Source organism: Chiroxiphia lanceolata, chromosome Z (assembly GCF_009829145.1).
Source record: "Chiroxiphia lanceolata isolate bChiLan1 chromosome Z, bChiLan1.pri, whole genome shotgun sequence".
In the NCBI taxonomy this organism is placed as follows: domain Eukaryota; kingdom Metazoa; phylum Chordata; class Aves; order Passeriformes; family Pipridae; genus Chiroxiphia; species Chiroxiphia lanceolata.
In genome coordinates, this window is record NC_045671.1 from 7,638,563 (window position 1) to 7,761,371 (window position 122,809).

General features: G+C 47.8%; 2 protein-coding genes and 2 long non-coding RNA genes across 4 annotated transcripts; 1 reads left to right on the forward strand and 3 right to left on the reverse strand.

Moving 5' to 3' along the window:
* Positions 1-13,186: 13,186 nt before the first annotated feature.
* NOL6 (nucleolar protein 6) lies at positions 13,187-41,736 on the reverse strand. The gene is made up of 27 exons (XM_032675541.1): positions 41,601-41,736; positions 39,249-39,634; positions 38,965-39,168; positions 37,474-37,590; positions 37,030-37,209; positions 36,588-36,756; positions 35,742-35,876; positions 35,435-35,598; positions 34,833-34,953; positions 34,426-34,484; positions 34,161-34,262; positions 33,557-33,672; positions 32,974-33,151; positions 32,462-32,584; positions 32,177-32,325; positions 31,350-31,425; positions 29,583-29,723; positions 29,168-29,285; positions 28,794-28,948; positions 28,395-28,558; positions 27,820-27,972; positions 26,558-26,655; positions 25,485-25,609; positions 25,248-25,337; positions 22,994-23,191; positions 15,063-15,164; positions 13,187-13,813 (listed from the first exon to the last, which is right to left on the reverse strand). Exons 1-27 carry the CDS (start codon positions 41,734-41,736, stop codon positions 13,664-13,666), a joined length of 3,909 nt encoding a protein of 1,302 aa, XP_032531432.1. The 3' UTR covers positions 13,187-13,663.
* A 9,496-nt stretch (positions 41,737-51,232) lies between these two features.
* LOC116780916 lies at positions 51,233-52,551 on the reverse strand. Its single transcript, XR_004354707.1, has 3 exons — positions 52,469-52,551; positions 51,687-51,840; positions 51,233-51,590 (listed from the first exon to the last, which is right to left on the reverse strand). It is a non-coding gene; the product is annotated as an uncharacterized LOC116780916 (long non-coding RNA).
* An 8,578-nt stretch (positions 52,552-61,129) lies between these two features.
* Positions 61,130-114,985, forward strand: UBE2R2 (ubiquitin conjugating enzyme E2 R2). Its single transcript, XM_032676035.1, has 5 exons — positions 61,130-61,463; positions 103,319-103,405; positions 106,934-107,031; positions 110,413-110,547; positions 111,863-114,985. The coding sequence occupies exons 1-5, from the start codon at positions 61,287-61,289 to the stop codon at positions 112,080-112,082; spliced, it is 717 nt and encodes a 238-aa protein (XP_032531926.1). The 5' UTR covers positions 61,130-61,286; the 3' UTR covers positions 112,083-114,985.
* A 2,333-nt stretch (positions 114,986-117,318) lies between these two features.
* Positions 117,319-121,436, reverse strand: LOC116781137. Its single transcript, XR_004354774.1, has 3 exons — positions 121,317-121,436; positions 120,146-120,337; positions 117,319-118,591 (listed from the first exon to the last, which is right to left on the reverse strand). It is a non-coding gene; the product is annotated as an uncharacterized LOC116781137 (long non-coding RNA).
* Between the last annotated feature and the right edge of the window lie 1,373 nt (positions 121,437-122,809).

Genomic DNA, 122,809 nt, shown 5'->3' on the forward strand with positions numbered 1-122,809 from the left:
GGGATTTTGTGTTCTGCAACGTTTCCCTTTGGTCACAGAAGTACTAGCCGTTACTATGGGAATACAAGATGTGGACCACATGGATGACTTCCAGATGGAGGGGTGTTACACCTCTCTGGCACTTCCCAACACAGCTGGCAGCAGATTTTGGGGGGAAGGGGGAAACAAAACAGTAAATCACTTGTCCTGTGCAATAAAATCAAAGGGGAAACTGCAATTAGTGAGAAGGGAGCCAAAGCACTATTCCCTGTGACCAGCCATATCCAGAAAGGGAGTTCCCACCATGTCTTCTGCAGAAAGGAATGAGTCAAGGAGAAGTTACCACAGGCATGACGGGACGTGCAGGTGTGCACAGGGAGACCAGGGAGACAGCTTTCCTCCTCGGGTGATGGAATGGGGAGGATAATTCAGGGGACCTTTCTTGCAGCCAACATTTCCATGGGTCAGGCCAAACAGGTCCTCAGGAGTGAAGGTTCTGCAGATAGGTTGATGTGCTGAAGCCTGGAGGTGGCATCAGGAGAAATTCATACACTTGGAGCCTCCCTGCACCAAGTGGCCATGGCAAGAGCGATGGGTTTGGGTTGGGAGGCAGAGGAGAGAGGGTTGCTCCTTGCTACTCCTTCTACCCATCCTCCTTTTTTTCCAAAAATGGTGTTATCTAGGGGTTATTCAGTACACAAAGGCTTTTCCATGCCAAGGTTAGTTGGCTGAGTGACTAGATGAAAAACAAACACCACTGGGGAGATAATGCCTGTAACACCAAAGGGAGAGGGCCCTTGCACAAGGCATTGGGTTCCACACGATCACTGGCCCCATGCCTGGCCTAAAAAACCTGGGGGCTTTAGCAGTCAACATAAAATTCCCTGGGCAGACAAAAGATGCCAAACTGTGGGACGCTCAGGCTGGTTTCACCTCCTGTTTGTCCAGTCAGGAAACTGGTTCTGCAGCATGACCAGGGAAACCCGGCCCTGACAGTGCCTGCACCAAATCCTGAAGCGCTGAACGGGTGCTTCCACTCAGGCTTTCTCCAAAGAGACTGATGTGCCTCCCACACCTCTGTCTCACACAAACAGTATATTCAGGAGATCCCAAATAATCCCCAGCACAAACAGACTTCACACTGTGCAAGGGGAGATAATCACAGGGTCATATTATTCTTAGCTAAGGCATGGGAGAGACACCAGCAAGGTGCTGAGGGCAGGGGGAGGTAGGTTGTCAGGCAGCTCAGGAAGAGGGTCTTGTCCTTGTCATTTTTTCAAACTTTTACCTTTTTAAAACTATTGCTTATCTTCTGGCAGAGCTTTGGGACACCATTTGCTGCCCAGCCTCCTCCTTATCTTGCTCTCTACGGCCCCTTTGGTCCAGGCTAATGAAGTGATGCAAGACAAGAGAAATTGATATATTCTTGGAGGCATGGACAGAGTACAGACCATGGATGTAACATGGGAGCACTCACCTTCCTGTCCTTGGGTCACCCAGGCACTCCTTGCACTTTATTGCTGTGTACTCTCTTCTCTCTGCTTGTGGGATTTGGCTTCATCTCACATTGAGATCAATGATAAAGACAGGGAATAAATAAATACAGTAAATTGAGAAAGATCAGCTCATCAGGCCAAGTGCAAACACTACCGAGTCATCCAGAAAAGCGTCTTGTAACGTGCAAGCAGGAACTGATAGAGATCCTCTTCCAAGGGCTGAGCTTACTCATAACTGATGGATTCCCTTGGCCAAAACTGCCTCCTGCATATCTGGGTGTGAGCACTGCTATCTGCTTCTGCATTGTGCACAGCCCAGATCTCTCCAGGGCCAAGGGCAATTCTCAAACTGAGAGAATGGAAACATTGATCTCTTGTCCTCATCAGCCCATCATGTCAGGGAGCATTTCAGGATGAAAGTGGGGGAAGAAACATGCAGTTTTATCTTGCCACATTCTTGCATATGGAAGGGAATAGCTGAATCCCTGTGACAAGCTCTGCCTAGCTGAGCAAGCCCAGCTTCAGGACCAGCCTTTGGATCTCACGCTACAGCCCACATAAACATCATCTTGGGAAAAACTCTTGGGATTCACAACACAAAATGGCTCAGTGCCTGGCAACAATGACCACAACAGTGGAAAAAAAGCCTCACTAAGGAGTCTGGGCTCTCAAGGTACTGTAACACAATTAGTCTCACCAACTCTTTTCCTTGCCCTGGGGAACCTGCACCACGGGGAGCCACCTGAATCCCTCCATTGGAAGGGCTGTGATGGCGAGGACACTCAGCAAAGCAGGTGGTATCACAGCTCACTTGCACTGCATGGGGCATTGCTGAAGGAAGGGACGTCTTAGGATCACTCTAGAGGAAGTAGTGAGGCAAGATGGCAGCAGGGTGAAGCAACAACATGGGCGGCAAAAGAGCTGGAAAACCTGCTCTTGGGCCAGATTCCTTAGTCCAGGCCAGGACACACCACTGTATCCCATTCCTGGCATTACTGCTGCTGACCTTTGCAGAGCAAACTCTGACATCCAGAGATCTGCAAGGCAGATGCACCATGACCACCAAAGCTGACTCCTGGCATCACCCAGGCCAAAGAGCTCCACACCCTGTGTACTGGGTTTGTGTGGCCAGGTTTTGGCAGTGGGGGTGGGGCTACAGGGGTGGTTGCTGTGAGAAGCTGCTAGAAGCTTCTTCCATGTTCGGCAGAGCCAATTCCAGCCACTCCAGGACGGACCTGCCACTGGCTAAGGCTGAGCCAGTCAGGAATGACAGTGACACCTCTGCGCTAACATATTTAAGAAGGAAAACCAAGTTATTGTGCAGATGAAATTGCAGCCAGAGAAGAGAGGAATGAGAAAATGTGAGAGGAACAACTCTGCAGACACCAAGGTCAGTGGAGTCCTCCTCCACTGGGGAGAAGGTGCTCCAGGTCTGGTATGGTTGATCTTGGTTGAAAGGCTATGCCAGTGCTGGGCAGGGGCACCACACAAGCTCTGCTTGATGGAGTGGGGTAATAGCAAATAGCTACAGGTTAGCACAGGCAGAGCAGGCAGCTAACAGGGGGGTACAGCACCCAGTGGCCAGTCCTGCCTGTCCAACACACATGGGAGTACTTCCTATCAGCCCCACACAGCCTCCCCTACCCCAATACTGTCCCAGAATGCACAGGATGCTCCGGACAGGGGAGAAGTGAAGGAGCTGTGGGATGGCATGACAGTGCTCAGCTTGCTTACCAGAGTATCTGCATAAATGAAACCTGCAAGAATGGAAAACAGGCTTGGTGTTAGAAGTGTAAAGCAATTACTTACTAGCCGACATATGCACACAAAAGATGGCTAGGACTTCATGAGCTGCTCACCTAGGCATTAGTGTGCTCACCACCTCAGAAAGGGCCCAAAGAGCCTTTGCTGGCCAAGGACTGCCTGTAGATATTCACAGCTCCAAGGAATGTCCCCACCCTGGTGCTCAACAAACCCTTTGACTCCCTGATTTTGTTCCTTTAGGATTTTGTATATTTCCTTGCTGCTGCCATCTCAACCATCCCCCCTCTCTCTGCAGTCTAACCTTTCCCAGCGTGGCAGGGTATGGCAGGGTCACAGCTGGGATTTCAGATTCAGGAAGCTGAGACCTGGGAGCACAGATGGAGTTACAGAGAGATGGGGTAAGGGTGGAGAGGAGGGGTGGCCTCTCCATGCCTTTAGCTTTAGCTGTTCTACCTCACAAGGCAAAAAAAAGAGTCCCTTGAGCCAGAGAGCACATAAGAGCGAGCACAGCTCCACCATGAGTCACCTCTGCTTTGAGACAGGAGGGTAGATTGAAGTGTCCTGTGCCCTGAACATGGAGGACAGTCTGGCATTAGCATTGCATGCCAGGGCATCTCCCACGGGATAAGAGACGTACAACCCTCAGGGACAGCACAAGCCAAAGTTCAGCTGGAGAGGAGCAAATACCACAGCACAGCTGATATGTGGCTCCCAGCTCCTTGTCTTATGTGACATTCAGCAACCTCCCTTTGAAGTCTGGTGGAAGGTGTCTCTGCCCATGGCAGGTCATCTAGCAAACAATATGATCTTTAAGATCCCTTCCAACACAAACCATTTTGAGATTCTATGACATGCCACTTTAATGGGGTCAAGGCAAATCTCCCTGCAGAGCCAGAACTTGTGCATAGAGAGGCACAGGCAGCATCTGACTGTCTGCTGGAGATGACTCCTTGGACAAGTTACAGGTGAAATCCCAAGACGAATAAAGGAATTTCTCACACTGTTGCCACACTCCCACTGGAAAGACTAAACACAAATCTACCCATGTGCTTTATGCTGCTGCAGAGTACTGTGAGAAGCTTTCACCTGCTCTACCCTTCCCAGCCTTTCCCCCTGTGTCCCAGGAGATGAAACATGGCAGAGAAGTAGTGTTCAGGATGACAGTGCTTGTGGGACCTAGGGGACTCAGGAGCCCAGCTAGGGCCTCTCTGCTCCCACCCCAGGACCAGGTGGTGGTCACCCAGCCCCCTAGAAGGTCACTGGGAAGGCAGATGCTGCCCTTCAACCCTCCCAGGTGGTTTACCAGCCAAGCAGAACATAAGCTCAAGACACAAGCTGAATAGGTACAGCTTGTTCAGGGGGTTTTCCTCTGAGGGTTTTGCAGACCTTTTTGGGATAACAAAGGTTCAGGCTGTCCTAGTATGCAGTGCAAGGGTAACCCAAAGCCCAAGGGTTTCACTGGAGGTGGGTACACTGTAAAAGACAGGATGGAGGCAGCTTGGGCGAAGCAGAGGGCAGTGCAAGCTCTGTGCTCCTCTTTGTGCAACATCCATGTCCACCAGCCTCCCAGGTGAGATACTTTTGGTGGCAATACACAGAGCCTGGATCCATGTCTTCTTGATAACTCTCTGTCAGTGATCCTCAAACAGGCCTCAGCTCCCCTGGTACCAGCATGTTGCAACACTCCTGCCGTGCACGCTTAACTCCTTGGAGATGCTCAAAACCCAGCACTTCAGGGAGAACAAAAACAGACTTTTCCTCTCAGGATCCTCAGATAGCTGCTGTGGTAGTGAACTAACCATTGCTGTCTGCAGCAACTCTCAATGAAGGCTGTGTTGAGCTTTTTTCTAGGGGATCAACTCCTTCCCAAGGGCTGCAGAGCTTGTGCTGGCATGGCCAAGGTCTGCCCTGACTCACACTGAGCCCTGTTTGCCCCAGGGGTGCTGGTTCCAGCCATAAATCCCAGCCTGAGCAAGGTACACAAGGTACACTTGGCCCAGCCAAAATCCCTGAAGAAAAGCTAATACTAATAAATAAAGGTTTGCTGGAAGTGCTGGCATGAGCCAACAGGATGTTGCTGAGCTTTACACAGAAACCTACCAGCAACATTGTGGTTTCAGATGAAACCCAAGACACATCAATCCTCCGGCCAAGCTTTGCCACTGGGTTTCAGTGTCACCCTCAGCAGCAGGAACCAGCCACCACCACAGAACATGGATGACGCAGCACCGGGAAATTGTCTGATGGCTGGGAGCATGGCCGGACCCCCAGCCTCCCCAAGGCTGGAGCAATGGGCTGGTTCCTGAGGCAGAGGGGAGCTGATCTACCCTGTACCTACAATAACAGTGTTTCCTGGCAGGCTGCAAATCCTGGGTTTCATCTCACTACCCATAAGTGGTGGGGAGGCAGACCAGCCCTCTCCAGCTTGCACCAGGGACGCAGCAGAGGCACCAGGCTCACAAGCCACAAAACGCAGCTGGGACATGGTTGGGCAGCGCCACACCCCCCTCCACCACCAGCCTGACTTGCTGCAGTGCTCACTGGATCTCAGGGAGCTGGCGACCTGTCTGTCCCTGCCAGGAACACTGCCACTGGAGGCTGAAAGCCCAAAGCATCCTCTAGTCTCTCCACCTCTCATCCTGTATCCCCAGAACACTGCAGCTTGTGGATTCAGCGCTGCTTGCTACGGAGCAGGCTGTCTTCTCCATCTCCCACCACTGATGAATTTTTGCCCATGCAAAACTGCAGACAGGCCACCCCCTATTTCCAGGGACAATAACTTTTTATTTTGCAGGGGAAATTCCTCCACTCACTCAGGGCACCTCTGTCCTCACCACAGCAGGGATGGCCGCTTTGCAGCATCCCATTTCCATGGAACTGCATCACAGCGACACAGCAGAGGTGCAGGAGAGGCCTTGTAGAAGTGTGTTACAGGCTGATAGTTTATCTTGGATCACTCCTGAGCACCAGTAATCCCATATCCCTTGGAAGAAAACCCTCTTGGTTGCTTTCAGTGTTATTCTTCAAGCGCAGCAGCAGCAGCAGGCACATGGAAATATTTTCATGCTCTGGAACAAGCTGTCTGTGAGATGCTGCACTGCTTTTCCCAGCCTGCAAAACCCCAAGGCAGCATCAGCTTGTTGGAAGAGGAAGCAAGCTTGGCTGGAGTCGTGTCCCTGCTCCCAGCACGGCCAACAACCTGTCCCATTGCTTTGGTCCCTGTTGCCTCCAAAAGCCACAGAGTGGCCACTTGAGATGGGAAGATAAATGCAGCCATGTCTCCACACTGTCAGAGTGTGGCTGTAAAGCATTTTTACAGCACTTTGCACATACAGGTGGCAAGGATTGCAGTCTTACAGGGAAAGTGCCAGGTTTGCACCCCACCCTGCCCCTGGGGAGATGGGGAAACAGCTGCTGCTCTGTGGAAATGGTGTGAGCACAACAGGGAGTGCAGGTCTGGAAAAGGCCAATGCTTTTCCTCCTCGTGTTGGCAGCATCAGTGACATAGTTCCATCTTGGGATGGACAGCACGACAGTGGGGCAAGCAGGGGGTGCAAAATGCAATTTCAAATGTTTTTGTTGAGGGCTGAGATGAGGTCCTAGTCCACAGCAAGGAAAAGGACAGGGGAAAGGGCCCTGCAAGCCCATATCAACAACGTAGTGGCTTGGCAACCATCCTCCTGCCTTGGGCAACAGGGACACGCTTCCCCTCTTTTCAGGGCCATTCCAGGACCCATGGCTGTGAATGTACCACCCGTTCCCATCCCCAGACCCCACGCTCCCCCGACGCTCCCTCCTCAGCTGCCACTCACGCCCTCCATGTCTCATCCTACCTGCCTCCAACCGTCAGTGCTCCAGGGCAGGGAAAGTATCTCATTGCCTCTTCTCCATGGGCTGTGGCAAATTGCTGGCACTAAACAAATTTCAGTTCCTGATGAGAAACATCGCCGTCATGGGGTAGGAGCTGCAAGCATTACTCACTCAGGGAATTGCATTTGCCTGTGTCAAAAGGGGCCGGGGGCAGGAGCTGCAGGGACAGAGGCTGGGGAGGCCCCACTCTCTTTCCTGCAGGCCAGTGGTGACATGGCACAGGCCACCAGTCCTCCAGCTACATGTTCCAGGGAAAGGCATGTGCTTCCCCAGCACCTCCCAATCCTACAACAAGTACCCAGGCACCCCCAAAAAAAGTAAAGAAAAGGTGCAGGCATGCCTATATAAATACAAGGTATAGGGTAGGTATAAGGCAAGGCAATATGTTAATAACCATGCAAGGGAGGGACATGAAGGTCTACTTTGAAGGGCATAGGGGAAAGGAAATGTTCTTGGGATGGGCCTGTGTGGGGGAGAAGGAAAGAGATCCTGCTGTGGCTGCAGGAGGAGTGTTACCCTTCTGCAGCCCCAGGCTGGATTGGGAGGGAGCATGAGATTCGGTTGCCAATTATTCCACCTGGCTGAGTCTTTAGTTAAGATAATCCCCACTGACAAGACCTGACAGTGAGGGCTGGCTCAGCCATGCACTGTAGGACACCCCTTGCACCAGGCAATCCTTCCCTGTGAGTCCTGATCCCCCTGGATGGAGGAAAGTCACCATCACCCATCCCCTCTGCTCTTCCTTCCAAGGAAAGGCCACCATCACCCGTCCCCTCTGCACTTCCTTCCGAGGAAAGGCATTGCTCCAGGACAGGGTCTGCTGATCCCCGCTATCCATACAGATCTAACTGTCCACCTGCAATACATTGCCCTTCATCCCTCACCCTGTAACATGGCCAGGGTCTCCAATCACACACAAGCACAGGGTTACCCCATGGCAGCACCTCAGTCTTGGCCTGCTCTGACACGAAGCAGCTCAGCATTCCACCAAACCAAGCTTGGCTGCCATGTGTTTTGGCAGAAAGAGCAAGCAAGTAACAAACTCACAGCCCAGTGGAGCCACCACTGTAGTTTACCTCCCAGACGCTGTGATCCTCCATCTTTCAATATGCATGGAAACAACGTGATTTAGCCAAAAGGGAGAGACTCAAGGCTAATAAATCAGTACAGTACCAGGCTCCTGTCATGCCCTTTTCTGACACCTCCCTTAGACTTCCCACACATATCCAGGAGCAACGTGAACAGGAACAGTCTGCCTGGTACCTTCAGCAGCGCAGGAGTCACGAGCACAAGGCACAAGTGTTTCTGTGCCGGCTCACAGCCAGCACAAGCCCTCAGCACCTTCATTAACGACAGCACATGAAGCCTTGAGGAGCAGATTCCCCCTCTCTCACTCTCTGGAGGGAAGAGGCAGCAAGTTTGCTGAACCTAGTCATGATGCTCAGCAGAAAAGTGGAGTAATGGGGAGATCCTTTATGCATCTCCAGTTCGTTCCTCTGCCAGAGCCCACCATGGCATCAGCAACTTCCCAGCACCTCTCCACCATGCTTATGGCCAATGTTTACTTCTCTCCTGGCAGCTGCTGAGCCTTTAGCCCTTCAATCTAGTGCAAAGACTTCACAGTACTAGAGGATGCATTTTTGTGCCAGCTCATATGGTTTGAGCAACTTGCGGTTTTGTTCTGCTCCCCTGACACAGCCCTGGGGTGCCAGTGACAAGCGTTGCATCCCCCACTGCCAAACTGCCCTTTCTGTCAAACCCCAGCCTCTCTCCAGACCACATGATTTTCTGATTCTGTGATTTCTCCCATTTTGCAGTTCCCCAACCCAATTATCTTTGATTTTCCCTTCCCTATGGTGCACCCTGCAATTGCCAAGTGCCACCCTCGCCCCTCGAGCAGCACCACTCTGCCTTTCCCAAGGAGGCCATGAGCATCAAAAGCTGCCCCCTTGCCAGAGCCGCTTTGCTACCGGTGCTTCCCGAAAACCGCTGCCTTGCCTGAGAAAAATCACTTCAGGTCCAGAGCATTTTCCTGATGACAGAAACACCAGCAAACACACCACCCCCAGCCTAGCAGAATGGCTGCAGTGGGAGCAGTACAGAGGATATTCCCTTTCTGTGCCAAAAAAACCCCCTCGAGACAATCACTCCTTCCCTAGCCAGCCATGGAAATTTAACCTAAGAGTTTTCAAAAATCACCAGTAATTGTGGGTGCCCGAGCAAATTGCTTCCTTCAGAGGCCTTTATTTCCAGGAGACATGTGCTTTTTGTCTTCAGGGGATCAGCCTCAAGTGAAATAGCCCCATGGAGACCCCAAACAGCCTCTGAAAAGGTCTCAGCAGCCCCAGAGGCTGAACACCAAAGTCTGAACAATCCAGTGGGCAGGAAAACCTCACAAGCCTCAACTTGATGTCGTCATTCCATCATCTCAGCTGTGTGCCACTGTCTCCCCTCCCTTTCATAAATCATGTGGTAAGTCACTAAAAGCTCTCCAGGGCACCTGGAAAGTAGGAGTCTGGCAGCAGAAGAAAGGCTCCATCCATCTCCCCTTCTCCTGAGCCAGCACCAGCTGACTCCCAAAAACTGCTTTTCCAGAGAGCATACTTGCAAAGCATGAGCTGATCCTTTTAGGAGGAAGCTGCCCAAAGGGTGGCTCAGGTAAAGGCCCAGGAGGACACACCAGCATTTGGAAAGTTCTGCTAGAAAGCATATACCACTGAACCCTGTCTTGACTGACTCCAACCATGCACTCAGTGCACCAGTACCACCCCAGCCCAGTCTTGCATTTGGAAACACCTCCCTGTTTGTGCTCACCCCCCATGCACAGGAGACCCACCATAAAGAGCTTCAAAGGTAGCTTTGCAAAATCAACACAGCAGCAGTGGCAACATGTCAAAGCCCATTGCTATTGCCTCAGCTCTGGTGCTTCCCTCCCTCTCCCCTCATCCCACCTCTTGCAACATGACATAGCATGGGCTCCCCAGGGCAGCTCTGTGTTTGTGCAGCACTTGTTTATGGCTGGGACCACAGCTAAGCAAACACCTGCAAGCATGAGATTGCCCACTCACTGCTCTGGAAATGGAAGCCCAGCACACTTGTCAAACAAGCAAGCTCTGAACAACCCAGGCCCTACCCAGCTTTCACAATAGAAATTAGTCACAGTGCACCAACAAGAGCAGTAAATCAGGCAACAACAGATAAAGTTGCAACGGAGACCTCACTTGTCCTCTCTTGTATACCTGAGACACCTCTTTCCTTTTGATCCTGCCTTTACAGACCCCTTAGAGGCACAAGGACTCTCTGCTCCTGAGAAAGGTGCTTTGCATTTTGCATTAGGTAAACTGTCACTCAAGAAGTTCAGAGCACACCAATATCCAGCATCGAAGAGCGTCCAGAGGACGTCCAGAGGAGAGCAACCCAGTTGATTAGAGGGATGGAGCACCTCTCCTATGACGAATGGCTAAGAGAAATGCATTTGTTCAGCCTGGAAAAGAGAAGGCTTCAGGGTGACCTAATTGTGGCCTCCAGTACCTGAAGGGAGCCCACACGGAAGATGGAGAGGAACGTTTTACAAGAGCATGGAGTGACAGGACAAGGGGGAATGGCTTCAAACTGAAAGAGAGTAGGTTTATATTAGAGATTAGGAAGAAATTCTTTATTGTGAAGTGGTGAAGCACTGGAATAGGCTGCCCAGAGAAGTTGTGGATGCCCCATATCTGAAAGTGTTTAAAGCCAGGGTGGATGGAGCTCTGAACAACCTGGTCTAGTGGAAGGTGTCCCTGTCCACAGCATGGGGGTTGGAACTGGATTATCTTCAAGGTCCCTTTCAACCCAGGCCATTCAATGATTTTATGGCTCTATGATCCCCAGGCCTTCCAGCTGTATTTCAAGGTGACTTTGTCCACACGCATTGCCACAAGGGTCTGAGTTTAGCAGATGATAAAACATGACCTAGAACATTTGCAATGTTTGACTATATAAACAAGGCCTTCAGAATGGCTCCAAGGTGCCCTTACATACTGGGAGATTTAGGGCAATGAGGAGTTATCCTTCCTCTGAAAGAGGAGCCAGGAGACTGTGGATCAGCCATGGCTTTGGCAATACAAGCATTGAAAGCACAGCTGCAATATAATGTATTACTTGGGTGACTTTTGCTGACACAGATGTATTCCCTCCAAGTGCTGTAAGCTGGGCTAGCAGTGGTCAATTTTGCCAGTCTTAGGTGAATTCATTACAAGGTTTTTGCTGAGATACCAGTATTTATCATCAAAATTGGGCTCACATCTGGTTGCTGAGCACAGTGGCGTTCCCTTGTGAAACACGAGCAGGTTGGTGCTTGCATGAGGGTTTGGTTACGAGTTTATTTATCGTCAGTTTATTGGGCATGGGCATTTTTGCAGAAGGTTCACCTGGGTATTTCCTAGCCCTTTGCTGCACACTGCACACAGAGATATTTTACCCAAGGTTGGAGGAGAAGTTTTATGTCTTTTTAAAGGCAAAAAGGAAAGAGCAGCAACACAACAACATCTGACAGTGTAAAAGAAGCAGATTAAAGCAGAGGTGCTGCAGGGCTATGCCTACAAAGTACAACCTTCACAGACCCCACTGTGGGAGCTGGGTTGGGGAGGAGAGGGCAGAGGGGATTACAGCAGAGACTGTCTCTCCATAAATAGTCCCAGGTAGGGAATAAGCCAGTGAGGGGATCCAAGCATCCCATGACAGCTCTCGGGAAAGGGTTGCAGGACCTTCCAGTCTGCCTGGTGAAGCAGAAGGCTGGAGATCAGCTCCCTTGTAAGCTAATGTAAGCTCCAGCACACGCCTCTGCCCTAGGGAAAAGCAGAAACATCAGTGAAGAGAATGTTCTGGACCAAAACCATTTATATCCACAGCATATAGCAGGGGGAAAAGCAAGGGCAGGATGGGACATGGAGGGAACAGGCAAACCTCTGACACAAGGAACCAGTGCAGCAACTCAAAATGCTGTCCAACAGTTGTGTTGGCAAATTTACAGGATCCAAATGTGAAACTGCATGTTCAGAGTGAAGGCAAATGGACAGGAGAAGCAGGAATGATCCAACTACTGAGGAAAATTACAGCCATTACTGAAGGCTGACTGGGCAATTCCAACATCTAGAGAATGATAAAGCAGAACAAAGAGAAGATTAAAAATTAATCCCTAATTAGCTGCTTTTGAAACCTGTCGAAATCACTGCCTGTATCATTTGCTAATGGACCTGTCAACAGGTTCCTAGGCTGCAGGGGTCACAGGAGAAGCAGAATGTGCTGCTTTGTTCTCAGGTTTGAGATCTGTTTTGCCCACTAAGACCTTTTGATGTTTTCAGTTTAGGTGTAGTCACAAAGCTCTTGCAAGCAAAGGACAGGCAATGGATTTTGTCTGCAGCCTGCCTCAGCCACAAGCACAGGGAAGAGGGAAAAATGTTCCTCATAATTTTAAAATAGCAAATATATCCCAAAACCAGGGATGCTGCACACATGTATCTGCCCCCTAGGACACACTGTGCCTCCAAACACCAATCAGTGGGCACTAAGTAGACAGCACCAGCCCAGGGCCCCATCTCTGCCACAGCCCACTTTCAAATGCTTCAGAGAAAACATTTGAAAAACAAGTTGCAAATCTCCTCCACAAAGCATTAGGCCCTCTGCCAACAGCTGAAGGGGCCAGTAGGTCTCGAGGCAACACGTTTAACATCTCATCTGAAACGCCCCTTACCAAACAACAACAGCCTAGCTATCAGGCTACCTGTACATCCCCCTGCCTTTCCAAGACTGATCTGTTTTTGGTGTCTGCAATATCTGCTGTCATGAAGTCTGTTGTTGGAACACGTGTGCTGCCTCCACCAGAGGAGGGGATGGGGAAAGTCCATTTGCTCTCTTCCCCCATCAGGAGTCCCAGTGATCATTTCACATTAGAGATATAACCCAACATCTCTGCTCACCGTAGGGTCACCTAGAGGAGTCTGCCCAGGATCATGTCCAGTTGGGTTTTGAGTATCTCCAAGTACAGAGACTCTACCATCTCCCTGGGGAACTTGTGCTGATGTTCGAACACCATCATGGTAAAGAAAAAGCATTTTAATTAGAATTTCTCGCTGTGGTTCAGTAGAAAGGAATAACCTGGTCATTATGGAGCAACTGTGTTTCTTTGGTTTTGCTAACCACTACAATAACAGCACCTGCAGTAAATTCCCAACCAAACTAGGAAACTGCCTTCCCACTGCACACCTCTGCCATAATTTTCAGACCCTGACATTTTCATGTGAACACAGCTTAGATTCCTACAAAGAAACAGGGACACTTTCAAAAACTTTATCCCATCTTCATATCTTCTTCAAAATAAAAAGGTATTTATATTCTCAAAAACAATAACAGGTCCCATTGCTTTTCGTGAACAAGGCATATAAAGATAAATAGAGTAAAACAGTTCTGGGATTTAGAAAGCTAAAAGCCTTGTCTGGGACTGATTTATGAAAAGGAACAGTCCCAGAGTGAACAAACTGCTTCAGAACAGGCCATTCTGACACGTCTCAGTGGTCTTAGATAGTCCATTTCTCTGTACGAGCTTCCACACTTTTGACCAGGCCTTCTCCCAAAACCTCAAAGTCCTCCAGAATTGCTTCCACGTTGGGAACACAGACCAGCTCGTTGTTCAGGGTTGTCACCTTCCTTCCTTTCATGCTGGAGACCTGTGGGACACACATAAATATTGCACAAATGGGAGCACCTGCTCAGAGTTGCTTTGCAACCTCTGCCAGCCCCAAATAAGAGAATTCCTCTCTTGCCTTGTCACATCCAAACCCTGCTACTCCACTGCACCGAATTCCCCAAGTTTCACTTCCCAACACCATCAGTGCTCATTATTAGAACTACCAAAGTGCAAGAGTGACCCTTCCATCCCTTTTTAGGGCTTACCCTGGCGTCACAGTCCAAAGATTGCATGGAGTGAGGAAGCCAAGTAATGGCCAGGGGCACGGAGGAGATGGGAAGAGTGTGCAGATGCATGGCAGAGCCTGTGTAAGCAGAGCACACAGGGTGTGCAAAAGGGGCCACAGCATAAAACTGAGTAAGAGTTGCCTGGGCTCTGCTTTGCTCTTTGGTGGGTGTCAAGACTTCAAGTGAGAAGAGATCTTTGGCTCCACCAGAGGGAAAAGCAAAACCCTCATGGTTTAATCAAGCCACACTCAGCTCAGTGCAAGCATCTCCTCTGTTTCACCACTGTGAATAACTAAGTTTCACAACAGCAGCCTGGCTCAATGGCCAATGCCCTCTGGCCGTGAAGAGAGGGGAGATAAATCACCCATAGACTGACAGAAGAGCCTGGGCTGCCAACTCTGAGCCATGAGTAACCAGTTTCTTTGCGTCTTTCCTTCATAGAAAGCAGCATGAATCACTCCAGCACGCCTCACGCCTGGCTTAGCAACGCTCTACAGTCTGCCAGCCCACACAGTGTAGCTGGAAAACAGTTGTGTGCATCGATAGGCTTTGAGCAGTAGGGACCTAGGCTTGCCATTCCAGCCCAGCTTCTTGTGGGTCGGGTGTTTCTGGGTAAGATGCCCAAAGCCACAAGAATGGGAGAGCCTACTGCACACACCAAATGTCTTTGGCAAATGATGCATCACCCATTTCCCAGGAAGGGAGCAGGAAACAGCACCCAAGACAGAGAGCTCTGTTCTGACCCATGACCATGGTGCTGGGGCTTGTCCATGTCCCCTTCTCAGATCTGCTGATGACTGAGGGCACTGTGGACACAGCCCTGTCTTGGTTTCACCTATTCTAAGAAGGGACAGAACTGTGAGCTCTGTTTCTCAAAGGGCTTTGGGGCTGATGAGACTTGGGCAAAACAATTACAATGCAGAAAAGAAAAAAAAAAAGCCCTTCAAACTTCAGGGCATAAAGGTAATATGAAGCTTAAAGTAGAGCAAAAAAAAAACTCACCTTAAAAGGCTGAGGCTGAAAGCTCAAAGGTTTCCACAAAACTGCAATCACTTCTCCACCATGCTTGTCATAGAAGAACATGGCAAGATCGCTGAAGGCATCCTGGGTAGAAAACAAGCACAGGTTGTGACGGACATCCCAGAGTCAGAGCCCATCCTTGATTCACTGTCCTTACATAGGAAGACACAGTAGTTCCACACAAGCCAGGACCAAAACTGAAACTTTTCAAGTGGATTCCCAACAAGGAAAGAAACTGGCAGCCCATGGACAAGTCCTAGGTGTCTCCTGCTGCCTCTTTTTCCCCAGTCCTGATGGATACAGTTCACTATCTCCAAATTTTGCATGCAGATCTCACCACTGCCTCTTGCTGTCTCAGAGGACAGAAACATGATCCACCACCTCCCACAGGCCAGCAAGAGCACCCAGAAATCAGCATCCAGCTTTAGGACAGCGGCCCCCTTAGTGATGTCCCACTGAATGTCCCTCACCATGGTCTTCCATCAGCTTGACTTGGCAGTACCGAGCCTTCCTGGTGTCCAACAACTATGTCCAAGATTTCACAGTGAATCAGACAGAAAGAGGGAGGCCCTGCCAGCAGGCAATCCTGCCAGAATACATTCCACTACGTGGCAGCAAAGACAGACTCCAGTCAAGGACCTTTCACTGGATTCCAGCACCTTGAGTTCTGCAGTCTGTGCAACCAAAGTACCAAAGCTCCTTATTCTCCCAGGATAAACCCTCCAGGAGCTGGCAGCACACAGCATCCAAAAAGGAAACATAACAGTAGAAATTTTAAGTAACATAGTTCTGGGAGGCGCAAAGAGATGAAAAGTTCAATGGAGGCACTGCAGGAATCTGTCCTCCTTGCCCCAGTGTTTCAGCAGCGGTGCCAGTGAGCATCTCCTTTGGTGGTGCTGGGCAGCAGAGACCAAAAAGAGATCTTGCACAAAGAGATGAGTAAACCCCAGTCTGCCTTCCTGAAGCCCACACAAGCTGGATTCCCAGAGGTGCAAGGAGGCAGAAGAGCATCACAGCAAAAGGAAACAATGCTGCGTGCAAGCAACTTTTCAAACCCAAAAGTCTGGTCCTACAGCTCATCACTCAACATGTTGATACCTAGAGATATGGACCTTGAGTGCAGCTGACCCAGACAGCCAAGAAGCTGCTCTTCCCTTGGTTTCCCTGCTTTTACAAAGAGAAGTCTTGCTGGCATCACTGTATCCTGAGGTTTTCATGAGGATGCGCATGAAAAAAAAAATCAACACCAAAGGCAAGCTTGGAAGGGGTCTGCTATGGACATACCAGGACTGCAGTAGGAAAAAAAGGTGGACTGGGTTGGTGTTACCAGTGATCCTAAAGAGTGAGGTGGCACTTTAAGAATACAGACCTGATAAGCAAGGAGCGGTGGTGGTGCCTGCAACCTTCAGAGACAGATTTGAGTTTGGACTGCTGCTGCCCTCACAAACAGAGGGCAACACAATTAGGTCATCAAGCTGGAAAGATCCTGAGAACTGCCAGCTCATCTCATTCCACGGGTTCTTCACAGGGGCAAGGTTGGTCAAGGCATTATTTCACCAAACTAGCTAGAAAAACCACTGTCTAAAAATACATTGAGAAAGAGGCAATCCACCTTGGCATTTCTAGGCTGAGAGCACAGGTTTAGCTCAGAGCCCAGTCAACAAGGAAGACTCCTTGTTTAGCCAAAGGGCAAAAAGCAGAGGGAGGGAAGGCCCAAGGAAGGGCAGTAAAGCTCCAGGCATGCTGGCCACCAGTGTGCAACTTCCTGAACCAAAGGGGAGCAGAGCATGTGAGAACCTGAAGAAGCTCAGCAACTCCACAGGGCGAGGTCTCAAATGCCACACAGTGCTCCTTACGAGAAAGGTATTTTTTTACAAGACACATCTTGCTGGACAGAAGCCAGGAGCATTTGCAGGAAAGGAAGCCTCCCAGGCTCAGATCATTTCCCAGTAAACCACTGTTTGGCCTGACATCCAGCACCGTTTTTTCCCAGATGCCTGGGAGCGGAGGGCAGATGTGAAAAGGATAGCATCCCATTCAAAATTCCAGCACTTGTGCTGCTCCCAGCATCATCCATGTGATAGTGCCCCGAGCCGGTCCACTGAGCTGTGGAGATGAACACTCAGCTCTTGGGAAATTGCAACATTAAAAGGGTCTGGTGAATTAGTCACTGCACTTCGGTTTGTACAGAGGCTTGGGGAGTAAACAGTTCACCCTCCTTTCCACATCCCGTGCTCCATGCCCAGTGCCACTGGGCTTGTCTGAGCCTGCAAACACCTTTTTCAAGGGAAAGTTTCAAAAAAACAGAGAAAAGGCAATGAGTGCATTTGAACCCTTGTTCCCTTCTCAAGCTGCTGTATCTTTGGTTGCAATTCAGCTTTCAATGCCCAGGGAAAACCCTCTTGCCATCAGCGACAACTACTGGTTCCCATCTCACAGAGACATCAGGGACCTGCAAGCTCAGTGCTTCAATTTGGAGGAGCCTCATTGTCCGGGAAAGGGGTATATGGCATTTGAAAGAAGATTAGATCGAGCTCTTTAAGGAACCATCTTTGTTGTAGGAATGAAAAGGATGGAGAAAAGTAGCAAGTAAAACAATACCCTGTTCTAAAATGGGATTACCAGATTAAGCAGCTCCATCTGAATCGTGGATTTTGCAATGAGCTAAGTGCTCATCACTAGTTAACTACCTACATTGTTGTTTAGGGGTAGGGGGTTTTTTTATCTTACCATTTATCCACCCATTTTTTTCACTGCTTCTACCAACAGACCAGGCTCATTGCATTATAGCTACTGTAGAGCCTTTTAGGGAGGTCTCTGCACTCATAGTGTGTCCTACAGTAGCTTTTCCTGGTTTGACAGCAGCTGAGATGGCAAATACATCAATTAACATTTGTTCAGTGCTCAGAGCATTTCAAGTGCTCTTAGCAAGGAATCTACCAGTAAAAAATCCTATTAAAAATACTTACTTCCAGCAAACAACTACCATTTGTGGTTAAAACTTTCAGGTCTGTCATCCTACAGCGACCTGCCCTGACGTTCAACTTTATGTGACACAGACAGAACCTTCCCCCACACCCCAACAGAGCAAGGAGCACTGTCAACCCTGGGCACTATGCTAAGGGTCACACAGCTGCTCTATAGCTCTAGGAGCAGGTGATTTCCTGCCACCTCTGCCCCTCCAGGGTCACACATAGGAAGGTCTCCTCCCCACTGTGAGAGCCCACAGAGTCTTTTCAGTTCATCTCTGCCAGTCTGGAGTCACCACAGGAGGAGTCACCCCTGCCAGTCAAAAGAGGAGGGAAGCAGACTGCCCTGAAAAGATTTCACCAGTTCCAGCTACATCCCATAACCACAGCTTACATATTGTAGGAGACAGAGAATTTTTACTATCATTAATTCCTTCCTAACATGCAGTAGCAAGATACACATTCCTACACCATGGGAGGAAGAAAGGAAAGGGCTGTAAGTCTTCTTGATAGGTCTTGTCTGAAGGTGAAAGAAATGCAAAACATTGCTCTAAAGGGAAGGATGTTTACAGTAAAGCAGGAAATATTTTCCTGCTCATTCACAAAGAAGAGATCTCACATATATGAGATGGGCAGCTCCTCTGCCACAAAGTCTTCCTCAGGCATATGCAGCCCAAGAAACCTAAATCTCAGTGAACCACAGCCCATCACATCAGTGACCTGGTGAGACCAAAGACCCAGTAAGAAATGTGAGGTCTGTTAACAGCCGTAACACACACAGACGGACATGGCACAGGCAGCTTCATCCCATTTTCCCCACCATGAGTGAACAGCTCTGAGAGGTGACCAGAGCCTTTGGGTTTTGTGAGCTCCTGAATGCATGCAGACAGGCACGGCAAGCATATCCACAAGTCCTGTGTCCTCTAGGGTGTCTCTTGAGTCCAGAGGACACCCAAGCCACCCTGGAGCAAAAGCTGCACTGACCAAGCCTTCCCACACCACATTCTCAGCAAATATCTGGGGGTTCTGTAGCTCAACAACCATGACACAGACCAGCAGTCATGATGGAGATTCAATGGGAGACACATTTGAGAGACTTAACTTAGCCTTGCTGGGGAATCCTCACCAGGAACCTACCCAGAGTTGTTTGACGAAGTCCTCTGGACTGTAAGTCGCAGGAGGCTGGTGATGGCCTGAAGCTCCGGGGAGGAGCATCCCTCTCTGTGGGATGTCTGGCACCTGCTTTCCCTCAAGAGCGTCTGTCTGCAAAGCCTTCTTATCTGGACAGACTCACGGAACAGGCCTTTTCTATCAGATCTGTCCTGGAACTGAAGAATTTGCTGCCTGAATCCCACAGCCAGCCTTTCATCTCTACCCCGAGCCTACCAGGCACCAGAGCAACTCAATCAGGCCAGTTCCTGCAGCACATCTCCTTGGAGCAGGAAAAATTAAAGCAGTCAGGACTCAACATCTACTCTCCTTTATTTTCTCCTCTGATTAGGCTCCTTGGAGAAGGCATGCAGCAGTCCTTCAGCTCCTGCCTTGTTAACTCCTTTGACTTGAGAAAAACAGGGACAAACAGGCTGGACGGGAGAGAAGTGGATCTTCTGGTTACTGGTCTAAGGACACTGGGGAAGAAGCTATCCCCTGCCCCTCTCAACTCAATCCGCATGCTAAGGCATTTAATCCCTATTTCATGTGTAAAGCTCAGTAAAGGGCAATGTTTCCTTTCTGCTCACAGAACACAAAATCCCACAGCATCTGTGTGACAGATGTCTCTCTTCATTGCTGTAAACCCACCAGGGCTGCACTGTCAGCCACAGCTACAGCCCTGTTGCTCAGTTCTGTGGTTTGTGCTATTTAAGAGAGAGCAAATTATTCTGAGTCAAAGCCAGTCAGTGCTGCGTCCAACTGCCTTCTCATCCAAAATCTCTCAAGGATTCACTGCTGTCACCACACTCCTTTTTGGCACCAACTTCTTGCTGCATTTGGATCATCCCCAGGGATCCTAGCCTGCAGGACAAGGAGGAGCAGCAAAAGCCAGGGAAGGAGAAATACTCGGGTATGGAGAGGCTACCAAGCAGAGCCAAAGTCGATGAAAAGGTCTTGCCTTTAAGGAACAACATCAGTACACTGAGACACAAAGCCAGATGATTTTTGATAGATAGAGCAGCTTCTACTGACATCACCAGCTTGCTGCTGGCCCTGCAGTGCAAAACCAGCTTTCGAGGCTTTCCAGCCCAAGTGGATGTGGCCAAGTTATCTGACAGTACATGCAGCATCACCTGTGTGATTATTCCAGGAGAAGAAACACCTGTTTGCCTGGAAAAATAGATATTCATCAGCTCCTTCAGGTCTGCCCACTGCTGATCTGGATGCTGTGAATGACAAGGGAACTGGTATTGCAAGATACCTCCAGTATGATGGCCACAAGGGAACAAAGCCATATCTATCTAAGAGCCTTCAAGACATGGAAAAGCCCCCTAGACAGGGATGCTGAAGCAGATTTCGGGCTCTCTACCCCATAGCTCACTCCTGAGAGAAAGTTGTGACCAGTTTCTGCTCTGTTCCCTCCTAAGCACCCTCAGCTCAAAAAACAAGAGACACCAAGTGAATAAACATTGCTTCTAACAAGGCAACATGACTTTTGCTCATATCCATGTTTCTTCACTGGGATGTTGGCATACTGGATTTAGGAACAGCTGTAATTTCTAACCCAATCATACTCTATTCCACATCTATTATTATCCGTATTGGAACAAACAAGCAGTAAAAATTCAGTCACTATTGACTGGTCCAAGTAAGTCATAACTGCCTAAAGGATAATGAAAGCTGCTTTCCAGGGAAGTCTCTTCTACACCTTTCAGTTCCAGAGCTATTTACTGACACCAACTTGTCTAGAAGCATAAAACCATCCTATAAACTTCAACACACCCCTATGAGTTTCCTAATTGACTGCCTCATCTACAGCCAGACCTGCTGCAAGCAGTTAACAGGCTCCCCAAAGGGCCTGCTCTCCCAACAGCCTCCAGCCGTGATTTCCTTCAAGCAGGCCGTCATCCTTCTGCCAAGTTTCCATGAGATTGCTTAGCCCTGACCCCTTCAGAGACACAGAGGCTCCAGCTCCATGTATACAGGCATCACCAGCACCTTGACAGCTGCTGAAAGGCTCTGTTCAGCTCTAGAACCCACTTCCAGCACCGTGTGGAGAAGGATTTCAGGCTTAAGAAATTGCATTTCCTACCCACATCTATACCCCTTGGCTGAGGTTTCATGGCAGAAGGTCAAACCTTCATCATTTATGGATTAAAAGAGGGGGGCTGGTCTTGATGTATCGACTCCTCAGATCAAGACACCAGGAAAGAAAGTGAAATAGCGAACAGTTCCAAATCTGCTTCCTGCTCCCTTTTAAAACTCTTGTGCAGGATGCTTCTCCACCTCCTGGCATATCCCAGACCCCAAGAAATCCCCCAGTGCTCTCTGCAAACTGTCTGCAGGACCTCCAGGTCCATCTTCCTTCTCAAAAGCAGGAGAACACTGGACATCTTCTCACCCCAATGTCCTTCCAGCCAAAGCAGCAGTGCTACTTGCAGGGAAATTGTGGGACAATTTTGAGGTCTTTCTCAATTTCAAGAGGTCTTTCATGCACCCGTCTCTCACTTCCTCACCACCCAAGACTGTCCAAACCTGCTGTGGGTGACAGGAGGACTGAGGTTGCACCTTGCTAGACCTGGTAGCTCTACTGAGCCCACAGCAGATTCCTATGGGCACAGGTTATCGTGCAATGCAGCTGGCACTGAGTTTGGGAGGTAACAGGGCTGTGCCCAGGATGAAGAAACCTTCAAAGACACCCTTGCAAGTTTTCCTTGCCCACCTCCTAAGCTTACCTGGTTAAGGTGAAAGGGGAGCTTGAACTGAAAGAGCCCAGAATCTTGCAGCCCAAAACTGGAGTTTCAATTCAGGCAACATTCACAATGGTGGCCAAGCACTGGGACAGGGAGGTGGGAAATCTCCATCCCTGGAGACAGCAGTCATTCAACAGGTCTGTGCTCAGTGCAGCCCGTGAAAGCTGGCTCTGCCCTGAGTGGGGAACAGGGCCAGAGACCTCCACAGCACCTTTCCTGCCAAAGACAGCCTATGATTCCTACACTGACAGTTCTGACACTGCCCACAGACTTCTGTGAGTAAGGGATGATGGCACTTGAAAATCAAGGCAGGTTTTCATAAGAGCCCCACCTCTCTGCACACTAACATTTACTACATCTGAAGCTGGGAAGGGCCAAAGCTGCAGATGCTGCACATCTGCAAAGCACTGTCTGTCCAGATCCCACATGGATGCTGTCACCTAGCACCCTGCATATCTCCCCAGACTGCCAAGGCTTTGGCTTGGTCACACGGTGGGAAAGAACAAGGTCCATGACTTTGGATACTGATGTTCTCCACATACCCAACTACCAACTTCCTCTGTCATCATGCAGGTAGTCAGACACAGAGAAACCATTCTGTGACCAATATTGAGCCCTTCTGGCTCACACAACCATTGGCCTAACAGCAGGAAGCCTACTGGTACCATGTCATGGATACCTGCACATTTCCCCAGAAAATACGTTTGGCTACTGCCCATCATGCACACCAGTTGGTGCAAGAAGCTATGAAAAGTCAATTAACTGACTGGAGACAGATGGCTGCACAAAGGTATCTTTGTGCTGAAATACAATATTCTTCAGCAAAAGTTCCGGGTGCTTTGTATCTGAGCTCACTCTCACATCAGGAGCACTCCCATTTCCATGGAAAGGGTGGTGCATTCTTCCGCTGAGGAAGCAATGACCATCCCACACAAAATACCTAAAGGTGTCACCAACCATGTCCTGCAGTGGCAGGCAAGCTGAATGCCAGAAGGCAGCTTCCCCCCAGGCAGGAGCCTCCCCCGCTGGCCCTGCTTACTCTCAGCTCCCGGAGGTAGCACTGCACAGGGTCATAATCCACCACAGGAAAGAGGATATTCAAGGCAGTGCTGTTCTTCACCACACCACGGGAAAAGGATTTTGGTGGCCGGTCCACGTTCTCCAGATGCCGAGGAATCTGTTTTGGATTCAGGTGGATTAGGACATCGTAGAAGTCCAAAGGAGGGCGGAAGACCATCTGCAAGGAGAAACGAACAGTGCCACTCAAAGTAGGACACAGGTGAGCAGGAGAGATGAGAGAGGTTTCCCTAGTCCTTGCCTGCATTTTATGCCCCTCTCCTTAGAAAGCAGTAAACCAAAGACACAGCTTCTGTGAGATTAATGTTAGAAGTTTGCCACAGACCCCAGGAAGCCCACCTGAGCACATGGCACTGTGTTGGGCAGTTGAGAGAGGGACAGACAGGTGAGCTGAAACAGGTAACTGCACTGCACATGGCAGAGTCCCAGAATGAAGAGCGGAGTCAAGAAGCCAACAAGAGCCAAACAACACCCAGGGGACATGAGGAACTGTGCAATAAAGGGATGGTCCCATCTGTCCAACACCATTTGCCCCAGAGGGCAGTAGCATCTTTAATTAAGCAGACAGAGGGTGAGAGCAAGCCCCATTAATGGAGGGGAGCAATCCCAGACGCATAAATATTTGGACAGGCAGGATCTAGCTGTGGATACAGCTGTATTAAAATGGAAAAAACTTAAAACTATGTGTACATTTTTGTGGAACAAATGATGCAGAGACATGAACAGAGGCGTGGGACACTGCTCAACTTGGCACTGGCAGAAAACCCACTGCTCAGAGCTGGTTTAAAGTCAGGCTGGGGAGAACACACATGAAGAATATCAGTGACCAGCACTGACTCTCAGGTCTAGTCCACACAGTCCCCCTTTCCCACCCAGGTGATAAAGTCCATGTCTTACTGCATATCCCCTGGGAGCAAAGAAACAGCTCATAAACCCATGTCTGCATCTGCATGAGAGTGGCCACATCCCCATCTGACCCAAAAGCAAAAACAGGAAGGCAACTTGGAGCACCCTCTTAAGTACACGGGTAGAGGAACCAATTCCAAAACTAGAAAGGCTTTTCTCTCCTCCCTGTCCCAAGCTTTGCTTACAAATAGATTACTAGCTCTGGAAACAACATCTTATGTTTATCCCTAAGGAGCATCACAGGCATGGACCAGATCAATAGCCTGGCAATGGGAACAGTTTCCACTGCAGCAGCCAAGAGGAAGGGAGACAGCAGGAGGCCCAAGGAGGCCAAGTCAAGGTGTTGGAAGGCTGCTATGGACAGGTGACAGCTCATTTTAGAAGCTCACCATCCCAAGCTCACAGTGTACCTCTTGATTTTCAGTTTTGGGTCGGCACTGTGACTGCAGCACACTGGACACATCTCATTCCTTCATAGCTCTGTAACACACTCCTACTGCCTCAAGTAGATTCTCACTTAATACTTTCAGTGGAAAATGCAGCAGAACTGAAAGTAGTGTCAGTAAATCCTTTTTATATTGCATAAGCAGAAAAAAATCCACTATATGTGTGCTGTTTTTTTATTTTGGTTTGGTTTTTTCCAAATGTCATATTTAACCACTGTTTTTAGTCCTTTGAGCTTCAGTTGCCTGGGTCACTAATTGGTACACCAACAAGTTACCCTTCAAAACACATGTATCTCCTTTCAAAGGGCAAATAAATATGTCTACATCTCTCAGGTCCATTTCAGTAATGGATGTTTCAACACACTTAAAATCACTGAGAAACTGCAGAGGGTTAAACTACTTATGGCCTTGCTCCTCCACTCAAAGCAAAACAACATCTTCCTAAAGTGCCTGTTGGTGTCCTGCCAAAACCTCCAACACCCTGAGCCTGGCTGGACTCAAGCACACAAACCAGATTTGCCAACTACACCAAAAGTCTTCCACAGGAACCATTTGATCCGGCCATGAACACATGACTGATCTGGCCAGGAACATTGTGGGTTTGCTCATGTCCCAGGAAAACCAGAGAATACAAAATAAATGTGTCCTAGTCACCCCAAGTTGCTATGCACAGCTGGGTCCCCGAGAAGCAGGGTGGCAGAGCAGGGCACCAGGCTCCATCCTCCTATCCTTGAGGCTTTTCATCTCAGGGCAACCGCGCAGCCACAGCCTGAATCCTCCCAACACATCTCAGTGATCACCATCAAAGACCAGTATGCTTTGCCAGATCCTGAAAACCCTTGTGCTTGTGCCCCAGGGGGTTACCTTCACATCCTGGCTGTTGAGTGGGTCCATGAGCTGCTCCTCCAGGGCACGGAGAGACTCTGAGGCGAGCACGACAAGGCGCTGCAGGATCTGGGGAGGGAAGAAAGCCAGAGGGTGAAACTCTGCAGTCCTGAATGTAGCAGGGGCTCTGCCCACTCACAGGGCTGCCAGGACCAGGCTGCTCCAACACCAGGAGCAGGAAACTGCCCACAGGGCTGGACGAAGGGCCCGGCTCACCTGTGCCGAGGGTCGGTCCTGGGTCCACATGGAGCTCCACTGGTCCTTGGGGGTGGCAATGAACATGACAGGGAGGCGAGAGCGAGCAGCCACAAACTTGTTCTTGATCTCTGTGCAGTCAGTGTCTGGAGAGGGCAGGCAGGGGGGTGAGATGCTCTGCCCCATCCACAGCCCTCCGGCCTCCTTGCCCATCTACTGCAGCCCAGGGAAGGGCAGTACCACAGGCTTTATCCTCTCCTGCCCTCTGATCTCACAGTCCATATGCAACCAGAGCTCCTTCACCTTGGGCTTGCTCCACTCTCACACTTCCCTTGGCACTTGCCTGTGGGAAGTTCTGGAGCCAGGAGACAGCTCTAGATGGACCTGAGCTCTAAACCCAAGCTGGTGCACTCAGACATGGCAGGTACTGGGACTGACACAGGCTGGCAACTCATGTTATAAGCTCATGACAGAGTTTGTACCCAAACTCCGAGGGTTCTATCTTTTGGTTTTTATTTCCCCTCATGTAGAGGAAAAAATAGCTCTTTAGCTCACTGGAAAAAAGCTGGAGAGTGCTTTGGAAAGTATCAGTTTTCAAAACCCAATTCTTTCCCAAGCAGCCTTACCTTCTTTTATAAATCAGCTTTAAAAGCCATGTGTAGCTATCTCCCCCACCCCACAACTATGCAGAGCCAAGACAATCCCATGGTTTCTGCTGGCTCCTGGGGAAAGATGGCATGTATTCAAAAGATGATCAAAACACAAGAGGGCAGGAACACAGGGCTTCAAAGGCAACACCACATCCAATAGCACCCAGGCTTGCCACAGATTTCAACAAGACCAGAAACAAAAGAGCATCATCACTGAGACCCACTTCTTCAAAGGCAGGCAAGGGAAAAAGAAACCCCACACTACAACCAAACCCAGCCTGTAGCCAAGTTGAGCATGACAGGACAGGAGGAAGAGTGGAAAATCTCTTTGCTCACAGAAGAAGCTGTGATACCTCCCTGTATCCAAGATCCCTGGAGCCAGGCACTGACTAAGGAGGGCTCAAGACCTTCATGTTGCAGCTCTCCTACCTCTTTCCTGCTCACCTGTGAGGCCAGTGTTTATGTTGACAATCAGAGGGTTGTTTTTCCAGTCAAAGGTTGCCAGCAAGTTGAGGAAGCGCAAGAACCCCACCTGGGGAGAGCTGCAGGCAGGACAAAACAGTTCAACACTGGCATTTGCTCTCCTGGCAGCAAGAAGGGCTGCACTTGGGGGTACTGAATGCCCAGCCCACATGCAGCCCAAGAAGGGATGACTGTGGTAGGAAAGAGAAGTCCAGGACAAGTTTGAGACACTTTCCCTTCTCCAAATCCCCAGGGAAAGCCTTTTCCCATTGTTCCTCTCTCCCCAAGGAAAAGAGACAAGTACAAAGTAAAATACTGCCCCCAGGTTGCCCCACCTCCTGATGCCCTCCCCATCCAGACTCCTGGGTCTGGAACAAGAAGGAGGTGGAGAAAGGGTTGCTCCCATCTCTGGTGCAGGTCTGAACACCAGCCAAGTTCCCACTGCACCTTTTCCCCAGCAATACAACACGTGCATGAAGCCAGGCAGCTGGGAAGATGGGGTTCCTGCTATTTTAGGAGACAGGAAAGCACTCTAGGCATCAGACTGTTACTCCTGCTACTTTGGGAAAGGAAACTGGACCCGGAGTGCAGGGCAGAATAACCTTTTGACTCTGTACAGAACAAAAACATTTCCTTTAACTTCATTTCACTTCCTCTGGGCCCTCTAACATCTATCTGCCAGGGGCCAGCAAGCAATTGGCTTATTTACCAACACACTGCTCCACTGAGCTTTCAGTGGTCGACCCGTCATCCTTCCCTTGGAAGTCTTCTCCAGGAGGGAGGCTGGAGCCACCGGCACCACCATAACATCCTTCCTGGGGAACTCAGGAACCCCAACATGCTGGTAGCCACAACGCAGCCCCTACCCTGCTTCTCCTGGCCATCACCCCCAGAACGAGGGGCCTCACCAGTCCTCCAGAAGGCAAAAGACACCCTGCAGTTGTGGCACCAGCACCAAGAGGACACAAGGACACTCACTCCCATCCCTACCTGCTTCCCTCCTTTCTCCACAGTCCAAAGGGCAGGGGAAGCCATAGTCCTGCAATGCCAAGCATCTCCATCTCCTCTAGCAGCCATTCCCAAAAGGGCTTGGGACAGCATTTTGGCAGCACAGGGGCCTCATGCTGCCTGATGTGAACCCTCCCAACAACTCATGTTCTGGCAGTATCCCATCTGTCCCCCATCTCATGTAAGGAAAAAGGCACTAAATCCCCGTCAGGCCAGCCTGGGTTCCTCATCCTCACCTGGGTGGTGTGAAAGGGGCTGGGTGGAGGAAGAGAAATGCCACAAGAAGGTCCACACACTCCTCAGAGATGTTGTCGCTCAGGAGCTGAGCACTGACCCAGCGCTTGGCCAGCCGGGAGGTGCTGCCATAGACAGGGTGCTGCTGCTGGAGCCTGCAAGGAGGGAGACAAGCCACTGCTCAACCCACACACCCCAGGACCCACAGCTGCCCTCTGGCATTCGGCAAGGAAGAAGTGAGGGGCAAAAATATGACAGGAACACGTACACAGCATTACAAGCACAGGTCACTTTCTACAGGCATTGACGGGAACAAAGGGAAAATGCTGCCTAACCATGCTGCTCTTTGATACTTGTCTCCCCGTACCAATGACCTCAGGGTGACAACTGGTGCCACCCAAACCCACATTCATCCCTTCACCCTCCCAAAGAGCCTCCCATGAAGTGGGCTAAGGGCCGCTTCCCACAGTAAGCTCCTCTACCCACCAACACCCTCCAGCATCCAAGAGCACCTCCACAATGGCCTCCAGCCCCATCTCACATCCTGACCCCTCAGGCAACCTTCTGCCTCACCTACCCATGCAGAGAGCTGGTTAGATAAGGCAAATGCAACGTCTCCCACTCCAGCTGACGAGATTCCTCCGTGTCCTGGTACTTCAACAACCCTTCCGGGGTGACCACTTCCTTCAGGATCAGGGGCTCCCGGTGGTAGGCTACTTGGAGACGGAAAACGTAGCCATCCTGAGATGGGACACAAGCTGAAGTCAGGCTTGGTGGTAACATAAGCAGGATGCTATGTGTTATGCTGCCCCTCAGAGATGCAACAGCAGCATCCTGACATCAGTGCCATCTCACCACACTCTATCCTAGGTCCACCATCCAAATCCTGGTTTTGTCCAGTGGGACCGCTGCCACAGCCCCCCCGCCTGCCTCCTCAGTAATATCAGGTCTGGGGAAGGTCCTGGTTGCCTCCTACCTTGTACACATCGGTGTGGGTGGCTGCAGGTCTGCAAAGCAGTTGGTGCTGCTGACGGAGGAGCTCAGCCAGTTGGAGGTGGAAAGCTGCCTTGATACGCTTAATGGCTTCCTTGTCCTGTGGCCACTGGCCACTGCCTTCCATGTGGCATATGACTGGGGGCAAAGGGATAGCAGGAGGTCAGTGAGTCCCACACAGAAATCAGGTGTTGGATAGGGGTGTCCAGAACTAGGGATTACAGCAGGAGAGCAGGAGAAGTCAGGGCTTTGCTTCTGCCTACAGCACTCCACTGCAGCAATAACAGAGCCAGTATTGCTGCTTGCCTCCACTTCCCCCCACCAAGTCATCTCCCACTCACATCTCTCCCCACTTACTCTTCAAAGGGGTTATGTAGGCTGGGCAGGGCTTCTCTTTCGAAGGAAGCAGCAAGTGCTTGATTCTGATTAGGTTATGGAAGGAATAAATCGGCTTCATGGGAACGGGAGGGAAGACCTGAAAGAGAACAGCCACCCAGCAACTGAGAACAGGGAGCAGAAATCTCAGGGCAGTGTGCATCCCCTCACTCCAACCTCCCACCCCAGCAAAGCCCTCCAGCACAGAGGCTTTAGTCAGCTTGTGCACAGCTGGCCCAACGGGCAGAACAGCAAAGAAGAGGCACCACATTGCCCCAGGGGCTCTCAGGAGCCACAGAACCAGAGAGTGACTAATTCTGTGGGTCCTCCCCCACCCCAGGGCACACCCTCAGCTCCGTGCAGACCCCCACACCCGGCCACAGCCCAGGACACTCACATCTGTGTACCGGAGGGCTGGGTGGACACCCTGAACAGCCGTCACCGTCAGCGGCAGCTCCTTCAGGTTCCAGAGCTTGCGGCTCAGGTCGTCGTAGGAGCAGACGACACTGACCATGGCCTCCTCGCCCATCCCCGATGCCTGTGGACACACAGGGAGCCTTTGCATCCACTGCTCTCACTCCCGCATACCCACCCACCTCACCTCCCTCATGGGAGGGAGCGGCATGGCAGCCACGCTCTGAGGAGCCAGCACTGCCACCCCAGGGAGTAGCTGCTGCTGAGGGCTCTCAGCAAAACTGGGAGGTAAGAGAGAGAGGGAAGACAAGGGCAAGGGTGTCTGTGGCTCCTCTAGCAGGCACAGGCATCCTAGAGGCTGCGTTTCCAGTGGTAAGTAAAATTATTTCTTTTGCAAGACACTAAGGCAGCACCAAGAGCTATACTGCCAGCAATCACCCTAGGAAAGGAGACACCAAGACTGATCTGGGAGTAAAGAGAACACATACCAGCTAGGTGAGAGCTCTGCTACTGTCTCCCCACCAGCTACCATGGTGCGAACAGATGCAGCATTTAACAGAAAACTGCACCCACTACATCCTCAGCCAAGGCGAAGCTCTGAAGCATGGCAAAAGCAAGGACAGAAAATATCCAGAGCATCACAGGATGCCCTGGGGAGGGCAGATGAGAAGCACTGAAAGGAAAATTGCTTCTGCCCTTGCTGCTTCCATCTCCCCAAAGCACAGCAGAGGGGCCTGCACAGGGAGGAAACATCACTGACACCAAAGCACCAGCTCAGGTGCAGCCTGGGCTCTCCAGCAGATCAGCAGCACCCTCTGCAGGGTGTGCCACGAACGACAAATCCCCTCCTGGCCGCAGGGCTGCAAGGGATTTCCTTCATCTGCTGGAAGAGACACACAACATATGGATCTCCCCACCTCACCACACAACAGGCTGTGAAAACCAGCATCTCATCCCAAATCTGACATGCCACTCTGCCCAGACCACAACTGGTCCCTGGCACAGGAGATTCTTTCCACAAAACTTGTTCCCCTTTGATCTTAAAAAGGGGAAAGGAAACTATTTCTTTCTCCATCCAACAACAAGGTAAAGAGCTTGTTTTATAAAAGTGACACCAACTAAGTGGTGTCAAAGTGCTCATGGCTCATCTCCAGGCTTTAATTTTACAACCTGGTGACCAGAAGTGGGGAGGGGGGCATTTCCCAGACTCCAAAATGCATCTTTTCTGTCTGAAAGTGAAGCTTCTTTGTTTCAGCTGCACATTCAGCTGCAGCATGATCTAGCACTTTGCTCCTTGATAGAAAGGATCCTTTTCCTAGGTTTCCCACCTGGACCTAAGGGATGAAGGCACAGAGTTGCATGGTCCATGTCCTGAAGGATACAGGACCTTAAAGGTGCAGCCAGAAGAGCACTGTGGGACAGCAGTATATCCTCAGACATGTGGACAGAGGGCAAACGAGCAGAGGGTAGGACAGTGGGAAGCTTGTAGGGAAAAATGAGGTGTGGGGGATGCCAAAGCAAGAGGATTTCACCAGCTGTATCTCAGCTGCCATGAAAGACTTGGCAGATCCAAGGAGAGCACCATGCTCCTAACCAAAGCAGCCACAGGCAGGAATTTTCCTTAGCCTCATTACATTCTCTTGGGAACCACCCAGCTGCCTCGGGGGCCACCAAAATGACCTCCCTACAGCCCTCCCCTTACTGCCCTTCCTGGAGAAAGCCCCAGCCCCATTTGGGGGAGCAACCATACCTTTTGCCCAGTCCTGATCACAGATTCCAGCAGGGCTCCTGCATAGCAGATAGAGGATTCGGGAATGTCCGCATGGCTATGTGGAAGAAGACAACAGAGCATTAGTTATGACATGTCAACCTATTCATCCTGATACTGTATGCTACACAGGTATGGGTCAGTCCAAGGATGAGAAATCCCTTTACAAAGGAAGGTCCTGGTGAGAAGCCCAATCTCTGTGCGTTCCTCCCATGCCCAAGTCATCTACCCAAAGCGGCCCAGCCACTTGTGCAGCTTCACAGGATTCAAAGCCAAAGCCAACAACCTGTAGCCTTTCCTCACAAGACTCATCCTCAAGTCAGGACAAAGAGGCACAGGTAACTCCTTCATTTTCTGCAAGAGGGTCTCATTTTTGGCTGACAGTATAAACTACAGGGAGGCTTTCCAATGCCATAGGTAGACCCAACTTTGTGAACCACTAGAAAGGCTCAGAGGATTTCATGAAATGTCCTGCAAGGTCCAGACAGCTTCTCTTCCAGCTCTGACAATCAGTGTTCCATCATCCCACCTGCATGTAAGGGTAGGACCATGCAGCCTCCTTGCCTTTAGCATGATCTTCAAGCAGAGGTAATGCCTGTCCACTCCACCTGCTCCTGGGAGGCAGCTCCCAGCATCAGGACAACTGAAACAACTTCCAGGTTTCACAAAGCCAAAATTACCCACAACATCCCCCAAAGCACGAAGCTGACAAGGGGGTTACCAGGGACATGACACAAGCCAGGAGAGCAGCAGTGATCCACACAGAGCTGCAGGTCCCCAGGCCTCAGCTGCTGCTCAGTGCAACTTACAGCTTCAGCAGGTGCCTGACAATCTGCTCAGGAATGAGGCGTTTCTGGTAGGCAGTGCTGGCCTCCCACACCACGGCCTCACAGATGCTGCCATCCTGGAACCGCCGCAGCTCTGACTTCTCTCCCCAGAAGGTCCGGAACTCCAGGGCCTGCAGGGGGACATTGTGCAAGCCAGGCCAAGGACACAAGTCACTCCCATGACCATCAACCAGCCCCGCAGCCATGTGCAACAGTACAGCACCAGCTCTACTCCACCCCGTCTGGCACAAGCAGGGCTCCCCTCACCTCGGGGTGATCAGCCTGTGGTCCCTTCTCCAGTGTGCTGGCAGCAAACTCGGGAACAAACAGGAGCCCAAACGTCAGGGACCCAACATCCTTGTGTTTTGGGGGCTCAGCATCAATTGACCACTGTGGGAAAATGGGGAACATGAAGCAGAAGGAGAGATGAGGTTGATGGACCAGCAGCTACCAGGATACTGGGTTGTTAGATGAACCTCCTGCTACATGCTCCCAGGCACCTGGACAAGCACAGACAGGGAAAGCCTAACAGGTCTCCCTGATATATAAAAAAAGTTTTTTCACCCTGCCACATTACTGGGCCAGGAATTTTGCCCAGATCAAGCCATTCAGCTGCACCCCACACCCTGGTGCAGAGCTCCAGGTCCTGTATTCCCTACAAAAGGTACAGGCCTGTCTCCTTTCCCAGTGAGCAAGGATCCCCCTCCTGGGCTGCCACAAGAGACACACAAGACTCCATGTGTTGCAAAGGATGCAGTGTCATTGCCAAGCTGAATTACCTCAGGGATCTGGGGCAAGGAGTGAGCCACAAGCAGTGCTCTCTTGGACAGACCACGTGCCAGCAGTGAGACAATGAAGGGCAGGGCTGCAGCCACGTAGTTCCCACCCCGATCCATCAGATCATTCAGCAGCTGCATCTTCTTGCAGGTACCCTGCAGCTTGGAGACATGCTTCAGGCTACAAAGAAGAGGAGAACCTGGTCACCTACCTCTGTCACCACATCCTTTCTGAGAGAGATAGACATGTTAGAAGATAGATAAAGTGGGGAGCTGAGGGTCCTGGCCCAGGATGAGGGCTAAAAGAATGCCCTTTTGCATCTCAGGATGCACCACAGGTGATGCTTGGGTCCTTGGGACAGTCAACATTCCCAAAGGCTAAAGCACTGCCCCCCTTCCTGGGAGGCTATCTAGACAGTAAAAGCAGAACAGCCAAGTGCAAGAGGCATCAGTGTCTGTCTCAGAGCTTAGCAGGGCCACCTCCCACCAGGTAGGCTCAAACCTAACCCAGTCCAAAGCCAGAAACAGCCCACTCCTCTCTGAACAGGGTCCCTCAGCATCACCTCACCAGCACAGCAAGACTCACTGGAAGATGTGGTCAAAGGCTCTGAGCATGGGCTTCGGAGTCATGAGCAGTGCCTGAAAGCCATCCACCATCCGGTCATCCAAAATTTCCATGGAGCATCTGGCTTCAAACTGGACCTAAGCAAGGAGATAAGACAGTGCAAGAGTATGAATGGGAAGGGAAAAGTGAAGCAAATCCCTCCAGCAGTGATCACCAATGCTCCTCCATCAACCATGGCCACCAGCACGCCCTGATCTCAGACAGCCTTGGTCCTCAGCATGAAGCCAAGTGACCAACAACCTTGATACCCCTGACATCAAGGTGGTTTTTTCTCCTCCAAAAAAGTTACATCTGCTAAACAGCTGCTTGGCTTCACCCAAAGGTGCCCACAAAGAGGAAAACAACTTTCCTCCATCATTCAAGCAAGACAGATAAGGCAGCACTACATCTAAGTCTTAAAATTCACTTCCAAGCTTCAGAGCTGGAGATGTTAAAAGCTTCAAAAGCAACACTGAATCTCCTCCCCAGGTCCTCTGTCCTCCTCCAAGACATCTAATCACTCTCTGCCTGCTTCAGCTCACTCCTAAGACAGCATCTCAGGGCGCCACCACAATCCGCTCGGTACCTGGTGGTATTTGCTGGCAGTCATATCAGCACAGAGGTTCACCAGCCCAGAGGGATCCACAAAGACCACTTCAAATGCCTGGTGGAAGTCATCTAGGGCAGGCTGGAAGAGCAAAATGGTCCTTAGTGCTACAGCACAGCACAGACACCAAGACACCCCAACACTGCTGCTGTCTGACATCCCTGTGACAGGCACGTCCCTGCCCAAGGAGCACTGGCAGTACAGCCAGGCACAGGCAGGAGACCCCCCACAGAGGGTCACTTACCAAGGAGGGATCCGCATCCTTCGCTAGACTGATCCCTGTCACGCTCAAGTCAGTGGTGGCTGTGGGCAGACAGGAAGGAACAAGTCACACCACGATCCACATCTCCCTCACTGGTGACAGTGGCACAGTTATGTGCCAGTACTTCCATGGTTTCACATTTAACAGTGCTACAATGCAATGCCAGAATCCACCTTGTGATGGGACCTACCCACCCCTCTGCAAGCTGCACCATCCCGCCCCAACCGGCTGACTTATTCTGTCCTGTCCATCCCACCCACAGAGTCTCAGTATTAGAGAGAGAAAAGCCACAATTGCCTCTTTGCCTCTTCCCCCACTGTGTTCAGGCTTTGTGCAGAGACTGCTGACACCGGGCTTTCCTTGCTCAGAGAGGCACCCTGGAAACTCACCCAGGAATTGCAGAGCACTCCTCAACACCTGGTACCCACTCATCATCTTGACGATCTTGCGTTTCATCAGCAGGTAAGCAACCAGCATGGAGACCAAGAAGCCACTGAAGCACCCCAGGCCCTGTGAAAACAGAAGACTGAGTCAACAAGAGCTCAACAAGGCACCATGAGAGAGCCCAGAGGCCACCTACATCACAGCTTCTGGCCTCTGTCACCACCAGGAGAGTAGGCCCTAAGCCCCAGCCCTGCCAGGAAGACATCGAGGCAAAGCACTGTACAATGAACATACGGATCCCCTTACAGGAAGGCAACACCTCAAAGTTCTTGGGAAATGGGATGCATTACAAAAAAAAACTCACAATCCAAAACCCCACTGTATTATTCCACAGATCTCAAAGAAGCATGATTGTCTGGTACCACAAACTCAATGCAAAGCACAGGTTAGGATGGAGCTCTGTGAAACCTAACACAGCTCAAAGCAGAGCCACAAGCCCACCACCCCATCCATCAGGACCAAACCACCACCTTTTCACCCTGGGAAGGACAGCAGGGCAAAGGCAAGTTAGCCAGGTAAGCAGGGCTTACCTTGGCACAGGACATACCTTGCTGAGCTGCCGCTGGTTCAGCCAAACTTTGAGGAGGGCCAGGCCATCCTTCATGCCTGGGAAGTCAGTGGCTGCATTAGACAAGAACTGCAGGTGGGAGAGCATCACTGTGTCACAGAGGATGGAGTTGTTGTAATGAGGGGTCGGGGGCTCAGGGGTTCCTGTACGGGGAGATGACAGCACGTTGGACACAATCACGAACCTCCTGCTCGCAGACAAGGGCTGCGGTGAACCCACCTGTAGGCATTGGGTGCAGTCTCTGCCTGAGGCAACAGCCTCCTTCTCCCCCAGTGCCGGGCCCTACCTTCTTTGGGAGTGCTCTGCTCCATGAACCAGGCGGTGCGGACATTGTTCTTGCTGGGATGGAAGCGGCTGGGTTTGAAGAGACCCACATCAGGACAGGCATGGAGTCGGACAGTAACCATCTTCTCATCCTTGCCTGTAAGCACCAGAGGGTAGGTTAGCAGGAGGAACAGATGTCAGAGACTAACTTGAGAACATAGTGAGGACCCCCAGCTTGGGTAAAGTAAAAAGCTCCTTCCGCAGCAGCAGAAATCATCTCCGAGCAGAGAGTAACCACATCCCAGGGCCAATAACCCTGAGGTCACACTGTTTCTGTCCAAGTCCCATCTTTCTCCCCACTGGCCAGCTTAGTATCCCAGCACTCTCCTGCCTGCCCTGGTCTCCTCATGCCACACCCGTCCCAGACCCCAACCCACTATCTCCTGGGGGCTGTGGAAACATTCCACATCATCCCGTCAGGGAAGAGCCAGGCTGCACACAGGTCCCTGGGGAAGGCAGGAGGATAGTGGGGAGCAGGGATGGGAAAGAAAGGATAGAGCTAGACATAGACATGTTTTGTAGGATCTACTTTGTTTACTCCTTGAAGTATCCACACGGTGGGCCAGCCAGCAAAGCTGGGGAGCCCAGGCAAGATGCAGAGGGACTGGCAGGGGAAGAAGACCTTGAGGTCCAGGCTCTGGGTGAAGGGAGAAAACAACTGGGAAGTATCCAAAATCTATCACCAACCATGACAGCAGCCCCAGTGACCTCCCTCCGCAGGGCCTGTTATGTGGCATGAGACTACCACCCTCCACCCAACACCAGTACCCAACTCACACCCCCCACGAGAGCAAAGCTCAAGTGCTACCTTGAGGTCTCAGGAGCAGGATGGGTTTCAGATGGTTGCTGTTCATGTAGGCAAACTTCACACTGCCAAAGAGCTTCTCCTTGGAGAAATGCTGGGCGATGTGGGACAGGTACAGAGCTCTCTTCCGGTGGTAGCGTTGATTCAGATTATCTTTGTCCTGGAAGATTTCCTGGGAAGAGAAGGATGGGGCAATCCCACCTCACCTGTCTGCAGAGCCCAGTTCAGCCTGAAGCACCACACCACCCACACCTCTCCCTGGCCCCGACAGAGCAAGTGGTCAGACTGCACCCCCCGGCTCCTCGTGGAAGTCACCACACTGCACATCCAGATGCTGTAACTTCACTGAGGAATGGAGAGGGCAGGGTAGGGGTCACGGAGGACAGGAGGGGACAGGGCCCAGCCAGGCTCCAGGCCATTCAGGAGCTGGCACAGCCAGACTCACCCGGGGCATGATCACTGCCACGTCCACATTGATCTCCGGCTTAACGCAGGTGCCCAGCAGGTAACTGCCCACCACCTTCAGCTCGGCTGGGGGCACAAAGTGGAACCTCCCCTTCACACTGAACGGCACCTGCAGGAACGGGACCTTCACATCCTTGGAAAGCCAGGCCTGGTCAGTGAGCTGGGAACAGACAGGACACATGGAATGCTCTAAGCACAACCAAGAGCAGATGTGCAGGGACTGAGACCCCTCTCCCCACACAGCTGCAGGACACTGCACCCAGGGCTTACAGACAGTTTCTCCCTTTCCCCTCTAAGATAAAACAAAGTACTATTTTTTTAGCCCCTAAGGGAGACGGTCCATGAGGATCTCTGCTTGCACAGCAACACCAGAGCCTGCTCCATACAGGGATCTCGACACCTCCTCCATCCCTCTGGAACATACTTCAGTTTCTGTGGTCTCTGGGAGGGCGCTCAGCAGGTTGTTAATTTCATGGAGGAAGGTATCAATCTTCTTCTTCTTCGTCTCCTTCAATGTCACCTCCTTCAGAAGCTCTTCAATCTGTAGGGGGAAAGGGGACTCTCAAAGGCAGCTGCAACACTGGAACTGCTCCTGCCCTTTACCTTGTCCTCGAGCACCAACCATGATCCTGGTGCAGAGGGTAGCAGGTGAGCTGGTGAACACACCAAAACTTCTCCACAAACCCTGCCTGAAGCTGGCAGCACGATCAGTTCCTGCCATCTTCTATGAAGTGCTGGATTGCAATCAACTATCCCACCAAGGACCAGGCAAAAAAACCCAATGTAATTCACACAGGCATAGTTCTCAGGAAGGTTTCTTGTATGACAAGAGAATCAGTACAAAACAACCATGCAGGTTCTCACCACAAACCAACCCCTAGAGACCCTGCCACCAACACCAGCAAGTAGCCAGAAGATCAAAGCTGTTCCTCATAAAAATCACCAATGTTACAACCATCTGAAGGATGGGATGCCATCCACAGGGAACTGGACAAGCTCAAGTGGGCCCATGGGAATCTCATGTGCTTTAAGGCAAGTGCAAGGTGCTGCACCTGGGTCAAGGCAACCCCTGGTATCAATCCAGGCTGGGGAATCAACAGATCAAGAGCAGTCCTGCCAAAAAGGACTTGAGAGTGCTGGTGGATGAGAGGGCTACAAGAGAGCTGGAAAGAGAGTTTCTACAAGAGCATGTAGTGACAGGACAAGGGGAGATGGCTTTAAACTGAAAGAGAATAGGTTTAGATTAAAAATTAGGAAAAAAATCTTCCCTGTGAGGCCCTGGCACAGGTTGCCCAGAAAACGTGTGAATGCCGAATCCCTGGAAGTGTTCAAAGCCAGGCTGAATGGGGCTCTGATCAACCTGGTCTAGCGGAAGGTGTCCCTGCCCATGGCAAGGTGTTGGAACAAGATGATCTTTAAGATCCGTTCAACCCAAACTCTTCTATGGTTCTGTGATCTAGTCAACAATTGACCTCCCCCAAACACAGACGGCTTCCTCTCCCAGGACATAAGAAACATCGTCCTGTCCCATCCCGAAGCCGGTTAAAGACAGCAGCTGGGTACAGCTGACCATGTAACCTCCTCATCTCGGTAAGCAACAGATCATCGGAACGAGGGACGCAACGGTCCTGCTTTTACCGAACCGCAGCTTTGTGTCGGAGAAGCTCAATTTTAACACTGTAAAAGAAGCATAGGTCCTGGCGTGGGATGCTAACAGGACCTACAGTGAAAAAGCCTGTGCCCTCTGTGTCCGCCCCATGCGCAGCTGCTGCAGAGCAGCGGCCGCCGCCCGGACTGAGCAGGCCAGGAGGGCTCAGCGGCCTCTTCCCCAGGCGGTTCCTGGGAAGCTCCGGGTCCAGGGTCCCGGTGGAGTCCCCCCAGACAGGCAGAGCGCGGCGCCCACCCGCGGGCTGACCTGCAGGCGGAGCAGGCTGGAGTGGAACAGATCCTCCGTCTCCTTCAGCTGGCTCAGCTCCTCGCTGGTCGGCGGCTTGTAGAGCTCGGCGCGGCTCAGCTTGGCCGGCTGCGGGTCCCCGGGTGCGGGGGCCGCCCGCTTCCCGCCCCGCGCCGGGGGCTGCGGGCCCTGCGCCGCCGCCTCCTCCGCTGCCTCCGGAGAGCCCTGTGGGGAGAACACAGCACATCACGGCTCGGCTCGGCCCCGCCGCCCGATCCCCCCCGCCCGACCCCGCCGCCTCTCACCGCCATGGCCGCCGCCCACGTGAGGTCCCCGTCGCCACGTGCGGCAGCGCGCGCGCCCCGGCAGCCGCCGAGACCCGCTCCCCATTGGCCCCGCGCGACGCCGGAGAGGCTTTCTATTGGCCGCGCCGCCCGCGTGCCCGCCCCCCTCGGCCCCGCCCACGGAGGGGGCGGGTCTGCGCGCTTCGCTTCCGCCGCGACGGCGGCGGGAGCGCCGAAATCGCCGACTTTCGCCCCAGAACTGCGGCTCTTGCGGCGGCACGGAGGGGCGAGCGCGGAGCCGCGCTGTGGCACTTGGTGATTAATCGGGGTGGACATCCTGGCCGTGAACTGCCGAGAGCCCGAGCCGGCCTGGCCGGCAGGAGCGGCCACTGGGAGCCAGGAAAGTCCTGGATAGCCGGAAAGGGCACCGGGAGTCAGGAAAGTCCTGGATAGCCGGAAAGGGCACCGGGAGTCAGGAAAGTCCTGGATAGCCGGAAAGGGCACCGGGAGCCAGGAAAGTCCTGGATAGCTGGAAAGGGCACCGGGAGCCAGGAAAGTCCTCCTGGATAGCCGGAAAGGGCACCGGGAGCCAGGAAAGTCCTCCTGGATAGCTGGAAAGGGCACCGGGAGCCAGGAAAGTCCTGGATAGCTGGAAAGGGCACCGGGAGTCAGGAAAGTCCTCCTGGGTAGCTGGAAAGGGCACCGGGAGTCAGGAAAGTCCTCCTGGATAGCTGGAAAGGGCACCGGGAGTCAGGAAAGTCTTCCTGGATAGGCGGAAAGGGTACTGGGAGCCAGCAGCGTCCTACGTGCGGATTATCGGAGTGGGAGGAGTATCCCCTTTGTGTATATCACATATACATGCATTTACAGAAGCAAGCCTGAACCCCAGGCCACCCTGATTGGATTTGGATTGTCAGGATATTTAAAAGCCCTGCTGCATGTGTGTCCCTGAACAGGAGGACACAGATTTTTTACCCAGATAATTTTAGTTCTGTGTCCAGAACTGTTTCTTTGCCTGACTGTAGTCAGTCTAATTCACTTATCCACACACTATCGTGAAACAGGGATGTTGTGACTCCAGTGGGACTGTCCTTTAGAGAGGCTCTGCTCTGGGATAGTGTCCTTGGAGTGTGTCATCTCCACACTGGGTCCAAATTCTCCCCCCTAACCCTGGCCACACTCAGTTCAGCTTTTTTTTCCTGCTCTGTAAGAACACTATAAGCAGGATCTCTTCAAGAGCAAATGTGCAGGAATGTTAAGACAGAGGGTAGAAGATCACATATCCGTCCTTAAGGTAAACATAGGAATTGAGTGAACTCTTCAGTGAAGCAGGCTGAGCTCCATCTCCCACATAGGACCCCTAAACCAGATCATCCCACTGCTCATGGGCTGTTGGAAAAAACAAGCAGGTTTGGGGGAAACAATAAGCCAGCTGGGCATTGGAGGTGGGAAGCAAGCTGTGAGTTCAGAGAATGTTTGCAATTGATACTCTCTCTGACTTGCAGGTCTTTACTGCATCTGACTTGCCATGGAGCAGGGCAGGTTCTCACCCTTCCTTCTTCCAGGGCAAGCAGAGTAATGCCATGTCCTGCCCAGCTTTCACCATTTTTACACACTGCTTTGTGCAGCATGTCTGGGAAATCACAGTGTCGAGCCAGGCATTGTTTCTGTCCCCAAAAAAGGCTGGCATCAGCCCATGTGTCACCTGACCTGCTGCCTGGCTGAGGCAGTCACCAGCATCTTTACCAAGAGCACTTCAAGCTTCACATCCCTGGTATTTAATGACTTCCACGGAGGAAAATCTGCTGGAAGCAGGGTCTGAGGCTTGTGTCAGCTAGGGGACCAGGACACCTGCAGGTGGGTGTTTGGCTTCTGCTTTACATGGGGAAGTGTCTTGAGAGCCAAGCTAACTCGTTGTTGTATTTGGGGACCATCTCCCACACACATCACCACATGGGGATGCAGGTGGTGGCTGTAGGTACAGCATGAACTTTCTGGTCCCCATTACTGCTCATGGCAACTTCTGCCTGGCTGCTGCATCACAGCCTCTCTCCATCCCAGCCACCAGCAGCAACTTCCCCAGCCCTCTCCAGAGCATCACAGGGGAGGATCTTTGCCCGTTGTAACCTCAGAATGGCTTTTTCTTCCATCTTAGTGGCCTGGGTCGCATTTCACATGCTTAACCTTGCTCCTTGATCTGGGGAGACAAACTCCCTGCATCCATTCCTGTCCATGCACACGCTCCCCTGCACACCTTTGCAACCGGAGATCACCTCCAAAACTGACTTACAGTTGTGTAGCAGTTTAACTCCCGCCAGGTTTTGCAATTCTTGTGCACAGCCTGAGTGATTCTGCCGAGTACGAGCTCCTAACCTGGGAGGAATTTATCCTCCATGTTCCCAAAAGAAACAGTTTCCTGGTTGGAGGAGCCTGCTCTTTCCCCGACCCGACCACGACTGCGGCACTCAGCTCCACCCCTCTCCCCGATTCCCCGTTCCTCACGTTCCATCCCGTCTGTGCCTCTCTGCTCCCGAGAAGTGATTCCCTGCCAGACCCCTGCGGGTGCTGTGGCCATACCTGTGGTGTCAGGCTCCCTTCTGTTTAAAGGTGAGGGTAATTACAGCCCTGTGCAGGATTTTTAGGAAGGCTAGGCAAACCAGTTTGGTCATCCTTGGCCCCAAGGTCACATCCCTGCACTGCTTGAGAGCAGCAGGAGAGGAGGGACTCAGTCAGGGGCAGGTCCAGGGTGGGTCACGGAGGTGCCCACTGTGCAAATCTCTAAGCGTCCCCTCTTCACCCCTGCCATCCCTGGGATGGCATGTAATGCCCAACCAGGGTGGAAGAACGAGTTTAGGGTCTGTCCTGGGGGGACTGGTTACAGGGCCATGCCCAGAGCCTTTCCAGCCTCCTGCCATCCTCTCCACTTCCCAACATCCCCCTGCTTCCAAATGAAAGGCCTCCTCCTGCAGCTTCCAGGAGGGGGCACATGCACACGCAGAGACACACGTGCATATGTGAACATACACACACACTGCAGCGGGGAGGAGGACCAGTGATGCCTTTCCCAGAACAGATTATTTAATAAAGTATTTCAGCACTTAGTGAGTCATTAATTACACCCAATCCTGCAATGCTAAGAGTAGTAATATTAATTAAAAAAACATTTTAACTGCATTCCATGCCATGTGCCTGCCCATCATGCACCTCCTTCCATCCCACCTTGCCCAAAGAGCCACTGCTGAGCTCTTGGTTCCTGCTATGCTTCATCCTTGCTGCCCAGAAACCCCTGGGGAATTGGAGGAATCCTTCCCCTGACTCTGTCCCCAGGAATCTGGGGCTTCAGAGCTCAGGAGAAGCCATTCTTGGGTGGGTTCTCAGCAAGGGTGAGCATCCCCAAATTCTGTGTACCAGCATCTTATCAGCATGACATTCCAGATCTCCAGCTTTCCTGAGAGGCACAGACAGACAGTAAGCCGGCCTCAAATGCACCCCTGGGGAAAAAAAAAATCTAACATCGTACTGCAGAAGCCACAACACAGTCTCTGGCTACCATCACTTAAATGGCCCAGTCACCCAAATATGTCATGTTCTACACGTTTAACCCCAAGCCCCAGAAGGTTCATGACCACCAACCCCAGGGCAAAACTCACATCCCATCCCTTCACTGCACGTAAATGGAAATCACATGTGAGCACCCAGCTTGCTGACCCACACTGGGACAAGCCGGCGTGACAGTCGGTAGCTGAAATATATCCCATGAGGAAATGGCACTGGTGGGGCCAGCAGGCTGGGGATGAGTTTTTTCCCCTCTGCATTGGCTTATTTCTGTTTTCATCTGTTCCTCACTCAGTTCACCCGTGCTAGTGGAGTTGGGCTGTCCTTCATCCAAGGATTGGGTGGGGATTCTCAGAAAAATAAAGGAGTTGCTGCTCCCCACCATCTCTTTATTCTTGGCAAAATGAAAAGCCTCTCAGTGATTTTCAGACGTGATTCCTGAGTTCTTTTTTCAAGGGACACAAATCCCACCAAACCTTTTTGTAAACAGGATGCCAAATTCCAGCCTGGAGTCCTCCTGCCTACAGTCTTTGAACACACTGAGGTGGCAAAAGGATCATTGAGAGCATGTGGAGGGACATGCTGAGCATTGCCTTTCCTGGGAGCATCTCACAAGCACCTGAGCACCTCCAGACCTCAGCCCACCATGGTGGTGATGCCCTCAACCCCACAGCTCAAACCACTGTGCACAGTGCACACCCACACACACACCCGTGTGCTCACACATCCTTGTTCCCTCTGTTTCAGCCTCAGGAATGCTGCTGACATCACAGCTGGCAAGAAGGTGCTGCCGAGCAGGTTTAGCCATCACACTGATCCCAACTTATGCAGTGTCCACTCTCCCTCCACACCACCTTGTCCCCTCCTAGGGTCTTCCTGCAAACACCACTTCTGTGGAAATGCTCTAGTTTAGCTGTGGAGGGCTAAACTATGAGCAAAAACCTTGACACATCCCTTGGGACTTGGCATCACCCACAGAGGTCTCTAAGCGAAGCCAGCTCCTCCCCGGGGCTCTCCCTTCCAAGACTTTTGCATCCATCCCCTAATTCCCTTTGGCCACACCATGGCCGTAGCTGCTTTTTTCTCCCAATTCCCCCAAAACCTGATCTCAGTGACAACATAAAGCCTTGTAGGGACATGGCACTTCTCACTGCCTGGCAGCTTTACCCAGATTTGATGTGGTTTCTTGCTTCTCCTGGGGAAAAGGGGCTCTGTCCCCCTCTAGCAAATCGCCATTTCATTGAAGGATTAAGTAGTTCCTCCCTTTGGTTTCTGAAGTATTTTCAGGTGTTTCAAATGCTTAAGTATTAACACATGACAGAGTCATTTGTAGCTCCCAGACAAAAATAAACTGGTACATAGGTTAATGACAAACTCCTGTAATGTTTGACTCCCAAATATGGGCATATCACAGAAACATGTAGACAATGAGAAATCTTCACAATGGCCAAAAATTGTGGGACTTCATCAGGGCAAAGGAATAAGGTAAAGTAGATGTTTATAGCCATTGAAATTTTGAACAAAACCTCAAGGGCTTCATCCCAGGATTCAGGCAGGCATCCAGCACATTCCTGGCAACCACTGAAAAAATAGGGTCCCAGGAGAGCTCCTTGCCTGTGGGATGGTGGTTAGAGGGATATCCAGGTCCCTCCTGATGCTCAGAGACCACCCAGATGAAACAGTGCTGCACTGATTAAAATGAACCTCATTCATCACTTGTTTCTTGGATGGATGATGGTTTGAGTCTCACATGGTTCATGAAGCTTCACTCATCTGCATTGGGATATAGCAGCCACTTTGCATTCCCTACCAGCAGCAGCAGCTCTAGGGCTTTACAAGGATAAAGCTGACCTTCACAGGATGGTACAACAGCCACAGCCCTCCTCAGTGGGTCAGATACTGGGAGGGTGTGTCAGGCATTCCTTCTCATTCAAATAAAAAGAAAAAAAAAACAACAAACCACGACTAAAGCACCCCATACATGTAAGTCAGGGACAGAGACGGAGAGACTGATTTTGACTGTCCTAAGTCAGTAGCTCTGGCAGCTTTATCTCAAAACTGTGGTGGCCTGAATTACACAAAGAGAACTAATGAGAAATTGATATGCCAGCAGTGTTTTGACTCCTTTTATATCACTGATTTTCTTTTTGCATAGACTGTTTTGTGTACCTTGTTTTTATTTTCTGGTCACTTTTGTTTGCTTCCCGCAACAGGCAAGAGAGCAAATTTATCTGATTTCCAGTCTGTTGCCACGCTGGCTTTACACATAGCAACAAGGAGGAGAAACCCTTTCCGATTTTTTTCTGATAGGAAAAAACAACCGCAGTCTCCAAAAATCACATCAGAGACACCAAAGGAGAGGAAAAGCTCTGCTGACCCCTTTCTTCTTGCAGTCATGTCATGTTTTATCAGTGATGGGTGGTTTGCCTTGTGTGTCCCACCAAAGCAGCCCCTGGCAATCTCCAGAATAGTGCTCTTTCCCAATCACAACCAAAAATAATTCAGTCCCTGGGGCAGCTCCTGAGACAAGAGGAAGTGAAGAGAGCCAGGAACATGTAAATGTGGGGTTTATTTATTTATGGCTTAAACCTTTGAGTGCCAAACTGCCTGGCAATGTGAGCACCCTCCTTGCCTTTCATCCAAACCCAACCTGCATGGTGCTGAGCAAACATCAACAGAGGTGGTTGTGATGACAATGACAATGACTTGGTGAATTGAAATCTTCAGGCTCACCTGACTCAGATTTAACAGCTCTGGCCTTTGTTATTCTTTGGTCCAGCCCCCCATTCCAATGACTCTTCAAGACAGGTATGTTACATCCTCATTCAGCTGGTGGGGAAACTGAGGCAAGGCAGTGGAGGGATTTGCTGAGGTGTAGTAAAGATGAGTCACAGCTGACATGTGCATTCAGGAGATTCCTCACAGTTCTCCACTTTGCTTTTGCTTCTCATGGAAACAGAGATTAAACAAGTGTTGTCTGTCTCTCTGTCACATCCATCCTAGTTTGTGATTTTCAACCCACAGAGGCTGCTTCTCCTCCGGATGTGGGTGTGTCAGAGATGTTTTGTGTAATTTGGCAGCTCAACTGGGAGGATGAGAAAGACCAAAGTCTTCCTGCGTTGAGAGGAAGATAGTGAAGGGCTCTGAACTGCATTAGCAGCCACTCAAGGCTCCAGAAACCAGCTTCAATGCTCTGCTGCTCCAGGAACACCTTGCAGAAGTTTTACCCAGTGGGTATTAAAGCTGTTCTCCTGGGCCTCCTTTTGCACTGGGATGAGTTCCCAGCATCTGGCCTCACCCCATGGGGTGCTTTGGAGCTGGAAGGACAGAGAGAGAAGCACTCTGACCGGGATGAACCCCTCTTTCCTGGCCCCTACAGCCCCTGCAAGGCTGCTCTGTGAGCCAGAGCTGTCATCTGCTGAGGTCAAAAGTATCTTCTACATCAGGAAAGACCCCTTTGAGGTCTACACAAGGGTCCTTCCACTAAAGCAAACACTGGGCACTGGAGGATCTGGGAAAAACTGCTTTGCTGCCCTTTGGCCTGGTTTTACTTCAAAGAGGAGGAGTTACCTGCCTGTACTTAGAACACCCCAGAGAGACATGCTACAGGATGAGTCAGGGGACCACAGGGTGAGGCCAGATGCCCCCTGAAGGTGCTGAAGGCTGCACAGAGAGCTGAGGGCTTTGTGCTACCTAACATCCAGGTGGATCCAAGAATCCCAAAAGCCCAGACCCAGAAATGACAGGCATGCCTCACAGCTGAAGGCTCTCACTTGAATACCCCATCCTGCCCTGCTGTAGGTTACCAAACCAGGAGCAAAAGGTTTCCTTGCCCCCTGGGAGAGGAGCCTCTGTCCTGAAACATGCTGGTTACTGCAATTAAGTTTTATGCTGGAGATGAATGACTCTTCTGTCTCTTGGGATGTCCTTTGCCTTTCCTGTGCCTGGTGTGGGAGGAAACGCAAAGAGGCAGATCCCCCAGGAATCAGGTTTTGCAGTCTAGGTGAGGACAGCAGCAACACCCAGGGAACAATTTGAAGTCACCTGGGAGAAGGTGGACATCTCACTTTGGGGCATTTCTCTTTGATTTGTCTCTAAACAATCTGTGAAGGTGTACCCAAGGCTCTGGGTGCTTCCTGTGAAAGGATTGGAGACAAAAAGGAAATGATCAGGTGATTAACACTGTAAAGTCTCTGTGTCCATAGGAGGAACAGCTGTGCAGGCTGGGAACCTTCTGTTCCCACAACACATCATGGAAAAGGTTGTAGTAGAGGCTGCAAAGTTACAAGGGCGGAGTGTGATCGGATAGAGAAGGACCACTCATCATCTTCTTCACCATGAGGATGAAGGCATGAAAAAAGCTATCAGGATCAAAACAAACCAAAGGAAATGATTCTGCACTCAAACAGGTCATTAGGTTGGGCAGCTGTTTTGCACAGGATGTTGCAAATGCTTAAAATTTATCTGGTTTCAAGAATAACTAAAGAAATTAATGGGAGAAAAATGTACTGGAGACTATTAAATACAAGGACACTTCTGACTCAGGGAGTCTGAGTCACAAAAAAATGTCAGAGGTTGAGGAAATATTCTGGGGAAGTATGACTTGTCCTTACACCCCTCCAAGGGTGGACTTCCATGAGGAGAAATGCTGGAGTAGATGGGCCCCTGTGGATATAGAAGCACCCAGCACTGAAACGCAGTGTTGGTCATAAGTTTATTATCTACCTGTGTGAATCTGCCCCAAGACCTCACTGCTGTGCTCTGCAAAGCATCTCCTGGAGGTATGAGGTTCGGGGGGGGGGGGGGGCAGACGACACATGTGGCACCCAGCAGGTGGGGAAAGGAGATAGAGCCCAGCAGGACCTGTGCAGGCAGGTCCCTGGAGATAAGGCGACATCGGGAGAGTCACTCAGTGCAGCGCCTTGATAGAGCACCAGCCACTGGCTCTAAAGCCAAGAGACAGAGCCTGAAGGCCCCGAGATAAGGCAAGGACAGAAGGAAACAAACCATGGCCTGGCAGTGAGAATTTCCAAATCTCCTTTTTCATTCCTGCGACGCAGTAAAACAAGGTCAAAAGGGAAAATATTCGATGCAATTAATACATACTCCAAGCAGGCACAGCCCAGCCCATCCCAGCTGCCCCAGCCCCAATTGCAGGGTCAGGCTCTGAAGGCACGTTCAAATATCTTCATAGTCTTCATGACCAAGGTGCCCTGAGAGCTGTACGGTGAAAGCACTGGCAGGAGCAGGATTCAATGTCATCCCAACAGATGGTAGCACCTTTCAATCTTTTGGGCTATTCTTACATCTGTGTCCATAAAAGAGGAAGTCCACTGCCCCCAAAACAGCCCCCAAATTTTCAAGCCCTCTGTTATCTCCATATCAGTCTTGTTGCCATTTGGTGGCTGTACACTGTCTTCACACCAAGAACACTGCAAAGCACTGTTGTCCCTCCCTCTGTGTGCAAAGTATCTCTTTTGAAGCCAGTACCAGTGATGGCAGAGAGCCTTGAAATCTCGGGTCTCATTCTGCAACCACCTCTAGGGTCAGTAAAATGCTGATGGACACATCATCAAACTGACGACCAAGAAACACAGTCAGGGATGGGATCCCATCCAGAGGGACCTGGACAAGCTCGAGATGTGGGCCTATTGGAATCTCACGACGTTTAACAAAACGAAGCGCAAGGTCCTGCACCAGGGTCGAGGCAACCCCCAATATCAATCCAGGCGTGAACAGATCAAGAGCAGCCCTGCTGAGAAGGACTTGGGGTGCTGGTGGGTGAGAGGCTGGACATGACCCAGCCATGTGCACTCACAGCCCTGAAACAAATCCTGTCCTGGGCTGCATCCAAAGCAGGGTGGGCAGCAAGTCAGGGGAAGGGATTCTGCTCTGGTGAGACCCACCTGGAGCACTGCACCCAGCTATGAGGCCTCTGGCATAAGGAAGACATGGACCTGTGTGCTGGTTTTGGCTGGGGCAGAGTTAATTTTCTTCACAGTTAATTTTTTTCACAGATATGGGGTTGTGTTTGGGGTTTGTACTGAACACAGTGATCATAATACAGAGATGTTTTATTGCTGAGCAGCACTTACACAGAGCAAAAGCCTTTTCTGCTTTTTGTACTGCCATGCTGCAAGGAGTCTGGAGTGCATGGGAAGTTGTGAGGAGACACAGCTGACCCAAATTGACCAAAGGAATATTTCAGACGGTCTGATATCATGCTCAGCACATAAAGTGGGGGGAAGAGGGAGGTGGGGGGGGACATTTGGAATGATAGCGTTTGTCTTCCCAAATTACCATTACACGTGATGGGGCCCTGCTCTCCTGGAGATGTCTGAACTCCTGCCAGCCTATGGGAAGAAGTGAATGAGTTCCTTGTTTTGCTCTGCTTGTGTGCACCAGCTTTTGCTTTCCCTATTAAACTGTCTTTATCTCAACCCACAAGTTTTCTCACTTTCATTCTTCTGATTCTCTCCCCGATCCCGCCACAGGGGAGTGAGGGAGCAGCTGCATGGGGCTTGGTTGCTGGCTGGAGTTAAACCACAACAACCTGTCAGAGGATGCCTCATCCCTGGAAACATCCAAGGCCAGGTTGAATGGGACTCTGAGCAACCAGCTCTGTTTGAAGATGGCCCTGCTCACTGAAGGGGAGTGGGACCAGCTTTAAAGGTCCCCCCCCAACCCAAACCTTTCTATGATTTCATGATTCAGTAAGTGGGAAGGCTTTTGCTTTCTCTCTCTTTGCCAAGCTTTTGGAAATACCTCCAAGGATGAGAACAGCCAGGAGCCACATAGGCTCCTGTTTTCTGAGAGCCCCAGATAAAATATTACTCAAATGGCTTTTATTATTTATTAATCATCAGAATATGAAGACTAACAGCAGGGTACTTTCATTGTGCTCTGTTATCAAATCTTTTGACAGCTTTTTCAGATTTTTAAACAGCAAGTAGATGTAAAAGAAGCACCTGTGTACATGTATTTCATAAATATGTGAAAGGTGACTGTAAACAAAAAGGAGAGTAGGGCAGTAGAGTCAATGGGAGAATATTTTCAGATATATTAAAAAAAAAAACCACAGAAAATGCCTTATGATCAAGTCAAGCTTAGAAATGGCCCTAAAAGAAACAGCTTTAGACTGTTAGAGGACAAGCCAGGCCCACTGTTTGTAAACCCTCCCCTCTAATTTCTTTTGCTCCTAAGTGTTCAGATATATGAAAATATATCTCACTCTAGGGAAAAACCCTGCATTTCTGAAGCTGAGCACATGTTCTGTTGTCTAGGGAAGAATATGAGTGTCCTGAAAATGCTCACCAGTGCTGCACTTAAAGAAAAAAAAGAAAAAAAAGATAAATCTATTAAATATGGATGCTGAGAGAAGAATATGCTTGAGATGGAGAAAAGCTTTTATCAAAGTTATGTGGCCTCCATGGTATTTTGGCTGCTTCCTTGCAAAAAGGATTCACTCCTTGTAAAGTGCTGCTTCCTCTGGTTTCCATTTTGCAGTCCCTGCTTTGTACATTTTCCCTGTGGAAGGAGGTTCTTTCAGGCCTCCATCCCACAAGGCTTTTCTGCTTTGCCCCACTCACCCGACTTTCACACCAAAGGGGCAGCAGGAAGAGAGAAATAGCCAAAACTTGCCCTTTTTGGTTCTTTTTGACATCTGGCAAGTATATTTAGATTTTTTTTTTTAACTTCCTCAGAGCAAGAGTGAGGAAAGGGCCTTTGATTATCTTAAAGATGAGGGGAGTGCAGATCCACAGAACCAGACTGCAGCCAGCTCACCCAGAGGAACACCTCCCCTGCAACAGCAGCGAATACATCATCCAAAGGCAAGAAGAAAAGCATTTTAATTTAAAGCACTGTGCAAGCGAGCATCCAGATGCAAAGGCCTGGGTTGACTCTTAAACTCCCTCTCTCTTCTAGACCCTTGGTATGTCTGTACATAGGAAAAACAAACCCATCTGAGATAAAATCCACAGTTTATAGTTTGAGGCAGCATCAGGGCCTTCTCCACCTTTAAAATGGGTCTGCTCCTGCAGAAAGGACTGGCCCTGATGTGAATCCAGATGCAAACTTGGCTGTTGGCTCCTTCCGCACCCTGCCATTGCTTGGACTGACAGCTGAAGGTGGGAGAAGGGAACAACCCCTCCTACAGGCCAGGCAGAAGATGCTGAGTTGTGCTAGAAGGGACAAGGAAATGGGATGTGCCAAACCTACCCGTATCAAGAGCTTCAAGTTGGTGTGGCCAACAGGTTTCCTGCAGGATGGAGAAGCATGAGGTTAATTAATGGAAATCTCACTGCGGGTAAACAAGTCTGGAGGAGATCTACCTGGCCCTGCAGGCAGCTGTAGACGGGGACTGAGATGTTGGCATAGCAAAGCATTTAGGCACAGCACCTGCAGGGCACACCAGTGTTCTGCCGTGCCCATAGGTGCCCCAGGGACCCTCTTGCAGGACTGAGCCCTCCAGCCCCAGTCACAAAAACAGGGCAGGAACATACCTGACGTTGCCCCAAGGTCTGCAGCAGGGTGCTGAGGGAGCAAGGGGAAACAACAAGAGATGTCTCGAGGGGATTGGGCGCAAGGGAGCTGGTGGGGCCAAGAAGCAGGTGATCAAACCCCTGAATAGTCCCTGCAAGCTCCTGTATCTCCACAGGTCTCCCTTCTCCAGGAGGGCATGTGAGCATGGACATTGCTGGAGGGTTTTGGTCATGTGAGCTCGTGAGCTCAGACCAGTGTTTTTCTGTCTGTGTTTTTCCCAGACCCCGTAGATGCTCTTTCCAAATTTCCATGGGACAGCAAGCCCTAGGGTGGAGATGACAGCACCTCTCAGCACATTTGGGCCAGGCAGCAAGGCTTCTCCAGACTTGTTCCCCTGTCTGGGAAATTTGCATTAATTACCCTCATGGTGATTCAGGCTCCTGCAGGAAAATTCAGCCTCTTCCTCTCCACACGTGAGTGCACAGACCAGTCTGTAGGAGCAGTGCAAGGGTCTTCCCCTTCCCAGTTCTGCTTCACATCCACCACAATGTGGTTTCCAGAGCTCACGGCTTACCTGTGCACACAGGGGAGTGAGACATTTTATCTACCACACAAGACCAACAAATAGTTTTTCAGAGGAACATCTAATTTTCAGGAAGCTGGAGGTGGAGATGCTGAGGGAACATCTCCTGCCCCAAAGCCCCTCTGGATCTTCTCATCCAAGGGATTCTCTCTGCCATTCAGCCTCCCAGGACTGTTGCCTGAGCCTAGGGCTTGGTGCTTATGCCGCTGTTTGGTTTCCTTCTTCTCTATCTGTTCATATTTTTTGTGAGAAGGGTCATGAAAAGGCCAAATTTAGCCTCAGCAAAGCAAGGTCCAATTCGACTCAGTTGGCCCTCCCTGTTTCCCAATGGAAACTCTTCTCTGTGGTCAGTTTCCAAGGCCCCAGGAAGGACCCGAGTTGTGCATCTTCAGCTAAGCCTGGCTGGCCCTGTATTTTAATGGAGTTATTGGCATTGCTGCTGGAGACCAGCCCACAGAGACCACCCAAGGTACGGCAGCAAGTGAGAGCACTTGTAAGTTCAGCTGACAGTGGCCAATAATGTGCCAGTCAGCACTGATCATTGGTGTTGATGTGCACCCAGTCCCCAAACCCGGAACAACTTGAGGCCCAGTAGAGCCTCCTCCTCCCCCTCTCTCACCTTCTGCAAAACTCTGTCCCTTATCACCATGGCTTCTGGCCAAAAGCAAGGAGCTGTCTGCTCTGAAGGTAAAAGCAGGGTCTAGTGAACCCACTCAGGAGTGCACCATGCAGCTGCCCTGTGGGCTCCAGCTCTTTTACCTTCCAGTGCCTACCTAATCCAGATGTCTCATCCTCAGGAATGGGGACAGCCAGGAGTCCCTGCCTGATGGTCACCCACTCTCAAGGGACTCACAGTCCTGAAAGGCTGACCCTGCAGCAGAGGTGAAGGTGAAACCATGGGAATGTTGGTTTAGGCTGATGCATTTCCCGGAGCACACCAGGGCCCTGTGCTGCCTTATCCCAGTGGTGCTGACAGCCACACCATCTCGGCCATGCTATAATGCTTGAGACAGGGATGCCATGTCCTGTGCAGCAAGAATAATCTAAAATGCCAGTTCCCAACACAGAAATTATTGCTGAGGCTGAACAATATAAATATTCCAGTTACAGCCCCATCAATAAAGCATTATGTCCCCCAGCTTGCTGCTCTGGAGGGTGGCAATGGTCACTTCAGGCTTCAGCAGTATTCTGATGGGTCCCTTCCGACTCAGCATATTCTATGGTTCTATGAGATCATGAACCTGTGAGAATCACAGCACATCCCACCACCACTGTGTGCAGCTGGAGGACTGTCTCTGTAGCAGGCAGGTTGAACACACTCAGATATTTCCGCACACTGAGCCCAGAATGGGAGGTGTAAGATGACCTGAACAGCTGGTTACCCGAACTCCTTGGAAATACAAACCACTGTCTGACAGGCATAAGGTCACAGCCATCACACTCCTCAGGCCCTGGAATCACAACTGAAATAGCATTGTAATGCACTTATAATTTATTCATCAGCTGAATGAGAGCAGCAGCAAGCATTGTGATGGCATTCTTTTATCAAGCCCTTGTGATGGACTTCATCCATTTTAAAAGAGCAAGCTGTAGTCAAAAAGAAAAAAAAATAAAAACAATTTTATTCAAATTAAAACAAGCAAAAAAAAAAAAAAAGGAATCAAAATAAGGAAAAAAACAAACCCTCTCCTCTAAAGACTTCTTTTTCTCCTCTTCATTTTTCTTTTGCTTTGCTCTGGATCCTTCAAACTTTGCACTTCTCTGCTGGTGGCTACTTTGATGCAAGATGCTCCTGTTAACCCAGATGCTGCTGATTGATGCTCAAAAGCATCTTTTCATCCCTGTGATGAGTTCTGCCTGAGGATCAGCTTGCCCCATTTTGGGGTGAAAGAGAGCCAAAAGGGGAATTGCAGGAGACAGACTTTTATTCTCAAAGATTCACAGCTGCTTTCCTTGAGTACCTGGGTGCTCTGCTCTCTCAAATATAGGAACCTATATAGGTGCCAGTGTGAATGTGAGGACTCCTCTCTGCCGTTCTTTTTTTTTGGATGTGAGAATCGCCCCGTGCAGTAATGCTGCACTGTTCACTTGGGCAGCAGAGCACAGAATTGTGCTTTGATTTCCCTCACTAAATACTCAGGTAGTTTTATGGGAGAATCTTTCCTTGGCATCAGGGCATTAGTGTCTGGGCAGAGATCCATCACCGTGGTGGCTTGTCTGTCCTCCAGTCTGGGATTCAGGTATCAGCGTAAATAAAAGAAGCAGCCCCGGGTTCCTCTGTCACTGGTGCCTCCAGGGCTAAGAAACCAGCCTGCAAAGCCTGTAGTGGTGTTTCCCCTTGGCCCATGGGCAGGGATCTGCTGCTGCCATGGGAATGGTGGGCTGCCAATACTGGTATGGCCATGGCTGGAGATTTGCATCCAGCCAGGGCAGTGGCACTTCAGTAAGGAGATGGAGGAAATAGTCCTGGCCCCTCTCTCTATCTTCCATATCCCTACAGTGATCTTGACAAGAAGAAACAGGGTAAGATTTGGGTGGGGGGAAGACCTACCAGTTCTCTCATAGGAAAGGGAGCTGAGCCCAGAGCTGAGCCACACTGACCTAGGAGCGAGCAGATGTCCCCTTTGGGCAGTCTGAAGGACAAATATTAAAGAACTGGCTGGGCAAATCTGTCTTGGGGTGTTTAGGACAAGCTGATACTGCCTTGGGGCAGGAGGGTGGTGAGGTGGACCTCCTGATGTCCTGCTATGCTTCAGTAGAGCTCAAGGAATAGCTGTTGGCATTTTGAGTTACAAAGGACTCCTGGAGGGAGATGTGGGCTTGGCAGAACTCCTACCCTCTGCCTGATCTTCATCACTTCACTATCTGACATGCTGAGGGTGAGACGGTATTAAAGTCCAGTCCAGAGTACCCAGAGTCATCTTTTATCCCAGTGAGTCCACTTCCCTGTGGTAAGGAGCAGGTATCTCATCCTTTGAGCCACTCAGGAAAGAAATTAGATAAAGCAGGTGAAGAGTATCATGTGAGACGATTCTGTCCCAGGAATGGAGTCACACAGGGAGGACCTCCCATGTCTTCCCACCTCTTGTCCCCTCCCTTTGACAGACTTTTGGAGCAGTAATCCTCTAATGTGACACCAAGACAGGTTTGCATTTTTGAAGCTTCTGCTGCTGCTAAGCAGAGGAGTTAACTTTCTCTCTCCATCAACACAGCTCACAGGAAGGAAGAAAGAAGTCAGAAAGAGATATATTAAAAACAGATGATGAGAACAAAGCAAAAATGACTTAAAGAGAAGTTTTAATCTCAGATTTACCTATTGCACCAGTGGCACCTTGAGGTCCAGTTTACAGTGACAAGTTCTGCTGCTGAGGGCTGGATTAATGGCACATGTAGCCTTCTCCCCTCCCAGTGAGACTTCCCCTTTCTGGAGCCACATGTTCCTACACCAGACCTTATTTCTTGCTCTCTGAGAGCAAAGAAAAAACTGATTCCTTCAGGTGAAAATAAAATAAAAGAGGGAACAATACAGTTTGTGGCAGACCACACCCCATGGAGGGTCCTGCTTGCAGGCAGGCAGTGACCATCCACAGGAGAACAGCTAAAGGAGGAGGAGGAGGAGGACAATGTTTCATTTTTTCATTATGATATATCAGAGGTGATTAGAGCGGAGAAATGCCATGTAATAAATCAAAAAAGTTATGTCAGCCTCAGGACAGCCTGGGCCCAGGGAAGGGGACACTGGGAAGAGCAACTGAGCCTCTCTGGGAGCCCAGGCAGAAATGCAGGCAGGAGCTTTGGAGGGGGCAGCCAGGCTGCCCAGGCTTCAAAATATTCTGTTGCTTCAACAGTTTCTATTTTCTTTGAGCATTGAATGTTTTTGCAGGAGAGGAGGGAAAAAAGAGAGAAAAAGACCAATATTCTCACTAAAAGCAGACCCAATGGAAAATTTTCAGCCAGCCCTATTGAGTACACTAGGGCATGCTTTACTTTCTGCCTTGCATGATTACCTCTTTCATTAACATTCGAGACAGGCAGCAGGCAGAGATAAATCCTGAATAACTCCAAACTTTGCTTCTCTCATCTCTCCCAGCGTTAGGCTGGTTCAGACAAAGCCTGTGCTGGAGGCTGGCTGCAAGGAAAGATGTTTTGATTACCATAGAAATAGGGGCATTGCAATCCCGAAAGAGCTTGGCTCCTGCACATTGTCCTCTGAGCATGAGCAAATCCATGTTTCACCAGCAAGCTGGGATGCCCTGTTATGAGAGCAGGTCTTTGCTGGCTGGTACCAACACAAAAGGTCACAGCATGTGTTATGTCCATCAACTCAAGACAATTTCAGAAGGATGTGAACATCCTTGAATGTGTCCCAAGGAGGGTAACAAAGGTGGTGAAAGGACTGGAAGGAGTGTCCTGTGAGGAGCAGCTGAGGACTTTGAGCATGTCTCGTTTGGAGAAAGCGGGTGCTGAGGGTGTTGCTCTCTACAGATTCCTGAGGAGGGGAATTGGAGAGAGAAGTGCTGAAAGTGCTGAGCTCTTCTCCCTGGTATCTAGTGACAGCACACATGAGAATAGTTCAAAGTTGTGCCAGGGGAGGTTTAGACTTGACATCAGGAAGCATTCCTTTGCAGAGAGGGTGGACAAGCATTGCAACAGGCTACCTAGGGAGGTGGTTGATGCCTCCAGCCTATCAGTGTTTAAGGGACATTTGGATAGTGCCCTTAAAAACATGCCTGAACTTTTGGTGAGCCCTGAATCAGTGAATCAGTGTTGGGCCCAGTCCTGTTTAATATCTTTATCAATGATTTAGATGAGGGGATTGAGTCCACCATCAGCAAATTTGCAGATGAGAGCAAGTTGGGGGGGAGTGTCAATCAGCTGGAAGGCAGGAGGGCTCTTCAGAGGGACCTGGACAAGCTGGAGAGTTGGGCTGATTCCAAGGGGGTGAAGTTCAACAAGGCCAAGTGCTGGGTCCTGCACCGTGGCCACAACAACCCCCTGCAGTGCTACAGGCTGGGGACAGAGTGGCTGGAGAGCAGCCAGGCAGAAAGGGACCTGGGAGTTTGGATTGACAGGAAGCTGAACATGAGCCAGAGTGTGCCCAGGTGGCCAAGAAGGCCAATGGCATCCTGGCCTGTATCAGGAACTGTGTGGCCAACAGGTCCAGGGAAGTGATTGTTCCCCTGCACTCAGCTCTGGTGAGGCCACACCTGGAGTGTTGTGTCCAGTTCTGGGCCCGTCAGTTCAGGAAGGATATTGAGGTGCTAGAGCAGGTCCAGAGAAGAGCAACGAGGCTGAGGAAGGGACTGGAGCACAGGTCCTATGAGGAGAGGCTGAGGGAGCTGGGGTTGTTCAGCCTGGAGAAGAGGAGGCTCAGGGGAGACCTCATCACTCTCTACAACTCCCTGAAAGGAGGTTGTGCCAGGTGGGGGTTGGTCTCTTCTGTCAGGCAGCTCTCAGTAAGACAAGAGGGCCTGGTCTTAAGCTGTGCCAGGGGAGGTTAAGGTTAGATATTGGGAAGAAATTCTTTACAGCGGGTAATCAGGCATTGGAATGGGCTGCCCAGGGAAGTGGTGAATTCTCCATCCCTGGAGGTTCTTAAGATGAGACTGGATGTGGCACTTAGTGCCATGGTCTAGTAACCACGGGAGTAGTGGATCAAGGGTTGGACTTGATGATCTCAGAGGTCCTTTCTAACCTGGCTGATTCTATGATTCTATGATTCTATGATTCTATTCTATGAATTGGTCAGGCAGTTGTAGGTCTCTTTCAACAGAAATGGTCCATTCTTTCCTATTCTATTCTATTGTCATAAATAAAAAGAACATGGGAGTGAACTTCCACCAAAAACACACCGAGCCATCAAGGAGCTGGTACTTCCCAGCCATCAAGGAGCTTCTCTGACAAACGGTGTTTCATGTCCTAGCCCTCCAGCCCCCATCTGAGGATGTGAGAGCTGAATTAAGCAGCTTTCTGTAAATCTGAGCTCACTCCAAGGTGATAAAGAATGAGAAACAGTGGCTGACCTTTGCCTGCAGGGAGGCAGATGTGGGGGAGCACACATTTTTTTTCAGCATAGCCAGGCAAGCTGTGAATGGACAAGGGATGTTTATCCATATTACCCCTATGACACTGAGCAAGAGCTTGTCTCAGCTCATGAGAAAAGCAATGCCAGTCCCCGTAAGAATATTTTCCAGAGTGAGAAGGGATTTTACAAGGGCTGGAGTACTTTACAGCCTGGAGGCAGTCACAAGCCTGGGACCAGGTATCACTGCCAGTGCTGGAGCATCTTTGGAGAGAGGAATGGGGTAAAGCTCAAGAGGCAGGAGAAAGACAAGAAGAGCAGCCACAGGAACAAGGGGGAGGATGCCATGCTTGTCATTGGGCAACAGCAAATTTGTCCTGGTAGCAGCTGGTACTTCGGGAAAAACATCTGTCTCCTGCTCTCCACTCCGGGCCAAGGTATGGAGAAGGAGCCAGAGTCATGGCTGCCAAGTGCCAAATATAGACTTCCAAACTGGCCCAGCTGCATGATCTCTCACCAATGCAGGCGGCCCTCACTGTCAGTCCCATGCCTTTGGGAAAGTCCATGGCTCTGAAAAATGCAGGAGATTGATCCCGCGGTCATCCTTGCCCATAGGGTTGTCATCAGGATGGGAAAGCATGAGAAACATGAGAGGTGATGGGGCAAGGAAGGAGGTTAAAGCTATGTAATGCTATAGGGATGTTGGGACACATCATCCAACCTGTTTGTCCAAGGAGCAGGTGCCTCTGTGTGGTGGCCTAAGCCCTGCCATGTGCAGAAGGATGAAAGAAATGCCAAGCACAAATGGGTTGTCCTCCTCCTGGACAATCACTGTTATTTTTCTTTCTTTGTTTTTACAATGAATATTATGTTATTCGTTAAAGACTTGCTAAGGAACAGGTGCTGGCTCATGTTCACTGGTTGATATACCTCAACATCTTTGCAATCATTTTTCACTCTTAACCCAGCTGGGGAATGGGAGAAAGGCTCAAAACAGCATGTTCTGGTGTGACCATGTTGCATTTCCATGGAGAATGTGAAAACAACACATGCCTTGTGGGGGGCTGCTAGCTGCCTGTTGGTGTCCTATTGCTCCTGGGGGGATGCTGCAGGATTTTTAGGGGATCCTTGGTCATGAAATTTCACTCCTCAAAAACCATCCTCTGTACAAAAACGGCTGGTTTATGATCATGGGTGCCTGTCGGTGGGCCAACCACACCCCACTGTGTCGTTGTTGGGACATATAATAATATATACGTATATACGTATATAATATATAATATAATATATACGTATATAATAATATACGACATATAATATTCAGCAAGAAAGTTTATTGGAAAGAATAAGGAAGCAGCAGCAGCCACGAGCTGCAATTTACAGCCTCTTAAATACAGCTCTTTTGGTACACGTATATCACACAGATAGGTCAGCTTAAATACACAAACTACAATGCTCACAGCTAATAGGTAGATTTTAGCTGGACTTTCTCTGGACTTTCTCAGTCCAACTTTCTCACAACATTTCTGTGCACCTTTCCCTGTTTTCCTTTGATGTTCATATTTTTCTCAGTCACTCTGTTCAGAACAAGTCCTCATTCTCATGAGACAGTGTTCCCTGTTCCCACGGGACAGCTCTCTCCTGCTGCTCCTCTGCTCTCTCAGGATGCATCAGTACGTTGTCAGGACCAGGGCCTTCATTCTCAGCCAGTTTCTTGTTCCATACCAGGGGTCCCGGCCCAGCCAAGATTCCCCACACCACTGTACTCACCCCAGACCTGAGACTATCTGAACAGGCCGGATTGATGGGCCAAGACCAATCGTATGAAGCTCAACAAGGCCAAGTGACGGGTCCTGCACTTGGATCACAACAACTCCCTGCAGTGCTTCAGGCTGGGGGTAGTGGGACTGGAAAGATACCCAGTGGGAAAGGACCTAGGGGTGCTGGTCAACATGAGTCAGCAGTGTGTCCAGGTGGGCAAGAAGGCTGTATCAGCAATAGTGTGGCAGCAGGACCAGAGAAGTGATTCTTCCCCTGTACTGGGCACTGGTGAGGCCACACCTCGAGTGCTGTGTCCAGTTCTGGGCTCCTCCATTCATAAGGACATTGAGGTGCTGGAGTGGGTCCAGAGAACAGCAGTGAAGATGTTGGTGAAAGGTCTGGAGTGCATGTCCTATGAGGAGTGGCTGTGGGAGCTGGGAGTGTTTAGCCTGGAGGAGGCTCCAGGGGGACACTATTGCTCTCTATGACCTGAAAGGAGGTTGTAGCCAGGTGGGGAGTGAGCTCTTCTCCCAGGCAACCAGTGACAGGATGAGAGGACATAAACTCATAGAATCATAGAATATGCTGAGTTGGAAGGGAACCATCAGGATCAGCGTGTCCAACTCCTGGCCCTGCACAGGACACCCCAAGAATCCCACCAAGTGCCTGAGAGCACTGTCCAAACGCTTCCTGAACTCTGTCAGGATTGGTGCTGTGACCACTTCCCTGGGGAGCCTGCTCCAGTGCCCAGCCACCCTCTGGGTGAAACACTTTTTCCTGATATCCAACTTAAACCTCCCCTGACTCAGCTTCATGCCATTTCCTCGGGTTCTGTCACTGGTTACAAGAGTGAAGAGATCTGTACCTGCCCCTCCTCTTCCCCTCACAAGGAAGTTGTAACTGCAATGAGGTCTCCTCTCAGTGTCCTCTTCTCCAGGGCGAACAGACCAAGTGCCCTCAGCCGCTCCTCGCACGGCTTCCCCTCTAGACCCTTCACCATCTCTGTGGACGCTCTCTGACAGCTTAATGTCTTTTTTTATAGTCTCGAGCTGCGCCAGGGGAGGCTTAGGTTCCATCGGGAGAAACTTCTCCACAGAAAGGGTGATCAGACACTGGAAGGGGCTGCCCTGCCCGGGCAGGTGGTGCAGTCACCGTCCCTGGAGGGTGCTCAAGGAAAGCCTGGACATGGCACTCAGTGGTGGTGGATCGGTCACGTGTTGGACTGGATGATCTCGGACGCCTTTTCCAACCTAAGTGACTCTGTGATTCTGTGACTCCCCCTCCCCGGTGACCGCTCCCTCCCGTGCTGGTGCTGAGGGGGGGATGTCGCGGCCCCTTTAAGCGCACGCGGCGAAAGGTGGGGGGCGGCGGGCGAAGAGGGAGGGGCGTGGCGCGCGGCGGCGCGCGCGGCGGCGGTGTGTGGGGGCGTGTCCAACGGGGCGGCGGGGGCGTGTCCCGCGCGCGGCGGGGGCGTGTCCGGCGCGGCGCGCTGAGGTCAGCGCGAGCGGCGCCGTCACAAAAGGAAGTGGCGGCGGCGGGTCCGTCAGCGCGGGGAGGGGCGGGGGCGGCTCCGGCACCTCCGGGAGCACCGGGAGCACCGGGAACAGCGGCACCGGCACCCGCGGGGCGGCCGCGGCGGGGGCCGCGCCGCGCCATGGCCCAGCAGCAGATGAGCAGCTCGCAGAAGGCGCTGATGCTGGAGCTGAAGTCGCTGCAGGAGGAGCCGGTCGAAGGCTTCCGCATCACCCTGGTCGACGAGTCCGACCTCTACAACTGGGAGGTGGCGATCTTCGGGCCCCCCAACACGCTGTACGAGGGCGGGTACTTCAAGGTAGGGCCTTCCCCCCGCCCCCCGGGCCGCGCGGTGGGGCCGGGCCGGGGCCGGGCCTGCGGGAGGGGGCTCGGGCTCGGCCTGGGCAAGGCGGGGGGGCCGCGCCTCGGCCGCTGCCGCGCTGGGAATCTGCTCTTTTAGCCACGGAGAGCCTCCTGCGGGACTCAGGGAAGGGCGAGAGTTCGCCCCTCCCGCCCCAGGGTGCCCCCGTGGCTCTGCTCCCTGTGTATGTCACAGAAGCACAGGGCTGTGGCGGTTGGAAGGGACCTCTGGAGATCATCTGTTCCGTGTTCCCGTATCCTTCCAGGATCTGATGGGAACACAGGAAGGATGGAGCAAGACTAGTAAAAAGAGCATGGAGTGATAGGACAATGTGTAATGGCTTCAAACTGAAAGAGAGTTAGGAAGAAATTCTTTGCTCTGAGGATGGGGAGGCCTTGGCAGAGGTTGCCCAGAGAAGTTCTGGATGGCCCATCTCTGGAAGTGTTCAAGGCCAGGTCGGATGGGGATCTGAGCAACTTGGTCTAGTGGAAAGTGTCCCTGCCCATGGCAAGGGGTTGGAACTGAGTGATCTTTAAGGTTCCTTCCAAGCCAAACCATTCTATAGTTCTATGATGATATCTGTTTCAAAGGAAAGGACTTTCCAGCCATCCCTCAATAGTTTCACTCATCGATGGCTAATTCAGGATAAAGGCTGTGTTTTCCTCAGAACTTCATGGGTTTCAGGGCTGTTTTACATGATTATTTTTTCTACTCCTGTTTTCTTCCTCTCCAAACTTTCAGAAGGCAGCCTTCAAAGGGCTGCAGCAACACATAATGGGTGAAGGCAGATAAATGCTTTCAATTCCTCTCTCAGCCTTCCTGTTAATACAAAAAAACTTTTGTGCTTGTTATTTCCACTCTTGTACATACAGCAACTAAAAAATCTGACACAGCTCTCCCAGAAAAGAACTGAAGGGAGCAGACTTAAATTATCAAAACAACTGGAGAAGGAGGAGTTGCACTTTTCTTTCTTAAAACAAGCAACTGGAAGACCTTAGAGTGTGCAGAAGATACGCTGTATCAGGCACACTTCTCTGCACTTGATGTCTGCTTGGTCTCTGGCAAAATATTGTCCCCACCAGCTTGCTTCTCCCAGCAGTTAACTGTTTTAGTTGTGGCTCCTGCATCTCTTATTCCATGCCCTTTGGCTTCTGTCAAACTGAAGAAAATTTTGAATGGTGTCTTTGCTTGACTAACATGTACCTTTGGTGCCTCTTGGCCTCTCCAGGTCAAGGTTTAAAAGCTTTGTTCCACAAAACCAAAATAACCTGTAGCTTGGGGAATAATAGATTTGAGTCACGTTCAGTTTGGCCTCATTGTTTGGGAGGAAGGGAAGACTTTGGCACAAGGCTTGCCTTTTGTAATGAGTTGGCTGGCTTACTCATGTAGGTGTGATAGGTGTATTCTTAGACTCACCTCCATTATTACTTATTCAGGAAGTCACTCCAGTCGTTGGTTGGTAACAGTGTCATCTTCACATCCGAATGGTCTCATGACCTCTTCCTGCACTTAAATTACTCATCCATTTTTTTTCAAAGAAATCATAACGGATCAAAATATGTTTGCTTGTTTGGGGAACTCTCTGGAGTGTGTGTTTGCAGTTGTTCCTGGAAAGAACCTGAAGCGGCCTGTGAAATAATTTGGGGATGTGTGTTAACAAGCATAGATTTAGGCAAGGTCTCCAATTGCCTTACCTCAGTATTGTGACTGTGTTGTCTTTTTGAGTATTTAATGTCCTTGAACTGTTGTGCCTTTCTTCTAAATTCTTTTCACCAGTCCTGTGATACTTGTTTTGAGAGTGGGAGGCTGAGGTCTGGTGGTGCCTCCACCCCTCCAGAGCAGCAGTGTTCCCTTTAAGTAGCATGGCTGAAGTCTCTTGTGTGTTGTTTCTCTCATCCTTCCTCCAAGAGGAGCTCTGTGGGGTGGGTTTTTGTGGCATCTGATCTTTGATTATGTATTCTGACTTCTGAGCCACTGAAAAAGTGGTCTTGGACCCTCATTCTGTCCCTAGGGAGAAATTATGTTCATGGCTCTCTTTGTATTAGGCCTTCAGATGCATTAGACGTGGCTTATGAAGTCATTCAGAGATCAGATTAATACCCAAACTTTATTTGATGAGTGACTTCAATGATGTATTGATAGTATATGCTGAAGTAGTGCTCACCTTGCATCTGTTTCGTTTCTTGCATTTCTTGACGTGATGAAATATCCAGCTTCATTTTGTTTTGTATTTTTAGTTTACTAAGGTTAGGTAAGCAGGATTAGAAATGTGCAATTACAGGATGTAGCTTTTTTTCAGCTTTGTGGCAATGAGAGTCTGGGAACTGTCTTCCACTTGAAGTGTGGTTTAAGGGTAGGAACTGGAGGAGAAGAACAAAGGCTTCTAGTTAAGCTACAGTATAAATATTTTGAGGAAAACCTGTGTTTAAAGTGACCTTAATAAAGAAAGTGTTAATGATTATTGGTAAGGAATACAGATGCTTGATTTGTGCCTGTGGAAATCTTGGAGCTGGTAACATCAGATTTTGGCGTCTTGGGGAAATACAGCCTTTCTCTCTGGGTTGTTGGAATAGCTGAACAAACTGAAAGGAGGAAAGTGCTCTCTCTGCACCTCCTTGACAGGAGCTACTGCTGTCTAAAGCTAGTTCAACATTTGAACAGACTCTGGTTTCAGTTGCAAATCCTGTAACTCTAGCATTTGACAAACTGAAGCAGAAAACAAGTCCCCTTGAATGTTTGTTTAAATGGCAGTTTATCAACATGCTGGCTGTAATAAAGTTGGGGACTTCTTAAAAATTCAAGCACAGCATTTAAGCGTGTTTTTTCAGCTAGTATACCGTGCTCAGTCTGCTGCAGTGCTTCAGAGTTTCGGATTGCCAGCTAGATGGAAAGGGCAGCAGCCTCCAGGAGCAACAACTGTGAGAAGAGCATCTTGTACCAGCAAGGGATGGTCCAGCAGCCTCCCCCTCCTCTGTGTGATCAGCTGAAGTTGGACATCTGCAATGGAGATTATATCAACCTTTGTCTTACCTAGTTACTGTATTCCCAGTCATACTCAATAGTTTCTAATGTTCTGGGCAGTGCTTTGTTTAGGTTCCGTGTTATCATCCTCCGGGAAGGAGTCGAGCTGTTCCATGCACTGGTTACTTCTCCTTCCTCACTGGCAAGGCAGAAATAGCTCAGGGGCAGTGATGTTAAATCCTACAAAGGAGTTGAGATAAGAGCCAATGTCTGTCCCTCAGTTGCTGTCAGGAAGAAATTGCGTTTGACTGAAGTTCCTGGCAGAATCAGTTGTGTTGGGCTACAGGCACTTGGCTGCAATAGATGAACTTGATTTTTGGTCCCAGTCTCATTCACGGAGTTTAAGGGTAAAATGTAGGTAGACCTCGTGTGTCTAAGGTGTTGCTCACATCTAATTTAGTTACTGAGGTCTTTTGAGTGAGAAAGGCAATATTTCTCTCAGAATGAAATGCTTTGTGTTCAGGTCAGAAGTGGTGATGCTTCTTTCTTAGGTCAGCTGGGATAATACAGGTCTTTAGATCAGAATCCACTGGCCTATGTAATAGTTCTGAATTGCTCTGGAAGTGATTGGAATGTGTTCTTCTGGTTTTGCAGGCAGTGCCTGAGCAGCAGAGAACCAGATTGTGCAGCCATCTGCAGAGCTAGGTGTGATTCCACCTTAATGCCATAGTCATCTTCTGTTTGTCTGATAGGGTCCTTCGCTATGTGGCAGGAGAACTTCTTCATCCTTAATTTTGGCTGATACTTAAATGGGGACCACAGCAACAAAGGTGATTATGGTGTAGTCTGGTGATGATGGATGTGAGTTGGGATAGATCTCAGTGGTTGAGGGCTGTGCGTGGTGAAACCTTCACCATCTCAGGTGGCAGTTCATATCTCTGTCTTGAAATCCAATGTCTTTCTTTGATGCTTGAGCTTTCAGAGCCTGGAGGTTGATGAACCTCTGCCCAGTGCCTTGATCAAGTGGTGTTTTCAGAACACTTGCAGGACTATTAGAAAGTGTCTCCTGATGGCTTACTCAAGGTCCTGAATGTTTGGTGCCATTGCAGCTTAGCACCACAGCATTTGGTTGTTTTTTAAAAAAGGCAGTTCTTCTAATTTGTTTTAGTTGGATGGTATTCTTGTGCAGGGAGCCAGTGTTTCAGTGGAGGTACAAGTGAGAAATTATACAAATAGAAACTTCCTTATTGAGCATATAGCACTACCCAGAAGCACAGTTTGACCAAGCACACTGTGTCAAGAAGCATGTTTAATGTAGAGCAAAAGTCAATATTAAAAGCTCCTTCAGAGGTGATTCAGGCTGGGTAGATTAAAATTAATACACCTAACATGAAATGAAATGAGAAAAATTAACTACATTGTTAAAGTTACTATTTGATAGTTCTTAAGGCAGTTCTTTTCATAAGGTATTTTTCCTGCTTGAAGGAACAAGCCTTGACGCAGAAGTTGGAAGGGGAAAAAAAACACCAAGCATTATTAGTAGTTTTGTCAAGCAATTTGGGGGCTAAATACTTGTCAAGGCGTTGTTATCCTTGCTTTTTGTTACTCATTAACCCTATGCTTTATGGAGTTCTGTATTGTTGGATCTCAGCTTCTTCCAGGTGGTTTGATTTCAAGGTGATTTGCAGTATTTGTTAATATTTCAGAGCAGGAAATAGAGAACTGATGGATAACTAATGGCAAGAATGAACACCATGTTTAAAAGTTTGGTATTGTAGTCTACTTCTCAGAAAGCTTAAAATTAAGCAAATAGAAGTTTCCTAAGCAGTTATATAGTTATATAACTTGTAGAACATTTAACTCCACAAAAATTTAGTTGATTCCAGGGGAAAAATGTGTGGTGCTCTGAGCTCAAGAGCTGCTTTCTGCAGGCCTGTGCATTGCAAGGTGCTACAGAGTTTCTCTCTGAGTACTTGGTCTCCTATTTTTGTTGCCTTTAGGTATCATTAATGGTAATAAGCAGTGGTTTGATGCAGCAAAGGCATACGGAATTGCAGGCAGATAGAGCCCTGCTCTGTAGAGCTCCAGTTCAGAGCAGGCTGTCTCCAGAGCTAAGGAGCCTCTCAACCGCCTGCAGACAGGGAGGCAAAAACCTTCTGATGTTGATTCATGGATCATAAGCACAGTTATGACCTCAGACTCTGAGGCCTGGGCAATGCCTGATAGTCCCTCACTCTGCTATTCCATATAATTCTTTGGATGGCTACAGATACACCTGTGGTCTGCACAGGCAGCTTGTTCATCCTGTAACCTGTTTTGGACATCAGTGCATCCTCAGGAGGAAATGGGCAAGGTCATTTTGGTGGGCAGCTCCCAGTCCTTTCCCTAGGGCTCCTCTGATCCTGGTAGGATTATTGTGTGTGCTGAGAAGCACAGCTAGTGGTTTGCACTTCTGATACTGCCTGAATGTATGAGATCATGTGCAGTTAGGTCCTGTTGTATGGAAAGAGGTGAACTGTAGCACAGCAGAGCTCTGCCATTAGAATAAAGTGGAGAGCTGTCCATGTGGATAGACTGAGCACTTGGTTTGCTTAATTGTTGTACAGAGTGGTCCCTGGATAAGGTAAAAAGGAACTTGACTTTTTTTTCCTTAAGTAACAGTGTAAGGAACTGTGCCTCTTGAAACTTCTTGCCTGTCTTTTGAAGCAATAGTAACTAAAAGCATGTAGCTTCAGGTGTGGTTCATGTTATAGGAATTAGTGGAAGTTTTTGACTCTATAAAGTTAGAAGAGTGAGGGGGGGTATGTATTTTTTTTTTTTTTTTAAATCCTTTAGATCAAGTAGTGCAGTGATGTTATGCCAGTGTCTGAGGGTTTGACACATCTGTAACTTTTCAAAAACTCAAACATGTTTTTGCCTCACTGTTTCTGAAGTCACTCTTAGACTGCCCAGTGTTTACATGGTGATATATTCACATAGGTGTCTTCTGTATAATAGCACTTTAGGTCTACTGCACAATACTCACTTTGTGTCTAGAGGGTAGGGAATGCTGGAAAAAAAAACCAAACAAAAAACTCTTGCAGAACCTTGACTCTGATCTTTGGTGTGCCGTTATGGTTGTGTAGTTCATGGCAGGTTCATCAGGTGTTCAAGGTATTGAATAGTCCTGGCTAAATGGCAGAGATTTTATGTTGAGCGTAAATGTAACTGAGTTCAAGTTGAAAGTGTCACAGTTACAGGTGGCCTGCAGTGTGGATGAACTAGAGGTTGTGTGACTCATAATACAGCAGGCCCTCTTATAATTTGGTCTGCACGTGATCAGATGTGTGCAAACGCACATGCATGTGCACAAAATTAGCTAGCTATTTCCAGAGTGCTGCTTCATTTTTAAAGCCTTAGTGTTTTTTATCCAGCATTATGAGTTAGAGGAACTGCGGTTCATCTTGCTCAGTTTTTGTGGTAATGACTTGCTGAGAATGTCTCATCTCACCATGCCAGTTTGACAGTAATAACTTTGGCATTGTGTACCCTCCCCAAAGCACTAGTAGCCAAGATTACCCAAATTGATTGATTGCCTATCTCCACGCTTTCTGAAATATTTAAAATGCATAAATATTTGCCCAAAGTGGCTTACAAATAGGAGGTAAATGAGAACTACTGAATTAGGATGCGTTTAGGATATTTTGGAATCTTGCTTGACTCGAACAAATGTGACCTCAAGATTCCTGGATGTTTGTTTTAAACTGAGGCTTTTACCTGGGGAACAATGACGACATAAAGGGGCTGAACTTTAAATGGGTGACACGTTGAGGTTTCATAGTATTTGTGATTAACAAAGAGAAGGTTGCCTGTCAGACAGGCTGTGTCTTACTCCTTAAAGTTTTAGTACTGAAAGCATGGCATAATATGTTCCTTTTGGTCTATTTTGTTGTCTTAAAATTATGCAGGTAGTTTAAAAGTTTGGACAGTTTTTGCTTGAGGAACCTAAGTCAATAACAGTAAGGACGTTTGCAATAGCTGTGTGACTCTTCCCCAAGTTATGTATCCTAGTCAAGTATTTAAAACATATGTTTTAATATTCGTTGTAGCTAAATATTTGGAGGGGTTAAGATGCAAAACTCTCTGCCAGAGTATTGAAACAGTGCGAGGACCAGTGTTTAACCAATTGTGCCACTTGGGTCAATTTTTGAGCGACAGACTCTTGTCCATTGTGCAAAAATTCTTTGGTTCTAATTTAATCCTTAGACACCTCTGCAGCTAGAAGCCTTTTGCTGTCAGACCTAGGCAAAGGCTGAAATAATATTCTCTTTTGCAGCACCCTCTTTGGCCTTGTCAAAACAAAAGCCATGCAATGGAGTAGTTTTGACTTACAATACGTTCTGTGAATACGCATTTGTTCTTGCATAAAGTCTGCTGTAAAGGCCCCTTATTCATGGATGTAAACCACACTGGTGTGCAAGTGTTTGCTTATCTTGGCTAGAATAACTATCTGTAAAAGCACTCACCTTTATTAAAAGAATGGGCTTCTTATAATGTATTGAGGAAAACTGAATTTCATCTCTGTGTTCCCAGTTACTTCTCTGCAGAACAGTAACTGTACCCACACTTAGTAGCTGAATGCTTTTCAGTGGTGCATTAAGCAGTATAACTTGAGAGGCTCATGGTCTCTTCTGTACCTTTTAAGTATCTTGTAGCTATTACCTAAATCCCTTCTATTTTGTCATTCATGTGGTAACAAAATGCCCCTACCCAAATGCTTGAGATGAAGGTGCATGGCATTTTTTCGTTAAGGTGGAAAGAAAAGGCCTTGTTTGTTCTTAATGATGTTGCCACTTCAGTGGCATCTCTGCCTAACCTCATTTTTTGTTGCTGAGTCCATGTTACTCAAATACTAAGCAAAAAAGACATTGAGGCACAACTCTTATTGACAACTTAGTGTTCAAGTTCAGTGTGTGATGGTAACATTTTTTCTCTCGTATAATTCCCTGAGTATCAAGTGGCTGTTTCTTGACACAGCCATAGTCATGTTTAAACAATTCTCTATGAGGACCTATTGTCACTTTTTTTTTTTTTGAGTGCTTCCAAATGAATCTAAGCATTTTATATTGCTGTCTTATCTCCATTGGAGCATATAAAAATGAAAGTTTTGAGACCAACATATGGAATGATTTCCATTTCTCAGTCTCTGCCAGAAAACTGAAAGCTTATGTGCTTAAAAATTTGACTAATATACTTTCTGTGAAATTTAACTGATTTATTTTTTTTTTCCTGCTGGTTGCAGTCTTTGATTTGTGTGGAAGGAGCTTGGCTACCTTTTGCCTTAAATACAGCAATAGGGGCACTCTGGGGGAAAGCTGGGTAGGAGTCTGTGAACATTTGGGCTTTTGTATTTTGAAATTGGCTGAATTATTTTTGAAAACTTTTAATACTGAAGATTGTTTTGACCCTCAGAGGTTTATGGGCAGACTCATCAGGAGCTAAAACCCAGCCTCACTAGAGTAACTGTTACATGTCACTCTGGAGATATATTTTAAATTGCAATAGTAGCTGAGTACATGGTCTTGAACCTGTCTCATCCATGGTTATTCTACCTTTGGAAAGAGATCGGAGTTGTACTGGCTGCTGCTAAGGAGGGATGGCGTAAGGAATCTGCCAGTCTTGGCCACTTTATTCTGGGTGTTATGGAATAAGTCTGGGTTCTAGTGCTGTTAGAGGTGATACTCAAGTTTCCCTGATTCAAAGCAGCCTGCTTAATGTTCAACTCAGACATATCACTATTAATTTTCATCCAATTTTCAAGCTTGTCCTGCACCTACTAAGCAGTTGTTCACTTCTGTCCACGTCTGTGGTGTAAATGATGTGCTTATGCTTGAGTTCTTCAACTGGGGACCATACTTTGCCTGCAAGGGACAGCTAAGTATCCTGCTGGTAATCAACAGAAGTTGTGAGAAGCCATTGTGGGATGGCTGCTGTTTGTGTGTGGTACCTACCTCAGCCAGGGCATTTCCTGCTGGCTGTTGTAGATGTGTTGCTAAGTGGTGGATCAGGTCAGGCTGGGATAAGGGCCATGAGTAACTATCTCAAAGCAGGGCATTGCCTGTTCCTGTGCCTTGTAGGGGTGCAGTGAAATGTCACATGGGCATGGCTTCAGCATGTGCACCACACGTGAGATGTCTCCTACTCTCCAGGCAGCTGATGCCACTTTCTCTAGGGTCAGCTCTGCAGTGGCAGAGGCATGGAGGAAGGTTTTACCATGCTTGGCCATGAGAGACTTGTCATCGTCATGTTCCCAGGCCTCTTCATTTGTCTTGGAATCTCTTGGAATCCAAGGCTGCCTGAGTCGTCTCCCTCTCTTCCTTCAACTCTCTTCTTAAACTGGAGTAACTGTACTTTGAGTCACAACTGCAGGCTGACATAAGGTCACCACATGTGACCTGGTTAGAGCTCCTGGTGTCTCAGCCTTGTTCTCTCATCTTCTCCCCTGTAGCTCTCAACCTTGAGCATGTAGATGACTTTCACCTATTTAGAACCATAGAATCATTAAGGGTGGAAAACACCTCTAAGGTCATTGAGTCCAACTGTCAACCCAGCACCACCACCATGTTCACCACTAAACCATGTCCTCAAGTGCCACAGCCACACATTTTTCCAAGAGAACAGTGAAGTATTTTTGACCTGCCTACATCTAACCTATGCTTCCAAGGTGGCTAGTGCCTGCTTTTAAAGCAAAAGTGATGCTAGGACAACCTGTAAGTTATACTGCAAACCTCTGGCAGGAGGTTAGTGGGCAGAAACAAACCCTTTGTTTGTTGGCATCTGCATCAGTTCTGTTGTATCTGTAACTCTTGCATGCATCAATTTATTTGGGGTTTACTTTTTGTTCAGCTTGCTTTCGTTGGTAGCTGAGGTTATAAGTAAGTTTTGGGGTTTTTCTTTCCTCTCCTTGCTAAGTATAGAGCAGTGACTCCTGTGCTCTAGAAAGAATAAGAGATACAGTATGTTTCATAGAAAAAATTAGATTGGAAAAGACTTCTGAGATAGAGTTCAACCTTTGACTGATCACCATCATGTCAACTAGACCAGAACACTGAGTGCCATGTACAGTCTTTCCTTAAACACCTCCAGGGATGATGACTTCCCCACCTCCCTGGGCTGCCCCTTCTGATGTCTACTCACCCTTTCTTCCTAATGTCCAACCTAAACCCCCCTTGGTGCAACTTAAGGCTGTATCCTCTTGTCCTGTCATTGACTGCATGGGACAAGAGCCTGACCCCCACCTGGCTACAACCTCCTTTCAGGGAGTTGTACAGGGTGATGAGGTCTCCCCTGAGCCTCCTCTTCTCCAGGCAAAACAACCCCAGCTCCCTCAGCCTTTCCTCATAGGACTTACCCTCTAGACCCTTTCCCAGCCTCGTTGCTCTTCTCTGGACCTGCTCCAGCACCTCAATGTCCTTCCTGAACTGAGGGGCCCAGAACTGGACACAGCACTCGAGGGGTGGCCTCACCAGTGCTGAGTACAGGGGAAACAAACTCTGTGTAAATAGTTGGTTTTACATGGTTGTCATCTAAACTATTTTAAATCTCTTTCTAGTAAAAAAAAGTACTGTGAAGGAGGTGTTTTATGGCAGAGGAACATAATGATGGCACTGGAAAGGAGTTTCCCTGTTCTCAGAAGGGACTTCAGTTTTGTTAAACTACTTTTATGTGATAAATAATTTATCCAAATGTAGTAATGCAGAAAAACTGAGGATGACAAAATTTGGGCTGATCTTAAAACCTAGTTTTAACGCTTGGTTGGCACATTGAATTTGACTCCTAATTTGTGGATTAGTAACTACAGGACGTCAACTTGAAATAAGAGGGCTGTGGGAAATCAACCTCTTCCAAGAAAAGTTTGTATCTGTTACTAGAGGCTTTTATGGCCAATCAAACATCATCTTCTGCTAGGGAGCAGCCAACAAACCTTCTTCATTACATGTTTAGCTGAGCTTTAGTTGGTAAAACTTTTAAATATTGTTGTGTCGTGTTTGCTCTGAACGCGACTCACTACAGCCTGATGTTAGACTGGATGAAAGGGATGCACAATCCAGAAATGGTCATCTGTTAGGCCCTTTGTGTGGATGAAGCACAGCACTTGTCCAGAACAGTCTGTAGATGCTACACAAACAGGATGAGAGAACCAGTGCAGTGCTTTGTTCATCACCTCTAGTGACTGTAAGAGATGCTCATGTGAAGGACACTGGGATAACATTGGAGGAACCGTGTAGACACACAGGGGTTTGCACAGCTTTGAATGTCAAGTAGGGTCAAATGTTCTTTCACCCTGAAGAATAATTTAGTGTACAGGGACTACGTTTCCTATCTGTGATGAGTTCATATTCATTATTCTGGATAAATTAACGTTTTTATGTAGAATGGGTGTATCTTCTAATAGCATAATTGACTAAATCTGTAGGTAGGAAGTATCTTGCTTTTTATAAATAACACATGGAAAGCTTTCTTCCAAAACAAATTCAACTTGTATGTTTACAAGTACAGTATTTAAATTCAGTATAGCTGAAGAAATTGTCAAGTGAATAGCTTTCAGGCACAAAAGCAAAGAGATTTTTTTCAGTAAGAACTTCTGCTTATTCCTGGTTTTTAAAAATAAAAACCTGAGCAGTTTCTTGAAGCACCCCAGCACAGAACCTGATGTACTGACAAGTCACACTCCTCTGCACAGACTTTGTCCGTGAGGCAGCTGCGGCAATTCTCTAAGAGCAAAAATAAAGCTGGGGTTGTGTAACTTAACCTGGGGGAGGAGGGGGACATTCCTGGTGTTGAAGAGAAAGCCATCAAGTCAAGGCCTCAGTATGTAGGCTTGTGAGACTTATGCTATGCAGGCTTTGCAAATAAGTCTCAGAAAGAGTGTATTGTGGAGAATCTGGGTGAACTTCTTGTTGGAGGGGGCAAAGTTGTCCCTTGTCTGCCCCATCATTTGAAATGTCAGAGGGATCTGCACTGATTTTGAAGCTACCCAGCTTTTCTACCTCTCACCTCTGGGATTTCTTTCTTGTACTGTATTAATTGCTCTAGACTCTTGTGCACTTCCACTATAGCTACCCCAGGTCTTCTCTCCTAGTGCTTTGAAGGGTAGGTTCGAAATAAAGCCTCTCAGCAAAGAGAAACCAGCATGTGGGATTTGATGTCAAGTGTGGAAGTGTGAAATGGCTCACAGCTCAGGAGCACAGCCAGGGAAACAGCCTGGTGTGGCACGTTGTGGAGCTGGCACGTTCACAGGGCAGGATTTGGTTCCAGTCAGTTAGGACGAGGTTTGAGGTGTATTACTGACATGCCTCTGAGCTCTGTTGTGCTTGTCACCCAAAGTGCAATTACCCAGGCTATGCCACAACACTGAGCTTAAAACACATGGGCGGGAAGCCAAATTCTGCACTTAGCAAGCACTTTAAATAGAAGACTACAGCACAACTGACCTGCAGGTACCTTTCCTTTTATAAGGAAAGCTGGTGTTTCTAACGGCCTTAATTAATAAATGCTGTTGTACAATATTTATTCACTAAAATAATGTTTAGTCACAGCTTAATGTGATTGCTATGTACAGTTTGAGTTTCAGGCAGAATATAAAGTCTTTACCTTCTCTAGTTTTGTTAACCTTATGTAAGTGGGTACAGCAAAAGGAGTACATGGGGCATTCTCCAATGACGCTGTGGCAACCATGGCAAACCACCAAGGCCCACAGTAATAAACCATTGGGATCACTTTATAGTGTTTAAGTATGTCTGCAATGCAGCAGTGGCACATTTGACCTGTGGTGGGGTCTGGTAGCGACAGCATGATATTTAACACCAGTTGTGAACTGACCCAGCTTACAAGCTGGTTTTGTAGCCCATGCTTAATCCACGTTGCCATGGCTCGGCTGCAACCAGTATCCGTGCTAATGGATGCAAAGCCAGTACAGTCGCAGCTGTAAATCTCTCAGGCACAGCAACCAGGGCCATGTAGACCTAAGCTTGGGAAGCTGCTCTCATGTGGCTTGAGATGCTGGTGATACAAAGGTGCTGATAGCATTGTTGGCATTAGAACTCAACCAAACCTGGCTTAACTGTTTTTGTTGGTTTATCCCATATTTTATAAGATGTAAATTCTGATCAAAGCTCTTGCTGTGATTGAACTTGTGAAGCCTTCTCATTTCAGTCTAACAAAAGAGGGTTGGGGGAAGGGCAGTGCTAGGCAGGATCTTATTTCCATACTTCTACTATTGAGAAACTCCTAGAAATTGTAGTATATCATCCTAGGATTTGGCTGCTTGCAGAGCTCAGCTGACTTTGCCACCAGGTTTCATGGCTGCCATGGCAGGAGAGTTTGACAGCTTAAGCCTCATTTAGTTAAAACATGCATATAGTTACGGGGATTATCCACTTACTAGTTGCTTTGTGGAGGTTCTGTGATATTTTTTAGAAAAGACACACATGTGGGTGTGCATTTCAAGGCCTGTGCTGAGTTTGACAAGTATAAGAAATATTGTGTCACTTCCTGTTTCTCTTGGTAACAGACAACAAAATTGAAGGAGGCTTCCGTGAGTTATTGAAAGCAACAGCATAGGCATGCATAAACCTGGTTTGGATGTATACCTCTGTGATTGCCTCAGTGCCTTGGAATTTAAGCTATCAGACTTCTTCCAGCTTTACAGGAAACCTGCTTCTTAGGGTATAATTAAAACAAAGCTGTTCCTATGACAGGAACTACAGATTCTTAGGACAGAAGATCTCAAAGGCTACTACTAAAAGTTGAAAAAACAAAAACCAGATTTCAAAACTACTGTTTCTGGCAGCTGATTTCCTAGAAGTCATGATGAACGGAAGGGAGGCCCAAGATAGATGAACTGAGGTGTTGGTGTTGATGAAGTGGTTGCCTTGGCAACTGCAGTCACTTAAATATCTTCAGGAAAAAAGCAAGCAAATGTTAAGATTGAGAAAAAGCAACGGGCTGACAGAAGAATCAGGAGCAATGAGCAGCTTGAGGCTTGTACAGGGAGTTGATTTGACTATAACAGGAAGTCACTGGTTTCAGTGGTGGGATTCTTGAGTGATGCAACCCTGATGGTTCTTCTCTTGTAATGACAGTGTACCTGGCTGCCCTCTTGATGCATGAGGCAAGATCTCTTGGCAGACATCTCCCAGGGTGTATTTGTCCCCAGAAAGGTGACTGATGCATGTGGCGTGCATTCAGGTTCTACTGGAGTGCTTCATTTTGCGGCCCCACTGTTCAGTGTAGTCAAACAAATATTACAGCAAATCCCAGTGCAAAATAAACCCTGCGCGCAAGCAGATACTAGTATGAGAAGTGTATTCCATGTCAGAGCTAAACTGCTGAAGCTGCAACTGTGGCAGGGATTGCTCCTGGTCTCTGTAGTGCTTTCCATGGTGAGAAAGTGAGCCATCTTACCATGTGTGTTTTGCTAGCCATGATTGCACGTGTTGATTTGTTGTTCTGTAGATAAAACTGGTAATTTTTAATCTGATACTTTCCTTCTGGAGCACTTAATTCTCTTCCACTTCAGCACAAAAAGCAAAACCCAGAGAAAGTCCAACTGAATAAAACAAGTGGAGTTTGAGCCAGTTGTTTCCTGCTGCCACAAGCATATTTGTAGCTGCCAACTATGACAGGTATTTCTACAGTCACTGAATCTTAAGCAGAACACCAGGTGCTCAGAGAAGTTACAGAAAACTAGGTGTACTCTTTCTGCCTGTCATCTAATAGCTGGCTTATGAGCTTCTCTTTGTGTAGTAACTTGTGAAGAGGCATAGTTGGAAGCTTCTTTCAAGTGTAAGTGAAAAACTCTCAAGCTACTTCTTGCTGCAAAGGGCAGCAAGTGGTGAAAACTGGTGATAGGACCAATTTCCTATGACATTTTTTCACTTTTTTCCCTAGGAAAAATCCTACCCTGCAGATACAGGAACAGTTACTATACAGATATGTTTTTGGTTTTTTACCTGCATGTTTAAAAGCTACCTGGTAGCGGTCAGGATACGAGGCAGACTTTGTGATACAGATCCAGTCTGGTGCTCTGGTTATTTCATTTGGTCATTTGACCGTCTGTTTCTACTTAGCCACATTTTTCAGCACAGACAAAACCTCTTCTAACTTTCTCTAGTAGCACTGTAAACCTATGTTAGTTAATAGTTGATTTGACCTCTGAAACTTTGCCAAATTAGAGGGAAGTTTTTTCCTTGGCAAGTGACATCAGCTTCTGCAGTACTGAAATGTTAAAGTAAAAAAAATTGCAGTCCCTGGTATAATGCAGGTACTGATGGTAGGTGTTTTATTTGTGAGTAGCTTTTGCTGAAGGAGCAATGGCAAAAATACCCATTTAGGCTTTCCCTCCTTTCTGGCTTTCAAGTTTTTAAGCACTCTCACATCTCCCTCTGACCCTTCAAGATGTTTTTACACTGAAAGTGGTACTCTGATACAGGACTTCTTAAGGCTTCTGTAACTTCATCAGACACTGATCAACAGATTAAGGTATTTTCCAAATATTTCATATCATTGGCAAAGAATATTTAATTAAAAAGTGAGGAATGTGGGATGAAACATGGATCACCTTATATAAACGCTTTGAATTCTGTACTTCCAGTGGTCTGCTATTCATTTTTATCCTTCTGCTTTCACTATTTTAACAGCTAAAAATTTCAAAAAGGCCTGGTACAATCAAAACCACCCTCTTGTCTAAATGAAGCTTGATATAGGGAGCTTTATAAACTAGGCACTACTACTACATAGAGTAGTCTGGATTTTCTGAAGAGAGCATATGGTAGCTGGTGCTTCAGCTGGAGATGACCTGGTAATTATAACTTCTTTGTCTGAATCCCTCTGCCATTTCATGGGGCTAATGGCAAATTAAGCTGCTTTTTGTAGATACAAGGAAAGTAGGCTGGTAAAAATGTTTGATTTCTGCACATCTTTAATTATTCTATCAGACTTGGACTTTACCAGTATCTTGGCATCCAAGGTGTGAGATTGAAGTGGTTAAAGTATTCTGAAATAAATAATCCTGCCACTGGAGCAAAGCTGCTTGTGAATGGAGAAGATCTCGATTCTCTGATCTGTTTCAGGACAGGACAAGGCAAGCCTGTTACACAACTTTGGATTTTTTTTTTTTTTTTAGCTTCAGGTAGTAGCTGGTTACTGAAATCAGCAGAGAAAACACCTTACTTAGGTGTTCCATTGTGATGGTCTGGGTCTTCCATTGTGATGACCTGGCTTTGAGGGTGAGTCACATCAACTTCTGTGAGTTAAGCATCTCAATTCTAGTTTAGCGTGTTGTGAGTATAAAGCATCTGTGAATATAAATTGGCTAAAGTTTGGCTTGAGTTGCTTTTATTCCAAGATAGACATAATATACAGTTGAACAAGCCCACTAGAGAAGTCTGAACCTGAGCTGGTGAAGTCTAGTTTGATTTTGGTTTCTGTAAAGCTGATCCTTAGTGCAATTTAGTTAAGCGTTGCTGCAACAGGAGCCATGGTTTTTCCTGCTCTATGCTAAGCAAAACAATCAAAGAAAAATTTATCTATGATATAGTGGCTGACTTATGTCACAAGATGTGGTATTCCTTTAATCCTTTTATAAACTGTTTTATCCTAGCTAATGTAATTGTGGATGTTCTTATTACCCATATAATTCCTAATTCATTTTGAACTCTGCTAAACTGTTGGCCTTAATGTTGCTTAGCAATAATTAGCAAAACACAGGTGGTTTCTGTAGTGTTTAACTCTAGATCAAACCTTTGAAATTTTCTTTGTGCTGACCTGTTATACTTTTTTGTTGGTAATACTTCCACTGCTGAACAGTGAATGGGCACTCCTCCAGATGGGTGCTCAAATCAGCCTGACTGCCAACCCTGAGCTTGAATCTTTCCTTAATTTTATCTTCAAAGCTCTTGTGTTGTGTTCCCACTTGACATGACAGGCTTTTAAGAGTGCTTGATAGCCTCCTTCCCAAACTGTGGAGTAAATTGTAGGAAGCTTCACCTTCACAAAGAAAACAAAGCATCTGTGTCCCTTTTTATGGAAATCTGTGAGCTGCTTTGCTGGATACCGTTCTGCTCTTTGCAGTTTAACCATGCTGCTCTTAAACACGGCTATGATGAAGGAGGAATGGTAGTTGGTGTTCAGATATTTTGGATGTCTGATCTGGAGGTTTCTTATCTTTGCTAGGATACTGGAGAGGCCTTCACTTCATGATTTTGATTCCTTGTTCTTCCTTTCTTACAAGTTTGTTCTAGGCAAGTTTGGTTGTTCAAGATCAAATTTCCACTTAAAGAATAATACAGATCTCTCAAATAATCCCTGCTATGCTTTTGTAGCAATATTTTTATCCCATACATTCTTGCCTTGTAACTTCATCACAGTTCTAGAGCAATCTTTGATAAGTAGGGTAAAGAACTAAAATTGTCCAGAGGTGCTTGAAGTGTCAACAACTTCAGCATGGAAGAGTGGCATTGAGGGCCACCCCACTTGCTTTACATGCCCAGCTTTGTAGTGGGACTTGGAGAGGTTCTGCTATCTTTTGCCTGGGGACAACTGTGCCCTCCTCAGGGTCTTGGCCTCAGCAAGAAATTTAATATGTGGCTCTCAGCCAAAAGTGCTGGAGATGTGCTCGGTTCCTTCTGCATCTTAAAGGGACTAAGCCCATATCTTCTGGAGTTTGTTTTGTCGGTGGTTTTTTTTGGTTTTTTTTGAGGTAATGTAAGTTATCAGGCTGTGAGTTTATACTGAGGAATCCTTCCTTCCCCTTGTTGAAAGTTGTGCCTGGTGGGCTCTTGTCTGCATAGTGGGGTAGGGCCAAAACCCAGCCAGCAGTGCAGGAACTTGCCTCTGTAGCTTAAGGTGTACAGCTGGAACGGGGGATAACTCCTGTTTATCAGCTCACTTGCCAGTGTGAAATGTTACTGATCCTGACAGTTTTTTCCAGGCTCTGTGCTCTGAGCAGTTGGTCTCCTTTTGTTTTCTGGCTTGGGCTTTTGCATTCCTGTCTGGACTGTGGCTTGATGCCAAGGGGAAAGCTGAAGAGAGATGTGCTTAATGCCCTTTAGGGTAAAGCATTCACCCAGAAGGTGGAGGATGCAAGTTAAAAGTGCCTTTGGGCCAAATGCCCCAGTGCCAGCTGATTGAATAAGTTGTCCCAGTTTAGCTGATTTTTTTTTTTTTTTTTTTTTTTTTTTAGGAAAACAGGGCAATCATCTGAATGAAATGTACGAGTGGTCATGTACAGGTTTTCGTGCTCTGAGTCAGCCTCGTACACACACCTGTGTGTAACCTTGGCTTCAGTATTAAGTTCCCAGAGTTCAGTGTTCAGGACATGTCAGGGCATTTTGTTTCATGTCGCTTCTGTTGGGCAGGTCATCAGCTCTACTGAGAAGGAACATAAGGAGAATCCTTGGTTTCCAAGGGTGGGTCCCTAGTCAATGCTGGCTCCTGGGATGCACTTCACAAGCACCAAGTTTGTCTTCCCCACCCATGCTATGCTTATCATGTCACTACTGTTCTAGCAGCATCCATAAAATTAAGGGATTCTTAGGTAGCTGTTAATTAATCTCTTCTGGAGAGTGCAGGATCCTCTTTTCCTCTCTTAACTTCTGTTCTTAGTTTTTGGAGGACTCATCTATACATGTGGGGTAAGAAGGTAGCCTCAACCAGTTTCTGTTCTGTGCTCAGCCCTAGTAATGTGTTTATGATGGAAAATCTTTCAGTGTAACAGGTAGGTGACTTAAAAATCCATCCTTATAAACACTTTTTCATTGTCTGACTTTTTAAACATATTATTATTTTTTCTAGTGAAATTTTCTCATTAGTTTGCTGTAGTCTGTTGTCTTCTGGATGAAGCTGTGATTTTAAAAACATCATTTCACACTGGAAGCAACTTCAATGTCCTATGATAACATGTACAAGAATGTCAGATCAGTCAGTGTTTAATTTGCAAATTAAAAATCTTGCTGTTCTGGCTTTTTGTGTTAAGCTACTGGACTGTAAGGGCAATGAACTATTGAGGCAGACTTCCATGATCATTAATCTTATACTGCAATAGCTGTGTTTAAAACTAACTGCTCACAGTAAGAAAGCAAATGAGCTATGTGTTACCTTAGATATAATTAGATACACTGCCTTGTATGTTTATTTTGGAGATTAGAGCAGAAGCACAAACCCCCCTACAATACAGGCTGCAATGCCCTGTGCAGAAGTGATTGTACAGGGAATGAGAGCTCTGCAGCACATACAGCTTAGTGCACAGTGTGGATTACCCTGCACTGGATTTGCTGAGAAATTTTTTTTTTTCTATGCTGATGGGAGAATCACAGCATTTTAATCCTGGTGGCTGCAGTAGTTCTGGCCCTGTGTGAAATGTGAGATCTGGTGTTCACAGAGTGTTCTGAAAGGCTGGGCAGTATTGCAGCAAATATGAAGGAGCTTGTGCTGGACAGGTCATTGCTTGGATACTCCTGAGGTCACTTCCCTGGCATCCAACTCCCCAGTTTTCCCTCCGAGGAAGATCAGGGCTCTTGAGCCTGAAGTGTTGTCCCCCTTGCTATTAGTACAGGCTATAGACAGCCACAGCATTCAACCTTTGTGTCTCTGCAGGCTTTCTGTCTTGAAAAGATGACATGACTTCACTGAGCAACAGTGAACAATAGTTAATTATGTAGATGTCTTCCAGATATTTGTTTTGAAACACTTTGAAGCCAGCCATAAAATATACTGGGTCTGCTGCAAAGTTGCCAGTATATCTGCTTCTAACACAAGGACAGTCTTGCCAACGGGAGAAAGTCCTTCTTCCTACAAAGTCTAAATTGAACCAAAGGTTTTTGGTTGGTTATTTTTGGTGTGGTTTTGTTTTTTGTTTTGAGGATTTTTTTTAAACACCTGCAAGTTACTTTGGTCTGGTGGTGGTTTCAGCATCTGAATCTTCTTTTTCTGCTTTCATACATTGATACCTGCTGTGAATGATGCCTGGTTGGGAAGAGTCTCACTGAAAATATTGCAGGGTAACTTGAGCAGCAAACAATGTGGTACTCACTCAACTGAGGCTAACTTCTGTATAATGAGAGTGAAGGAGGATGTCTGGAAATTTGTCCCTTTTCGCAGGAAGAAGTCAGTGCTGTTGGTGTATTTTGAGCGTGAGATGTGTTACTGCTTGTCTGATGTCCAGTATGATGAGGCTGTGACTTGCTGGGTGCTCTTGAACCTGTTAACCCAGCCCACAACTGCAATAAGGGTTTGTGGCTGCTGATGAGCTGCAAAAATGATGGTTACTGTACAGCTTGTGGTATGCAAATATAAGTAAATTAGAACTTTCTTGAAAGCCCAGCGTACCCTGAAGGGTGGTGACAGGTGATTTTTCTGCTGTAATTAGGCTGTGTAAGAGCTGGCTTCTGGTGAGTGCTTTCTTTTTCCATTCTTCCATAAAGTTAAACATGGTATGTTAATGACATGCTGCATAGAGGTACACGTGCTGCTAAAGCTGTAATTCTAAAATCTACATTAGGCGATCACGAAGTCTGGCCAAAAATTGTTGGCTTGGCTGTCTTTATCACTAAACAAGCAAGCAGGTCACTAATTTAACTTGCCTAGATTGTTTTCCCTGTTGCCATTCCCCTGCAGTACAGCTGCCAATATATTATGTTTGTGTATGCTTGGGTATTTGGATGGAAAAGGAAGGAAAACCCTGGCTGTGTTTTGTCTTCCCAGAGTAGAAAAGTATGATAGAGTATTATGTATGCAGTCATGTATGCAGTATTCAGATTATCAACAGATTATTAACACCTACAGCCACAAGTGACAGTATACAGAGTTGTCCTGCCATGAGTTTTCTACTAGGCAGTTGTGGAGGATTTCAGTAGTAGCCAAAGCCTACTACTTGGGATTTTTTTCTGTCCATGCAATGCCACACTTACTGAAAGATTCAAGTGGCTGCTGGGTCTAAGGGTATCCTGACTGAACTGTTGACACTTAACTCCATAAAGAAAGCTCTAAGCGATGACTTCTAAAATAATCCATGTAAGTTAAAAGTGAGGCACTTCCTGGCTAGTTTGTAACTTCGCTGCACAAACAGTGGTGCCATGAAGAGGAGGAGAAGGAACCTCTGTTGTGACTTGCACTAGTTTGTTCCTCTCTTTTGCTTAGGGCTAATTTGGATGCTAAGTTGTTGGTTGTTTTGGTTTGGTTTTTTGTTTGGTTTTTTTTTGAGCAGTAATCCTGATTTATCAGACCCATAGTTGAGCGTGAGAAGTAAGAAACAACAGTTTATACACTTCAGATTTTGTGGGGTTCAAGTGCCAGTGACAGTGCTGCCCACACTGTCATCATTCATTTGGTTCTTAATAGTCTGTTTGACATAGTAATTCCAATTATTACTTGTGTCCCAATTTGGCAAGACATTCCCTGTGGTGCTTGTTTGGGACCCTGAGCTGTCCTGCTCAATGTGTAACTGGAAAGCTGCTCTTACAGTACCTGTTACACTTCACTTTTTTAAAATGCTATAAATCTAAACAGGCTCTGGGGGAGTTTTGGCATTGCATCTCTTTCCCTGAGCAGCTGCTGTGGTGCAGCTGCTTCTGCACAAGCACAACTGTGCTCATGAGCATCATCAGGGCTGCTACTCCAAATGTCTGTAGTGGTGGAGAGAAAGCCTGGAAGTAGTGAGAAAGCTGGCTACTGAGAAGATACTGATTGTTGTTCAAAGATAGCTAGGGAAGGAGAGCATCCTCATTAGTGAGAAAAAAACAGATACAAATTCAGATTTTTAGAGATACTTTGAAGTTAGTTCCATAGAAGTTTGTGGGATAGTGGTATGGATACTTTCTACCATCCTGGACAACTGTAACAATAAAGTTTACAGGAGTTCTGTTTCCTCTTTACAGTACTTTCTTGGAATTGACATCTCTCTCCTCAACTGAGAAGTCCAAACTGCATCTTTAATCTCCTTTTACAACTAGCTCTCACCTGTATTCACTTGAGCTTCCTCAGTGCTTTAATGAGTTCACTATAACATTTTCTGCTATTCCAGAGTGCCTCCTTGCTGTTGACAGGCTCTTCATGCTGGTGTCCAGGTAATAGAAAGATGAATTATTTGTTGGTAGAATGGCCTTGTTAAGGTTTAAGGCTTGACATGCTTCCATGATCTCCGACCTAGGGAGAGGTTAACAAAGCTTGGGAAGCAGGGAGTAGACACAAAGAATACAGAATTTACCAGCCTCAAGGACATTTGGCAGAGCTCAGAAGATAAGGAAGAAACTTACAAAGTCAGCTGAGCTGAAATCAGCTTGGACTGGATAAAAAGTAATTCTGTCAGGGAGGAGATTAGGACCAGCAACTCATGGCCCACCAACTCAAGAAACCTACTGGCTCAAAAGAAGAGAGCATGCAGAATACTTAGCATGGGTAAGGGAATCATTTAACCTATGGAAAAGAGAATATTAACTAATAAGGCAACTATGTAACTTGTAGCCAATGAACATTAATGTATTTGTTTGCTAAAATGTATAAATAGTGAAAGGTTCTGCAAGTCCTTGTGCTGGCTTTGTGGATTTACCACCCAGCCCCCCCCCTGTGCAGAGCTGTAAATGAATCAAATACCTCACCTTGGTGGGGGGGTCTGCCTCTTGCATTCTGAGTGAGAAAGCCTGTTTTGGGACAACAGCACTACAGCACAGTGAAGCTGACTGCATGGAAAATCAGCTTGAAGGAGTCTCCAGATCTGGTTTTGGCATCAATATGAGGCTGCTCTCGAACAGTTGATATTTGAATCAAACTGTCATATTTTAATTTGTTGTCCTTCCCAATACTGATTTATGCACTAGATGGCAATTGCTTCTGTCTGCTCAGTCCACTGTTTTGTCCCTGATACTGCCTGATGGGTTTTAGTAAAATACTTAAGGCAGCTGAACTGGCAGTGTGTGTTTTGATGGGGAGAAAAGGAACAGCAAAAAAGAAGGCTTTAAGTATGGTTTGTATCTATTGTAAATGCTCCTGATCTTTCATGTTAGCAGGAAGGTAGTTCTCAGTTGACCTTATAAATCTAAATTTTCTCACAGCTGTTTTTATTTTGCATTATAACAGTTTGGTAAGTACCACTTGAAATGTCTAGCACATAGAAAAATAATATTGGGCTAAATATGTCTCTCTGAAAGCATCTTCTATGAAGAATCCAGGAGTCTAAATGCTGACTTCTGGAGTGTGGGTAGTCAGTTTGGTGTGTTCTCTGCATCTTTGCTGTACAGACAGCTAAGTGCTTCAAGGCTGGGAAGTGTCAGACTGAAATGGCACACATAGTACCTAAAATAAATTAAGATTTTAGACTATTCTAGGTGATTCAGACTATTCTAGAAGCAAATGACCTAATAGGTAAGTTGCTGAAGACCAAGGCTGTTAAGACACTGAAATTAACAAAATACTGCCAGATAGAAAATAATGAAATTACCAGGTAGAAAATCTGATACGTTTTGCTTGCATTCTGGGGACAGGCTAAATGTGTTAATGAGGTAAAGAAGTTTTCTTGAGTTACTTGAGCAAGGGATGTCAGGGTGTTTCCAAGGAAGGGAACGAACTGACCATTTAGCTCGTGATAGCCTGGCATCATGTGCTCCTGTGCTTCCTTTATGGTGCAGGTGAGCTGGGTTTTGTACTGATGTCTCTGCAAACCTCGTACAGTAAGCGCCGGACCTAACCAAAACATTTCTGAGGTGGGAGTGCCCTGGCTCCCCAGACATACCACATGTGCAGTTCATACTCCAGATTCTATAGAGGAGCTGCTGCTCTGCCATACAGACACTGCTTAGCAGTTGTGGAAATGCTGGTTATTAGAGTGGGATTGCAGACATTTTTGCCATAGTACACAACTTGAACCAAGCAGCTGCAGCTGGTTTCCTGGGATACTGGAGCAGAAGCCATGAACAGATTGGATGTTGTTCCCCTTTTGCTCTTGGACTCATTGACTGGCTTGTCAGTGTTGTCTAATCAACTTAAATTGCAGGTTTGTTTGAAGTGTACCATATTTGGAATGGATTAGCAAAATCAATATGATGTAATTTGTTTTGTAGCACATGAAGCTGAAGACTGAAGTCAAAGGCAGGGGTCTTTATCATTCCCTCTGCTTTCTGTGGTAGATGCAGGTCATCTACTTGTGTAGCTCTCAAGTATCCTGTCAGGAAGGTTGTGGGTTCTTAACAATGCTGCATATTAGTGTAAATGTCTGTCTTAAAATGAGACACAAGGGATAACTTGTCAAGTCTTCTTATATTTATTTTTCCATACCCAGATGAGTTGTATGATTTCTACTTTTTATTCTGATGCTCAAAGTTAGCAAGCTCTGACCTGAACACTTCAAATGTTGGGAATATCAAAAAGTCCTTTAAAAGTGATTTTTTTTAAAGCTTCTCTTTTCATGTAGTGAATACTGAACAGTAACCTTCAGAACAAGACTTGCATACTTTCTGTAGCAGGAATTTGTAGGAAATCTGTTGCCATTTGTGCTGGTAATTTGTTGGGTTGGAAAGGATAACTTTTCTGAACTTCAAAACATAGTGTGGTGATTTGAAACCGTATTGAGTGTCTTGAATTGCAAGCTGTTTGAGAGACACATCCTTAGCCCACTACTAAAGCCTGGTTTGGTTGGTGATATTGATAATGGACTAAAGTTAATACAGTTTAAAGGCCTTCAGCAGCAGAGTGGCTGAGAAATGGGGAGGCTGAGCATCGAGCAATCTGTAGCTAAAGGTACCCTGTTGAAGAGGGAAATCCTTGTTGAGAAATGTTTTCTCACTTCCTCTGTTTCTAAAATTGACTTGAAAGGAAAACACAAATGATTGATGTCGTAAATACTATATGTGAATTCTGCTGCTTCTTGGGATAGTAATGGCTTTGATTTCCCCTCCTAAATTGGCATGACAGTGGTAAGTGTGCTGTCTGCCGCTCCAGCAAGTTTCAGAAAGCACCAGCTTCTGCTGACCTAGTTGGTGCCAAAGGTGATAATTACATCTCTAAAAAGCTGTGAAGGGAGTCCTGTTAGGGTAGGTATTCATGACTGTACTAACAAGTAGGTGCAAAGTGGGAGTTAAAAGAGATTCTCTTATCTTCCTATGATTGCTTAGTATTGCTGTGCAGGGGAGGAGAGCTTTGCTGCTACTGCAAAGCCTCTTTGTAGTAAGGAGATGTTCGTATTGATATCCATTGCTTCTGGATGTGTTCAGGAGCACCGACATGTTCTGTTAAAAAAGGCAGGGGATGGCAGTTTTGTTATTGTACTCCCAAGAAATATGTCCATTTATAAGAGCAGTGTGAGGGTTTTGCTTAAAATTAGCAAGTTCAAGATGGTAGTGCTTTGTGTGGACATTAAAATGAACACTAGTGATGTTCCTTGTCCATAGGTTTGGTGCATAGGAAAAAATGCTGCCGTTTCATGGGCTGGCTTTGTCCTTTGAAGTCTAACAGAGTTGCTGAGTTTGAGATGTTTGGCATTATAAAAGCAAGCTTGTTGGCCTTAAGTTTTGAGTAGCATGGTATAAACCCCTGCTTCCAGTTAAAGGCAGAGTAGTTTTGGACATCTTCAGGATATTCTGTGTTGCACCAGAACCATCAATATTGGATATAGAACAGTATAATGCTGAGCAGGCAGGAGCAATATTAAGGGTCAGATGTGCAGAGGTCTTTTGTTGTGCTGCTTGGTTGAGCTGTTCATGTGCCTGATACAGAAAATGTGTGATGTCATGGCCGAGGTCACTGGCTTTTGATCTGTCTTGACAGTGGTTTTGTGCGTGCATGTTACACGGGTCACCCAGAATCCTACTTTGGTGTACTTCGTGGTGCTGTTCCTAAGAGGTGCATAATCTTTGTTTCACAGGGCCAGTTCAGGACTGGAGGCAAGTCGTCCTGATCTGGGCATGTATAACCCTTTTAGTACAGCAGGGGAGACTCTTGGAACTGACACTTAACTTCCCAGACTGTCTTCCCTGCCACTGAAGGTCACTGCTGTTGCAGTGGCTGATGGAAACAATTTTGATCATCTGAAAATGCTTTTCCTTAGAGGCAGTGAAAACTAGGACAAGGTGGGGTGGGAGGGACTGAGCAGTGGCTCTAATAAGTAATACTGAATGTCCAAGAATGGGAACAATTTTGTGGGTGATTTATCTGGGAAGGTGCTTGGAATGAGCTTCTGCAGTTGTCCCCCATGCCACCACCCTTATAGGGGAGGTGCTTGCTCCATATGTTAGTTTAAACTCTTTGTAATATGACAGGGTGCATTGCCTGGGATGTTTTTTGTGAACTGTTGTGTTCCAGCATTGCCCCTTGTGTGGCTAGATACTTGTAAAACTGGAAACATATGTGTAGCATAAAGCTTTTCTTAGACTAAAATTTCCATCCTGTGGCTGCTCCCGTACAGGAAGGCAGCTGAGAGCAGTAGGGAGTAAAGCAGCTGCAGGACAACAGTTGACTCCTGTTGGTCACCTTGCAGCCCTCTCCCATCCCAGCCAATACTGTGATCCCCCCCCCAGAATCTGCCAAGACGTACAGAGCTTTTAAATGCACATCATTCCGTGCTTGTTCCACAGTAGCATCTGCTGAACTCAGTGGGGTTTTTCCAGGAAATGAGTTCAATGCAGGAATATGACTGTAACAATGTGAAAGTATAGCTCTGTAGGCTACATAGGGGGGAAGAAATTATTTTTTACTTCCAGTCAGTTTGCAGTATAATTTTAATCCAGAGGTCTAACACAGCAGCATGGTTTCTTATATTTATAATTTAAATAATATATGCTGATGCTTACCTATTTATATATTATTTACTAGGCAGAAAATACCTTGAGGGGTATACTTTTTATTTCATTATATCCAGATCTTCTAAAACAAACCTTGGCAATTGGCAATTACTGTAAATATCCTGATAATGTGTAGATTGCTTTTAAATTACTTTGCAAACAGCTGTATAACTTTTGGTAGTATGTGGGGGGAAAAAAGTAACATCTGTTCTATTAATTGGTTTTGGGGAAATTGTTCTTTGCATATCAGATGGAGTGTAAGGAAGATAGAGGCCTATAGTTGTCAGCCAAATCTTTCAGCTGCTAAAAAACAAACCTCTGAAGTACTTTGACAGTGTCTAGCCTGCAATTGTTGCAAAGTGCTGAAACAGCATTAACTTTTTCAGTGTCTGAACCTTGTAACTACAAACAAAAACTGTCAGTTTTGCTCAGTACCTGGTGCCAGATGCTCCAGTTCTTTAAGGGCTCCTACTGGAACCTAAATGGTATGTTGAGTTCATGCAGCCAAATCACTAAATGTGGTTTTCTTGCTTTCCTTTTGTGCCAGGCTAAAGGCAGTGTCACATCTGTATTAGTGCTTACTAAAAAGTGTGATGTTACAGGGCCTCCTGAAAGAGTGAAACTATCTTTCCAGTTACGTGCCACATCAGTGTGGCTGCAGTGCAGTCACAGGATTAGAGAAACTACACAGTTAATGATGATATCTGCTGATCTTGCCAAATAGAGTGCAAACAGAACTGCTTCCAATTGATACTGCCAAACAGAGTTCACACTCTGGAAAAGTCCTCTTCCAGCAGCAAAACATTCTCCAGTCTTGTTACCTATGGAAGACACTGTTCTAATGTCAGTATAAAGTTGCTCAAAGGATGTGTTTCTGCAGTGCAAGTCTTAAACATCCTTACCTTCTGTGTGCATAGACACAGTTTATTTAAAAACAGCGATCTACCTAGTGCAAAAGTCGGGTTCAGACACTGCTCCCCATCCTCAGAAACCTTCAGAACTCTTTATTCAGTTTGTGCACTAAATGTTATCTGTCTAACGTTGAAGAGGACAAGAATCAAGCTGGCTTCTTCCCTTATTGAATCAAGACAAGGTGAAACTTGTAGGTAGAGTGCTATTTGAATCATCCTACTTGGTCCCAAGTTGTGTGTGTGGCTTTCAGGTCACATCGCTGGTGACCTGATTGGGGGTCATGTGTCTGTAGGCTGTGTGAATGCCAGCAAGGCTGTTGGCTTATCCTTGAGCATCTGCTAATTCATAATCACATCTACTTTATCACCACTAGAGGCTCCTCCAAGTCATGTTTTGGATTCATTTCTGTGTCAGGAAGCAGTTTATGCTCTAAGTAGCATGCGGATGTCTGAATCTGTCAGTGTGGCACCTCTTTACAAGCAGTGATTTTATATTTTTTTAATTAAAATATAGCTATTCTCTTGATACCATGGCTGGATCCAAATCATCCATTTGAAATAGTTACTGGTCATTAACTACTGATGAACCTTAAAGCAGTGTTGACTAGAAGCTTCTTGTGTTGCTTGCTAGTAGGTGGAAAACACAAGCATGAAAATATTTAATGGTGAGTGTGGGTAAATAATTTTCTTTTAACATCAACATATTTTATCCCAGTATAGATAAGGCTATAATTATCAACACAGATTATTTTATGGTTCCCAGGCTTCCTTGTGTGTCTGGGGTAGGTTTCCCATGACAGGGCTCTACTCACACTTGTGTTCTCAAAACACTGACTTTTGCTGCAAACTACTTATTACTGCACTGTAATTTGATAAAGTGCAAGCATCTTGTATCAGGTGCAGTGTGTCTGATCTAACACCCTAACAACATGAAGACTAAGTTTTCAAGAGTTAATCTGATAAAACAGGAAAGACTATCAACATGAGATTGTGTCTACCGTAGAAATATGGATGAATTGTCTGTTCTCTGCCATTCTTGGGTTTTGGTAGCCTTGCCTTGTTCCATTTACAGTCAAGTCCTGTGCTCAGGTTTTACATTTTTGCAGATGTGTGGGTATCATTTTTCTCAGATAATCCAAACTGACTGTATGGATGCTACAATTTTTTAGTGTGGAAGTGCTGGATCACTGTACCTGAGCTATTGGATACAATCGTGCAGTTTTGTAGAGTAAGCACCAGTGGTCTCTGTAGTCACAGATAATTACATATGATGATCCTGTTATGTAGAAAGTGGAGGAACTTAAATGCCTTACTTTTGTGGAGGGTTCAAGATAAGAAGGTGCTGTGTGTTACTGGTGCACCCATGAGAACTCTTTAGAAGGTCATTTTCTCTAGCACCCAGCTACTGTTTTTAAACTTCAGGACTTTAAAAAGCAGAACTGAAAAATAAGTAATCCAAAAATGACCAGAAGGTAGCTAACAGAAGGGTCTAAGTAGAAGATGATGCCTTGCAGTAGAAAATTTGTTCTGTCTAGAAGTTCTCTACTTTTTCTTTTTTTCCCTTGAGATATCACCTGTTCCTACAAATCTCTATTGCCATAAACACAAAACTTCTGCAAGAGCTCTTGCTGTCAGTCAGATATGGCAGTTTATCCTGTTGCTCAGCCTAGGCTGTTCTGCTTTTTCTCCCCATTGTTGTTTGGGGGCTTTTCTTCATCATTTCACCTCAGATCCTTTCTTGGTACTGGCAGGAAATACTGCATCATGTCAAAGCTGTTTTAAGAGTTGCTTTTAGTCACACAATTTCACAACTTTGACTTTCCTACAAGATCCATCTTTCTCTGTCCAAATTATAAGATCCCTTGCCTGTATTCTCATCTTACATCTGTCTCATTAAATTTCTGTATTGACTTTAATACTCTTGACCTGTGGTAGGCTGAAGTGGTTCTTCCTGACTCCTACTTTTACCCTGCATGACTTCAAGCTTAATGGTTTCAATTAATTAGATTCAAGCTTGAATTTCAAGGATGTGCATTCACGTACCAAGCTTCGCTTGACTGCACTAGTCTTGCTTTTATCAGAAGTATATAAAGGATACCTTAAATTATGCTGCACTGCAGATGACTCAGACTGCTTCATACCCTTTTGCTGGCTCTTTCAGAAGAATTTTCAGCAAATTGAGGACTCTGGCTTTATCTGGATGTCATGTTAGTAATTGACGTGGGAACAGGTTGGAACATAGGTCAAAATACCAATTGTAGCTTTCACTTCAGAGTTGTACTTTCTCTTGTATATCCAAAAGATGTCTTTTTAAGCATCTGTGTATTAATGATGAGCAAGAACAACTTTGTAGATGGTTCTTGTCTAGCTGTGTGTAATCTGTTTTTTAAGTGGAGCATGGTTGATAGAGCAAGGAGGTGATTTCCTGGTTATCTGTAGGAGATCAAGGCTTTATGGCCAGGGACGTGTTCTTCAGTTGCTGTTTCCTTAGGGCCATGTTGGGAGCTTAGGGTCTTTATGGCAGCTGACACAAGGCAACCCAGGATGAGGTTCAAACAGCAGTAGTACTTTGTAACCACTGAAGGCAGGTCAAGGACAGTTCAGTAACTTGTTCTTGTGACTACAGCAGTCTAATTTGCGGGTTTTTTTTTGAAAGCAGACATTAGCATAAGAGCAACTTGTCTGCCCGGTGTAGTACAGCTGTTGCACGTACAATTGCAGGAGCTGCTTTTACCCCCCAGCCCAGGCAAGAGTACTTTGTAGTGTGATAAGTAGCTAATAATACTCTGCAGGCCTCAGTGTTTTGATTTTTTGATTTAAGGTGGGTGGCTGTGTTTTGAAATCATTAAATGAATTAAACATCATTTGAGCTGGGCTCCTTTTTCTTAGTAGACTAAAGCTCAAATTGAGATTTTAACACTTGAGTAATATTGTGAAATTTGGAGGGGTTGCCTTGTTTTGAAAAACCAAATCTGAGATCTGGGATAGGATTCATCTTCCTTTAATTCTCATCCATTGCAGTGCCACTTACTGGCAACCCAGTCATTGTTGTTGAGAAAAGCTATCTTGACTGTGATGCTGTGACCTCCAAATCACCTAAAGCACAAGGCAGGGGTAAAAGAGGTTAAGAATAACAGAATGCCAAATGCCTCTTTAATTTGCCTCCACACTAGCAAAAAAAACCTCTAGAAACAACAGCCTGAGGAGCAAGGATGGATATGTATCAGCTAATCCACTTATCTAAGCTAAAACTTTAAGCTTGGTCTGTTTAAAGCAGCCTGTGGTAATGAAGCTGAGAGGTGCATCATGCAGTAATGTCAAAATTTGCTTTTGTGTTTCAAATATAAGTGTCTCATTAGAAAATACCTGCTGGCATAGTGCTGAACTGAGGATGCTGGGCAGGGAGGCAGCTTTCATACGTGTATCAGACCTCACTGGTTTGTGCAGGATCACAGACCCTTTGTAGATGGGTTGTGCTCTGGGATTATGGATAGCACAGTTGTGTCAGTATAGGCTAATAAATCTAGACTAATACACTGCTGATCAGGTCTCCACACTGGGAGATGGTGCTGCTGATTTAGCTATTTGGTTGGAAGTGGTACAGTCCAACAGACTTGCTGCTGCTGATTCTGCCCAGATTTACTGACTGTATCCAGCTCCAAACAGGAGGGCTTACAATCAGCAGTGCAGTGGCTGAAAAACAAGTAGTAGGGCTGCATAATTTTTTAGTTTGCTTCTCTATGGCAGCCAGTGTAGATAAGATTTCAAGTGCAGTTCCTGAGTGCTGCCATTCAGCTTCCAGAAACCTGAGTCCCTTGTTTCAGGGAAGGCTGGTGTGCCAGCCTTTGAGAATTCTCTTCAGAGAGCTGCTGCCTGCAGTGCTAGGAAAGGCAAAGTTGTGTAACACTGCAGCACAGTGCTATGGTTTACACTTACAATGCTATAAATACGCCTTTCCCCTTGCTGCTTATGAAAGAGGTGACTGCATCAAGATCTGCCCCGTGTTTTTAGCAGAACATGTGACTGGCTGTCCCTTGAGGAGAGCTTTCCTCTTGCATCCAGCATATGAAGAGAATCAAGGCAATTAGTCATTCACTGACTCATGAATGGTGCTCGTTTAAAGAATTGGCTAAAATTAGTTAAAACAGGCTGAAGGAAAGGGTGTTCTTATATTGAGCTAGCTTGGACATCTCTTCACTCATCTGATGCAAGTGGTATGTCTTGCTTCACCGAACAGTAAAGCAATCTGTTGTGTTTCAGTAAGGATGCAAATGTGGGAATGAATAGGTGAGACTGCAGAAACTTTATCAAGGCTGATGCAAAATGCTGCAAAACTGAGATGTGCTTTGGTTGTGATTAATGTAGAATGCTAAGGGGTTGGAAGGGACCTTGAAGATCATCTCATCCCAACCCCTGCCTGCCTTGGGCAGGGACTCCCCCCACTTGACCGGATTCCTCAAGGCCTTATCCAGCCTGGCCTTCAACACTGGCCAGTTTGAGGCATCCACAACCTTCCTGGCCAACCTATCCCAGTGCCTCACCACTCTCACAGTAAAGAATTTTTTCCCAATATCTAACCTAAGATTCCCCTCTTTTCATTTGTGCCCATAAATCCTTCTCCTATCACTATAGTTGCTGACAAAGACTCCCTCTCTGGCTTCCCTATGTGCTCCCTTCAGATACTGAAAGGTTGTTATGAGGTTTCCACACAACCTTCTCTTCTCCAGATGGAACAGCCCCAACCTTCTGAGCCTGTCTTTGTTGGGAAGGTGCTCCACTCCTCTTATGAACCTTGTGTCTCTACTCTGGACTTGCTCCAACAGTTCCACATCCTTATGCTGGGGGCAGAACTGGACACAATACTCCAGACTGGGTCTTACAAGAGCAGAGTAAAGGGGGGAGAATCATCTCCTTCATCCTGCTGGCCCCACTCCTTTAGATGCAGCCCAGGATACATTTAGCTTTCCGGGTTGTGAACACACAGTGCCATCAGCCATCACACACAAGTCCTTCTCCACAGGGCTGCTCTCAGTCCCTTCTCACCCAACCTGTAGGTGTGCCTGGGGTTGCCATAACCTAGGTGCAAGACCTTGCGCTTTGCTTTGTTGCACTTCATGGCCTTTGCACAGTCCCACCTCTCGAGCCTTGTCAGGGTCCCTCTGGATGCACCATCCGTGCCCTCCCACATGGTGACTGCACCACATGGCTCAATGTCGTCAGGGAACCTGCTGAGGGTGCCCTCGATCCCACTGTCAGTTAGTCCCACTGATTACTTGAATTTGAGCAAACTAAACTATAGAAATTACTAGGGCAAGTCTGAAGTATATCATACTGTCTCAACCACTGTCTTGAAGCAGATTTACACAGGCACATCTATACACTACTTACCCAGGAAAGTCCACAATGTTCATTGTGAGATTGAACAGGATGCTGGAGATGTCATAGGCTATAGCAATTCCTAATAAAAGAGACAATCTTCTGGACCCTGAAGCTGGCAAGTGGAGGCAGGTGCCCCAAGTGACAACTGTGCACATGCAATTGGAGGACTTACACACATGATGCCAGAGATGCCAATAACCAAGGATGATGCTTTGAATAAGCAGTCTCAAATATTCACACCACTGCTCCAGCAAAACTATTGTTTTTGCAAAGGGAGATGGAAAACTGCTTTTTCAGTGAACACAAACTATTTCTAGAACAGCTACTCTCATGTCAGAGCTTTACCCATTCAGGTAACAGCATCCTCAGTTATACCTGCACTAGGACTATTTCAAGTACCAGTTTCTGCCCTGAAGCAGAGACCTAAGAGGAGATGCGTGATTTGGAGTAAACTTTAGATGTGGTAACCCTAAGTATCTTTGGCTCCTTCAGCAAATATCAGATGCTATAGGGAAACTCTAGCATTTGGAGTTATTTTTCACATTTGGAGTTATTTTTCCTATTTTGTCCAAATGGGAAAGTAGAGTGTTTGTACAGATATAAATAAGAACTGAGTCATCTGTTTCTGCCTGGAAAATAGTCACACAGAGTAGCCTCTCTGCATGACACACACCCAATGAGCCCCATCTCAAACCATACAGTGCACAGTCTCTTGGCAACCCAAAGGCATCAGACCCAAGAGCACAATCTCTACACGAGGCCTTCAGCCATAGCAGAAGTCTGCTAATATCTGGCCTAAAACAATATCAGGCCTGATCCTGGAGTGAAGGTTAAATTGAGGGTGAAATCTAGTATTTCACAATGGGAATTCCTGGGAAAATACAGAAACCTCAGTATGATGTCAGCTTTCTCCCATGGGAATCTGAAATTGCTTTAGCTTGGCTCCTGTGATTTAAGCTCAGTAAAGCTGTCTGACCGGCAGCTTGCCCTGTGGAAGAGGACCAAAATAATTCTGTTTGGTGTTGTGTTTTATATAGCCTCTGGGAATTGCCTTTTCAGTGATGAGATGGCAGACAAGAGCAAAAGTTGAATGAAAATGGGCAGGTTATAGAATAAATACTTCGATGTTTCAGGATGCGTCCAACTCAGTATGTCTCCTGCACTCGTTGAAATTATGGTGTTTTCTGTAGCATCATGAAAAGTCAAATTGACAGTCAAAGTAAAGGAAGTGAACCTAGCAGTTGTTAGCTGAGTGTAGGTGAGTGCTGCTGTAACCTGCTCCTTCATCTGAGCTCTGAGGGCAATGACCTGCAGATTTGGGAAAAAAGTTGTCAGATTAATACAAATGTGTTTTAAGAGCTTATGCTAAGGAGTTCAGAAGTTTAACCCTGTCTGGAAACACTCTTGCTTTGCCATTATCAGCCTGGGATGCTGTAGTGAATTTCTGTGGTTGGGTTTTGGTAGCAGGGGGTGGCTTCTGTTAGAAGCTGCTGGAAGCTTCCCCTGTCTGGTGGAGCCAATGCCAGCCAACTCCAGGACAGACTTCCTGTCGCTGGCCAAGGCCAAGACAATCAGGAGTGATAGTAATGCCTCTGTGATAACATATTTAAGAACAGAAGATTGTTGCACAGAAAGAATTCCAGCCAGGGAAGAGCAGAGTGAGAACATGTGAACAACAACAGACACCAAGGTCGATCAAGGAGGTGCTCCAGGCACCGGAGCTGAGGCCCTGCAGCCCGTGGTGCAGACCATGGTGGAGCAGCTGTGCCTCTGCAGTCCATGGAGGACCTTCGGGGTGCAGAGACCCACCTGCAGCCCATGGAGGAGCCCATGCTGGAGCAGGTGGATGCATGAAGGAGGCTGTGACCCCGTGGGAGGCCCAAGATGGAGCAGGTCCTGCTGGAGATCTGCAGCCTGTGGAGAGGGAAGCCCATGCTGGAGCAGGTTTTTCCTGGGCAGGACTTGTGGCCCCTGTGGGGGACCCACATCAATAAAGCTCATCCGTGAAGGACTGACCCCATGGAGGAGTGACCCACGGGACAGCAGGTTGGGAAGAACTGTTGTCCGTGGGATGGACAACATCTGTTGCCATGGGATGAGAGATCCATCAAGGACTGTCTCCCATGGAAGGGACCCCACAGGAGCAGGGGAAGGACTCATCTCCCTGAGCAGCGACAGAAACAACAACTGACCACACCCCCATTCCTGTCCCCCTGCACTGCTAGGGGGGAGAAGGGAGAACATGAAAGGAACGTGGAGTGAGGGAAAGGTCTTTTTAAGATTGTTTTATTTCTCGCTCTTTGGCTCTGATCATGTTAGTAATAAATTTAAGTACTATCCCCACTTTGAGTCAGTTTTGCCTGTGAAGGTAATCAGTAAGTGACGTCTCCCAGCTCTTAACTCATGAATCCTTAGCTGTTTGTTTGAGTTTTTTTCCTCTCATCTGTCCAGTTGCAGAGGGAGAGTGAGAGAGTGGCTTTAGTGGGTACCTGGCATCTGTCCAGGGTCAACTACAGACCTAAAGTTGAGGCAGGAAAAACCCCTCTGTCAAACCCTGAGCCTGGCAGGACTGTGGGGGGGGGGGTGGGGGGTGGGGGGGGTGGGGGGTGTGCGGGGGTGTGTGGGGGTGGGGGTGTGTGGGTGTGGGGGGGGGTGTGTGTGTGGGGGGGTGGTTGGAGATGGGCACCTGGGGCCGTGCTTGGCTGTGTGACTGGGGAGGGGAACAGCTTCAGGAGTGTGCAGGTGGCCTCTGGACAAGGGGAACTCCTTCTCCAGCTTCCATCCTGTCCCTAGGAAGCTGTCCATGGAAGAGCATTAATAACTGCTTGCTCTGAATCTGGATGTTCCTTGGCTCAAGAGCATGGACAGTATTTCTGGCCAGAACCAAAGTGGTGGTGGTGTGGTTCAGACTGAACAGCACAATTAGCTGTGCAATGCCATGGACTGTCCCTGCAGTAAAATCCACTGCAAGGAAGAAATATCTTCTCTTAACCGATGAATTGCTTGAAATACTAAACACACAAGGCTTTTGCAGGCTAACTCGGTCTCTAGATGAGTAGCACTGCCACAAGCAGTTGTTGCCGTGAAGAGTAGCATCTCTAGACTGAACTTCTACATTTTCAAAGGGAGACAATATTAAAAAAAAAAAAAATCCTTTTGCTTCTTTTGAGTAATGTTAGAAGAAAATTATTTGGTTTCCAGGCACTCCTTGTTCTAACTTCATTGTTCAGAGCAGTTTTATTTTCTGGGGTCCCTTGAGAGATAACCCAGGCAGCAGGAGTGTGAATGTACAAGATTGCAGGAGCTTGGATGCAAACCAACTTAACAGGGTGTAGGGAATTCCCTTCGTGTCATTCAGCTCAACTATGATTTCATGTCTATTGTTAGTCCTGATTTCACATCAAAGGAATAAAATACTAATATGTGGATGAAAGCCCTTTTTTCTAAAGGTGTAATTGCAACTTTGACCATCGTATGGTGATCAGGCTTTCTGCTTTGGTCTGGCTAAGTGACTTGACAACAATCTCAGCTTTATGAACATAGCTACATGGATAGATAAATATTTAATAAAATTTTACTGTTAAAAGAAGTTTTGATAAAAGGAAACCTAGTTTGTATCACTGGAAATAACATCTTTAGTATTGCCCTAGATAACTAAATTAGGAAGTGTATATAAGATATGATTTAGTGTAAAACAAGAATGGGCTCGTGCCTGTCAAACCAGTCTCTGATCGTGTATGCTCACCCCCCTTCCTGACTCATTTTACCCTGCTGTCTTATGGCTCGATTTTCTTTCTGGTTTAGAAGCTTCACATCCTATTCATGAGATCATTTTTCACATTCAGTTCTTTGTGATTCAAATTCCTTATGAAGAGGTGCAGGTGTAATGTAGGATATAAGAGATTTGCTGCTCTTACTGTTCATATGGCCACTGCAGCACTAAGAGAGTTTTCAGGACTCACAAGACTTAGTTGACCTGGTCACTCATCTTGGATCAGGGATGTGCTTCTGGTTCTCTCAAAGTACAACAGATGTCAATAAACATTGATATGGTGCTGATGGGAAGTGAAGCAAAAACTGGGCTTAAAATACCAGTCTGGTGCCCAGCCCTGCCAGAAGAAGTTACTTGTATCCTAAATCATAATAACTGGAGCTGAAATAGCGATGTTGGTCGTATATTCATTTTTACCTCATCAAATAGCTGACGATGTCTAGCTATAGTACTGCTTTACAGGTTCTGAGCTGGACAATACTGATGTGCTTTAAACCTCATGGATGTGAGAAAAAGGCTGCTTGGTACTGCCTGCTGACCTGTACTGAACGTGTTTTCTGGCACACAGTATTTAACACTGCATGCGCTAATCCAGGCTTAATGTGGAAGAGTCTATTAGATGAATCGTGCCAATCCTTGATGCACAAGAAGCAGTAAAGCATTTTGTGTGATTAGATCTTAACCCAGTAGTGGCCTGTGGTTCCTCTTCTTGCCTTTCCTGCATGTTTAGTGTGTGGAGCAGTCAGCAGCACGTGGGCAGGAGCCATCATTAGGTGGGAATTGCTACGAAAAGGGACAATGTGCACAGCAAGGAACCTAGCCATCCTGTTACAAAGGAAAACCGGGATGCCTTGAGCTGTCTGCAAGTACCAGGGCAGGGTGGGTGATCTGTAAGAGACCGTGATGGTACCTGCACACAGAGGCAGTAGGAGCTTGTCCGTGGGCTGGCTGTAGCAGATAATTACAAATAATTTCAAAATAACTTAGAAACTCAAAGCACTTCCTTTGTAACTGATCTTAAATACAGTTTTCAAAAGATGCTTGGCTTCACTGATGCTGTATTTTTGTAGGGCTGGCATTAAGCTTGTGATGTTTGGAAATAAAAATTATCTGTAAGTGGCACTTCCAGAAACACTGAGCAGCTGCAGTCTGTGCTGGCCACTGTTAAAGCTTCTTATGCTCCTCATTACCCTCAAATCAAATCAGTTGTGATGCTGGTGGCTTTCCAGGAATTGTGTGCACTTCCCCAGGAAGTTTTCTATAGTGGGCAGGTAGGATGGATTCACCATTCCTACCCTTGCTGCCTGAAAACCAGGGTTCTAAGTTTTGTCAGCTTGAGAGGAGTGTAGGAAATCCGTGTCAGACTACTCAAGTGTCATTTACAGCTACAAGTAATGAATTTCTAGACAGCTGAAGCTAGGAGGGAGTCCTGCCTATGTTAGTCCCACTGGCCACCCTTTGCTGATCCAGGCCAGGATGCTCTTGGCTACATGGGGTTGACTCAATCAGTGAATAATTCGGTAGAAATACTAGGTTTGTGTTTTCAGTCAGATCACACGGGATCTGGTGAGGCTCTTATTTTTCTGGCATGCATAGCAAAATCTGTGGCTTCACCTTATTGAAATAAAAGAAAGGTTACAAAGCTGAAGTGCAGTCATTTTTGAGGATCCATGGGAACAAGGCAGTAAAATAGGAAACAAAGTGACCATGCTGGTAGAAGTCTTAAAATACATGCCATGATGTAACTTGGATGTTGAAGTTCTTGTGCAGTAGCTGTAAATGCCTGTAAAGGGTTGGATCTTCTGCCAGGCTGGACTATTGAGAGGAGTTTATTATTTTTCTAGGGACTATAAATGTGACTAATTATAAACTGGAGAAGGAGGGGACGGCTGGTGGCTGGTCTCCACCTTTCTGGCTATTGACTGTGTTCAGTGATGTCAAAGAGCCATGACAAGCAGTTGGCTAAAATCAGAACACCAAAACAGAGTTATTTCTCTCCAATTTAAGCTCAGCTAGAGGAGTGAAGCCCATGGTGAATGCAGTAACTGTTGGGTACTTGCGGGGGGGGGGACGGGGACGGGACACTGAGCTGCACATTTAGTCCTCCTAAATTTGTCTGGCTGTAACAGAGCTGCCTGAAAACTCTGCCACTCTCTAGTACGTAGCAGCCTGGCTGAATTTAACAGAAATGAGCTGATTTGCCTTACACAGTGAAGTTGTAGGGAGGAAACCATTCTGGGAGCTCTATTTAGAAAATAAGTTTATTGCTGAATTTGGTCTTCTTGTTTTTTAACATGTTAGAATCAAGCTTTCAATGGGAAAAAAAATGATCTGTGATCATGGCTGTTGCTGCATCTTTGCAAGCAGTCTTGCAGCTTGTCTTGGAACTTCTTGGCTTGCTTAACCCACACAGAAACTCAAATAGCATTCAGTGAGAGCAGAGTGGGCTTACATAACTTCCCATGCTTCCTCTGGCAGAAGAGATGTGGAGTAATTCTCTCAGACCTGTTTGTAATGGCCTGGAAAAGCATCTGGTTTCACTTTCAAATTCTGGATGATCTCACCACAGGGACTGAAAGTGGTGCTCTTTTTGTTTGGAAAAAATCCCAGCCTGTAATGTGAGGTTTCATGTTTTGGTGTCTTTTGGCTCTGAAATCAGGTTTGTAGAGAAGATTCACTTGGCTTTATGCTCCAGTACAGCATCTCAATGTGCTAAACAATTACAGGCTAGTTAGAAATAGCTTATCAACACATAATGTGACTGCTTTCCCTAAATATGTGATGGATTACAGTGTCTTAGCTGCATCCGTGTGGGAAGATTTCTCTAATTTCTTCAGTTGCATTTTCTAGCCCTAGAGCTCAAGAGCATCCTTCATGTGACACAACACCACATGATAATTATTGTAGGCAGGTAGTCCCTTCTACTAAAGACTTGTGTCTGTACAACAGGATTTAGAAGTTTGGAACAGTCTTCCAGGCTCCACAGCTTCTGCATGAGTCTGCATCACATACAGGGACCATAACTGGTGCTCCAGGCTCAGCTTTGGGAGTGGCTTTCTTGAGAGAAAACCCTCAGAGTTAGACAGTTTGAGAGCAGAGAGTTTTTACTGAGAGAAATGAGACCTGCACTCCTTGACCATCCATGTGGGATATAAGCATGTCAGTTCTGGTACTCTGCTGCCACAGTGCTCTTTATTTCGGTCTCCTGGAAACTATACCTGCATACAAGACAGATTCTGCCAAGAAATCTTGTAGGTAGCTCAATCCTGAGTTTTGTTGTCTCTTGCATTTTTAATCTCAGTCCATGGGCTGTTTTATGTCTTAGATCTCACGAAACTGCATGTAGACACAGGAATGGGCTTTCTTGGGAAAACCCCAGTAGTCCCAATGAGTCTGCAGCTACATGATGCAATAACTTGAGCTGGAGTGGATGTGCTCTGCCCTGGGTAAATCTCTGCTCTGCTCCCAGTGCAGGGTGGCTTCTTGTAGGCATGTCCTTGCTGCAGCAGTCGCTCTGTTCTGCAGTGGTGTGGTGACAAGAGGCATTTGCTCACTGCTCTTGGAGCGATGCCATTCCTGCAACTGACCTTAAACCGTGGGCTGGGATTTGAGCAGATCATAAACCTCTAGGTTGTGAGTGTGCTGTGGCAAATGACTGCAGGGTGAGGACTCAGTGCTGCTGCAACATACCCACATACAGTCATTATCATGGGCAGGCATGTACAGACCGTACAGCCACGTGAGCCTGATGAGTTTCTTACATAAAGGTGAACAGAAAGCCTTCTTTTTTCTTGGCTACCTGGCACTCTGACCCCATATAAAATTTGGGTTGCAAGGCAAGTGTGTATGCAGATAAGTAAAACTGTAGCCAAGTACTTCACAGCTCAGTAATCCGTTTGTTCCGTTGTCTACTTCTGTTTCTGGGAATAAAACTTTGTCTTGTTGAACAAGCCCAGCACCCTGTGCCCAAGTGGCATGGTTAGGCACTTAAGTGGAAGGGGGTGGCCTGGAATTCTGCTCTCATAATCTTGCTTCTGGGATCTCTTCTCGTGTTCAGTTGCACATGAGCCTGGCCGTGGAACAGGGGCCAGGAGAAGCTTCTCTGGGGATCCCACACTGGGTTGGTGGTGGGACTTTGTCGGCAGATTGAACAGTTCCCAGGGAAGAGTTTGTGCTCCACAGCGCAGCAAGTCCCCTTTTTAGAGAGGAGTATTTTGGGCACTTGTTCAGTCCGGATTCAGACTGCTGTGAATGGCAGGACAGAGAAGTTAATATCCAGAGCTGGGATCTCTGCAGCCTTCCCTCAACTGACTGAGCTCAGAGTTGTGCCCCACAGCTGGTGGCTGACCTCTAGAAGGAAATCTTTTACTGTCACTGCCCATCAATATTCAGTTCATCAAGTTGCACTAATTTGTTAAACAGACACAGATAGTATTGAGACTTAAAAATGCCTGTGGTGACAAAACATAACATTAGGAACACAGGTAGGTGGACCAGCTTAACTTTGGCACAAGAAAGGCAAGAAAACTTTGGTTATGTAACAAATTCTTTTCCTTATGGAAAGAATAATTTTAAATATTTGCACAGGCAAATGTAAACCAGGTCTATTCAACTCAGCAAACATTTTTTTTAGCCTGCTTTTAAACCCAGTAGTATCTTGAGTTATAACTTTTCCAGCATATTTTGTCTTGTTTAACAACAGTTGTTGAATAGTGTTTCTTGAATTAGGACATGGTAAATGCCTTTTTTTGGCTTGTTTTCTGAGCATTACCAGCCCGGGTGTTTAGATTTTTCTTGTTCAGTTAGCATTTTGCTCATAAGAACCTATGTAGGGTTATAAACCCGTGCCCCCCCCCCCATAAAATGAGCAATTTAGTAGCCCTAATGATGTGGGGGGTTTTTTCCAATCTTTTCACTGTAATGGTTGCATGTTGCTCTTTTTTTGTTCTGTTTCATAACTAAAATATTTTTCTCTTTTTTCAGGCTCACATTAAATTCCCTATCGACTATCCATATTCACCCCCTACCTTCAGATTCCTGACCAAAATGTGGCACCCCAACATTTATGAGGTAAGGTGTTTTTTAAAAAACTCTTTTTCAGGCACGTGAGAAGGCTTTCTGCTTCCTTAATCTTAAACTCACTACCTGTGTGTGTCACAATCAGAGGGTAGTCAAGGCTGTGGACTGTCAATATTTGGGTCATGGTACAACCACATAGCAGGTCCAGAAGGGGAGTGGTTCTGTACAGAAGCAATTGGTTCAATATTAATACCCAGTTTGGTAGAGCTGTATTTGAAAGCTGAAGCCCTGTTTTGATTCAAAACTGGACTTTTAGTGGAGTCAGTTGAATCCTTGCTGAACTTTTGGATATCCTAGACAAGTGTCAGCCTGCCAGGAACACTGGTCAAATAGTTGGAGGATCTAGAGGCCTTTCAAAAGTGTTCTTGTTGGTGCAGGTCTGTAACCTTATCACAGGTGTCCCTATGAGAGGTTCTGCAGGCTTCCTTTGGACCCCCTTGAAAAGAGGAATGTCACTTCTCTTCCTTCCCCTGAACAAATGATGGCTTCAGTTGATGCCTTGGGCTTGGACCTTTTCTGACCAGTTCTTGCTGCTAAATACCCAGTTTGGAATGGGTGTGCTTCCAGTATCATGGTGATAACACTGATGGCTAAGTGAAAAATGGCTAAAAGCCTTGCCAAATTTCAGTGCAGAACAGGATAGTAATCAGCTTTAATTGTTGACTGCTCATGGGGATTGCCCTAAGCCCAGGGACATCCTCAGATGAGTTTTCTTACTTGGGCTTTGTACTTGGCACAGAATCTTGCATGTAGCCAGGGATGGTGGTTTTCTGTGAGGCTCTATTCCAGTTACATGGGAGTTCGATGGGTAAATAAAGAGACCTGCAGATTTTTGCAGACCCATACTGTGGGTATTGATTCTGAATCCAGAAATCCTCCTGCAGGAGGCAAGTGGGAAATGGTTACCAAAATGACATGTACAAAAGGAGTCTTGGAGAGGACCTCTCCCAGTCCTGATGGGAAAGATGAAAAATTTGCTCTAGAAACTCTAGAAACAACTGAAGGTAGGAGGAGAAACTAACCCTAAACTTGATGGGTGTATTTTGGGTTTACCCTTGAAATACTCCAGTTCTCAGCTTTGTAGTTTGTGTTGTAGCAGTATTTCTTGCAGCTGAGGGAATCTGAAGCAGCTTGCAGGCTGTTTTGGAAACAACAGTTAAGCAATGAAGATGAGGCACTGGGATAACTCCAAATGAAACTGAGACTAACTCAGCAAAGTGCTTGAGGTTTGAGGGTTTGTCAGGAGGAGGGAAAAGAAGAAACCCTTTTAGTGCAAGGAAGATGAAAGAAAACAGCAGTTTACAGAATCTGCTGGTGGGACCAGATTGGAGAGGTTGGGGCTGATGTTCCAGTTCTGAGCAGTGAGACTTGAGTAAGGTGTATTTTTCCCATCTCTACTTTACTTGGGTCATCTAGTTGAATTTTGGTAAAACTGCATTCACTTGTTTGTTATTTTTATGACACAAGAGTTCTCAGTCCTAGATAGAATTGTGGCTATTTCCCATTGGCAGATGAATACCTCATCCTCTTTGTTTGTATCTTTCAAAAATGTATGTAGGGAAAGGCTCACCCCTTTCCTACCCTGATCCCAAAACCTTGTGCTGATCTCACCAGGCCCCCCTTGCACCTTTACCCTTCCAGACTCTAATGCAGTGCAATTCCCAAACACATAACACTGATCATTGCAAGAGGGAAACTTCTCATATCCTTGCTTCCCTCTATTATCTTCATATTGCCAAATATCTGCTTGTCCACGTGCTGCTCACCCAATCGCCTCAGGAACTTCTGCCAAGTGCTGTGATGTCTTCTCTGAGCCACCAGCATTGTGTTCTCCCAGGAAGTGGTTAAAAGAAAAACTAAAGAAAATTATTAAAAAAAACGTAATGGACTGGGAACATAAATTAACGTTAGTAAAATTAACTTCACCTTAAAATGATACTAAAAAAATTCCAAGGTTGCACAAGCCTATTGGAGTCCTAAAAAGGAGAATGCCTTCTCATGGCAAACTGTTCCAGCAACATAAGTACGTGCTGTGGTATTCAGCAGCTCCAGGTGCTGCACTGCTGTGTTCTTCACTAAAACCTGCTTCAAAGTGACAAGGGCTGGCTAGGTTAGCAAACCTGGCGGGGTTAGTGCGCCACTGAAATCTGGATCCTGATCACAACCCTCCAATGCTGACGGAGGATCTTGTTTGGCTATGAAACAAGAGTCATTGTTAATCAAGGTGAGTTGAAACGTCTGCGAGGCCCTTCAGGTGAGCTGCTGCAATCTGTGGCTGCGATCACTGGCTTGGGCTCAAAGGCACAGATGCTGTTGCTATGAGCAGCCCTGCTCTGCCCTCCAGCAGTGCTGGAAGGGCCTGAGGCCAGGTGTGTGGGGAGCTGCCATCCTGGATTCCTAAACAGGACTGATCCTGCCATCAACCTGTGCCTTGGATTGGAGTGACCGGGAGCAGTGTGAGTGCTGCCCCTCAGCTCAGGCTGTGCCTCCTGAAGGTGTGGGGCTGCCTCCAGGAACTTGTACGTCACCCCAGCAGCAAGGGAGAGTAAGCCAGTGGGGCCTGGGGAGGCTAATATCTGCTGGCTGGCCTTAGGACTCATCTGCACCTTCACCCCATCCTGCAGTAAAGCACCAGGACCCCATGAGTCCCTGGAGCACTTTAGTGGAGGATATCGGATGTGATGGATAATGCCACAGCATTCCTACAAAGTCGTTGTGTCAGAGGGCTGTTGCTGATGGAGAATTGGGTTTACAGGCTTCCTCAAATGTTTATAAATGGTAGGCATTATGGAGCTTTAAATCTATATTCAGGCCATAACAGTGGTGAGTAGAACACATAATGGGGATTACGTGGCTGTATGGCTTCCATATGCTGCCAGAATATCTCACGTGCTGGAAGGGATTTTCAGTGAAACCTTCAGAGAGCATCTCCTGCTCTTTCACCTGATATTTTGAACAGCTGTGTCCTAGGGGAGCAGTGTAAGCCTGCCCCACACCATCTGTTCAACATCCTTGTGTCCTGGGAGAACAAATGTTTTCATACCTGAGCTAGTAGAGAGTGATAAACCCTTCAATTCAAAAATTCCTGTAGCTAACTCAGCTACCACTGGGAACACTAGATTTTTTTAACCCTGCTTTGGATCTCCTGTGACTAAAGCTTATTTCTGTGACTGTGACAGTGCTTGCTATCTGGAGACCAATTTAGTTTTATGCTGTCTTATTACTGTTTTTGCTTGCTTTGCTACATTCTTTAAACCTGACTGTCTCTGACTTTAGATTGGGTTTTTTGCCAATTTGCAGACTAACCCTTGTGTATAAATAAAGTAGATCCAGGATGAATGGAGAACCACCTCCAGTTCTTACCAGTTTGGGTTTGGGTTTTGGTTTTGTTTTTTTTTTTTTTTGGGTGTTCATATCAACAAGGTTAAACTGCTCAGGAGGTAGCCAGAGTGGTGGAGTTGAATCACCAGACTTCAGCCTCAAGCCAGGCTATTCTCAGTGCTTTTTTCTGTCTTGCAGAATGGAGATGTATGTATTTCAATTCTTCACCCACCTGTAGATGACCCACAAAGTGGAGAGCTGCCATCTGAGAGGTGGAACCCTACCCAAAACGTCAGGTAACTCTGAATATGATGTGCAACACTGACTTCAAAGGCCTGTTGTCTCTACAAGACTAAGGTCTAGGCTGGGAGAGGCTTAGAAGGGAATTTAAGGCTTTGGGGTTTTAAGGCTTGAATCAAGTGGAAACCAGACTTACCAGGCTGTCTGAAGGTACTGAAGATGCTCTGTGTCCTGACACTGAGTTGACAGTGTAGAGCCTTCTGTCCTGTTCACAGGGTTTCATGCTCTTAAGGCAAATTATTTCAAATGTTCTAGCCTTTCCCAGTCATTGTTATCTTCTTCAGGATACTACTAATGGAAAAGTACATTTTTGCATATTTAGGCCCAGTAGAAGCCTTTTGTTTGCCTTCTGTTGTTTGTCTGTCTCCTGTCCTGCTGCGTGGTATCTTGAGCAGTTAGTTGGGTAGTTTTCTTCCTGCCAGAAGAACAAAGGATCACTGAGTACCAAAGGCATTCTAGTGTTTGTTTGCCAGAGATGAAGTTTTTGAAAGGGGAAAAATGTCATTCTTCAACTTTGAGAGCACTTGTGCTTCCACCTCTAAGGGTGTCAAGGAGGCTCATTGTTTTTTTTAAACACAATCAAGTATGGACTTTCCCATCACTGGGAGATATGTGAGGCAGGCATGAGTAAATATAAATACAGCAAACACCCAGCAAGATGTTAAGGAATGCAGCTGTAATCTGTGTGGCAGAGAAAACTGCTCCCTGTGTCCCATGGAGCTGAGGGAGTGGTGTCAGGGCTTACAGTTGAGGTTTTTTGATAATTCTGTTTACCCTTCTCCATCTCCCCTGTCTCTTCCCTATCCTTGAGCTGCACAGGCCAGAACTCAGCACAGCATGTGAGAAGTTGGTACATCTGTGTCTCGTGCAGATAGATGATATCCTGTCTCACTATTGCCTTGTTTCCCAAGGATTCCCATTTTTCTTGGCTTTTTTGACTGCCTGAGATTGGGGAAGACTCTGCAAAAAGCTCAATGCACTAACGTAACCATCAGTACAACCTAAGCCAAAACTTTTAACTTACAGTGGAGAGCAAAAATGTGCAAGGACAAATCTATGCCCACCTCTAAAGGTGGCTCTGAGAGGCTACAATGTGGATAGCAGCTGGAGCAAAAAAAAAAATCCTTTTTCAACAAGGAATATAATAGGATGTGTTGGTTGAGAGCACCAGCCAATCTACCTCATGTCTGTTTGGGATGAAATCCTTCTGTCTCTGAGCCTTTGGTCGATATGTGAAGAGGAAAAGGCCCTTAACAGATCTGTTTCCTTGAACCTGTGCTGGCTACTCTTCCCTAGTGGTACAGAGATGTATAGAGTCTCCTCTGAAGACAACAGCACTGTAAACTCTTCAAAACACTTCAGTGTTCCCCAGAATGGGGTGGGGGATGTAAGGAAGCAGAACCAGCCTTGAAATCACCAGTCTTTACTCTGTCAGCTTGCAAGAAACAACATGATAGAATGTGATCCCTGGCATCATCCCAGAGCCTCAACCTGTGTCCAGTCCATGCAGTTTGTACCTGATGCTGAGGTTTTCAGTTCCACACAGTTGAACTTTTTTAATGGTTTTGTCCTATCAGACTCCCTGTGCTGGGATGCCTTTCTGTTACTGTACTTTATTCCCCTTGCTTATCCACAGCAGCCAGGTTTGAGTTGGACAAGACTGTCCAATCTTTAGGACGTCAGCAGTGATGGTGCTGATCTGATGTGCTGATTGGGAATGTGGAGCTCAGAGAGCTTCACCTCTAAATCAGTTGCCTTGCTGTATTTAAGTAGCTTTGCAGTGACTTTGGAGTCTGGGCACCGCAGTGGAAATATTGGCTTCTCCTCACTGTTGATGGAAGTGTGGGAGAGCAGATGCTAAATCCAGACACGAATTCTTGTCCATGGCCTTCCATCGACTTTGCTCTACTGTAAAGCTGCTGCACGATGCTGGAGCTGACATGGTGGCTTTGCAGCCTCTTTGCTGAGAATCAAAGGCTTTTAAATGAATTCTTGAGATGAAGTAGAAGATGATCTCTTCTGCCCATTGTTCCAATCTGGCCAGACAGTTTTTTTCCAGAGCTGCAGATCTCTTTTCCCACAGAGTTACATAATTTGGAAAATAAATTGTATAAGACTCTTCTGATAGCCATGCTAGTCTGGTCAGACACAAGTGTTTAGTTTCAAAACCTTTCAAGAAAATCAGCAATGAGAAAAAGAAAATGAAAAAGAATGAGAAAAAGAAAATGAAAAAGAATGAGAAAAAGAAAATGACCAAGCATTTCCTGGAACTGCATCCCAGATTTATGATCTGGTAGATGCACTCAGCACATGCTGCTCTGAGCATGCCCCTGAATCAGTGCAAATACAACTGTGGCTCCAAGTCTCCTTTAACCAAGTTCTGCAAAGGGGCTGTTGTGTACTGCTGTGTTTCAGGACTTTCTCCTTGTCTCTTGTTCTTCCCTGCCCTCGGATGGGAAGCTGTTGCTGGCAGTACCACTGGGACAGGTGGAGCTGTTGCGGTGTCCAGGTGTGCGGAGCTGCCTGGCGGGGCTCCCTGTTGATGTTTGTGCTGGTTGTGGCACAAGGGCTGAAGTGCAGAGGGTTGTAGGAACTACAGGAGAAGGGTTTAGGCAAGAGGGTGGTGTTTGCCCCTGGTAAATGCCAGCAGAGCAGGGCAGCTGGCGAGGTGTGGGTTGCTGCTGGAAATCCTGGAAGGCTGTCTTTCTGCTGGGGCTGCATGACTGGCTCATGCTGGCTTTGCTGAGCACCAGCAGCTGAATCCCTCTAGGCCTTGGCAGCTGGCCTGGGTGTTGAAAAACATCTGCACTGCCTTCCCCTTGCTGTGCTCGAGCGCTGCTGCTGCTGCTGCTGCAGCTTTTTTAGTGATGCATCAGCTGAGGAGAGAAGAGACCTGCCCACGGTCTCAGCCTCTTACCACCCAGTGGGGCAGGGACAAAGCAGTGCAGCCTTTTCTGATGGCCTTGGATCCTAATGGTTCTTCTCCCTGTGCAGGGCAGGCAAACAGCCTGGCTTCCTGCTGCGAGGCTGCATGCCAGCAGGAACAGGCTCACTGAGCAGGTTTCCGGCCCCACACCATCTGTGAGTGGTGTGGACAAGCTGAATTCTGCTCTGGTTGCGGCTTTGCCTGCTGCCCTGTCACAAACACGTGCACAGACACATTGAACTGCAGTCACATGAGGTTTATATTGTGTCACCTTTCCTCATGGATGGCCAGGATGTGAGGTTCATAAATACTTGCTCTCACTTAAAATATTATTCTCAGCTTAAGACTTGACTTCAAACAAGTTTTTGATGCATCATCCAGAGAAGTCGTCGGCATCCAGAACCCATGAGTGCGTTAGCTCTGACTCTGCTGTTGTGGTTACCTCTTTCAGGACTATCTTACTGAGTGTAATCTCTTTGCTTAATGAGCCCAACACATTCTCCCCAGCCAACGTGGATGCATCAGTCATGTTCAGGAAATGGAGGGACAGTAAAGGAAAAGACAAGGAGTACGCCGAAATCATAAGGTAAGCTTTTACATGTGGGATGCTGTGCTACCAGCCTCCTGTGTTGAATCCTGTGAAACAGGGTGCTTCCAGAATTTGCTGAAACCGATTTCTTGCAGTAGTTGTTTCTTTGGAAATGAATTTTATCGTCTTATTCCAAGTCCATGCGTCTGGTTGCTCCAGAGTTTTCAGCGCACAGAAGCAGTGCAAACTTCTGGGGCAGGAGGACTGGGCTAATATGTCTTTAAATGGTCCTTTTTTCAGACTAATCTGTCATGATGCTCTGCAAAACCTATTGGCTACTAGTAAATCCCAGTCGGAGTCCCTGCTTGCCTTTTGAGCCCTGCATTGCTTGGGATGTGGTGGAAACTGACTGCATCGTACTGATTCCTGTGCTTAATACATGCATGAATCATAATCGTGTCCCTCCAATTCGAAGGACTATCAGTGGGATTTGGCAAGGCCTTGCAAAGCTGGGTCTGATTAGCTGGAAGCACTGCTCAGTGCTGCCCTTTGAGAAGTTCATGGTTCATCAGGAGCCGCAGGGAGATGATGTGAGCATGAGCCAGGGCTGCTGCAGAGCCTAGAGAGGGACTGCTGGCTGAGGCCACATCTGTGCTAGCTGTGCCAGCAGGACGTGCCCCTTTTGGAGCTGGCAGGGCAGTGTGTTTGTGCAGAGAGCCGAGCTGGGAGGTTCAGTCCTCCAGCTCCCTCAGCATCAGCGGAGCTGGATGTACTCCATGCACACAGAATGGCAGACTGAGGAGCAGGCGGGTGGGTGAGGGGACGAGGCTGCCATCTGCTCCTCCCTGCTGGGAGGTAGCAGCCAGAGCCTGTCCTAGGGGGATGGGAAACACTTGGCTTCTGCCAGCCCCAGGCAGCACTGGGGTTACAGCTGTGCCTCGGGGTGCAGCCACAGGCTCCGACTGCTCTGGAGCTCAGAGCTGCCAAAGCAATTGTGGGAATTGCAGTTTTGAGCACACAGGGGTAGAGCTGTCAGGGTGGAGTCAATAAATCATTGTAGGAAATCCCTGACCACCCCTCCTGTAGCAAATGGAATTTGCTCTGAGCTCTGGCAGGTCTCTTATGTAGAGTCCTGTGAAATAACAGATTTCATATATTGTTGCAAACACCCTTGGCATGTTCCCAAGGCTGGGACTGCAGGAACTAAATCTGTTTCCAATGCTGTTTGTGGTGCTTTATCCAAACCTCCGATCTCCTGACTCTGAGCTGCCAGGAGAGCTGGGCTGGGGGCTGGCTGGGAGGTGGGAGTCCAGCCGAGCTGCCGCTGGCACACGGCCCTGCTCAGGTTCCCGCTGTGTCCTTCTCCCCACAGGAAACAGGTTTTGGCTACCAAAGCTGAGGCAGAGAAGGATGGCGTGAAGGTCCCCACTACACTGGCAGAGTACTGCATCAAAACTAAAGTGCCTTCCAATGACAACAGTTCAGATTTGCTTTACGACGACTTGTACGATGACGACATTGACGACGAGGACGAGGAGGAGGAGGACGCCGACTGTTACGATGATGATGATTCTGGCAACGAGGAGTCGTGACCTGCTCCCTCTATGCCCCTGTACTGCCCTGCCGACTCAGGCCAGAAGGGAGCAGCGGTAACCTAGCAGCAGTCCAGCAAAAAAAGTGGGGGGGGGTGTCAAAAAAAAATGAAAAAAAGAAAAAAAAAACAAACAAAAAAAAAACCCAACACAAAACTTTGTCTCCTGCTGTCTCCTGTTGTATGGATCTGTTTGCTCCTTTTTTATGGACCTCTTAGAGACCCTCCACAGAATGTCTGAATTCTTGCATTCTTAACCCTTTCATCACTGTATTACGATTTCTTTTTAAAAAAGAAACTCCCCTTTTCACTTCTCTACAAAACGCTCACAGCAAAACAGGTTTGCTCGCGTTTAGATTCTTGAATTAAATACAGTCTTGCATTGAGATGTTTAATGTATTTAAAGCTGGAACAAACCCATTGGAAGCCGGGTTTTCAGGAGCTCAAGTGCTGCATTTACTGGGAAGAAAAAAAATCCCCACGAAGCAAATTGCCAAGGTTTAGCTGCTCCATTTACAATAATAGCGTGTGTACATTCGTTTAGCCTTGTGGTGGTGGCTTTTCCTTTATGAGGTGTGGGGCGGAGAGTGTAAAGCTACTGTGTGTTGAGCTTGATGGGATGTCACTGAAAGGTACAGTATTCCTTTTCAGCCTACTAAGTTAGGAAATAGCTGGCCCCTGGAGCCCCAGAGGGCACAATCAGCTTTGTCTCTGGAAAAGGCTTGTGAGATGAACCCTAAAATAAACACTTAACACTTCACGTCTGTACAACTGAGCCCTGGGTTGCTATTTATTTTTTTTCATTGTTCTTTTTTCAGACTAGGATAGGGTTGCAGAAATTCAGTTTAGCTGTTCTACTGGCATCTGCTGCCAGCTGCCCCTCTCTGCAGGGATGAGAACAGATGTGCCTCCTGCTGCCCAGTGGGCTACCATTTATCCTGAACTTCTTTTTTGGCAGTAGGAGAGACCAGTAGCCTCCTGCCCCAGAGCTCACTAGCAGCCCTTGCTTCCTGCATCCCCAGCCCTGCGCAGCTTTCTGTTGCCTATGTAGGTCACCTGTGGGTCGGTGCAGCTCTGCTGCAGCCCCTCGGGCTCTGCGGGGCTGGCAGAGATCGGAGCTCCCCTTGGTACCTGCCTGGGGTGTCCAGGCTGTCCCAGTGCCCCCCAGGGCAGAGGGTGGGTGATGCTGGGCTCTCCCTTGTCCACCTGGCTGGGGCACAGGCAAACAAGCCCCCCAGGAGAGAGGGGGACTTTCGGGCTGGAAGGGAAGGCCAGCAGCAGGGTCTGTCTTCAGCATCATGCTTCATTCAGCTGGTGCCCTGAGCTCGCCCTCCCACATGTTTCTGGGAGCTCTTGGCAGAGCTTAGGGCCCACCATAGTGGGCAGGGGGATCGAATCATGCATGTTCCTGTCTCAGAACCCTCTTCCCCAGTCCCTCAGCACCCTGACCGTGTTGCAGCTCTTCATGTTTGGCTGTGGTGCAGTGCCCCGAGTTCACCTTGTGCATGATCCCTGGATGGGCTGCCAGCCCTGGCAGCCCCAGAGCAGCTCAGGGGTGCTGCCCCTGCTTTGGTGAGACCCTTGGTCCCTACAGGTACAGAGGTGTCACCATGGCCAGGGCCTGCTCCTCTCTTCCATGTATCTCAGGGTTTTCCATGGTACGTCACCAGCTGGGGCCTCTCCAGGGGTGCTTCGGTGGGATCAGGCTTTGTTTGGGAGCAGCTGTGCCCCGGGCAAGACTGAGCAGGCAAGACTGAGTGTGCTGCCTGGAGGGAGAGGAGGGGAAGGCAGCCCTCAGGGAGGGGAGGAAGGCCTGTGGGGTTCCCTGTGAAATGAGCAAGGCAGATCTGTTTTCAGTGTTGCTTGGCAGGGGTTTGCTGCAGCAGGGACAGCCCCTGCCTGGGGATGTGCATCCCTTTGCCCCCAGGGAGTGGAGGCAGCCCAAGTGGTGATTCCTTGTCCCAGCTGCTTCCCATGGCCCTCTGCCCTCCTGCTTGCATGTTACCTGGAAAGGCAGCTGCACCCTCCTGAGGTGTCCTGCTCCTTCAGCTCCACCTTCCAGCAAGGACTGACTCAGCCCCAGGTGCTTTTTGGAGCTGGCAGCGGGGCTCCCCTGCATCCAGTGAGTGTGGGACACCCCCAGCCTCACACCAGCCCTGCGAGGGTGGCACTGGGGGTGGCAAAAGGGCCACCCCGGGACAGGGGCACCAACCTTCAGCTTTCAGGTGGCTGGGGGCAGTGAAGGAGCAGAGTGTGGCAATGCTGGCTGTGCTGATGGCTGGGTTGGAAATGAGGATACTGCATCTTTCAGGATTTCCCTTGTACTTTTGACCGTCTTCACTGTATACTCTCCAGTGACTTGTATTTCCAAGCTTGGTGTTGTAAGATGCATTATTATGACTCTTGTTTTACCCTTTTTCTAAAGACAAGAAAGCAACCTCTTTTGAGCGCTCCGACAATAACCAGACTAATTTCTCTTCCCCACTGTCTTGTGCAGTGTCATTGCTTGTTGACTTGCTGGTTTCCTTTTTTTCAGATACAACTGAAGTATGAGGGGATTTTTTTGAAACTATTTAAGAGATGATTGCAGAAAAATGTTTACCTACTCTGTGTATTCTGGTTTTCTTTCTTAACCCTTTTTCTCCCGTTTCAGCCAATATTAGCGTTTACATTTGCAACTTACAAGTCCCTTCAAATGCAGTTTTCAACCATTCTGAAACCAGCAGGGTACACTAGATTTCTTAGTAGTTTTCTTAGCTGAACTCCCAGATGTTTTCCTTTTTTTTCTTCAGTATAATTTACCAGAAAGAATTAACTGATGCATTTTTGTGTTGTCTTCCCCTTCAGTAGTTATATTTTGTCTTTTCTGCACATCTGTCTACTAATAAAAATGTGAAATGAAAATATCTCTGTACTGTTACTTCCCTGGTTACGTTGCTTGGGTTATTCAGAGCTTTGAATGACAAGCTCAGTGCTGCTCTGGTATCAATGCATACACCCGTACACAAAAATCTGCGAGGTTACTGGGAAATAAAGCCACTGTTTGACAGCTGCCCACACCTAAGACTAAAGAACAAGCTGATTTAGAGGAGGACTTTGGGAAAAGGCCACGGGCTTTGCTGTTGTATTTAGTCTTCCTAAGTCAGGAAGGGGGAGACAAGTGAGAAGTTGGTTCATGGATTCGTGACTGGAGCGGGGAAGCAGGACACAGGTCAGAGCTGCTGCCATGAGGCCGTGGTGCTGCTGGTGGTCGGTGCTCTGGCAGGGCAGGAGCTCAGCGCTCCTGAAAGGATCAGACACGGCAGCAAGGACCTCCACTGCTGGGGCAGGGAATGGCTTTGGCCTCATGCAGAAGCCTGGCAGAGAAATTGAGGTCATGGCTGCTGGCCCTGCCTGGCCAACACTGTTCCCGGGAGAGGAGAAGTGTGTTTGCTGTGCCTTGATGCTGCAGTTGGACTAAAATTAGCGGGACAAACGTCAGGGAATTGCACTGGCTGCACTTGGCATCGATGGCAGTGCAGCAACTGCCCAGTCAAATGTAGTTGGGGCCAACTGCTTTGGCTGCACAGCTGTGCTGGAAGAATGGTGGTGGCATTTTGGAGCTGCCTTCCCAAAAGTCTCCATACCGGGGAATGGGACACAGAAGGATGGTGCTGTCTGGGAGTTGGCTTGCTTATATCTCCTGCCTGGCTCTCCAGCACTGGGCTGCCCAGAACTGCCAGGAGCTGCTCCCTCCAGCTCCAGCCCATCCAGCAAACCCGCCTGCCTCTCCAGCATGGAGGGGGGGTTCCCCTGCCTTTCCTTGACAGCCAAGTACAGCTGGGCTACCTCGACTCTGCCATCAGTGCCTGGAACTGGGCTTAGAGGGGAAATTGCTGCAGAGTCCTGCAGGAACTGTGTATGGCCAGTCTTCGCGAACGAAGATTTGGGAAGGGTCTTTACCCTTCGAGCCTGCGCAGTGACGGTGTAGGGAAAGGGCAGAACACCTTGTTGAGTCTCACGAGGAAAGCAGAAGAGCCTACATGTGGCTGACTGCGACACTGCCTGTGGGCAGGACCTCAGAGCAGCTGGGAAGGTGCTGGAGCTGCCTTGGCTGCCGGGTGCTGGGGAGGAGGAGGGTGCTGCAGGACAGCACAGTCCATGTGCTGCCCTTCTGTGCTCACAGCCAGGCTGAGGATGGAAGTTGCCTGGCTGGGGTCAGTGGAGAAGCACTGGAGTGCTTTGCAGCAGCTCTGCCAGGAATCCGAGGCTCAGGGCCTGCTGTGGGCTGGCACCAACTGGCACCTGCTGCCTTTCCCCAGCTCCAGCTGCTTCTGGACCCTGACACACACAGAAGGACTGAGCTACACCTGCAGGGCAGCACCAGGTATCTATAAACAAGAACTCAAGTGTGTGAAGGCAGCTCTGGGGGGTTTTTGTGAAGAACTCCTGTGAGGCAGCAGCTCAGACCACGGGTAAATGAGGTGCTGTTGCTGTAAGGCCACAGCTGCTTGTACAGCCCTTGTACAAACTGACAGACCCCAGCCTGCAGACGTATCCTTGCCCTCCTTGACATCCCAAAGTTGGTGGCAGTGGGACAGCAGCTGCCAAGAGCTTGCAGCAGCTGCTGGAGTTCAACCAGTGTCAAAACCTGAGCCAGGGCAGAGGAAGGCCAGAGCAGTTCTTGTGCTGCTCAGAGGCTGGGGGAGGGCTGGGTGACAACTAGGTCCCAGAGGGCCTGAGAGCTGGTAACAGAGAATGAAAAGTGGTTCTCAGGATAGAAACAATTTTTCTTGTGGATCTTGAGGGGAAAAAAGAATCCCTTGCCTGTTGTGTGCTACATATTTACCCACTTCCTCTGCTGCTCAGGAGGATAAGCAGAAGACTTCCCTTGGGAACCCTCACCACTGCCCTTCCTCCCAGTGCAGCCCATGGACCTCGTGGGCAAAGCAAGGGAGGGCAGTGCTGCAGCTCTGCTCCCTCTCCATCCCAGCTGCTCCACAGGGACTCACAGCACCCCCCCCAGAAGACTCCAAGGGCAGAGACAATGCTGCTGGTGGGAGTCAGGGTGCTGCCCTGATCCCATCCCTGCTGCAGCTGTCTGAGAGCTCCCGGCCCTCGAGGGAACTCACCTTGGTCAGACCCACCTGCTGCTCTTACCCTCCCAGCTCAGCTCCTTTTGCAGGAGCAGGTGGAAAGGGACAGGCTGTAACACTCCTCCTGGAGCCTTTGAAAATGCAGACAAACACCAGTGATACGCTCAGATCTTTATTAGGTGGAGGAAGGGCTATAAAGAAATGAAAATCCTAGAACATTCACCGCACTGGTGTAGGACAAGAAGGACCAGGAGTTGCCTCGAGGGCCTTTGTTTTAAAAAAAGTAGGGAGGGACAGATGAAGTTTCCATCCAGTCGCTCTGGCTTTCCTGGGAGGGTGGCTCAGGGCAAAAAGATGTACAAGACACAGCTTATACTTTTATTTAAGAAACCGCTACATAGTTTTTGCCTCTAATGATGCAAAGGAGGTTCCAGGAGCCATCCAGTCTCTTGCTAGAGAAAAACAACAACAAAAATCCCCAAAAACAAATAAACAACAACAACAAAAAAAAAACCAAACCAAAAAAAACCAAACAAACCAAAACCAAAAAACCAAAACAGAAAATCCTGTCCTTTTTTTTTTATTATTATTATTATCAAAAAACTGAAAAATTCAAAGGTGAGGCTGCAGCTCAAGGCCACAATGACAAAACAGCCCATGAAAGTTTGTCTTGCACAGCAGGAGGGAAGGAGGAGATGAAAGAAAGGGGAAGGCCGATAAAAAAATTCTTTTTCTTTCTTTTATTTTCCCCCTCTTTAAAATAACAGCTATACTGGGGGCTAGGGATAGATATAAACCCAACAGGACACATCTTGCTTTGCTTTTTTGGAAGGGCAGGTCTCCTTATTTGCCTGAATTTAGAACTGCATTCAATAAATGGGATCCAGCTCTACAACAACAAGAAAAAAAAAAGGCGCAGTTTGTCTTTTGTCTGACAGAGTTCAAAAACCCATAGAGCTTAAAAAAAAAAAGAAAAAAAAAAGGAAGGAAGGATGCCCTGGTGCAGATGGAAAATGAATAATTAGTTTTCCTACAAAGAAAATAAAAGAGGCTTCAAGATGCAGAAAACCACATTTAGGCTCTATTACATTTACAAATACATACATAAATATATTACATACAACAGCAACTCAAAGAGGAAGCAGGCGAGTCACACAGAGGATGGCTGGCTGGCTGCAGTTCTCCCCGCACAGACGTTTGGCTGAGCAGTTACTTCTCCTAATAATTCCAGGAATGGGCTTCGGCTTTTGTTTTCCTTTTTCTGTTTTCTTTTTTTTTTTTTCTTTTTTTTCTTTTTCCTTCTCTCCTTTCGTTCTCTCTCCCTTCCCCCATTTCGGATTTAGTTTGTCCAGTATGGAGAAGTGCCATAGGCGGTTTTGGTAGCCTGAGACTTTTGCTGCATGGTGCTGGGTTGGTTGCGTTGGCCAGATCCACCCTAGAAATGGGAAGCAAAGGAGACATGGGCATCAGCTGCCACAGCCTCAGAGCTCCCGGGAATGACAGGCCCACCCAGACATCACCAGGGACAGCCCCCACACCCACCAAAGCAGAGATGCTACCCCCAAAATGGATCTGTTCCTGCCCTGCAACATCTCTGCATCCTGCAATCCAGGATGAACGGGCACAGGGACAACAAGAAGGAGCTTGGGAATGCACCATCCCACTGCCTGCCACCCAAGACAGGGTCAAGCACAAGGAAAGTGAGGAGCAGGACTGGGGACAGCAAAGGAGCTCTCCCAAGGTGAACAGAGGTGGCACAACAGACAAGGATGTCCCACATTTGGAGTGCAAAAGCATGTCCTATTTCTGGACTCCCAAGGTTGAACACTCTGTTCTTCCAGGGAATATTTAGACTGAGGAAAGGAAACAAGTGTGCAGGTGAAATCAAATTGGAGCTGACATGTATTCTACAAGGGGATGTTTCGTTTTCCCCCAGAATCATAGTCCCAAGTGCTCACGTCCGCTCTCCTGCCGCAGGCAAGGCACAGCAGCACCTGCCTCAGCTTCACCCCTCAGCCCATCTCTCCACACTCCACATCAGGATGGGCTCTTCACAGAGTCACAGCCTGGCTGAGGCTGGCAGGGACCTCTGGAGGCATCTTGTCTGACCCCTGTGCTTGAGCAGTATCACCCAGAGCCTGCTGCCCAGCACCATGTCCAGACAGCTCCAAGGATGGAGACTCCACCACCTTCCTTGGCAACCTGTGCCAGGGCTTGGTCACCATCCCAGTAAAAACATGTTCCCTGATGTTCAGAGAGAACATCCTGTGTCCCAGTTTGTGCCCAATGCCTCTGTTCCTGTCACTGGGCACCAGTGGAAAGAGCCTGGCTCCATTCCTCTTTACACCCTCCCTTTGGGTATTTCTGTACATTGATGAGATCCCCTCTCAGTGCTCTCCAGGCTGAACTGTCCCAGTTCTCAGCCTTTCCTCACAGGAAACATGATCCAGTCCCTTCATCATCCTTATGGTTCTTCACTGGACTGTCTCCAGTGTGTCCACACCTCTCCCGTAGTGGGAAGCCAAGAACTGGATACAATGCTGCAGCTGTGGCCTCGCCAGTGCTGAGCTGAGGGCAAGGATCAGTTCCCTCAACCTGCTGGCAATGCTGTGCCTAGGGCAGTTCAGGATCCTGTTGTCCTTTTTTGCTGCAAGGGCACTTTGCTGGCTCATGGTCAAGTTGGTGCCCACCAGGACCCCCAGGGCTTTTTCTGTTGAGCTGCTTTCCAGCTGGGTGGTCCCTAATATATGTTGGTGCATGGGGCTGTTTCTCCCCAGGGGCAGGACTTGGCACTTCCCTTTGCTGAACTTCATGAGGTTCCATTCCCAGGCTGGCCAACAGCATCAAGTCTGTCAGTCTGCAATCGCTGCCAAGGCCCTTTCCCAGTGAGCAAAGCAAACACCAGAAAAAAACAACTCCCCCAAGACTCTACAGGGATGGGGGGAGCAATGCGCTTGGGCAGCTGCAGAGGCAGACGGGGCCGACTCACCTGCCCATCCTGCTGAAGGTGGTGATGCAGCATCTGGGAATGAGGCTGCTGATGCGCAGGGAGGATATGGAGAAACGGGGCTGGAGCATAACCTGGGGCAGCACCAGGGTTCAGGGGCCCAGTGGATCCGAGAGCAGAGGGCAGGCTGAAGGGAGGCGGAGTGCCAGCATGGAATCCCTGCTTGTCAAACGTCTGCACAGGAGGCAACAGGCACAGTGTCAGACTGATGTGAGCAGCCCAAGCCAGACGAGAAACAGAGTGGCCCAAATACACATTGCCCTGAACCTTTGACCGACCCCATGAGCAAGCCAGGTCACACTGAATACCTGCCAGCACCCTTGAGGATGAGTTTCAGCTCCTGTTCTTACCCATATTTCTGCACTAATGGTTTGGACATTTTTATTTTCACGGCTATTGTGTTCCTTTTTCCCCTGACCTCCTTTCATTCAGAGGGATGTGGGATGGCAGCAGCTGCCTGATCAGTCCTTCTCACACTGAGTGGGCTCAGCCTGGAACTACTTGACCTACCCAGGGCAGTCCAACAAAAATGCAAAAGCTTGCAGTAATATTTTCCTCTTGCTGGCCAAAGCCTGACGCCTAACTCTAAGCATGTAGCTGACAGCTGGCTTGCTACCTGTTAAGTATGGATCACAGTCAGGCACCAATTACCCTGGCTGAAGGTGCAGGGAGGAGCAAACAGGAGCTGGACGTAAGCCAACTGCCCAGCTTGTCAAGGCACCTCCTGCTTTGCTGGGAAGTTGCACAATGAGCAATGGCCCCAGAAGACTGTGGGACAGGGATTCCTGGGCATAGGGATGGGCACTACTGCCTAGTTCCTCTGGTGAAAAGCGAGAGGCCTCTCAACTCTCCTGCTTTGGGAGCTATTTAGACTAAAAATCCTATCACCCATCACATTTCATTTGCACCCAGGACAGTGCTGGCATGGGGTAGCTTGGGCAGCGTGCGGCACAGGGAGCGCTGAGCCTCTGCCAGCAGCTGCTGTCAGGAGCTGACACAGCAGGAACAGTGCGACAGAGGACAAGTCCAACAGCAAGCAGAGCCAGCGTTACAGATGCCACGGCCTGCTGACCCTGAGACTGGCCAGCCTGGGAACAGAAGGGGAGTCACGGGCCTGGCCTTGGGCCATGAAGGGGGGTCCAGCGTTGCTCACCTGAGTCTTGTTATAGACTGAGCCGCTGATATCAGGCACACCCGTGTTACTTGAGGTCACAGAAACACCTGGAAAACAAAAATGCCACCCACAATGACAATGTCACCCAGCACGATCCCATGCTTTGCTCCCAGTGCCTCCAGCAGCCTCAGTGGATGCACTGCCCTGCCACTGGCCAGCCCAGCAGGGTTCCCGGGATCTCAGACCTACGGCAACCCCACACGGGAACAGGAAAAAGGGCTCAGTTCCTCGTTCTCACTGCAAAGCGGGAAGCCAGCCCACTGGGATAAATCACACAGGTCCATAACCCAGCAGTTACCAATTGGATTCCAGTGCACTTCACCAGGCAGCAGCTGGTTGCACTGAATACTCGTTTAAGCTCACAAAAAGCCAGATTTCCCCTAGGATCAGGGGGGCATTTGGCTCTTCTGCAGCATTCAAGGGCCTTCCAGTGGTGCCCTGAGCAATGAGACTCAGCATCTCCAACACATCTGAGCCCCTGTCCTTTCACATCCTGCAGAAGAGTGAGGCCTGCGATGCTGCCCTGCCCTGACACCAGGGACATCACTGACTCAGTCTGGCTTCCACCAGGACTGTCTGGCGGCACAACAGGCTCAGAAACGCTCACCAGCAAGGTGGCTCTCAAACCAGACAGTTATTCACACTGGCTCTGATCATTTCACTTGGATCAGAATAAAACCAGCAGTTCCTTTGGCAGTTGACTCAGAGGACTGGACTCAGAAGGTGTGCACTCCTTAGCAACACAGGTTACTTCAAGCCTGTAACCCTCCTCCAAACACTGCTCTTTTTTGGATTGCTTGTCCACCAAGGAGACCATGATCACCTGGTGTTTCAAATGCAGAGCAAAGCTTGGTATTTGCTTAAGCCCAAGGATGAACTAGTTAGTGCTAAGCAGTTCAGTATACACTTTGCAGGTCTAACCAGCATATGCAGAATAAAGCTTTCATATGAGCTGTGTAAATTCTTCAGCCTTTATAGTCACAGAGGAAACACTTCCAGGCATGACACAACGTGAGTTACAGGGTGTACAGACAGCAGCTTGACAGCCCAGAGATGTGTGAGGTGTCCTGCTCGCCCATAACACACGGCTGTTTCAGAGGCCTACCAAGAAACTTGAAATCTAGCCATCGTTTCCCAGAGGACCATTTCAGCAGCAGCATCCAACTGCTCATGTTTCACAAACACGGCACTGCTGAAGGATCACTATGTTCTTCAGCAAAGAAAACTTTGGCAGGGGAAAGAGCTCACCATCTCTCCCATGTATAATTGTGGACAAAGCTGCACATCAGCCACACAAACCCCATACGCAGAGTTCAGCCACGAGGTTTAGAAGGAACACTTGGGCCATTAGAGAAGCATTTTGTGTACGGGAGATGGAGAAACAGCTTGGATCATGACCCTGTGCAACGCTGGCTGCTGTGCTCACTGCACAGCACTGGGAGATCGCCCTACTAAACCCCACTCCAGAGCAG

Coding starts and splice junctions, on each gene's coding strand:
- NOL6 (XM_032675541.1), bottom strand. CDS start 41,736: ATGGAACGTGAGGAACGGGGAATCGGGGAGAGGGGTGGAGCTGAGTGC. Junction 34,954..35,434: donor ACCAGCGGCAGCTCAGCAAG/GTATGTCCTGTG, acceptor CTGTTTTCACAG/GGCCTGGGGTGCTTCAGTGG. Junction 13,814..15,062: donor TTCAGCCTCAGCCTTTTAAG/GTGAGTTTTTTT, acceptor TGTGTCCCACAG/GTCTCCAGCATGAAAGGAAG.
- UBE2R2 (XM_032676035.1), top strand. CDS start 61,287: ATGGCCCAGCAGCAGATGAGCAGCTCGCAGAAGGCGCTGATGCTGGAG. Junction 103,406..106,933: donor GGCACCCCAACATTTATGAG/GTAAGGTGTTTT, acceptor TCTGTCTTGCAG/AATGGAGATGTATGTATTTC. Junction 107,032..110,412: donor AACCCTACCCAAAACGTCAG/GTAACTCTGAAT, acceptor TACCTCTTTCAG/GACTATCTTACTGAGTGTAA.